The 127,227-nt window shown below is 39.7% G+C and overlaps 1 protein-coding gene across 2 annotated transcripts; it reads right to left on the reverse strand.

The window, feature by feature from the left end:
* Positions 1 to 13,636: 13,636 nt before the first annotated feature.
* Positions 13,637 to 117,403, reverse strand: PAPSS1 (3'-phosphoadenosine 5'-phosphosulfate synthase 1). 2 transcript variants are annotated; one of them, XM_068543275.1, is made up of 12 exons: positions 117,107 to 117,403; positions 104,546 to 104,660; positions 99,344 to 99,579; positions 92,780 to 92,918; positions 88,760 to 88,878; positions 68,531 to 68,644; positions 66,021 to 66,132; positions 63,083 to 63,288; positions 59,841 to 59,976; positions 47,163 to 47,431; positions 30,047 to 30,276; positions 13,637 to 14,304 (listed from the first exon to the last, which is right to left on the reverse strand). In XM_068543275.1, exons 1-12 carry the CDS (start codon positions 117,164 to 117,166, stop codon positions 14,166 to 14,168), a joined length of 1,875 nt encoding a protein of 624 aa, XP_068399376.1. In that variant the 5' UTR covers positions 117,167 to 117,403; the 3' UTR covers positions 13,637 to 14,165. The 2 variants fall into 2 exon arrangements, with proteins under 2 accessions (XP_068399376.1, XP_068399377.1); XM_068543276.1 differs by lacking the exon at positions 117,107 to 117,403 and adding an exon at positions 116,736 to 116,943.
* Positions 117,404 to 127,227: the final 9,824 nt, after the last annotated feature.

Genomic DNA, 127,227 nt, shown 5'->3' on the forward strand with positions numbered 1-127,227 from the left:
CCTTTGCAGAATTCCTGGATTTGACTCTAGTCCCAACTTTGCATTTTACTAGATTTGTGATCTTAATTCCCCTAACCTCTCTGAGCCTCAGTTTACCTAGTTGTAAAATGGGAATTTTACCTAGCTCTTTAGTCTTTTGTAAAAATTAAATGAGATAAGTTGTATAAACATTCAACACAGAACCTGGGTCACAGTAGATGTTCAACTGTTTATTATCCTTGACTCATTATTATATCGTCCTCTTTAAGTACCTACTCCTCCCAAAGGGCTAATTTGCATTTCTGGACAATGCCAAATCCCTCAACGAAAACCCTGTCTCACACCAAGTCAGGCTCTGTGAATCAATCACACTTGTTAGCATGTGACCTTGAGACTTAACGAAAGTCTCAGTTTTTGCATCTGTGAAACAGGGACAAAGGTATTACTTTATACCATAAGGTTGTGAAGATTAGAAGAGTTAATGTATGTAAAGCCCTTTGCCCAATGCCTGGCACATGGTAACCCACAGCAAATATTATCTATTAGGATTATTTCCTCAGGGCTCTTTCTTCTTTTTTTTTATGGCTGCGTCAGCCCTTAGTTGTGGCATGCAGAATCTTTGTTGAGGCATGTGGGATCTTTCGTTGTGGTGTGCGGGCTCTTTGTTGCAGCGTGTGGTCTTCTCTCTAGTTGTGGAGTGCAGGCTCCAGAGCACGTGGGCTCCATAGCTGCGGCACAAGGGCTCTCTAGTTGAGGCACATGGGCTCTGAATTTGTGGCACAGGGGCTCTGTAGTTGTGGCGTGCGGGCTTAGTTTCCCCTCAGCATATGGGATCTTAGTTCCCCAAGCAGGGATCAAACCCATGTCCCCTGCATTGGAAGGCAGATTCTTTACCACTGGACCACCAGAGAAGCCCCAGGGCTCTTTCTCCTACATCCTGAAACTCCAGTTAGGAAAAGACACCTGCATTTTTCCAAGAAACAATCTAGAAACTCAATGGTAAGGTCGCATCATCACAGGTGTTCTTAGTATATACAGGGAGTATCCTGTAACATGACAATATTGCTGGAGCGATTAGAGGGAGGGCCACCAGAGAAGAGGGAGAGGCCACTAGTTTTCCTGAGGCACAGAACCTAAAAGCAGACACATCTGGTATTTGCAGCTGCCACAACAGGAATAAATTTGAATGCATACTGTCAAAAGCTCACCTGTGAGTGAACAAATGATGTTAAAGCATACGTGGCCACCAAAGAACAGGTCAGACAGAGCTGCAAGGCCCAGGAGTTATTTGGGAAGATGTAAAGTCGTCCTCTCTTCTCCACTGTTTCTTCCAACACAGGCCCTCCTAGCCCCTTGTCTGAAAAAGACACAGCCCTTTTAACTGATCCCTCTGCAGTTCCTCCTCTCCACTCAGCACACTGTGGCCAGAGTTATCTACTTGAAACTTGAAACCCTGCTTGCCTCATGTCACACTCCTGGGTAAAAACCTACAGTGGCTGATCCTGTTGGGTTCAACGGAAATACTTCATTCTTACTGCAATCAGCTTCACCGCTCCACACGCATGAAATTCTTCTCATTAAGCACATCAGTAACCCTCCGACTGCCAGAGGTCGGGCAGAGTGATGCTCTCCTGAACATTCAGGGGCCTAGTTACGTGGTTTGGAGTCGTCAAAATTCCCCCAGGCCCTCACACCTTACGCCTCATTTCAGTGCCTCCTAGCCAGGATAAAACAAGACGCTTTAGTTTGTTTGAATTTGCATTCATAAGAAATCTAATCAGTAGTATGAAATGTACAGTGTGGGAATATTGTTAGTAATTATGTAGTACCTTTGTATGGTGGCAGATGGAAACTAGACTTATGGTGGTGATCATTTTGAAATGTATAGAAATATCGAATTACTATGTTGTGTAACAGGGACTAACACAGTGTTGTAGGGCAATTATACTTAAAAAACAAATTCATAGAAAAAGAGATCAGATTTATAGCTCCCAGAGGCAGGGAATAGGGGGAGTGGGAACTGGATGAAGGTGGTCAAAAGGTACAAACTTCCAGTTATAAGATAAAATAAGTACTGGAGATATAATATACAACATGATAAATACAATTAACACTGTTGTATGTTATATATGAAAGTTGTTAAGAGTAAATCCTAAGAGTTCACATCACAAGGAAAAATAATTTTTTTTCTATTTTTTTAATTTTGTATCTATATGAGATGATAATGTTCACTAAATTGTGGTAATCATTTCATGATGTATGTAAGTCAAATCATTATGTTGTACACCTTAAACTTACACAGTGCAGTATGTCAACTATATCTCAATAAAACTAGAAGGAACAACTTTTTAAAAAAGAAAATCCTAGGGACTTCCTTGGCGGTTCAGTGGTTAGGACTCCACACTTCCACTGAAGGGGGCACGTATTCCATCCCTGGTTGGGGAACTAAGATCCCACATGCTGCGAGGCGTGGCCAAAAACAAAACAAAACAAAAAAAACTTCAGGAAGCAATTTAAAAAATCTAGTATAGCTGAAAATTTTCCCATTTTCATATTTTTCCACTGGTTATATTTTATTCTTATTTTTTTTTTGACAAGATTTTCTCTAACACTTTTCAATTGATTTCATTTTTAAGTAAGTTCCTGGAACTGGAAGCCCTGGTTATCATAAAAAGTCACTTGCTTAGACACATTGCAGGAATCTCCTATAATCATGTCGCATAATAAGTCCTTTCATAAGCCTGTCCTGTGGCTTACTTCAGGACTGGAGGGTGGGAATCTTCCACAAGTGACTCTTGGCAGCTGAAGCAGTAGTGAGATGTCTCTCATGGGCAGGGGATGCTCAGACAGAGTGAGGTGTGAGAGAGTTGCCTTGTGTTCCTCAGAGCATTAAGAAAACTTAAAAAAAAAACAACCAAAAACTGTAAACATTAAAGAGCTTGCCTAGAGGACTTCGGTGCTAAGCGTTTTTCTGAGACTGAAGTGTTCTTTCTTCTCATATTAAAAAACCTTTCCAGTGTGGTAGGATTGTCATGAAGAAAGGGAGGTGGAAATGCTGAGAGACTGGGAGACTAGCTTGGCCCTGAAGAGAAAAATGCCTGTATTGAGTTCCCGGAACCTCAACTGAAAGGGCAGTGGGAAGCCTTACACCATGTGGGGCTACATCTGCTTATTTCCCTAGTGTTGGAGGGTTTTCTAAAGCAGGATTGATTTGGAGGAATCTGGAGATGTCTATAGGTACTTCGTATGCCTGTTAACCTTTCCTTCTTAAAAGTTAAAATCCAGGACTTCCTTGGTGGTCCAGTGGTAAAGAATCCTCCTTATAATGCAGGGGACGCAGGTTCCATCCCTGGTCAGGGAACTAAGATCCCACATGCCATGGGGCAACTAAGCGCACACGTCACAACTACTGAGCTCGCACACCTCAACTGGAGCCCACATGCTGCAAACTACAGAGCCTACGCTCCCTGGAGCCTGCACGCCACAACTGGGAAAGAGAGAACCTGCATGTCACAACTAGAGAGAAGTCTGCACCCCACAATGAAGAGCCCATGCACCGCGACGATAGATCCCGCATACCTCAACAAAGATCCAGCGTGCCACAACTAAGACCTGACGCAGCCAAAAATAAATTAAATAAATAAATAAATAATAAATAAATAAATCTTTTTTAAAAACTTAAAATTCCATTTAATTGATTATAAGGTTTTCAAGTAAGGACCCTGGGCTATCTAGAGAGTATTTTTTTTTTTAGAGAGTATTTTGTCATTTCCTGGATGGAGTCTTGTTTTTTTGTGCGTGTGTTTTTTCATTTTTTGTTTTTTTCTCCATTAACTTTTAAAAAAAAACTAATTTTGAAGCAACCTAAATGTCCATCAACAGAGGAATGGATAAAGAAGATGTGGTACATATATACAATGGAATATTAGCCATTAAAAGGAACGAAATTGGGTCATTTGTAGAGACATGGATGGACCTAGAGACTGTCATGCAGAGTGAAGTAAGTCAGAAAGAGAAAAACAAATATCGTATATTAACGCATATATGTGGAATCTAAAAAATATTGGCATAGGCGATCTTATTTACAAAGCAGAAGTAGAGAACAAATGTATGGATACCAAGGGGGAAGGGGAGATGAGATGAATTGGGAGATTGGGATTAACATATATACACTACTATATATAAAACAGATAACTAATGAGAACCTACTGTATAGCACAGGGAACTCTACTCAATGCTCTGTGGTGACCTAAATGGGAAGGAAATCCAAAAAAGAGGGGATATATGTATACTTACAGCTGATTCACTTTGCTGTACAGTATAAACTAACACAATATTGTAAAGCAACTATACTCCAATAAAAATTTTTTTAAAATTATTCTGGGTGTACAGAAAAGTTGTTCAAATAATTTCCAAATACTCAGAGTCTCTACATGTTAACATTTTACTGCATTTGATTTCTCTGATTCCTCCTCCGCCTTTCCTGGATGGAGTCTTGAACCAAGCAAACTGCAATCACCTGAAGAGGTAATCTAGGATCCGAAAAAAAAAATTTTTTTTTAATGTTCTGTGTTAGCGGTGGTCTCGTTATATTCCTTAAAAAGATTATATGGACTCTTAGTATTTCAGGAATCCCTGAGAATTATTTATGGGAGAGCAAGTAGGTTTTAACCTTACAGCAAAGGGAAAAAGACTTATCAAAGCCCTAGTCAGGTGAGGACCATCCTTGATCCACCTCTGTCTCTAGTTGCAAATTCTCAACATATTTCTCAAAATGTTCAAAGGACCAGGGCTTTACTAAGTGGTTCTCAACAATAATGTCTCCATAAACCTCACTTTCTGGAGCTGATAGCCAAGACCAAAGCTTATTAAAGTCTTTAATTGGAATGTATATGCAAATCAAAACATGTTATAACTTTTAAACAAACCCATTCAAGAGAACAATCTACCTCAGCTTTTACACCACCAGATATCATACTTTAGGGTGCATAAGAATGACACAAAGCACATATTTAAATGTATATTCCTGGCTTCACCCAGCGATACCAACCCAGGTATCTTCAATAGATGGGTTAAGACCATAATTTGAAAAACATTTCTTTAGACTATTTTCAAATACAGCAGAAATTGCTAAATACCATGCACCATATCTTGTTACCGAGTTTGCCAAGGAAGCATTCTGAAGTCTGCCTACCAGACAGGAAAGAAGGAAATACCGTGTGGCTAGCTGTGTCCTCTCTCTTTTATAAGAAAAGCAAAGCCCCCACCCTAACAGAATTCCTCTTACGTCTTCTTGGCCCAAATTGGTCCCATGACCAATGATAGTTACGAGAGAGTCTGGAAAACACTTAGTGTCTACTTCAAAAGGGGAGGAAGCAAACATATGTTGAATACCTACTATATGGAAAGGTCTGGATCAAGTACTTTCACATTTTTAAAAAATCCCAGTTAACATAATATGCCAAAGTCCCTTGCTTTCACCACATCACCTCTGCTCTCTTTCAGAGTTATCACGGTAGACAATGTCATCACTCCAGTACCTTTTCTAAAAAGACGGCCTTTTAAAAGTTTCCATTTAATGTATTTTAATCACTCAAAACTGAGTTTCCAAGTTTTTCTCTAAGCTGTATTACATTTTCTTTTCGTGATTGAGGCCCTTTGTTCTCTTTTGTTTACTACTGGCAGTAAAGGAAAAATTTTTATGTAAGCTTTGAGCACGATACTTTTAATCCATTAGAGATATGAATAAAAGGAATCAAATCCCTTCCCAATGTTCCAAACCTAAGAGTCTCGAAGCAGCTGTTATGTGGTATATGGTGATTGTCCTGAGAGATTGGGATATTAAAATTTTTCTTTTGTTCTCGTTTTTTAAAAGGAAACTAAATACAAAGAAAAATGTTAATACAATGCACAGGATACAAATTAAAACATGGAAGTCAGGAAATGCAAAGGTGAATGTTCTCATAGGAACCTCAGCTTCTATGCCCTGAACACATGCATGATGATCTGTCAGCACTACACATTTTGTGTTTCTGCTGATAAACCTGATGTTCCTGTCACCAATCATTGTGAATCTGTAATTGCCTGGACAGTCATTGTAAGTATAAAAATGAAAGAACTACTATTGGAACCACTGCTTATTAAAATTTGCATTTATTTTTATTCTTTGCCTTGTATGTATTTTAAAAATATGCCTATTTGGATTCACAAATTTTTAGTTCCCATCACCAGAAGAAATACTGCTGGAGGACTTCCCTGGAGGTCCAGTGGTTAAGACTCCTCACTTCCACTGCAGGGAGCGAGGGTTCAATCTCTGGTTGGGGAACTAAGACCCTGCATGCTGCGTGGTGCGGCAAAAAAATTTAAAAAAAAAAAAGAAGAAGAAGAAAGAAGAAATGCTTTTGGATCAACGTGATGCTAAAAACTCTGTTCTGGTAATCACAGGATTCCTATAAGAGGGAGGCAGGAGAATCAGAGTCAAAGAGAGAGAGAGATCAGAAGATGCTACACCGCTGGCTTTGAAGAAGAAAGAGGAGGCCACTAGCTGAGGAATGCCGGTGGCCTCCAGAAGGTGGAAAAAGCAAGGAAACATATTCTCCCCTAAAGTCTTCAGAAGAAATGCAACTCTGCTGGATGCCTTGATTTTAGCCCACTGAGACTAATTTTTGACTTCCAACCTCCAAAACTATAAGATAATAAATGTGTGTTGTTTTAAGCAAAAAAACATATATACACTATTGATACTAGGTATAAAATAAATAACTAATGAGAACCTACTGTACAGCCCAGGGAACTCTACTCAATGCTCTGTAGTGACCTAAATGGGAAGGAAATCCAAAAAAAGAGGGGATATACGTATATGTATAGCTGATTCACTTTGCTGTACAGTAGAAACTAACACAACATTGTAAAGCAACTATACTCCAATAAAAATTTAAAAAAAGAAAAAATAAATAAATAAAATAAAATAAATAAACACTGTTTTATTCAGTAAACAGTTCAATCAACATAGCTCCAAACCGAGTCAGACTGCATGTCTGACACTTAATTGAATTATTTGGACATGTTACTATCAGAAGCATCCAATCTCACTCCCATGATAGGAGGCAGTTGAGCCTATGTACCACTCTCATTTCTCTGACTTTGCAGGTTAAACCTGTTGAGGGTCTGGGTCTCTTCCCTGTTGCCATCTCACTCCCACCCAAGCCGAAGAAGGGAATAGAAGGGTGAGCTATACAGACTAAATATTGAGTATATTGCTCCATTCCCCAAGTCTGTCCCCTTCTTTTAGTAGGAACCCTGCTGTAGAAGTAATTGTCAGCCTAGAGCAGGGGTCAGCAAACTCTTCCTGTGAAGGGCCAGATGAAAAGCATTTTTAGCTTTTCAGGCCATAGGGTGTCTGTCTCAACTACTCAGCTCTGCTGCTGGAGCACAAAGCAGCCTCAGACAATACTTAAACGTGTGTAGCTATGTTCCAACACAACTTTATTTACAAAAACGGACAGCAAGCCAGATCACCGTTTGCCAACTCCTGGTCTAGAGAACTCTGCTTCTCTGTTTTCTTCTTATTTTATCCAGGATATATTCTATTTTATAGCTCTGTAACTCAACACTTTTTTTTATATACAGTGTTGCCTAATTCTGTTTTATCTTGCCATTGCTATTTTAATTGATTCTACCATTTATCCTTCTAATCATAAAGCTTCTGGGTGCTATTCCAGTTTCCCTTCCTTTTTTTTTACCTTTACCACAACCCAAATTTCCCCAGCCATCATCAGCTGGTGAGTACAATTGATATATGAGCTGTAATGCCTGTATTAATTAGTTACCGCTGTATAACAAAGCACTCCAAAACTCAGCGGCTTAAAAACAACTACTATTATTTTTCCTGAGTCTTTGGGTCATATAATTATCTTGCCTTTTTGGTACTTGTTATTCCAAATGAATTGATAAAATTATTATAATTCCCCCCCTAAAAAAATTCATTGAGATTTTAGTTGCCTCAAAATCATGAATTTTAGGAAGACTGACATTTTTATGCTATTAAGCCTTTTCACCTGGGACCAAGGTATACTGTTCCACTTTTTTAGACCTTGCTTTTATGTCTTTTCATAAAATTTTATAGTTTTACTCAAGTAGACCGTTTCTTTTCTTCTTAATTTTGTTCCTAAGTATCTTACAGGTTGTGTGACTGTCATTGTTGGTACATTGTTGGTTTACAAACTCAGGAATTTCCCCAGTGAAATCTGAAAACAGCTCCTGAACACAGAGGGCAGGGAGAGAAGAAAGAAGCAGCCACTCCAGATGCCTTGGTGGCAGTTTTAATAAGCAAAGGAACTTAACTTACAAGGCTTGTCTCCAAAGGCTGCAAAATGAGTACATCTCCGCACCCACCCGTCAGAATCTTGAGTTTGTATAGCAGCCTTAACAGGGTTCAGCCCTGCGTACCATCCAGATGGTCTCAACAACACATTATCTCTCAAGGCTGCGTCCTTGAAATGGCTCTGGCTGTGGGAATGGTGAGCGGAATGTACATTCCAAGGATGGAGAGGGATGAGGAATCTCTGATTGCCTGCATCCAGTTCGCAGGGTCAACCGGCAGTCATGTCCTTTTGATGACCTCTGCAACAGACATTTTCACTTGTAGTCAATGACTGTTAATACAGAGATTTTGATTTTGGCAGATTTATGTGACTGGTTTTTGCACTTTTCTCTTATACTCGACCTCTTTATCAAAGTTAACTTTTAATGTTAACTTCTCTTCTAACAAAATTATATTATACTGTTAATTTTTATTGCAATTCTTTGAAAAAAATTTTTCTTCTCCTTTCTTAATAATATTTCTTACTATGCCAGTTATTTTATAAGCATTAAACAAAATAATACATGTAAAGCACTTAGCACAGTGTCTGGCAAATAAAATAGTAAGCACTTAGCAAATGTTAGCTATTATTATGATTTTGATTATGTTTATTCAAGATAAATTTAAATTTTGTATATTCTTTACTCATTATTCTACTCTTAGCTATGAGATCTTTCGACTATATAAACAGGAAAAAAAAAATCCCTGTGTGGAAAACTCTGGGAAACCATATACTATTTTGCATTTCATATTCCTAATACCTTTATTCCTGTTATATCCATAGAAGATATAAATAATTCTCTAGTACATGAAACACCACTTACAGTTCAATTCTAAAAGTTAAATATACTTAAGATTTTATGATTTGATCAGAGGTGTCAACAAGCTGAACTTTTAAATGAAAAGTGTTAACACTTGTAAAATGCAGCTTTAAAATAGGTAATGACCACATTAATTAAAGCAGGCCTTCTTCAGTAAACTTAATGTTGAGAATAAACTACCTTTCTAATCTTGATCTTCCTCTCGATGATGCTTTCCCAAAGTACCATCATTTTTTCATAGGATTAGTCTATGCTTGCTTTAGGCAAATGTGTATATTTTTCTGCTTTTTCTCTTTGCAAAAATGTACTAGTTTTCTTAATCTAGAAAACACAGGAGAAGTTGAACACAGGGAAAAATTGAGGGGAAAGTATGGCTGAAACAGGGACACTGTGTCTGCCTTTAGATTTGTATCTAACATATACCTGTATTTAGGCACTTTGCTCAGTGGGCTACAGAATGGTTTTATGAAGCAAAGATTACAAGGTATAGTCTCATAAATATTGGTATCACTGTTTCTTGGCCAAAAGACTACATCTTTAAATAAAATAATAATAATAAAGGAGCAGTGCTTTACAAGCATTACCTCATATAATTCCTGACTATAACCTTTGGTCCACAGATAAGGAAATCAAGGCCTCATGAAGCTGAAGGTCACATAATCAACAAGGAATTGGTCAAGTTTGCCTTCAGAGCCTGAATTGTTAACCACAAAACTATACTTTCTCTTTTACGCTTGTGCTTCTGTTTAAGCCTAAATGTCTCCTAAATAAACTTTTAACTTATTTTTTACTCAAAACTCTCTAATGGCTGCAAATGCCCACTAGAATTGCCCACAACGTATCAAAAGTCATATTGCTATAACTGCACCTATGTACAACATATAGATCACACAAAATAGCACTAGCTACACACTGAGGTTCAAAGTCATTCAGGGCAGGCTCTGGGCAGCCAGGTGGTGAACCAGTCATGGGTCAGACATAACTCAGTCTCTCCTTCACTTGGCTTTTTTTCTTGAGGACCTGATTGTGCAGCAAGGCCCCAGCTTACTTTTAACAGATACTTTCTTTCTCTTGGGCAACAGAAGTGGTTATGCTCTCGGAGAGAACAGACACTTTTCAAAGAGGACAAGCCAGAGCTGTTGGAAGAAAAGCAGAGAGGGAGTCGGTGTTCTAATTCATTTCAGTGGAGAGGTTTTCCTGTTCTTTTCCTTTTTTAAATTGAAGTATAGTTGATTTACAATTTTCAGGTGTACAGCAAAGTAATTCAGTTTTACATACCTGTGTATGTTTTTTTTCAATTTTTCAGATTCTTTTCCATGATAGATTATTATAAGATACTGAATATAGTTCCCTGTGCTATACAGGTCCTTGTTGTTTACCTATTTTATATATAGGAGAGTGTATCTGTTAATCCCAGATTCCCAATTTATTCCCCCCCCTTCCTCTTTGGTAACCATAATTTCTTTTCCTAACAAAGGCAGATCATTATAGATGCTCAGTTCTGGTGCAGGTCTGGGAAATAAAGGTCCATGATGAGATTTTCCATGTTTCTAATTTCAGTTCTTCAAATCGAGGCCCTAAAATCTAGTGCCATTTTCCTGAGGATCTGTTGAAACAGGAAGTTAGGAAAACGAGGTTCTAATCTCAACACACCCCTGGCTCAATTATAGTCCTCACGTACTTACCTTTAGGGAGGCCAGCTTTTACCTTAGTCCAGAAAAGACTGACCGAGAGTTAGGTGAGCAGAATGTGTTTTGCACAACTTATATATAATTATATTCAGGACAAGACTGTGTGGAGGAGGAAATGGAATCCGCAGAAATACAAAGAGGCTTATAGGCCAAGAAATACAGCCCACACATAAAAGCCCGGTCCGCAAATACTTCCTTACTTTGTGAGCCAACTCACCCCTGCATACCTACGTGCTAATAAAAATATACCATATGTGGGAAGCATGACTTCTGAATTTCCTGATAAGGTATTTAAATGCTAACTCCCAAGACATGGACATAATTGTTCCCCTCTTGGATGGAAATGAAACTCAAATATGTGGTCTTGATTATCAGAGTGGAATATAGAATTGACAGATTTAAAACATTATATTTCTGCCAAAACATTGTATTTCTGCACTTTCTTTTCCTCCTTTTTAAAAAAATAATTATTTTTCCATTCATTTTTCCAGCTGATGGAGAGATAAAAATGGCATTGAGATTTCCAAGACCACTTGGCAGTAGAGGTTTGGTGTAAGGGGTGAAGGTTTTAAAGGTTGGTTTGGGGTCATTTTTATGAGCTGGGAAAGAAAAAATTTCTACATATATCCTATTTGTAGATTAAAGACACACATACCAACCTGTGGACTGGTAGAAATCACTGGGTACTTTTATCTTCTTCTCCATCTCTCTAAAACACGTAAGTGGGTGGCCAATCCCAAGAGCAGAGGGGCTTAGAATCATGTTTTCATCATGTCCCTCTCTGGTGGGTTGAGAACAAGGGGCACTATGGGACTAACTCAGAAAGGACAATTACATGACAGAACACAAAGCTCCTTTTTCGACCACATTTCACCCTGATGCTGTTGATTTCTGTTCTAAACGTTCTCAGCTTGATTTTATGAGTATATTTTTATAATTTTAAAAGGATAAGTTTTCTGAGTGCTAAGTATTAAGAATTTTTCTCTATATTTAAACTTTTAAAATATGCTAACAGGGACTTCCCTGGTGGCACAGTGGTTAAGAATCCGCCTGCCAATGCAGGGGACACGGGTTCGACCCCCGGTCCGGGAAGATCCCACATGCCGCGGAGCAACTAAGCCCGTGCGTCACAACTACTGAGCCTGCGCTCTAGAGCCCGCGAGCCACAACTACTGAGCCCACGTGCCACACCTACTGAAGCCCACGTGCCTAGAGCCTGTGCTCCACAACAAGAGAAGCCACCGCAATGAGAAGCCCGCGCACCACCACGAAGAGCAGCCCCCGCTCGCCACAGCTAGAGAAAGCCCGCACGCAGCAACGAAGACCCAACACAGCCAAAAATAAATAAATAAATTTTAAAATAAATAAAATATGCTAACAGTAAAAATCACCTTGAATTTAGCACTATCAAGATTTTAATGTGAAGTATACATTTTTTCACGTCACCTGTTACCATCAGGGTTCTTGGCACACAACAGAAACTCTAAATAATTTAGGCAGCAAAGGAATACATGGGGAGGCTGTTGGGTCTCTTACAGAATTGATGGAAAATGCAAGAGAATGAGGCTTGGAAAATGGTCAGGAACAAAAGGAGGTTAGTGGCAGAGGACTCAGCCAAGGTCATACCTGGAATATTCAAGATAGGGTACCACTTTTGCATAGGAGACCCCCACTGCCACGAGCACCACCACCACTGCCCCCAGAATCCTGACTCTGTCGCTGCCACCATGAAACCACAACTCATTCTGTCCTTACATCTTTGCATCATTCCTACACATTCAACACTTCAGGCTGGAGTTTCTGAATTAGCTGAGCTGAAGTGCTATGCCACACCTTAGTTGTCTGTGGTTGGAGAGCCCATCTCCAATCCTTCAACCTTTATATATACATAAAAATTGAAGATTTATACAAGATTTATATAAAGGAGATCTCCCTAAAAGAGATGTAGATAATGTGGAGCCAAAAAAGTCATATCAACTATCACCTCTAATTCTTCCTATCAACATATGCATTCATATACTTTTTACATCGTCCACTAATGAATATTTTCATTCAGTATCCACTAGTGAATAAATCCATCCACTAGAAACTATTTACTCATATTCTCCATTTTTTTTCTATTTATCAACTTTCTCACTAATTGATTCCCTCAGTGATCTGTTTTTACTTTGTTTTCGTTTTTCCTTCTATTTCTTTTCCTAGTGGTATTTTATTCCCATTTGCCTTAATGACAATACATTATCTCTGTGTATAATCTGCCATCTCTTTATAATGCTGAATTTTCAAGGCCAGATCACGCAAGATTATTTCATCGTAGGAAATACGACTGCAAATCAAAAATGCTGGCATCTCAACCAAAATTATATATCCAGTCCCTAAGTAAGCATCTCCTCTTGAATATTCTACTTGAGGATATACTACAAAAGCAAACTTGATATGCTGCCCACCCCCCGCCATGAACTAACCTCCCTCTATCATGTCTCTATTACTAGTACCACCATCTTAGGTATTTAAGAATATCGGAGAGATATTTGGGGAAACAGGTTGAGTTTTTGGATGGACTGAGAATGCATTATTATTTTCCCACTTAAAAATTCACTATGAAACAGTGCTTGGAACTAATTATTATCAATAGATTCCAGTAATGAAAGACGCCTGTATTTTCCCTTCCCCATCAGAAACTTCTTCACAAGAAGGATAAAGTATGTGTAAACAAAACAATATTTTTAAAAAGTCACATAAATAAGAAGCCAAAAAGTTTAATTTTATTGAATAAAGTTCATTCAGGGCTTACATAGATATTAATATACTTTAGATCATAACAGTTGAGAGATCAATAGCTGATAGGAAGGAAGAAAGCAGTTTGTACTTTCAATGTAAAAAAAAAAATCTAAATGCTACAGATGTCTTGTAAAATTCCCAAAACAAGGTCTAGCCAAGTTTATTGTTTAGTGGATTTTTTTTCTTTTTTCAAGAGATGAAAAGTGAGATTCAATGTGTATACTATTGGTTACAACTGATATAACAGCTTGAAAAAATCATGAGACAGAAGCATAAATATAATACAAAAAGACTGTATTGTAGGAATATTTAACTATAAGTGGAAAAGATACATTAAAACCATGAGTGTGTTACACTAGTTCAGAACAGAACTCATAAGGCAGACCAAAACTGATGCTAGTTAAGGAAAAGGGTCTGTTTTTAGGAAGCATGTCCATACAGATACCACCACAAAGAAATGCCAACAGTAACTACATGGTCCCCTCTTGTTACTCAGTGAGGTGTCACAGGTGAAATGACTGGGTTAACAGCTTAAGCTTTCTCCAAGGATTTGTAGTATTCCATCAGCACGGTCCAGGCCTTGGGAGCCATGAAACCTTCAGGAGGTTTCTGGCCTTCTCGGGCAAGTTTGCGCATTCGTGTTCCTGATATAAATTCAAAGTCTTCATGGCTGAAAGGGAGAGAAAAAATAAAAATATTTCACATTTAAAAAAACTTAGTTATAGTGAAATTTTAAAAAACATTTGTTCCTTCTGTTCATGGTAGACAAGCTTAATGAAAAAACTATCTGGATGAAATGTACTACTTACAAGTATCAACCTGATTTCAAGTTTGTCATTGAGCAAAAAACACCACACTATCAAAACTTACAAAAGAAAAAAAAAACAAAAAACAATGATCCCTCAGGTGGCCCTTTTATAGACATACCCATTTCCCTCCCTCCTTCCCAACCCCTGGCAACTAATAATTTAGAAATAGAAATTTTTTTTTTAGAAAAACATATAATTTAGATGTTTTAGATACACATATTGAAAACTTTTTAGGCAGTCTGAATCTGGAAAGCTAAATGCATTTTGGAACATTAAGAGAAAAATGGAACTTAAAAAATAACAACAGCACGTAAGTAGCAATAACTAATATTATTCCATTGATAAGCTATTACGCAAAGGTGGTGCTAGTTCTTTTCATCTTCACACCTACAAAAACACACAAAAGCCCTTAGACCATTAAGCACAGAGCACCTATGGCTATGACACATACTGTCTACTGGTAATTTCAACCTCTTCCCTCAAACAAGGGAACCAACTAGATAGCAGACCCAAGAACACAGCAAGAGTTCTGGGTCACTCAAGTCACCGGATCACATTCCCTGTTTACTCCTAGTCAGCGACTGTATGTTCCATCCCCACTTTGCTATTTGTGGAGTTAATCTGAGAATTGAGTGAAATCATAAACTGCAAGTGGCCCTTGTTTCTAGAGGTATGCCAGGTATGTTTTAACTAATAATCACACTTCTAGGAATCTACGTAAAGGAGCTAATCAGAGATGCCAACAAATATCATGCCTAAAGATAGCTGTCTGAAAACTGTTTTACGATAGTTAAAAATGTTGTAAATAATCTAACAGTTGAAGGTCTAAGTAAATTGTGGTACAGCCCTGAGTAGAGTTACACAGTCATTAAAGTATAGTTAAAGATTGGATAAAATGTTCACGATGTAATAATGGTAAGTGAAATAATCAGGACGCAAAACTTTATATACAATACCAATGCAATTTTGTTAAAATAAGGGGGTGGGAGGAGGAGAAGATCATAAAGAAATACACCCAAACGTTAACAGTGGTTATTTCTATGAAGTGGTATCACAGGTGCTTTTAGTTTTGTCATGATAGTTTCTGCAGTTTTCTACAATGATGATTTATATTATCAATACCAAAATAAAATTTAAAATAACATATTATTATCAATAAGAGCTTATTTTTAATATCTCTATCCAAAAGTGAGTTAAATAATTTTAAATAATGTGACCTTTAATTGATCTGAAACCTCAATCATTTGGAACACTGCCCTGATGAGAGCAGATAAACAGGATGCTGATATAGCATTATACTCCCTATTCTGGCCCTACAGGAGTTACACTGGCTATTAATTCACCCCTAAATGACAGACATCAGCAGTAAAGAGTATATCTGAACAGTGCTGGGGACATACAGCATTTTCAGTAAATAATGACCAGTGATCAAGTACTTTATTAGCTTTCTGACTAGGAACTCAATAAATATTTGGTGAAATATGAAAGAATGAAAAGGTATATGTATAGAAAATTTTTATTCAATATAGAACCATTCAGAGTCTTATAGAAGTCACTACTCTCCATCCCCTGGCCAAAAAAGGGTAAGATGGGGTTTCTGATTGCTGTGGTTCATCTGAGCTCCTTGTATATTCCCTTTTCTCTAAATCTGGATTATTCACATGTAGAGGTTTCTACATGCCCTTCATGACCTCTTCAATAGTCATCTTCTGATCTAGCTTCTCCCTTGACCTTGCTCACCTCCATTTTATTTGGGGGAACCTGGTTCACTTAGTCTATCTATGAGCTCTTGGGTTGTCCACTTGGTAGGACTGAGCTCCAGACCAAGGAAGAATTATTGTGATTTCCTCATGATCCAGTGTGCCCCAGTTTCTGGCCTCTCCTGCTTTTCTAATTTGCATTGTCTGTGTGCTCAATGACCCGACTGCTCACTGGGCTTCTGAACCTTGGACTTGGTTATATTATCACCAGCCTCTACATATCTTGCATCTGGCCGGTCCTTAGGCCTGCCCACTACTGTTAGTTCCTAAGATCAACTTGACTCTTGGTCCTGGATCTAGGTTTCCCTCTCATAATCGTTGCTGGTCCTAATTCTGGCCTTTCCAACTCCCCAGAGAGGTACCCAGAGTTTAATGAATGTCTTACCCCACTCTGAAACATCTAAGAGTCTGAGAGTTTTATTCTGGAATGCTACACATACAGGATAAGAATATAAAAAAGTGTAACTCATTTAATCAGCCACAGGAAAATCAACGTTAATGCTTTATAATCCCGTCTCTTGCTATTAAGCAGAAGTCACTACTTCTTTAACTCACGCATGTGACATCTTCCCCTAGTAACCTGTCCGCTCTTCTATTCTCTGCACTACCAGAAAGACAGGAAGATATACATTCAACTCAATATTTCAACAGCTCTCATCTTCTCAGGTAAAACATCTTTTAAATGTCTGCTCACGTTTTCAAAGATGACCGAAGAAAAGGAAAGTTTAACAGATATTGCTCCAAAGCAAGATGGATTCAAGTAGTTTAAATCTAGGGAGTATCTCCCACTTCTATCATGTGTTCAATGTGCAAGAAAAGTCAAATCTACTATAATAAACTGGCCCATGCAGATGTGTTGGTTACAATAGTTCAAATATGAAGTAAGCTATCATCTTTCTCTTACATAAATGACTACAACTTAAGGGGAGAAAAAGAAATTGACTGCATGTGAGATGGGCCTAGGAAAAAAGCAAGACTATGAGAGGAGCTTTCCAAAAAATTCAGGAAAGGTTGGGGTTAGAAACATAATTTTTAAATTTATCAACACTAAAATGAAAACCCAGTTTGAGAAAATGGACAAGCTCTCCAAGAAAGAAGACTTGCCGAAAGGGAAAGCATTTGTCGAAAGAGTAAGAAGAAAACCAAGATGATTATATGGAGGTCATGGAAAAAGAAAAAAATTTAATGTGAAGGCCACAGAGGGGCTAAGGAAGATGACCATGAGGGGGGGAAAAAATCCACTGGATAAACGAATCAGAATTTAAATTTTCTTTAATCAAGGAGTTTCAGTGGATGATGAAGGAAAGAGATGGAGTGGTAAAGTGGCAGAGATACACAGTGGAGAAAAGATTTTTTTTTTTTATAAGAAAAGGGAGGTCTTAGCATGTGTATAGGCAGAAGAAAATAAGTGGCATACAATGAGAAAAGGGAGGAGGATGAAAGCCAGGAGAGGGTAACAGGAAAGAAATGAAAGATGGAGAGGAAAGTCTGGGATGAAGAACACAGAGAAAGGAGCTCTGACAAGGAGGGTGAAAAATGAAGAAAAGAAGAAACAGTGATGACGTGGAGTTAGAAAAAGATGAGGTGGTTAATGCAAGATGGTCTCAAGCTTCTCAGTAAAAATGTAAGGTTGTCTCCTGTGGGTAAACAGAACCTGTGTGGGAATGAACTGATAATAGGATCCATCAACACAGTTTGGTGACTATCTCTAGGCTAGAGAGGTTACCCCTCAGGGCAGGGCTTAGCAAAGCAGCATCTGGAGAGGAAGTCAAGGGCGTGGAGGGGTCCAGATCTCTCCAATTGCATCTAAAAAACCCTCATTCCAACCTGATGTAAAACTGGTTAGTTCAGCTGAGAATCATTTGACAAATATTGCTTGAATGTTTTAGTTCCTTAGGAGGGTCACTTATCAATTCCCTAAATAAGTGTCATTAAGGAAAATTATGACCCTAGATCTTTCTGGCCATGTCAATTTAAAATTTTGAATTCAGAAAGGAAACCCTGTGTCCCATGCATAAAGTACCTGTTCCTGACGGGGCAATGAAAAAGAAATGAGGGACCAGCTTGCAGAATGACTCTGTCCTGACTTTGTGATTAAAGGAAAAAAGCCAGACCAATTAAAGTCCATTCTTTCCTCAGAATGCCAAACAGTCTGAAATCCAGAAGTCTCCTTGCATTCCTTCTGAATTTGAATTTTAAAACCAAAGTCCCTGGGTACCTCTTTTCCTGACGCTATTTCACACTCCATCTGCCCCACATGCCACAAGCATTTCTTCATCACATGAAACGGGACTTTCTGCTGCCACATGCTGGTGGTTCCTTCCACTCCACCCTGGCTATGGAAAACACATTTATTTCCCTCTGCCTCAGACTTGTATTTCTATCCCTCACCTGAGGATTTAGTTTTTTATCAGAAGTCAGGTGCAAGGACTTGACACTAGAGGCACTATCTGTAATCTAATCACAGTTTTCACAATTACATCTTTAAATGGATAGCACTTTACAGAAAAAAATTAAATCAAGGAAAAACTGAGGCATTTGGGGAATGCTCTAAAACTAGCTCTGAACTTTACCTGTGAGTAATCGGGAATCTGGCAGAAGCAGAAAAGGCTACTAAACCTTAGGCTTTCACTACAAAGCAATTCTAGCCAGTCCATCTAATTACACTGGTTAACCCACCTCCATGGCACCTGAAAAAGGAAATGCAAGTCTGTTTTTTTTTTTTTTCTTCCCTTTTCAAAACCACTTGGTCACAGATTCTTACAATCCACAGCTGACAGAACGCCTCCTCTTAAAACACACACACACACACACACACACACACACACCCCCCAAAGAACAAAAAACAAAAAAAGCCAAAACAAAACCAAAAACACCAAAAAGAACAACTGAAGGGGAAGGGGTTAGAATGCAAGGACAGAAAAAGCACACCATCCAGCAGACTATGTGGGACCCTGTGGGTCCAGCATCTTGTCCCATGTGGGACACACAACTACATATGGCCAGCATCTTGACCAACTCCAAAGTACAACAGCTCCTGGCCACTTGTTGAAGATTTTAATTCTTTACAAATATCTGCTGTCTCTCAGTCCACATATGTGGCCATCAGAGCCACCAGCACAAGCTGTCCAGACAAGAAGCTGGGGTCAGCCCAGGGGCCTTCAATTTTATCCTTCAAAAGTTCATATTCAATTAGACCAGCTTTTTAAAAAATACTAATTAGATAATAAGCAATCAGAGACGCAAAGGGGAGCTTCTTCTCTGATGGAACTAAAAATAATGGTAGTAACTTATAAGTGAATCTAATTAACTATTTGGGGGCTAACTACCTTTCATTTAACTCGAAAGAAACTCATATATAATACAGTATACATCAAGACACTAAGAATTCTCTTCAAATACAAATCATCTGTTCAAAACCAGATAATTAGTTATTTATGGCTTTCCAGGAGCCAAAAAGCATGGTAATCATGCATGACAAATTTAACAATTTTTATTTCCAAACCAAAGACCAACTGAAATACATGAAAAATTTAATTATCTCGAACTAATTTATCAAAATCCTTAATTCAACATGTTTTCCTCCCCTCAAAAATCTTATAAATAAAAGCTAGAGAACAGCTCCTATCAGACATTCAGTCAAACAAGAAGTTTCCAGGGAATGCCTACTCATCTTTGTTCCAATCCCCATTGCAAGCTACCTAAACCTAAACTATCATTTCATTAACTCTTGCCTGCACTAATGCACACCTTCACACTGACTTCCCTCCCATCTTTCTCTTTTCTATACTGCTACGTCATTTCTATACTTTTATGTGCCACGTAGTAGTTTCAAACTTGTTTTTGTTTTAATAAACACTGCAAGTATAGTTACTTTGTAATCCATGTCTGGTAATTCTAGTATGTGAAGTCTCTGCAGGTCTGCTTGTGCCAACTGTAGTTTCCCTTTTTTTTTTTCCCTTGCTTTGGTGCTATGTTTCCTTGTATACGTTATCATTTTTTACTTAAGCTGTTCATTAAGCTTGTATAATTATTTGTGGGAATAAATTGAGGTCTAGGACAAAGCAGTAATGCTCTAGCGACAGTCTACATTTGCTTCTGCTGAATACTTAGAGGCATGCCCAGTTAAGAACCACCAAAAACTAATTTCATGGCTTGAGGGCTTTTGGTTGTTTATTTGTTTTGTTTTGATACAACCCGGGTAGTATGAGTTTGGCCCATGTGAACAGTTCTGAGCTTTTTTTTTTAAATTAATTATTTATTTATTTATTTATTTTTGGCTGTGTTGGGTCTTCATTTCTGTGCAAAGGCTTTCTTTAGTTGCGGCGAGCGGAGGCCACTCTTCATCGCGGTGCGCGGGCCTCTCACTGTCGTGGCCTCTCTTGTTGCGGAGCACAAGCTCCAGACGCGCAGGCTCAGTAGCTGTGGCTCACGGGCCTAGTTGCTCCGCGGCATGTGGGATCTTCCCAGACCAGGGCTCGAACCCGTGTCCCCTGCATTGGCAGGCAGATTCTCAACCACTGCGCCACCAGGGAAGCCCAGTTCTGAGCTTTTGAGCCTAAAGCTCAGGGCTGTGCTCAGTCTCCTGGGGTAGGGGAATGGGTGCGGTTCACTTCAGATTCTCTCTTAACTACCTAAGGTGGGAGGGAGCATCAGCTCAATGGGAGTGTCTCCTGTTGGGACTCCCCACCTCGGTCAAGACCAGGGAAATCAACACTCAAATTTGCTAGGTCAACCAGGACAAAAGCAACAACACTCAACTTACCTGAAGTTCTAACCTTCATTTAATAGTTCAGCCTCACAGTTCTTATCATGTTATCAGCACCACAGTACTTTTATGAAAACGTTTTCCTTTATCCAGCATTTTTAGTTAATTTCTCAGGAGAATCAATCTGTATAATCCAACTTACCTAATTACCAAAAACCTGAACTTCCCAATATTTAATGTACACGGTAACAACACACTATCTTTTCAAAATCTATTCTAGTTTGTACCATTCAAAGAACTGCCTTATCTAGTTCCTGTCTCATCATCCTTCTTTCACTCTCTTTTCCAGCCCACCCTGGCCTTCTTCCCAAACCCTCTGGGTCTATCTCACCTCAGCACCTTTGCATGCACTTATCCCTTTGTCCAGAATGCTATTACCTCCTTCTTTACCAAGGGAATGCCTAACTCATCTTTTGGAGCTCAGCTCAAATGTCTCTTGCTCCAGGAACCCATCCCTGATAACCCAGACTTGGTCACACAAGTGCTAGCAGAGCTTCCCACAAGTCTTCTGCAAAGCACATGCCATCCTTAAGTGGTTTACTGTCTGTCTTCTCTAGAATGTAAGTCCTATGAAGGCAACAACAATATCTGCTTGTTTCCAACCACAGTGCCCACATTTAGCAATGACATGTATGTAGTAAAGACTCAACAAATAGTTAATAAATGAATAAAGCATAGCAAAGTTGGAAAGTTCTATACTAATTTCCATGTAACATGTTGACTTTAAAACAAGACACAGCATATATAAAATATATAATTTGACTTTCAAAAATATACATAGTATTATGTCCCTAATTATGATTAAAATGTATAGTAAGAAAAGACAATACAATAGATTTTAAATTAGACCTTATCAGTTAATGGTTACGCAATAACCCCCTGCAATAAAATATGTGCAAAATCTACAAACACAGGACAAGATTCATTGGCAAGTTCATGCAGTTACAGTCAGACTTCTACAAGTTTTTAAAAGAAACATCAAAATTAATAAAAACAAAGCACTTTATAAATGAATGGAAAAGACAGTTCCCCAGTACTCTAACAAATATTTATGTATGGCAAAGACTACATAGCAAGAAAGAAAAAGAAAAGAATTCACTCAAGAAATATTTCAGGGGGGCTTCCCTGGTGGCGCAGTGGTTGAGAATCTGCCTGCCAATGCAGGGGACACGGGTTCGAGCCCTGGTCTGGGAAGATCCCACATGCCACGGAGCAACTGGGCCCGTGAGCCACAACTACTGAGCCTGCGCGTCTGGAGCCTGTGCTCCGCAACAAGAGAGGCCGCGATGGTGAGAGGCCCGCGCACCGCGATGAAGAGTGGTCCCCACTTGCCACAATTAGAGAAAGCCCTCGCAGAGAAACGAAGACCCAACACAGTCATAAATAAATAAATAAATAAATAAATAAATAAATAAATAAATAAAAGAACGTGAATCTCTTTAAAAAAAAAAAAAAGAAATATTTCAGGGGTCAATATGACAAGACCTGGATGTGAAGAGTGAGGCAAAAGGATAAAGGACTTCGATTCTACATAACGGGGAGAACAAGTAACTAAGGAAATTTAGGATTTGGAGATATATGAGGGAAAAGGTAAAGTTGCTTCTGGGCATTTTAAATAATAACAAGAAATCTAAGCAGAAAACACCCATTAGCGTGGTAGATAGAATTCTAAGATGGCCTTCATGACCTTCACCCCATGGTGTTACTACCATGATATGTCCTTATCTGGCAAAAGGAATTTTGCAGATGCCATTAAATTTGCTAATCAATTGACCAAAAATAGTGAAATTATCTGAGTGGGCCTAACCTAATCACTAAAGCTCTCTAAAAGCAAATATTCTCAGATGACAGCAGTAGTCAGAGATTTGAAGTCTGAGAGGGATTTGACCTGAGGGAGGTTCTACTGCTGAGATGAGGGGGCCCACAAGGAAGACTCTCAACGTGGCTTCTAGCTGCAGAGAGCAATCCCCCCCTACTGCGATAGCCAGTAAGAAGATGGCGAGCTCAGTCCTAAAACCGTGAGGAACTGAATTCTGCCAACAAGAGTCATCTTGGAAGCTGATTCTTTTCAGAGCCTTCAGATAAGAGCCCAGCCTGGCCAGAGAGTCCAGCTTGGCCCACCCAGACTTCTGACCTAAGGAACTGTGAGGTAATAAATGAGTAAGGTTTTAAGCCACTAAATTTGTGTCAGTTTGTTACACAGCAATAGAAAGCTAACATAATTAGCAACTTGGAAACACTGAGGAATAGCTTTAAGAGTCACCACACAGAAACCACTAGAACAGATGAGCTTTCCTGTAGAAAGTAAATAAAAGAAGTGAAGAATATATGAGAAAAGCCTTGAAGGATGCCTCTTAAGTAGAATGCTTTTAAAAAATGACACTAATAGTACATGATTTAAGGTGTACTCCAGCATTACAAAATATGAAAGAAGTACTCTACTGATAACATGGAAATAACCAGACAGCAAACATTTATGTCCACCTGTCCCTTCACTGACTCATTTCCACCAGGCACTCTCACTCATGTGCACTCTCTTTTTGGTGAGTTGCTATTTCAATAATCTGAACCAAAATTTTGCATTTATCTATCCAAATACGAAGAAGATTTACTGCATAAAGGAGAAAAAATTAGAAATAGCTGAATTATCTCTAAATGTTTGTAATATGTGAAAGAATGGGCTTTAATCTTGTACTCCTAAAACTAAATTTCCTTGAGTCATTATTACAGCTAATATGAACCTACTTAACTTCCTAAGTATAAACAGATGATTTTTATCATAATTCTTATCAATAATATCTTGCCTGTAATCTTGATGAAGTTTGTTTCTTTCTCCCTAAGCCTTGTCTTACACTGGTATTTAATCAAATCAAAAGCTACAAAATCATTAATTACATAAAATCTGGCATTGAATAACAGCCATTAATCAAACATAAGACAACCTCATATGTGCATAATTAATAACTGTTTTCTCACTACATCAAAGACTATCGCCTTTCCACAAAATTTTAATCACTTTCCAACATATCCCCATCAACTTAATTATATTTGAACATAAATATAAAAAATTAGAAAACTAAGGCAGTTTTAAAGCTTCCCAAGTTACAATTTATAAAGATTTGGTAACTCAAAAAAAATTCCAAGAAAATGAGCCAGTCATGCAACTAATACAGAATTCATCATTGGAAAATCTTATGAGAACTGATGTAATTATTTAGCTTTTGAATGATTAAAAGAGAGACTTAAAGAAATACTACACAGATTTAACAAAACATGAAAGTTATCAAGGGCTTCCCAGCGCATCATTCAGCTACATACAGATGGGTTCTAGGATCCTGTGTGTGATTAAATCAGATGATCATGCAAAGAAACCACAGTAAGTAAACACATCGGCGCAAGAAGTATAAAAGAAAAGCTCAACTCTATTTAGTTTTGCTTCCTTAACTCATCAAAACGGAAACTCACCTAAGTTTTAAGCATTTGGCCACTAGCAGAACAATTCTATTTCTCACCCCTCACTCTATAAGTGACCAATTGTTACTTTCAGAACAAGGTTATGCTCAAACATCTTGTACACAAAGTATACAAATAAATTGCATGCTGGGTGAGAAGTGAAGGGCTGCCCTGCCCAGGATTCCATCTCTGACACTATACAGTCTACAGATTTGTAGGAAGGCAAGGCTACGGAGCTTTCAAAAGAATTGTCAATGGGTAATCCTCTCTCCAGACTAAGGAAATTAAAATCTCTGATGGTGGCCCTACATATTTTGAACCACAGAAGGACAGACCTATATTTGAAACTTGTTTATTTTCCTTAACATTTAATTTGTATTTTCAATCACCTTTTGCAGTAATATAGTTCAAGGTTTACTCTAATTGCTTTTTCTTTTAAGAAATTTTCTTTAAGCTTCTAAGGCATCTCTTCGGTAGAAAAAGTCCATTTACAACTCTCAGCACGTCACTTTTATAGCTGCACTTTTTTTAGACAGTGAAATTGTAGAATGTGTGTATGTATGTATATAAGTATATATATATAGACATACACATACATATACATACATAAACACACACACATTTATTTTTAGGGCAAAACAAAACATGCCACGATTTAGAGCTATTTCTAGGTATTGGCAAACCCTGATTTTGTACAAGGGTAAAAATATTCTGGTTTATTGCAAATTCTTCTCATGGTGTGGTTCTGAAGTATACTATAACCTGGGCCACAACTTGGATCTTCAGAAAGTAACAGTCTCGAGTGGCCACACCAAGGCTACTGGGAACATCACGAGTTCTTTCATATTTCCCCAAACCAGCTATCCACTAAGCCTTTTCTGTTCATTGACTCATAAGGTTTTCCTGTATACTGCTACAGTCTATCACTCAGAAAAGACTGCTATCATCTAAAATTATGCATTTTCTCCAGAATTATTATCATTAAACGAGAAGCCAACAAATCCCTCAAACTCCACTGTTGACAGTAGTATTTCTTTATCCAGATAACTTATCATTTAATTAAATGACACCAAATTTTATGTCCCTTTCAGAAACAAGAGAATGTGTTGATTTTTAAAAAGTTTCTTTTTCCTTCTTGTCTGCACCATTACAAAACAGGCTACAACAAATGAGGACACAGGGTTAGGATCAGCGTTATTCCTGAATGCGCAGTCAACTGCACAGTATCAAGGGAAAAAGGATGAGCGCTCTCAGATTAGAAGTTATTAGACTCAGTCAATTTTTAATTAGCACCTGCCAGTAGAGGTGAACTGATAAAACATAAATTAAAAATAGAGCCAACCCTCTATATCCATGGTTTCCACATCCAAGGATTCGATCAACCTCTGATTGAAAACATCTGGGGGTAAGGGGAGAATTCCAGAAAGTTCCAAAATATAAACCTGTAAAACCAAGAGCGGGTTTTTTGAAAGGGTAAACAAAATCAACAAACCTCTAGCCGGGCTCACCAAGAAGAAAAGAGAGAGGACCCAAATAAACAAAATAAGAAATGAATGAGGAGAAATAACAACTGATGCCACAAAAATACAAAAAGCCAAAAATAAAACTTGAATTTATCATGGGCAGGCAACTATTTACACAGCATTTATATTGTATTAGATATTATAAGTACTCTAGAGGTAATTTAAAGTAGAGAGGAGGATGTGTGTAGGTTACATACAAATAATACACCATTTTATATAAGGGACTTGAGCACCTGCAGATTTTGTTACCTGTGGTGGGGGGTCCTGGAACCGATCCCCCCCAGATACTGAGAGACAACTACTTACTGAACATGAATTGTACTTTACACTAAAAAAGCAGGGGTACTAAATAAGCAGATATAATTTGTACTAAATAAGCATCAATCAACAGAGCATGAAGCACCTACTAATGTAAAAAGAACTAGGAGCTACGATTCCCAGAAATGACTACAGATTTTGAGCTAGAAGGGAATCAACTCATCCACTGCCATCATTGTAGAGATGAAGAAACAAGGCCAGAGATGACACAGGAATCTCAAGTCACGCAGGAAGAACGGGGCTAGCACTCATAACTTCTGATTCTAGAGCCTCACATTGCCACTCTAAATTTACAGAGTGTACCACCTGCAGGCCTATCTCATTTATTGCACTTCATTTTGTAGCGCTTTTCACATATTGAAGGTTTGTGGCAACCCTGCATCAAGCAAGTCTGTTAGCGTCATTTTTCCAACAGCATTTGCTCACTTCGTGTCTCTGTGTCACATTTTGGTAATTCTCACAATATTTTGAACTTTTTCATTATTATTATATTTGGCGACCTATAATCTTGGATGTTACTACTGCAATGGTTTTGGAGCGCCATGAACCACGCCAGTATAAGATGGTGAACTTAATCAATAAACGTGTGTGGGGCTTCTCTGGTGGCGCAGTGGTTGAGAGTCTGCCTGCCAGTGCAGGGGACACGGGTTCGAGCCCTGGTCTGGGAAGATCCCACATGCCGCAGAGCAACTAGGCCCATGAGCCACAACTACTGAGCCTGCACGTCTGGAGCCTGTGCTCTGCAACAAGAGAGGCCACGATAGTGAGAGGCCCGCGCACCGCGATGAAGAGTGGCCCCCGCTTGCCACAACTAGAGAAAGCCCTTGCACAGAAACGAAGACCCAACACAGCCATAAATAAAATAAATAAATAAATAAATAAATAAATAAATTTTAAAAATAAATAGATAAATAAACGTGTGTGTTCTGACTGCCCCACCAACTGGCAGTTCCCCAGTCTCTCGCCCTCTCCTTGGGCCTCCCTATTCCCTGAGACACAACAATATTGAAACTAGGTCAGTGAATAACCCTACAATGGCTTCTAAGTTTTCAAGTCAAAGGAAGAATTGCACGTGTCTCACTTTAAATCAAAAGCTAGAAATGATTAAGCTTATTAATGAGGAAGGCATGCTGAAAAGCAAGACAGGCTGAAAGCTAGGCTTCTTGTGCCAAACAGCCAAGCTGTGAGTGCAAAGGAGAAGTTCTTGAAGGAAATTAAAAGTGCTGCTCCAGTGAACGCATGAATGACAAGAAAGCAAAACAAGCCTTATTGCTGATATGGAGAAAGTTTTAATGGTCTGCACAGATGATCAAACCAGCTACGACATTCCTTTAAGCCAAAGCCTAATCCAGAGAAAGGCCCTAACTCTCTTCAATTCTATGAAGGCTGAGAGAGGTGAGGAAGTTTAAGAAGAAAACTCTGAAGCCAGCAGAGGTTGGTTCATGAGATTTAAGGGAAAGCCATCTCCATAACATACAAGTGCAAGGTGAAGCAGCAAGTGCTGAGGTAGAAGTTGCAGTAACTTATCCAGAAGAACCAGTTCGGATCATTAATGAAGGTGGCTACACTAAACAAGAGATTTTCCATGTAGATGAACAGCCTTCTCTTGGAAGATGATGCCATCTAGGACTTTCACAGCTGAAGAGGAGAAGTCAATGCCTGGCTTCGAAGCTTCAAAGGACAGGCTCTCTTGTCCTCTGGCTCTCTAATGCAGCTGGTGACTTTAAGTTGAAGGCAATGTTCATTTACCATTCCAAAAACCCTACTGTCTTCAAGAATTATGCTAAATCCACTCTGCCTGTGCTCTATAAATGGAACAACAAAGCCTGGATGACAGCACATCTGTTTACAACATGGTTTACTGAATATTTTAAGCCCACTGTTGAGACATACTGCTCAGAAAAAAAGATTCTTTTCAAAATATGACGACTCACTGACAATGCACCTGGTCACCGAAGAGCTCTGATTAAGATGTACAACGAGATTAACGCTATTTTCATGCCTGCTAACACAACATCCATTCTGTAGCCTGTGGATAAAGGACTAATTTCCATTTTCAAGTCTTCTTATTTAAGAAATACATTTCATAAGGCTATAGCTGCCATAGATAGTGATTCCTCTGATGGACATGGGCAAAAGTCAACTGAAAACCTTCTAAAAAGGATTCATCAGTCTAGATGCCATTAAGAACATTTGTGATTCCTGGGAAGAGGTCAAAATACCAGCATTCACAGGAGTTTGGAAGAAGCTGATTCCAACACGCATGGATGACTGGAGGGGTTCAAGGCTTCAGTGGAGGAAAAAACTGCAGATGTGGTGGAAATAGAAAGAGAACTAGAATTAGAAGTGGAGCCTGAAGATGTGACTGAATTGCTGCAATCTCACAATAAAACTTAAACAGATGAAGAGTTGCTTCTAACGGATAAGCAAAGAAAGTGGTCTCTTGAGATGGAATCTACTCCCAGTAAGATGCTGTACAGATTTTTAAATGACAACAAAGAATTTAGAATATTACATAAACTTTAGTTGATAAAAAGCAGCGGCAGGGTTTGAGAGGACAGACTCCAATTTTCAAAGAAGCTCTCTTGTAATCAAATGCTAGTAAGCAGCATTGTGCGCTATCGAGAGACCATTTGTGGAAGGAAGGGCCAGTCAATGCAGCAACCTTCACTGTTGTTCTGCTTTAAGAAATCACCACAGCCCCCCACACTTCGGCAGCCACCATCCGATCAGTCAGCAGCCTTCAACACCTAAGCAAGACCTTCCACCAGCAAAAACATTACAACTCACTGAAGGCTCAGATAAGACTTTATTTTTAGCAATAAAGTATTTTTTAATTGAGGTATGTAAATTGTTTTTTTAGAAATACTATTATTGCGTACTTAATATACTACAGTATAGTGTAAACACAACTTGTATATGTACTAGGAAATAAATATATTTGTCTGACTTGCTTGATTGAAATACTTGCTTTAATTACAGTGGTCTGAAACCGAACCCACAGTATCTCTGAGGTATGTCCGTACTGATATCATCTATAGATAGCAATAAAAGTTTGTCAGTCAAAGGAAGATAGAGGCATGCTCAATACTACCAATAATTTGTATTAAAAGGTGGTTATTTTTTTGCTCCTTCTAAGATCTTTGAAGAAAAAAGTTGCACTCTTAATGGTCAAGAGCGTAGGCTCTGGAGCCATACTGCTTGAGCTCAAGTGCTGAGCTGCCATTTACTGGCTCTGTGACCTTATACAAGTTATTTGAACTCTGTAGGCCTCAGCTTACTACCAACCTACAAAATGGGGATAATAATTGCACCTACTTCACAGGATTATTATCGGGTATTAATTACAGGTATTAATACCTGTAAAGCAATTATGACAGTGCCTATCACACAACGATTGCACAAATATTAGTTAAACTCACTCTCATTACATAGATCCCCTGGGCTTACCCGCAAAATCATCACTAGGCCTTGGTACTAAGTCCTAAGCACTTCTACATGCTCAGTAATATGGCAGACAGAAATGTCATTACTGCCCTTAAACACTTCACAACAAAATTCCTGAGATCATGAACCATGAAACCAGATTCAGTTTTTATTTCTACTTCTAACTTCTGAAATATTGAGAAATTCGTTTCCCTGGTTTGCCTTTCTCTGAAATGGGTACAACAAAGCTTGTCACTGATAAGTTATAGTGAAGATGAGACAGTATGTTGAAGCCCTCGGAGCAGCTCAGAGCACAAAGTGCTTCACAGATCCGCGCAGAGAACGCAAAGCTTACTGCTCAGAGTCATAGTAATCCATCCGCTTCTTCTTCTTGTTATAAGCCGCAACTCGAAAGGGAACTATTTCCAAGGTGATTAGGCCAGGGGCCATGGTCAGCACTTTGGCGCCATGAGTTGGCTCATACAGACCCTTCCCTGTTTCTGGATGAGGCACGCCAGCAGGGTCTCGTCCAACGATATAAAAATTGGCTCCTGCAACCATCCGTGCTCTGCAATGCCACTGGACCTAGAACAAAAATTTTCCTATTAGATAACCATGATTTTATGACCAGCACTTAGAAGTATTAAGTGGATAATAAATGCATATACTTCTTATACAGTCAGTATCAGGAGGAAATCTCAACAGATTAAAATGTTCACTTTGGGAGGCCAGCAACAAAACTGGCAACCCCTCGCCTTCCAAAAAATCTAAAAGTATATACGGTATGGATGTTTATGTATATGTATCTATATATTTGTTTTACTGGTAAGAGATATGTGAATGTACATCTGTGTCTATGTGTAGGATTTTATACAACTATAAGATGTCATTTATATATAGTTCAAAATCTAATATGTTGGTTAGAAATCAGGCTAGTGGTTGATCCTCTGAGAGAGGCAACTGAAAGGGGTTTCTGGGGTAATGATAATGTTCTTTTTTTCCCGCAGCTTTATTGAGTATAATTGACAAATAAACCTGTTTATATTTAAAGCCTACAATGCAATGATTTGATATACATATACATTGTGAAATACCACAATCAAGTTACTGAACACATTCATTACGGCACAGTTACCTTTTTGTGCCTATGGTGAGAGCACTTAAGATCTACTCTCCTAGCAAATCTCAAGTATGCAATACAGTATTATTAACCACAAACACCATGCTGTACAATAGATCCTCAGGACTTACTCATCTTATAACTGAAAGTTTGAATACTTTGACCAACCTTGGAAATAAAAGCTTGTACCTAATCCACTTGGATGTTAGTTCTAGGAGTCCCTGGTAATGTTGTTTCTTGACCCAGGATCCAATCCGGGTGCTGGTAATCAGAGTATGCTCACTGTAAGAGTTCACTGAGCTGTGTGTACACTGTGATGTATGTACTTTTCTCTATGTTATACTTTAATAGGTTAAAAAAAATTGGATGAAAATTATTTAAATTATATGAATATTTACATAAACCAATACTGAGAAAATCCTGTCACCTAAATGATTACTACCTAAAATACTAGATAAGAATAAAACAAGGTGTTGGTTGTGACTAAATAGCCATGCTGCATCCAAAGCTAGCTCTGTAGCCTATACTTTCACATTAATACTGTTTAAAATCAAAAATTAGTTAGTCTAACACCTAGAACTATAGAACTTTAGAAGTTAAAGTAACTAAGAGACCATCATTCTCATTAAAACTCAAAGGAAGTAAACCCTCAAAGGTTAAGTGACTCGGCCAATAGAGTGTAGGACAAACCTGGGTCTGCAAACTTGGTCTTAGCTCCCTTTCAGTGTATGGCTCCATTATTTAGTGATTTACAAAACCATCTCGGTTCTGTGTGAAAAGAGGTATAAATGATGATCACTACACATCACTTTCATTTTATCTCTCTTGATAGTTTCTCTTATACCAAGTATTTTATTTTTATCAACATAGTTCAGAAAGTGCAAGAGCACACCATACCCTACACTTGAATTGGTCACCCTGAGGAGTTTCAACTTTTTTAGTTGTTTCTACTGATATTTACCTGTTTTTCTTTTATTTATTTAGTTATTTAGTTATTTAGGTGCACTGGGTCTTAGATGCAGCATGCGGGATCTTCAGTTGGGGCATGCAGGCTCTAGTTCCCTGACCAGGGATTGAAAGGGATTGAACCCAGGCCCCCTGCATTGAGAGCGCAGAGTCTTAACCACTGGACCACCAGGGAAGTCCTTACCTCTATATTTCTAAGCAGCATGTGTACACTGCTGCATCTTGACTGTTTAATTTTAGATATTATATACTGTCATCCCCGATATCTGTGGATGCTCAAGTCTCACAGTCAGCCCTCTGCACCCAAGGTTCTGCATCCATGGATTCAATCAAGCACAAACTATGTAGTACCGTAGGTATTTACTTTAAAAACCCTGCGTATCAGTGGGCTGCAGAGTTCAAATTTGTGTTGTTCAAGGATCAACTGTAACACAGCCATTATTTCCACATTACTTATTTCCCACTATAAAAGAAGATATGGGACTTCCCTGGTGGCGCAGTGGTTAAGAATCCGCCTGCCAATGCAGGGGACATGGGTTCGAGCCCTGGTCTGGGAAGATCCCACATGCCGCGGAGCAATTAAGCCCGTGAGTCACAACTACTGAGGCCTGTGCTCTAGAGCCCACAAGCCACAACTACTGAGCCCGCGTGCCACAACTACTGAGGCCAGCGTACCTAGAGCCCATGCTCCGCAACAAGAGAAGCCACTGCAATAAGAAGCCCACGCACTGCAATGAAGAGTAGCCCGCGCTTGCCGCAACTAGAGAAGGCCCGCGGGCAGCAATGAAGACCGAACATACCCAAAAATAAATAAATGAATAAATAAATTTTTTTAAAAAAGAGAAGAAGAAGATATTTGGCTCTTACTCCACTATCCTCATTCCCTATCCAATTTACCCAAGAAATACAGTGATATCAATACTTTGGTGAAATAAACATTCATCTGTAAAATGGGAATTACAATAGTATTTATCACATTCAATTTTTAAGAAAATTAACACATGAAACATGTGAGGACTTAGAATAGTACCTGGTATCGAGTAAGTACACAATAAATGTTAGCTGTTATCACCTTTATTTTATTCCTCTCCTTGTACAGCTGTTTGTTTTCCCTAGAGTTAATAATTGTCTTGATTTTTTTCCACTTGCTTAGTTTTCCATATACCTGTGTTTCTATGTACCTTGTACCATCCTTCTTCCTGAACACACAGTTTAATACAATTCTCAGTCTCCCTTGCAGTGTGGCCATATGGCTGAGTTCTGGCGAAAGGAATGAGAGCCAAAGTGACGTGTGCCACTTCCAAACATAGACCATTAAAAAGCCTCCAGAGCACTATCCTAGCTTGCTTTCCCCATAAGCCAACTAAACAGAAAGGACCCTAAGGCCCTATAATAAACTACCTCTTTTCCTACTACAGTATTACTTCTGCTTGCATTGAGCTGCAATAGTTCTGTATGAACAAGTTGGCAAAGCACGATGCTTTGTTCCCCACATACGCCCACCCATCCCAGATTCAGCTCATTCCCCTCTGCCCCTTCATAGTAGACCCACAGAAGACCTTTGCTAGTTCACACTCAGAATTTTTATCAAGGGGTCAGTCAGAATCAAATCATCAATTAATGACTCTGCAACTCCACTTAAATGGAAAATCTTTTCTGCCTCATGAAAAATAGCTACTGCTTACAGAGTTAAATTAAAAGGGCAGTCTAAGTTTTCTGAATTTAGGTGAACTTACTTTTCTCATTAAATATTTATGTCTGGATGCTTAAATTATTCAAGTGCCAAATGGTCAATAAACTAGGAATATTTTTCAAAAGCATATTGGTGACAGGGGCCAGTGCTAATTCTGTCTTGTAAAATTGCCAGAAATTTAAACTGCTTCTCTGACTTCTTTTAGAAGTTATATGAGTAAATTAAATGTAAACACAACAAACATGGAGTCAGCATTCTCCGGCAGGTAACCTGAATGATTTCAATATATATTTTAGTGAATGGTTCCCTTATGAGAATACTTTTTAAATTTTAACAGCCATGAATAGGCAAATCACACGTAACTCTTCCAAGAATGCCTAGTGTGAGTCAACTTACAACCTACTGAACAGGTAATATGTTTTAATCCAGAGAATGCAAGTCAGCCCACAGCCATCAGTATATGGTTAAGAATATAGGCTTCATTTAGAGTCAGGTTGTCCTAGATTTGAATACTAGCTTTGCCCCTTAGTGATGGAATGCCCTTAGGAAATTTCCTTATATAAGCCTCAGTTTCCCAGTTTATAAAAATGAGAATGATAATACTTAATGAGTAAGATTTCTGGGAGTTTTGAAAATATTCAGGACACCACCTGGCCCTCAATAAAGGACAGTCACAAATATTGCTGCTGTTAGTATTATTCTGTAAAGTATTTCCTGACAATCAGTTGAATTAATTGCTTCCTAACCTCTAAAGAAAATTCATTCACTCTCTAAAGATGACATACTGCCCAGAAGATAGCTGCTAAAAATCAGTAAGAGTTATCTATCTACCCAGCAAACTGAGGTCAAGATGTATTATTTATCTTTTCACGCCCAGTGGCTAGCATCATTGTCGGGAAACTGAATGCATAGTGAAGAAGGAACATAAGATGATACCTAAAAGTTTTCTATAAACCCCTCTAAGAATCTGTAAATGGCCAACTGAACAACAAATGACTTATTTTTGGCTTTACTTGCATCTATGTAGCAAATAACAAATAGCTTTGTCATTTTTTTTTTTTGATTATAAAAGTAATTTAATTCACAGGTGGCAAACACTGCTAGTTGCCTCCACAACAACTGAGTTCTCTTTGCCCTGATCTCCCTATTCCTTGATGACAGAAACGGCACCTTAAATGATGAAAATGTCGGGTCCTTGCTTTCTCAGCCTTCCTTGACATACAGCCCTGCAGCATGGGCATCTAAGCAAACAACAGAATCTCCTGGGAAGTCTGCTGGAGGGTTCTGAAAAACTTTTCCTCCCTAATAAAATTCTCAACTTTCATTTATCTGAAATGTCTTTACTTCACCTTTATTTTTGCTTGAATACAGAATTCTAGATTACAGACTTGTTTTTTACTTTTCTTCTCGCTTAAAAATGTTACTCCATTGCTTCTAGTTGATAATGCTCTTGAGAAGTCAGCCATCATTCCTATTATTTCCCTATTGTCCCCTCTTCCTCTCACCCTCCCCATCCCTCTACTTTTAAGGTTCCTCTCTTTATCATAAATTTTCAGCAGATTGACTACTACGTGCCTAATTGTGGTTTTCTTTGGATTTATCCTTTCTTATATTTACTGGGCTTCTTGAATTTGTAGGCTGATGGTTTTCACCAATTTTGGAAAACGTTCAACCACTATTTTTTTAAAAAACTTTTTCTGCCACATTCTCTTTTTTCAGAACTCCAATTATACATGTTAGATGGCTTGACGTTGTCCACAAGTTGCTGAGGCTCTGCTCATTTTCTCCCATTTATTTTTTTTTCAAATAATTTCTATTGAGTTTTCAAAAACCCACTGACCTTTTTCTTCTGCCAACTCTAGTCTGCTTTTAAGTTCATCCAATAAATGTTTCCATTTCAGATACTATACTTTTATAGTTCTTGTATTTCCATTTAATTTTTTTATAGTTTCCACTTTTCTGAGATTCCCCATCCATAAGACTACATTTTTCTTTAAGAAGCTTTAATGTTCTTATTTGCTAATTCCACCATCAGCATCACCTCAAGGTATGTCTCTAGTGACAGTTCTTATTCTGGATTATAAATCACACTTTCTTGCTTATTTCCAATAATTTGTTGCTGTATGCTGGACTCGTGAATGACTTGTTTTAAGGAGTCTGAATGGTGCTTTTTTCCTTCAGAATGTTAAGAGCCTGATTCTAGCAGGCAGGTAATTTACTGGCACCTCTCCTTATCTTTTTGAGGCTCAGTTTTAAACCTTGTTGGGCAGGTCCAGTTTAGCTTTTTGGGCCAATTATCAACCCACTGCCTTTCAACTCCAAATTCACCCTCAGTATTTGCTCTGAGATAACGGATTGAAAACTAAGCATTTCCCCTTCACAGTGAGCAAAATGTTAAGTTTTATCAGTAGAGGGACATTGTAGAAGGAAGGGTGTGTAGTGGTACCTGAGTATGGGGATAGTTGGTGGCAGTCTGGTCCAGCAGCAAACTCAAAGTGCACCATCCTTCAACAACCTCAAAGCCCTAGCCTGAGGCCAGTGACTGCCTTGCTGCAGCCCTCCTAATGCAAACGCCAGTGCACTCCAAGCCTCCCACCAGCAGCTCCCTAACTCCCTCTGCTCACTCACTCACCACCCTGTGCTCATCTGTGCCTCAGAGGGTTGTTTCCTGCATTAATTCCGACATGGGTATCACACTGTGCACGAATCTGGCAGCAAGCCAGCTCCCAACGCCCTGACCCCCACTGAGCCCCAGTCTATTAGCCCCAGCTAGCTTGTGAACCAGAGGGTTGTTCCCTGCTATGTGGCATCTGTGAACCAGTGCGGTCCAGGCAATCCACTGAACTTCACCATCCAGTGGGATGAAACCATACCTTTTCCAATGAGATCTGAAGCCCAGCTTTGGGGAGAGGATCCCTTTTCCAAGTGTATCTATCTTTCCTTTGGTAATTTCCCTCAGCCCCAGGATACCCTTTAGAGTTCACTCTGCATTTTTATAGTTACTTCTCTATTAAAGCTTAACAATTCTTTAAACTTCCCCTGTCCAACTCTGTGTGATTTCCCACCTCCTAACTGTACCCAAATTGATACACTGTTTCTCTAGGGTGTGGTCTTTGTTCCTAAAGCATGTGTTTCTGATGTCTTAGTTGAATGCCAGGGGTGTTAGCAAGGTTTCTCCACTCTAGCTGAGCTGGAATGTCATCTTCCAACAATGAATAACCTCTGGTATCTTCAATCCACTCTCAAACTTATTGCAGCCACTCTCTACCAGGCCTCAGAGTCTTGCCCTGCACGAATGCAGTCCAAGGAACCATGGGGAACACCCTCACAGTCTTCTGCTGCCTTAGCTCTGTACTGCAAGTCTCAGCTGCTCCAGCAGCCCTAAAATCCAATCTCTGCCTTCTCAGCTCAAGAGGTGTACTTATACAATGGAATATTACTCAGTGACAAAAAAACGAAATATTGCCATTTGTAGCAACATGGATGGACTTAGAGATTATCATACTAAGTGAAGTCAGAGAAAGACAAATATTATATTATCACTTATATGTGGAATCTAAAAAAATGATACAAATAAACTTATTTACAAAACAGAAACAGACTCACAGACACAGAAAATAAACTTATGGTTACCAAAGGGAAAAAGGGAGGGGGAGGGATAAATTAGGAGTACTGTATGGGATTAACAGATACACATGACGACGTATAAAATAAACAACAAGGATTTACAGCATAGCACAGGGAACTACATTCAATATCTTGTAATAACATATAATGGAAAAGAATCTGAAGCTGAACACTTGAAATTAACACAATATTATAAATCAACTATAGTAAAATAAAATAAAATGGATGCCAGAATAATGACTACTCAGAATAAGTCATTGAAATAAATTGATATTTGTTTCAGAATTTCCTCCCCAAATACATTTTTGCAGCTAATGTTTACTTGACTCTTTACTTAACTTCCACAATGTAATACAAGTAAGAATTAAGTTCTGCTACCCAGTAGTGCTAATAGGGGAGTAGTTCATGATTCAAATTATAATCAACTCTCAAAAAAATGAGATTGATCTATGCAAATCCTATAATGGCTTCTCCCTGCCAGCCATCATAGATGAAGATATTGTGCAACTAACAAACCAAAAGTCATTGATATACAGAAACCTAAATTACCCATCTCCATACACATAATATTTATAATATAAATTCTTTAGAATTAGAATTGTTCCTGAATCATCCCAATATGGCATATTACCTCGGAGAGTGTCTCTTCCCCAGTTTTAATTCACGCCCCTTTTTATAAACATGAAAGTCTCATTTGCTCCCTGACTCCATTAGAAAATAGTACCTATCATTTACCTCTCTACTACCAAACCTAGCCAAGATTTTGGTAAATTTTATTTTCAGTAGTTTCTGAGAGAAAAATAAACAAATTACTTTTCAAATTTAAAATATTACATTATAAAATTATAAAACTGGACTATACCACTTACATATAACACCACTAGTAGTACACCATCTTCTTCCTACCCCACAATGGAGAAATTCCACTGTCCTAGAAGTCTGGCAGGTTAAGTATATAATGTTTTCAATTTTGTTTAATTAAAAATACTGAAGATAATAAATAGAACAGTTATTTAAGTCCCCACTTAAATAACCTATTTCTTTATACATTTCACATCAAAATTTTCTTCATGTGTAATGAATTTTATTAAAGTCAACATTCCATAAAGCCAAACTCATACACTCAACTGGTTTATGAAAGAACTTCAGGCACAGGGACTTTTTTTTTTTTGTAAATGTGCAAATTTGTTTTTTCTAAATTGTCAAAAATGTACTTGTTTTAATGTACGAAAATTCTTTAGAAAGTCAAATCAATTATCTATTTTTGTTGGGTAAAAAAATCTATATCTTCATTCATCTCATGAATTTCACATTAAAATACCTGGTTGTACATTATCACATCACTTTAGTATTAACCTATTTTCTTGAAATTCCCAAATCTTAATGGTCTGCCTCTTGATTTCTCAATGGTAGGAACCATTTTAAACTCTTCAAGTTGACTGGGAAAATCGAGACAGGCAAATGAAAGACAAGGTTCATCCTTCCCATCATGTAGATTCTGGGTACTTATGACTTTCAATCTTTGTACAACTAAGTATTCTAAATGCTTCTAGAATTTCCATCACTCTGTACAGGAACTGAACAGTATTCAGTCGTCATGAGAGTCACATTTCTGATTTGCAATGCAAAAATTATGAAATCTACTTAGACATTCCATTCTCCAGCTTGTAGGAGAGAATTAGACACACCTTATAATTACTCCCATCAGACAATTTTAAGAGTAGAAAGGGAATTTAGATTGTGGAATCCAAATCCTTCAGTCTGCACATCAGGAATCTGAGGCCTGATTCCTCACAAAATACAGACTTTCCCAAAGATTTCCTTTATCTTCAAGGATAAACCTCAGCTGTCTCAGGATTCAAAATAACACAATTCAAATGTAAGAGAAGTATTTGTTCAGAACCATCAGCAACCAAACTAATTTTATTCTTGTAAATTACCTTGCCCTGGCTGAGCCCAGGCCCCCAGCAGGTGTGAAGGGGGTCATGGGACAGAGAGCAAATCCAGTATCCTCCTCCCTCTTCCTGCCTCCCAAGCCCAGGGACCACAAAATTTGCTTTTGATAAAAGCCAAGGGGCTTCCCTGGTGGTGCAATGATTGAGAGTCCGCCTGCCAATGCAGGGGACACGTGTTCGAGCCCTGGTCAGGGAAGATCCCATACGCCCCAGAGCAACTAAGCCCGTGCGCCACAACTACTGAGCCTGCGCTCTAGAGCCATCGAGCCACAACTACTGAAGCCCATGTGCCTAGAGCCCGTGCTCTGCAACAAGAGAAGCCACCACAATGAGAAGCCAGTGCACTGCAACGAAGAGTAGCCCTCGCTCGCCGTAACTAGAGAAAGCCTGTGTGAAGCAACGAAGACCCAATGCAGCCAAAAAATAAACAAAATAAATTAAAAAAAAAAAAAAAGCCAAAAGTCCTTGATAATCTTCTGTCTCTCCACCCCCTCACTGATTATTAAGGAAGCAAAGGAAGGCAACCATGGTGTTATGTCATTGGAAAACATTTCATGATATCCTTTACAGGGGTGAGAGAAGAAAAAAATAGGTACCAGTTATTGAATTCTTCCTAATATGAAAACAAAGTGTTTTATAAATACCTCATTTAATGTTTAGAGCAAATCAGTAAGATAATATTTCTGTTTCACAAATAAGAAAACTTTCAATAACACATTCAAAGCTGCAAAACGAACAGCTAAGAGACGGAATATTTGAACTGGGTCTTTCCGACCCCAAAGTCCATGCATACCTACTCTTATTGAGCTACTTACACTGTGTCACGCCCTACAACACAGGACATCAGAGCAGGAGAGGAAACACAAATTAGTACTCATTTAAGGAAGAAACAGCATAGATTACAATTGCAGAAAAAAAGTGAAAAGCCAAACTAAAACACAATATCTGAACTTGATGCTGCTTGAGTAAGAAACAGGCACAAAGAGATTCTGAGTTGGAAATCTGCAGAAAAGTCAGGAGAAAAACAGGGTTTCCCACTCTCCCAGGAAAAGCATCCTAAAACACCTGTAAAATCTAATGTTTCTGAATTAAATTAGTAATTTCAGTTCTTAAGACACATATAAGCTAAAAGTATATAAAACAGACTATAGGAATCCCCGAATTATTTTTTAAATAAATCAACAGACTCTAAATGTTTTTGTGATAAAGATCCGCAACTGCTTACCAGAAAACCTGAAGTTCAATTTTTTTTCCAGCTTTGTTGAGAAATAATTGACATACAACATTATGTAAGTGTAAAGTATACAACATGATGATTTGATATAGGTACATACTACCAAGTGGTTACCATAAGAAGACTACTTAACACATCCATCTGAAATCCAAAAACCCAGTTTTTTAACTAACTTAGCAGAACCTGATCAAAACTGACATGAAGTTATCTATGGCCTTTGCTGATCCCAATTAATGTGGAAAGTCATTCACTCTGCTACAGAAATATTAATGTGTTTTATGTCTCAGAACCATCAGGAGAATTAAGTAGTAATACATGACCCCAAGTATTTTGGATAAGAGACTGTGAATCTGTGTTATGCTATTCCAGATACATCAATAAAATAAATGAGCAAAAGACAAAATTATCAAAGACCTCAAAGAGAGTCAAAGGTTACAATTAAAACTTGGGAGTTTATGGCTCCTATAATCAGGCTCAGACCCTAAGAGTGTCCCTTTAGGTTGTTAAAGCTCTTGGAAGTGTTTAAGGGGAAGAACAGGGTTTATACCCTAACAGACATCCTATTTACTACTCCAAATACTGGTGTAAAGCAGGAACTAATTAAATATACTGGCATCATGTGGCAATACATTCCTACTGTAGCTGTTTAAGGGCATCTGCTCACTTAAACACAATCAGTTGCTATTAAGGAGTCATTTACCAAGTGCACAGATAACTTTCATGACAAAGAAAAATCCCAGCTTCTAACAATGCATTTTCTCCAAAATTCAGCTGGTAATTTTCACTCAAATGCCTTAAGCCCAAGACAGAATTTATTATTTGTACACATCCACATTCCAAGATACATCTTACTTTCAGCACTTTCACGTAACATGTCTTAAAAAGTATTATTTGGGGACTTCCCTGGTGGCGCAGTGGTTAAGAATCTGCCTGCCAATGCAGGGGACATGGGTTCGAGCCCTGCTCCAGGAAGATCCCACATGCCATGGAGCAACTAAGCCTGTGTACTGAAAGTACTGAGCCCACACGCCACGAGTCCGTGCTCCACAACAAAAGAAGCCACCACAACGAGAGGCCACGACAACGAGAGGCCCGCACACCGCGACAGAGTAGCCCCTGCTCACTGCAACTAGAGAAAGCCCACAAGCAGCAACGAAAACCCAACGCAGCCAAAAAAAAAAAAAAAAAAAGTATTATTTGCCCTTTACAGAAATGGATTTAGGATTTAGTGAGATGGGACAATTTTCTACATAGTGGATTAATGCCTCAAAAAAAAAGTACATATATGACACATTTTTAGCATTAGAAAAGTAGCTCTCCCACCACATGCTGCCCTGCACCCCACCTACCCAATTCCTAAAACGGAATTTAGGAATCAAGCCATTAAATCTTTACAGACTGAAAAATCAGGGACATCCTGTTGATAACCAAACAGACTAACAGCTGCTCATTGTCTGAGAAGCATTTGTGCTGCGGAAGCAAATCTAGTACCAATGCCTTCTAAATGACCTACAGAAAATGATTAAAGGAAGAGTCACTGTTTTTTATTTTATTATTATTAGTTGGCAGATGAGCATTACTGGCAGACTTTTTCCTGATGTCACTGGAAAAGCTACAAAATGAGTGTTGTGTTTTGGTTTTTTTTTTTTTGAACTATAAAAAAATTCTTCACTTGAGGCTGTGAATAAGCCAAATAAGTCAAACACACAAGTGAGGCACTTGAGAAAAAGAAATGGATAGTTTTCAAAAGCCACTCAATCTAACAGTTTAAATCCTGCCAGTTCATAAACATTAATATATTTAATGGTTTAAAATATGAGGACGTTTATCAGAATTTCTAAAGTTTGTTCTATAAAAGTTCAGAAGTTAAAAATGGCCTTTGCTCAGGCACCAGATGCGGTGGTTCCTGAGAAGAGCTACACCTCTTAGCATGTAACTGACACTCCAAACAGAGATCTACAGACAGAAACTACTCTAACACACCTTTATACCCTTCTAGGAGACCTGGAAGCTCTGTGTAGGCTCAGGGGATCCTTAACTTCTTTGCCCTCCCACCGACTGCTAAGGTCCCTTTGAGGCTTCCAGGCAGCAAGGAGCTTTGTGCAAAGAACACACAGGCCTTGGAGTCAGAAAGGCTTGAGTTTCAGTTCCAGCTCTGTGTCTTGCAGGATGTAAGATCTGACCAAGACTCTCCCCTTGACGTAACTCTGGTCAGGTTCCTCCAAGCCCTCTGCGACTCGACCTTCAGTGTCCATCCTTGTAGGGCCTGTACCACCCAGTTGCAGCAAAAATCTAAGTCAGTCTTGAAACCCTCCATCCTCGATACCTGATCAAATTCTTCATCCCCACCACCCCCCAAGTGATATCTGATCAGGCTGTCCTGCCTTCCGCAAGGATCCTGCTAGGTCTGTTTAACTAGGATCATCCCATGCCCATTGTTTCTGATGTTTCCTCTTAGTAATTTTCCATCCACTGACCCCCACTCTGTTCCTTGGCTATAAATCCCCACTTGACCACCATGTATTCAACTGAGCCCGGGTCTCTGCTGAGGTCTCTTTTCCCCTGCTGCAATAGTTCCTGAATGAAAATCTGTCTTTACTGCTTTAACTACTATACAACTCTGGTTTTCTTGGACAGACCATAGCTATATTACTTGGTCTCTCTGAGCTTCAGTAACCTCAGCTATAAAATTGAAATAAAACCTATCTCACTGAGCTGTTGTGGGGATGAATACAGACTAAACAAAGATCACAACCCACAACTCTAGACTATGATAAACAAAAAATACGTTTGAAAGGCCCTGTACTAGAGATTCCACCTCTAATGAATGTCAGCCAAGGCCATCCTAATTCACTGTTCTGGAACTCCTACAGGATATTTTAAGATTTCCAGTCTGTTTTCCAAAAATCTGCGGCCACATATTTTAATATTATATGATAAGATAAAAATTATTCTGTGGCAGTTATAGTACCTGGCTCTGGAGCCAGACTATCTTGACACTACTGTGTGATCTTGAACAGGTTATTTAACCCCTCTACCTCTGTTTCCTCATCTCTGAAGTGAGGATAATAATAATAGTACCTATTCTCTTGGTGTCGTTCTAAGGATGAAGTTAGCTAATACATGTAAAGCACCTGGAACATTGCCTGGCAAATACAGTAAGAGCTCAATAAAAATAGGCTATTCTTATATTCTCAATCATGGTATATAATTTACTTCTCCATTTCCTCTTCAGTGAAACTGTTTCAATGAAAAAAATTTTGAGGTTCATTAAGAAATAGTAAAAGTATTACAGAACGTTTGGTTACATAGGGCTAGAGGACCCAAATGGCTAAAATGTAAACAGTCATCAAGTCTAGATGAAGAAATACACTGCTGACGAGAATATAAAATGGTACAACCACATTGGAAAATTGACTGGCAACACCTACTAGAGGTGAACACTGGCATACCCCTAAATTGCCTAGAATTCCTAGGTATATAACCAACATAAATGCCCACAAAAAGTCATGCACTAAAATCTTCATACCAGCACTATTCTTAATAGCAAACAACTGAAAACTGCACAAACGCCCATCAACAGTACTGGGTGCAGTCACACAATGGGGCACTCCACAGTACTGAGAGTGACCAATTACAACTAACTACACACAACAGTGAGGATGAGTTTCACCAACATAATGTAAAGCGAAAGAAGCCAGACGCCAAAGAGTATACACTGTATAATCTCGGTTATGAAAAGCCCTAGGAGAGGCTGGCCTAGATGCTGTGATGCAACGCCCGGGTCCCCCCAGGAAGGAAGGATTACTCCGCCAGCTTTAGGAGTTGCCAACACAACACCCAGCAGCTGTCAGCCTTCCTTAGAAACTGCCTCTGTGGAAAAGAGCAGCAGCGCCCAAAGGCATGCCCTTCTTGTGCAACTCAGAACATCTTTGAAGGGCCTTTCCAGAATTCCACATGGGGTCAACTGAGGCTTCCACTAAGACTGAACTGCAGCTCAACTTCTCCCCCTGCCCAATCCTGCTCCCTTCCTATCTCTTCTCTTCCACTAGTGTTGATCCCAAGAGCCATCCCTGATACGTTTCCTGAACGCTGATCTCTCACTCTTAGAGTCTGCCTCCCAAAGTATCCGACAAGCAAATGAGATCTGTGATGTGAGAGGTGAGGGCAGTGATGACTACTGTGGGGACAGCAGGTAATGACAGGAGACGGCAGGAAGGAGATCCTCCAGGGTGCTGGTAACAGGCTTTTTACCTATCTGGGTGCTGGTCCTAGGACTGCTCAAATGGGAAAAATTCACTTAATTGTAAACCTATGAGATATGCACTTCTTCCTACGTATATTATACGAAGTTAAAAGAAAATAAGGCAAATAAGAAAATGATGAGAATGGGACAGAACCTTAAAGAATATTTAGTCTCACCTCCTTGTGCATCCCTTAAATAACCCTTTTCTGTGCACTTAAACATAGCTCCGCGAAGTCTAACCTGCGATTACAGACCAGCTGGTGACAAACCAGGCCAAGAACAGGCCCAGGCTTCGACAACAGCCTGTGTTGTTTTGACCAGACCATACTCTTGTGGGTAGCAACAGGAGTCAAATCCGAGGCTGGGCAAGGGCCTGCTGCAGCCGGCTCACCTCGCTGTCCGCTTTGCCTTGCAAGGAGGGAGACTCTGAGGTTAGCCGAAATGCAAGCACCCCAAAGGCACCTTTAGGTACCTTCACCTTTGAATCTTGAGAAACACACCTGGCTCTGAAATCAGAAGACTTAAAAATGTTTCTAGTGTAGACAAAACAGCATGCTTGACCCTTTGTGGTGCTCTCTCAAGAAAGGCCTTTCTCTCTTACCATAGCTGTCTGTTTTGTTTTGCTTTTTTATTAATTAATTTATTAATTTTTGGCTGCGTTGGGTCTTTGTTGCTGCGCTCAGGCTTTCTCCAGTTGCGGCAAGCGGGGGCTAGTCTTCGTTGTGGTGCACGGGCTTCTCACTGCGGTGGCTTCTCTTGTTGCGGAGCACAGGCTCTAGGCGTGCGGGCTTCAGTAGTTGCGGCACGGGGGCTCAGTAGCTGTGGCTCACGGGCTCTAGAGCACAGGCTCAGTAGTTATGGCGCATGGGCTTAGTTGCTCCGCGGCATGTGGGATTTTCCCAGACCAGGGCTCGAACCTGTGTCCCCTGCATTGGCAGGCGGATTCCTAACCACTGAGCCATCAGGGAAGTCCCATCTGGCTGCTTTTATTATTTATCTATCCCTTCATGGCCTCCTTCTCAAGAGCAGTTTTTAGTTTATTTAGGTAATAAAATGTCACATCTTCCCCTTTTACATAGGGAATAAAAAACACAAATAGGACAAAATATGTCCTCAATAGGGAGGATAAATTCCTTCATTTTCTTCACTGGCTCTTAATGAGATTATTGATAAACTCATTCCTGACCCTAAATTCACTTGCATCATTCCCACAGTAAAAACCACTCACCCTACAATTCTGGAAAACTTCAGTCCAAATGATTCCCTTAAAATGATGATGATGAAGACAGCCCCAAAAAAGTTGAGAAACTATTGGAACAAAGTTGTTACTTTATTTCCAAAATAATTTAGTTCATCTTTGAGATGTAAGAACTAAAGACCATGGTGGTCTCTGGGAAACTAAAAGGGCTTTTGGTGCCCAATTCTTATGAACATTTTATACCAACAAAGAGGGAAGAATATGAGGAGGTTTACCTCATATGGAAGTTCTAATGCATTATTTAGGCTGGATCCAAGAGAAGAGTCAAATACATTGTAATCTCTTAAACTTGTTGTTATTGTAGTTTTCTGTCAGTATTTCTTAAAGAGTTGCACAGCCCCACAACTAAGCTCCAATAAAAATTTTTAGGCTTGCATAGCACAGGGAGATCAGCTCGGTGCTTTGTGACCACCTAGAAGGGTGGGATAGGGAGGGTGGGAGGGAGACGCAACAGGGAGGGGATATGGGGATATATGTATACATATAGCTGATTCACTTTGTTATACAGTAGAAACTAACACAACAATGTAAAGCAATTATACTTCAATAAAGATGTTAAAAAAAAAACAACCAAATTTTAGGCTTGATCCCAAAGAATAGCCAAACACACTTGTATTTCCTTTTAAACTTTTTTTTTGAAGGAAAATATCACAGAGTATATACAACTAAATTATTTAATTCTTTCTAAAAGGGTTTGCCTCTCAGATAAATCTAAGTAAATTCATCTCCCTTCAAGGCAGGGATGAAAAAGAATGCAATAATAACGTGCATTCCATTCTTTATCTTAAACACTCAACAAGAAGCTGGCTAGGAATTTCCCACACACTGTTTTTTAGGTCATTTATTGATTTATTCATTTATTCAAACAAATATTTTTTGAAAGCCAACTCTATCTTGAAGCAAAAACCTAATTAACTCCTCTTCCTTACATATGGTTATAAAAAGATCTCAAAACCTCCCTTTTGACCACTAAGTAGAACTCTAAAACTCTCTTCCACCCCATAACAAGAAGCAATTTTACTTCCTAACCCTATCAGTCCTTCAATAAAGAACAGATGAAGAATGTCTTCCGAATGTTTTTTTGAAAAGATACCATGCTTTCCTTCCCACTGAAATACCAGAAGCAAAAGTCAGATCAAATCTGTCCCCTGGGAAGAGTAACTCTGGACTTTGCTAAAGGGATAAGATGAGTGTTATCAGATCTGTATAACATGGTCAGACAAGAGCCTGTGTCACACCTTCCCAAGCTCGCCCATGCGAGCATGCCTTGTGTTTAGAATAGACCTACAGACGAGAGAAAAATCAAAAGTCAGGTCTGTTGTTGACACTTGCTGTGTTAGTAACAGTGGTTCAGCACTGCTGCCGTGAATACCTCAGTTGGTCCAGCATACATCATGGGAGATGGGAAGATGGCCACCACTGTGGTTTCAGGATTCAGGACTCCTTCCTCCAGCACTGCAGCATGCTGCTTCATACGCCACATCAGAGGAACATCATCGTCCTTTGTCCAGCCACCAAGAGGGTGAAGGAGAAGGACAGGGCGCCGGTAGCCCCTCTCTAGAAGCTGCTTATGGGTATCCTGCATTAACAGAGCATGGCCATTGTGCACTGGGTTGCGTAATTGAAATGCAAAGACAGCATCTGAAAGAGAATATTCAGAGTTAATAATAGTCCTTTTCTAACGGATTACCTTCCAAAGGATAAGCAATTCTTCTTGAAGCCTGATGCTTAGGATTAAGCAAACACTCATGCTCAGAATCAGAAACTGGCGAAAAACATGTACTGCGCTGACCATTTACTCCAAGGCAACACGATATAGTAATTATTACTTTACAAATCTTACAAGCCTGAGCATGTGTCACATAGTAGTGATGGATTTATAACAATTACTTTCTGCATTCATGGGCAACCTGAGAATGATAATCAGACTTTCTGGCCCTAACATCTTGGTTCAACTGCTTGCAATGGATATAAATTCTTGGTGTATGCCTTAATTACCCATCAAGTCAATCCTGCCGTTGGATCTAAGATACTCCTTTATTGAAGGAAGACAGAAAGACAGAGATATGTAGAGTTTAAAAAATTTACTTACTCTCCAAATAAGCTCATTTATACTGATTGCTCTGCTTGACTGGAACCCAATGTTGTTTTGTGATGCCAGGTCTCGATTTTGGATTATAGTTTAGCAACAACAATATCCCTTACAAGGACCATTACTATTATTCAAATGTTGAAAACTGCTGGATTAATTAAGCTGGTTAGCTATGTATCATCTGATTACAACCCTGGCTTCACTCCTACATGGGGCTCTTGCTATCAGAAGACCTTTCTTAGAAGGCATGGCTCCTTGGAGTCATAGAGTAATTTCACAGAACAGAGTAACAACGCAGTTAGAGGAGCTCTGTATTTGATGCCCTCACAATATCTGATACATCATCACGCCATGTTGATCCAATCTTGACTCCGAGAGGAACAACTTCCTCTTCCCGAATAATTTTAAGCCGAATAGTACAACATCCCCAATCTATTCTCAGTTCTGACCCTCTTCTATCACCGTGACAAAAGGCACAGAAAGAAAACTATGGCACCCTACTTGACCAGGAGATTTTTGGGGACACATCCTGTGATATTCCAAGATTTAGAGCATTTTCACTATGCTTTGAAGTTCTCAAGTTACCTTTTCTTGAGAAACAAGACTGGTTTTCACCAAAGAAATAGCTGCTAGCTTTTATCTGCTAGTTTTAGCATGCTGCAAATACTGCCAAATGGTGATTTTTCTAATTCCATCATTCCATCTACATGTATTAGTTGAATTTCTACTGTAAGTTAGAGTTTCCACTTCTCCTCCTTATATGACATAAGATACAAAAAAGAAGTCTTGATACAAATATGTGAGTATTTAAAATTATGCTGCTTTAAGAAAATGGGAGGAGGGGTACAGACCTGAAAGTTTTCCTATCCTTCTGAAATCACTTCAAATTTTGGATATAGTATATGGATATCAAAAGATTTCAAAACATCCCTTTTGGCCATTAAGTAGAACTCCAGAACTCCCCTTCCCCAAGACCAAGAAGGAATTTTACTTCCTGACTCTATTATACTCCAGTCCTTCCAAAAAAGAACAGACAAAGAATGTCTCCTGAATATGAGCACTAACATTGCTCCATTTAGGGGATTACTGCCTGAACTGAACCCGCATTCTGATTCTGGCCTAAATCTCATCAGCAAGGTTAGTTCTCTCCCCTCTCTTCCCTTCCCTTTGTACTGCCCATTCTTTGTAAACAGCCTTGAAGCACAACAGAGACACTTAACTAAGCATTAATAAATCCTACCACTGGGCTAATGTGAGTTACTGCACTGATGGAGAGGTTGGGGGCGAGTGGCTCCAGGCTTGCACCACGGGGAGGAAAGAGAGTAAGAGGACTCTGGCCCAGCACAAGCCTGCAGCACCAGGGCCGAGGAGATGCCTGCGTGGCAGGGGCAAATAGCGCCAGGGCTGAGAAGACAGCTCATTTGCCTGGGAGCGTAAACAGAGCAAATAAGAAAATAGATTGAGTAGAATGGCAGCCAGGATTCTCACTGTAGGAGAGGAGAAGCAAAAATACCAAAAAGAAGAAAGGCTAGAAAACACCACGTGGTATTGGATTAGGGTTGACAACAGCAGCATGACCTCATGGTTTTCAGCTATATAGACAGATATATACAGGAACAGATATAAATGTGTGTGAGTGTATGTGCTTATGCACATTTCTTGGTTCTGCCCGCTGAAAGGTCCTACAAGCAATGACTACCCAGTGGCAATGAGCAAAACTAAAGCCCAAATTTTACATTCTAAATACTACTCCTCACTTAAACCAGGGTTCCTTGGCAAAATGGCCAATTCTAGGGCTAGGGAACGGAAAGTACAACATGAGCCGGAACGTCTTTTGTGTCATAAGGAAAGGAAGTGCTCAGAGAATAATGAGGACTTGTCAAAAGGATACAGCACGGTCCCAAAGGCCAACCTAGGACAAGCTAAATATCAAGTAAATAATACTATTAATGGATTGTAAACCACTGAGTAAAATAGGAATCTGTAAATCCAGAAAGAATAAAATAAATGAAAAAACCACTGGAGGAGAAGTGGAAACTCTAACTTACAGTAGAAAGTCAACTAATAAATGTAGATGGAATGATGGAATTAGAAAAATCACCATTTGGCAGCATTTGCAGCATGGTAAAACTAGCAGATAAAAGTTTGATGACAAGGGGATATTTATGGAGTCTCAAAATCTCTCCCCCAAAATACCTGTTAGTACATACAAAATAATTTGTTAACTTTACAGCACAAAAACCTGGTAAACATGATCTTAAATGATAAAAGTTAACTTTAAAAAAGTTAACCTCATCTGTAATAGGACAAATCAAAATTGTGAGCCACCAAATATGATGTACCAAGAATTCAGCATTGCTTCCTGCAGGATTCCTGACAAAAATGTGTAACTGGAACCTAATCATGAGGAAACAGCAGATAAACCCAAACTGAGAGACAGTCAAGAAAGTAAACGACATGACTATTCAAAAATGCCAAAGTTGTAAAAGACACAACAAAGACTAAGCGACTGTTCCGAATGAAGTGGACTAAAGAGACATGACTGACATCCTGAACCAGGAAGCAAAGGTGGCAAAGAGAAGATTCTAGCTGTCATTGTTGGTTTTGTGATAAAAGACATTATTGGGACAATGGCATGATGTGAGTGAAGTGCACAGATTAGACAGTATTATTATATCAATGGTATTTTCCTGAGTTTGATGAGCATACTGAGGGTAGGTAGGAGACTGTCCTTATCTTCAGGAAATACATATGGAAATAACTAAGGAGTAATGAGGCATCATGTCTGCAACTTTCAAAGAAAGTGAGAATGAGAAAGCAAAGAAACATAATGTTAATTATGGAAACTGGGTGAAGAATATATAGGAGTTCTTGGTACTATTCTTGTAATTTTTCTGTAAATTTAAAATTATTTCAAAATAAAAAGTTAAAAAACAAAGTAAAAAATTATGACAGGAGACATATGAACTGGTTATAACATGTAGATTTTATTTAGATCCTGATTCAAACAAACTTTAAAAAAAAGAAATGTGACTACTATGAAATTATCAGAAATATAAACACTGACTAGATATTTGATAGTATTAAGAAACTATTGATATTATTATTATTTAGGTGCAATAGTGATATCATGGTTGTATTTTTTAAAGTCCTTACCTTTAAGAAATACTTTCTGAAATATTTAGATGGTAATGACATGGGGTTTGAGATTTGCTTCAGAATAATATGCAGGGGTGCAGTGGGGTAGATAGGGGTACAGGTGAAACAAGAGTAGCCAAGAGTTGGTACCACTGAATTTGGGTTAGAGGTATATAGGGATTCATTCACACTATTATATCTACTTACAAATGTAAGTAGCATATGTTTAAAATTTTCCCTAATAATTTTTAAAAGAGAAGATACATGTAGAAGCAGCACTGTTTTGGAACATGATATTTATGGGTTCAAATTACAGGTCTAACAATTTTTAACCATGGACTGTGGTCTTTAAGGACTTAATTTCACTTTTGACATCTTCGTAGCGGGGATGATACTAAGGTTACTGTTATGAAGATAAAATAATATAAAGTACCCAGCACGGTGAGATGTACATTGCAGTCACTTAAAAATTTAAGTTCCTTAAGACAATTCATTCTTTAAAAAAACCCAAAAAAACACCATATCTAAAAGTTCCTGGCAGGAAATTGAACCCACTGTTCTACTGGTGACTCAAGGTCTACTCTAGTACGAACTAACACTCCAGTGAGTGTTTCCAAGATGAGGGTGCATTCGCTCTGTGCTGCAATATGCAGCCTTCGCCTTCCTTAATCAGGAACAGGTGCCTAACTGTGAATAGGACCCCTGGGTAATACATCTCAGGTGTATGATGACTACATTCCTAGACTCCAATCAGGTCAAACCTGATTTTGTAAAACTGCCATTTAGCAAGATTATTTATATGACAGCATGTGCAAAAGGAAACATAAATAAATTCTGTCTCAAATATACGTGTTTCACAGATTCTAATAATTCATCTACCTAGGTTTCCTTTCCAAAAAGAATTAATCTAACTCCACACTGGACATTTAACAGATAAAGTTAAGATGAATGACTTGTTAAAAGTTTACATTAGCAGCATATAAAGGATTTTGCTGCCAAAATTTCTTCCAGGTAGAATTATTTCCTTATTATCAGTTCCATTCAGAAATCCAATGATCATTTGCTCTGTCTGCCCATTTTTTCTTGCCAATATTACCAGGTTTTTCCTAAACTTCCAGCCTTTTCAATCCCTTGTAACTATTTATCAATGAATTACACAAATGGCTTTAACTGCCTGTAGCTCCAGACTGCATTTTCATCCCTACCATCTGGTTTCCCCACTAGAGAACTTATGTGGATGAACAATGTAATGGAAGCACCTGATCCACTGGAAGCTTACATTCCCAAGGTACTGTCCCAACTAACATAACCCAGTATGCATCACCATTATATTTTCCTCCAACAATTTTCCATCAAGGATGGAAAAAGAATAATGGGCCACTATGGACCTGGGGCCACTGATACTTAGAGCAACTTTCAGTAATTCTTCACATTCTCATCCCCATTTTCTAAAGGACAGTGAATTCCCTGTTGTCACACCATAACTGGTAGAAAATACTTGCCTTTTCACTTATAACTCTTTATGGATTAGTTTAAGACTGCTTTACCTAAGATCAGGGTTTCAACCGTGTTTGAAAATGGGACATTATCTTCAAAATGACTGGAATCTAATATTAACATTTATGATTTCCATTTCTTTCTAGCCTTCTGCCCCCATTCGTGGGAAAGGACCAGGAATTCCATAATTGTGATTTATAGAAAGTACATTGTGAAGCTGCTGATACCGTGCACAAAAGCAAACTTTTTCCTTCAAGAGCTAGAGTGAATATTTTAAGCTTTGCAGGCTATGGGGCTTCTGCTGCAACTACTCAACCCTGCCGAGCAGTTGCAAAAACAGCCACAGACGATGCATAAGTGACTGTGGATATTTCCCAGTAAAACTTTATTTACAAGAACTGGCAGCGGGCCAGATTTGGCGTGCAGGCTGTGGTTTACCAACCTCTGAAAGACAAATGAAATTCGGGTGATGGAAGTAAGAGCACTGCAACCAAGACGCCTGGTGTGAGCAAAAGTGTGGAGGCAGGAAAGCAGATGTGTCTGAGGACACAGAATCATCCATCTTGTCAAAGATGGATACAAAGCCTAGCACTTGATATTACGCAGAATTTTGAATGATAGGTTAGGAAGGATACTGTGTTCCAAACAGAGGTTGTGAGTTAATCAGTAATGTTGCCCAGAAAATTAGGCTAGTAGACTGTGCAGGACTGAGGTGGGGGAGGGTCAGTGGGTTGAGTGGGGAGACAGCAAAATCAGAAGACTGTGGCACAGAAACGTGCTCCCATATTTTCCATATAAAATAAACCATCCACCAACTCTTCAATTCTCCCCACTCACTCGATCTATTCCTCCCCCAGGATACAGACAGGCTCGTCTGACCAATCACAACCTACACACTGGGAATGGGGTCACAACGGCAAAGACTGGCACTGCCTGCTCCCTCAAACCCCTCCCCAGTGCTGAGGTCACTGAGCAGTGCTCTATGTGTTACTGACTCACAGATCTATGTCATCTGACCGAAACTCTCCTAAGCTCCAGACCGTCTCTCCACCTGCCTCTTAGCACTCCACGGGCACCTCAGATCACCTCCTGCCAGCCTCCTTGCGTGCCTCTGGTCCTCCTCCACGCCCTCTGAGAGCAGGCACCACTACCCACTGCAGAGTCTTAGACTCTGGAGGACCACTGCCATCCTCCACACGCAGCGCATTGCTCTGCTCCCTAAACCTCACTAAACCCTGCTTTCTTCACTCCCCAGGCCCACACCAGCCCTTCATCCCTGCTTCACAAGACAACTGGTCTCCCCCCACAACCCCATCTAGCCTCCATCCAGCAGCCAAAGCAGGCAGGGGGGCAGGGAAGAAAGGAGTTGGGACAGGATGAAAATTCTGTTTTAGATACACTGTCCTGGGGGAACAGTGAAACTGGTCCTGCCCCCAGGAGCTTACAATCTAGTCAGAGGAGGAGAAGCAAACATTCACTAATCAGACAATAAATCCATGTTAGAAGGAATATACTTCCTTCAACTCCAAGAGGACGTGATTAGGGCTTCCCTGGTGGCGCAGTGGTTGAGAATCTGCCTGCCAATGCAGGGGACACGGGTTCGAGCCCTGGTCTGGGAAGATCCCACATGCTGCGGAGCGACTAAGCCCGTGAGCCACAATTGCTGAGCCTGTGCGTCTGGAGCCTGTGCTCCGCAACGGGAGAGGCCATGATAGTGAGAGGCCCGCGCACCGCAATGAAGAGTGGCCCCCGCTTGCCGCAACTAGAGAAAGCCCTCACACAGAAACGAAGACCCAACACAGCCATAAATAAATAAATAAATAAAATTAAAAAAAAAAAAGAGGACATGATTAGATCTTTGTTTTCAGAAGGTAAGTCTGGTGACAATGTGAATGATAAAGTGATGGAAGAAAAGAACGGGAATGGAGTCACTCCTTCAACTAATCCCTTCCTGCTCTGCCACATAGTGAGTATGAAACCCCTGCCAAATCCAAAAGGTACTTTCCTGTTTTAAAGTCCTGACCTCTCTGCTGCCTTTGACATAAAAAAAAAGAAAAAAAAAAAAAAGCTATGTCACTGTCTTCATAGCCTCAAGGCCTGCTAACCATGGCACCAACCTTTCCTATTTCATCTGCCTCTACGCTTTTTCTTTAGTAAAAACCATGAAACACTGAAGAAAATTTGGAGGGGAAAAACCACCCCAAATGCACTATCTTAATATAACTGTTTTTGGGTTTTTGCATAGTCTCCCAGTTTTTCTCCTTATGCATACATTTTTACACAGATGTGATCAAATGTGTATGACATTTTATATTCTGCTTGGCCCATTTTGGTCTAGTCACCTGTTTCTGACATCCTGTAGTCCTCTCAGAGCCACAGAGTTCATTGCTGGGTCCTATGAAATTCTTTCTTTACGTACTCATTCAGGAAACTCACCCCTGCGCCTGGATTCAATTACCATGTGCATACAGATGGCTTCTGTTAGCTGCATCCCTAAGTCCTGACCTTCCAACTCATCAGTTACAGAGACTTATTACTAAAAACGTTTCAATAGATGCTGCTCATTACCACCCCACCCCTCAATTCCTTCACCTTCACTTACTACCCTCACATCTCAAGCCAAAAGCAGGTCCAGCTTCTAAAACCTGCACCTTCTCCTATGCCTCATGTCTAAGTAAAGGAAGAGCCCCATACTACAGTTCCTCTCCCTCCCCTCCGGATTCGACACCATCCAGTTCAGGAGCCAACACACCATGTTAACAAGTACGGTCTGATCCCTTTCCCTCCAGCAGACGGAAGGGGAAGAAGACAGTGAAGAAGGTTCTTCTCAGGATGTGCTGATTTCTGACAGGGGAAAAAATGGCAACCATGAGTGTTTTCTGGTGGTGGGAGGAGGGTGGGCCCTGACCCCCAGAATACGTGCAGGACACGGGCTGCCTAATCTAGCGCCACGGCCACGGAACCCTGATGTGGCACAGTACAAACACCTGGGCTGGACCCCTGTGCTGCACTTTCTCTTGCACCCCGAGGGGTCCGGGGACAAGTGCAGCTCCCCAGCAGGGCAGCTGTGAGCAACGAATGAGCTGGTCAGCAGGGGAGCGCTGCTAACTCCTTCCCCCAGATTTCTCAGACCTGCGCTTCACTTCGCTGCCCAGCCCACAGGCAGAGCCCTGGCCTGCATCCCAACCACTAGACCCAGAATTACAACATCCGCCTGCTGTCCTCCTTTCAACTTCTCTGAAAACTGGTCTGCATACAGCAGTAATTAATAAGTCTTCTCTTGCAGTCCTATGCAAGCTCTATTATCTGCCACTTTACCCCAAAGCTCTAAGTACAGGCATTTCTGATTTTCCCCAAATCAATATAGTAGCTGGACAAGAGGGTCCTGACGATCGCTCTAGCGTTGCTGGGAGGCAGGCTGGGGTGCACGCACGCTATGTTTTTGTGGGAGTTTTTTGAAGAGAGTCGGAAATGAGAAAGAGTTTGATCCCCCTCCTCCCTCGGGACTGTCATTTCTTTTACTTAAACTGCTCATGGTGGGGGGGAATCAACAAGACAGGGCTAGGCTACTTGAGTAAATATGAATAGACTAGAATTTTTCACCAACAGGCACTCTCATACCCCAAAGTACGGCAGCAAGTTGTTTTTCTTTCTCAGGACTAGAAATGCTTTCAAATTAAAGTGAAAAATAATGTTGGATATAAAGCTTTTTTGCCAGCTGGACTCTGTACTGCCTGTTCTCCATTCCCCTTCCTGTCCAGCCCTGTCTCGTGCCTCTGTGCGCGTGTGCAAACGTGCATGTGCGTGCGTGTTTGGGCGTGGGAGTGCTGTACTCCTGCCTCCATATGGGAGACATCAGTAGGCAACCAGAGGATGGAGGACAAAAGTCTTGCCCCAGTAGCATCCTGCTTCAGCGCTGTTGATTACAGCGGGGTCTACACCCCAGACAACTAGCTCCTGCTCGGCAGACCCTTGCCACAGCTCCAGCTCCTCTTACCCCACTTCAGAAACACTGCTGCCTTCCGATGCCCTGTCAGGAATGGTAATACAACCCCAGATTGCCAGTCCCCGGATGCCTCATCATTCCTTGGCGGTTCCCTTAGCCCTGACCGCCCATCTTTAAATACTCACGTTGTTAGATAATGTTCACAGCCTCATCTGAGTGTGCCTTGACCTGACTGACAAGAGGCTCCATCACCCAATCTCAGATTACAGCATCTCCAGCCCACTGCCGCGTATGGGCAAGAAAGCCCAGTGCCTTCAGAGGCAAACTATCTGCTTCCACCTCGGCTTTCTCAGGCATCTGTTGTTCCCAACTTTGCCTAATATATCCATCTACTGTCTCTATCCATTCATTTAAAATACAGTCTGTGGTTCAACAACTTGACAAAGCTTTCTCAGATTTATTCAACACTGTGCTACCACATACTAGCTTGAAAGAAATTATGTCAGCGTTTCCCTTTGTAACCCAGCAGGACACCAGTACTCTGTGTGTAATAAACACTAACTGGCTCTTACTTGGCTTAAGTGAAATTCAGTCTTTCTTTCCAGGATAGTGGTCAATCATCGGTGGTTCAAAGAACTTGCCATCTGGAACCGTGTCACCTGGCAATCACTGACGTGGGTATTAAAGACCTCTCAATCCTTCCAGCTACAGAATGGTCTAGAAACAGCAAAACTGATCATATCAATGTGCACAGGACAACAACCCACACAGGGTAATCAAAGATTACCTAATATTCCCTAAGATGAGGGAAGGAGAAGGAGGGAGAGGTAAGAAAAGAAACCCTAAGTAAAAGAAAAAAAATATTCCGTTTTCTCTCCCTTGAACTATGATTTGTACACAAGAGTAGATGACTTGTTATTGGCTTCCAGAAAGAGTGAATAAGAACTATAAAGGGACCTCCTCAGTCTGTTGCTTATTTGCCTTAGTCTAAAATGGAAAAGTAAACAAAATAACACTCCATCATCTTTTTTGCTGGATTTAAGGCTAATAACCAGCTCTCGGCTACTTTAAACAAAGTTGCAATCACTCATTATGCAACAAATCCTCTAAATGATTTAAAACGTTTGGTACACAAGGAAGAGTGTAAAACAGAGGTAATATAAAGTCTTGGATTATGAATGATAATTTCTTGATATGACCCCTCAACAGTGCTAAAAATTTATTTAGTAACACGAATCCCAGATATAAATTATTTTGAAAACAAATTAACGTAAGCAAGGTCTCAGCAAGTCCTCAGCGAAACATGTTCCTCTTCACCAGAAAAAAAGAGAGAAGTCTACACATATTAAACTATCAGATGCTTCTGGATGCAAATAAACGAGGACCCAACTAGAAGTGTCTCATACAACTCAAACATGCATTAGGTCTTTGAATAACAAATCTGGATACAGAGGACCCAAGGGCTGGATCAGAAACTCAAACAGTATAAGATTCTTATGGATTCTCATGGTACAAAACGGCTACCAGAGCTCCAAACATTGCACCCTTACATAACAGCATCCAAAGCAGGAGGAAGAGGAAGGATGGGAAAGGATAACTTTTTGTCCTAAACCAGATTCTTTTCAGGAAGGAAAACCTTTCCCAGAAGCCCCACTTGCTTACATCTCAAAGGTCAAAACTGACTTACACACGGACCTTTAAGTCACACACTGACGAAAGAGAATGTGGCACCATCACTGACTTACAGCAGTCATGATACAGTTCATGATACAGTCCTCTATGACTGGGCCCAAAACGTGTTAGCAAGAAAGAAGAAAACAAACTGCTGTATAAGCAAGCACCAAGTGTAATATTCGGAGAAATTCCTGCACAAGTAGTTTAAGCCAAATATGTGCTTCAAATTCAGAGGAGAGGAATAAAATTCAGAAGGAGGAATGGGGTACTACACTATCAAATACCGTAAGGGGGCCAAGCAAAAAATGTGCGTGAACGAGGCAGGCTGGTGGGGACTGTGGAGCTCTGAAGAGTGTGTGTCCATCTCAGGCCTCCAGTTCTTGATCCCTTTCACATCACTTCAAATATCAGCTAATTACGATACAGCTTAAGAAAAAACAGATACTCTTTCTCTTCCCTTTACTTGTATACCCTTTACTTACTGGTAAAACTAGCTTCCAACTCACATAACAGAAATAATGACACCTTAACCTCTTACTGTGTGCCAGGTACTGTTACGGTGCCTAACCATCTTAGCTCATTTCACTTTTTAAAAATAAAATCCTATGTGTCAGGTACCATCACTGTCCTCATTTGTACAACTAGGGAACTGAGCCTTAGAGAGGAAACCCCTTTCCCCACAACCACATAACTTCTAAGTGGTAAAGTAGCGGGCAGTGTGCACACAGGACTCTAAATGACTACCAAGGATCTGAGAGGTCACAGAACCTAAACACAACTGATGAAATGGGAGCTCTTGCCCAGATTCTGGAGTCACTTGGGAGGGCGGGCTTCTGGTTAATAAATACGGCTGGGTAGCCAGGTAGTTCCTTAAAAGGCATCCATATCCACGTGACTTTTCTCAGCCATATCTCCTCAATTTGTACACAGAAGCTATTTTAAAAAGCAGCACCAATGCTTAGTGTTTAACCATTTCTGTAGTGGGTGAGAATTCACTAGCAGCATGATTGTAGGAGGCTTCAAATTCTTCAGACCTTAAAAAACAGCCTCCCAAAATCTACAGCGAATACTGTGGCAGGCACCCGGAATTTGCAAGTGTGGGTGCACCAGTGTAAACACATCATTTACCTACTTTTGTGTAAAAGGTCTGCTAATCACAGATGTCTAATATAAAAATCCCTGTCCTGGGGCACTTTCTAAGACAGTATTATAAAGAACAGTTTCTACAAACTCTCTATATTTACTGCTCCATTTCATCCTAATCCAGAAATCTGAAATCATTATTAACCTACTCTTCAACAACTTTTTCTGTTATTTGTTGACTGTCTCTCTCTTCTACACCATAAACTCCTGTCTTATTTATTTATGAATCCTCAGCACTTGGTACTCTGGCATATAAAGATGCAAAACAAACACTTGCTGAATGAATAGCAAATGTGATATTGTTGTTCTATTATTTTCTGCAGTGGTACATTCCACTCCAATAAGACATTCTGGGATATAAAGCACATTGATATGAGTGAACTACACAGGTTGATTCAGATTGACTACCTTTCCTTACATATTCCGTTGCTAACTAAATTTATCTTTACTCCTCATTCTGTCTTACATTTTAGCAAGCATTGGAAAAAATCTTCAAGAACCTCCCCATCAAGGAGAAACTCCAAGTAGTCCCATGTTAGATAATTAGGTCCATGTCTTACCTGCATTCATATCTTTAAACTTCTGCTTTAGCTCAGTAGGAGTAAAACGATACTGATCAAGACCATCATTCCAATAAATTCGGTCCAAGACTTGAAGATCTCCTCCAATCAGCCAATCTCCTTGTTCCATAACCATCTAATGGCAAGAGAAAGAAAAAAAATTTTTTTTAAACAGGAACCAATATCAAAATAAGTAAGAACATTTCTCTCATACAAGCTAAATATACCTGTAAACTACTCTCATCTTAAGGTCAATGGTAAATCTGTTTGGTTTATCAACTGAACTGGCATTAGAGATGCTGTAGAATTAGAATATATTTTATAACTTTGCAAAGGATTTGTGACGCAGCTATTATATTTGCATATGAAACGCAAACAAAATCAAAATGAATAATTACGACTTTTTTAAGTAACCACAACATTCTTTTCGTTGCTGTTGTATGTTGATTAACAGAAAAGTGTGTAAGCCTGGGTCATCCTGCCCTCTTGTGTTCTCCAATCCTAAACTTTTGAGCAATTAAAGTAATGATGATGGAGCTGAACACAAATTCATGCCTTCCAATCTCCACACCACCTCAAATTTCTTTCGGCTTCACTCGGGTCCTCTCTCTGCATCTGAGAGGAGAAGATATACCCTCTAGGACCCGTCCATTTTTGCAATGCAGCTCAAGCTCTTCCCCCACTGCTTCAACTTACCTGCTAACAATGCACCTCAACTGCGTAGTCACTTCCTGCCTGGTTTCCCTCACTGGTAGGTCTCTGCCCATCCACCAAACCACTCATTCAACAAATATTCACTGAGGACTGGTATGTGTCAGGGCCTGTGCTAGGCACTGGGAAATACAGCAGAAAACGAGAGAGAAAGATCTTACTCCAATGGAGCTTATATTTTAGTGGGCGAGACAGAGGAGAAACCAGAGAAGTATCAGCTAGTGATAAACGTTGCAGAGAAAACAAATAGGGCACTGAAACACGGTGTCCAGGGAGTAGAGTGAATGGCATTTAAGAGAAAGGAGTTAGTAAATGCCTCTCTGAGAAAGGTGACATTTAACCTGAGATGATGAAAAGGAACTCATCACGGAGGTAAAGTAGTTCATGCAGATGGACACCAAGTGCAAAGTCCTGGCGCAGAAACACGTCTCTGTCTTTGAGGAACAGAAAGAAAGCTAATGTGGCTAGAAGGTCAGAAAGGCCAAAGCAAGGAGAGGGGCAGCGGTAGTGGAAGAGATCATGGAAGAAGGCCAGGGCCGGATCCCACAGGGCCTCACAGGTTTTATTCTGATTACAATGAGCAGCCACTGGAGAGTTTTAAAGGGGGCAGTGATATGTTCAGATCTATATTTTTAAAAGACTCACTCTGGCTGCACTAAGGAGAATGGATTTCAATGGGTATGACAGGAAGCAGGACTCCAGCCAGGAGACCGGGAGGGCATGGCCGGTACCAGGGGGGCATGGGGCTGGAAGAGGGACACCCTGCTCTAGACCACCCGGCTGGCTTCTTAAATCACCACGTCGTTTGTGACCCTGTCAAATCTGCCTGCCACCTCTCTGTTCCTAGGAAGGCAGAGCAGCACAGGGGAAAGAGCACAGAAGACCTAAGACAGACTCTAATCCTGACACCTCACAGGTACCTCTGCAGCTCTGGGCAAGTTGAACCCACTCTAAGACTCCTCAGAATAAAGGAAATAACCTTGTCTACTTCTAAGGGTCACTGTAAGGGCTGAAAAGCAGAAACGTGGTTGAAAAGCATAAATACATGTAAATTGTTATTATGACTGAACAAAATTTTAACACCTTGGAGTAGAAATTGAAGCCCAAGGTCCTCTCTCCCCCTCGACCACCAACTATCTCTCAAACGCACCGAGTCTTTGCTCCTCCGGCTCCAGAAACCTGGAAAGCTGTTTCTTACAGTTCCCTCCTATCCAAATCCTACTGGTCCCTCAAGGCTGCACACCAAGTACTAACTAACCTAAGAAGTCTTACAGACTGCTCGAAATAAAAGTGGCACACAATATAAACAGCATTCACATATGTTCAGTGATTAAAAAATGTCTCCTCCAATGAGTTCATGTAAAAAGTACTCTCTAGTGGTAGGGATTACATAGTACGTGAAGCTCTACATAAACCAGTAATGACTTTCTGCTAAGGATTATGGAAGATGGCTTTAAAGCCCAAGGTCTTGGATTCAAATCAGACCCTCATCCCAACCATAAGCTGCGTAACTTTGGCCAAGAACATATATTCCCCCATAAAGTCTCAATTTCTCCATGTGTAAGATGGAAATGCCACCCATCCTATAGGTCTGCTATGTGGTTCAAAAAATTTACATAAGCATGGTTTGTAAACTATGTTATTTGTTATTAGTAACTGTAAATTTTAATGCTGAAGGAATGTCTGACACCACCATTATTTTATAAAATAATATATCTGCCTGTTTTTTAAGTTTATCACTTTTTTGTCCTACATAAGACAATGAAATGAAATTCAGCACACTTCCACGATCTAAACAGATGCTATATACAGTTTCTAGGTAAAGCTACTAAAATTTCACTTAGTTTCTTTTCTTTTTTTTTTTTTGGCTGCACCATGCAGCTTGCAGCAGGATCTTAGTTCCCCGACCAGGGGTCCAATCAGGGCTCTGGCAGTGAAAGCTCTGAGTCTAACTACTGGACCGCCAGGGAACTCCTTCGCTTAGTTTCTTTTAAAGTTCAAAGTCTACTTTAAAACAAATGACAGAAATGTGACTTCAATGATAACATTTCACATACAATACATAAAATACATGAGGCCCTTCGGGGAGACTAATTAAAAATTTCACTGCTTTCATACCAGAAACACAATGTTCAATTAAAAGCCCAGATTAGATAAAATCACCCAGCATGGGTTCCCATAGCACCCTGCCATCACATCCTACCTGTAAGTACAAGATCAATGTCTGTGCCCACCACCAGACAGCATGCCCCAAGCATATAAAGATTGCCCTGCCGTGCACATCAGCCCTATATACCCAGCACTAGCACCTAGCTCAGTGCCTGGTGTACAGTAGATGTTTAAAAAATATTTGCTGAATATTTATGTGGACCAAACGACAAGACCATATGCTTATCACACGAAGTTCCAGCCTTGATTCTGCAAAATATTAACAGTTCCAGTGGCATAGTTGATATACAGGTAATGCCTCACAATTCAGCACAAACATTATTGGCAAATCAAGATAAAATGCGGCAAGGTTGACTCAGGACCTTGATGTAGGGGTGGTTCTTGCATGTTGTTCCCCACTGCCTGGCACAGCGCTCCTCCTTCCTGTGCTCAAAAAACTCTGGATTGCGAAGAATAGCCACGCGGCGGCCCTCGTACATCAGAGCAAAAGCCGTGCAGCCGTCCAGCCTCTCTTTATCTTCCTGAGTAGCTGTCAGAACTATTGGTACTGACAAGTTAATGACACCCCCTGCAGGGCACAAAAGAACATAAAGCACACAGCTTGCATTACTCAGCGGGGGCCTCGCATCTACCTTTCACACTTCAGTAGACACTCTTCAAATAATAAAAGATTTATTGCTCCAGTGACAGTGTTCCACTGGTACCTGGCACAGAAAAGCAGGGAGAGAACAAGCAACAAACCCAGAGTTGAAAAAAAAAACAAAACAGCAAAAATTAAGAACATCAACATTGTGTGTAGCAATACTCCTCACAACCACTCATGAAACTGTCTTTAGGGGGAAGAATCACAGAAGTTTAAGAAACTGTTGAGTAAGGAAGAATCAGCTGGTAAAGCCTAACATCACCAAAAATATATGAGTAAGATAAAGAATTATGCTTCAGGGCCTTTACAGGAAAAATATTATAACTGATACTGCTGACAACTACATTTTGAGTGGCAAGTTGGTTAAGTAACTTGAGTATACTTGGTATACCTGGATATCCTTGAGAGAGGAAGACGAAAACACTCAAAAAGTTTTTTGTTTTTGCTTTTTAATCAGAATGGAACTAAGGCCAGCTATCACTGGTCAAGAAACAAAGGTAGTAAATAATCAGTGGCTCCATTTAAACCAAAATATGTTGCCAGTGAGACCAAAGGCACATTCTCAGTTCCCAACCTTTCAAGCTCTGAAAGTGTTTTTTTTCTTTCCTATTCGTCATGTGCAAGTTAGAAAAATAAAATACACTCTCAAATTCATATGTGGATATTATTTATGTATCAAAGAGAAACCACACTTTTTGGGAAATCACGGTATGCCTTCTTTGGGCAAAAGACATCAACAAAATCAATGATAACAGTTTGGCTGTTTTAAAATTACCACCATAGGGGCTTCCCTGGTGGCGCAGCGGTTGAGAGTCTGCCTGCCAATGCAGGGGACACGGGTTCGAGCCCTGGTCTGGGAGGATCCCACATGCCGCGGAGCGGCTGGGCCCGTGAGCCGCAATTGCTGAGCCTGCGCGTCTGGAGCCTGTGCTCCACAACAAGAGAGGCCGCGACAGTGAGAGGCCCGTGCACCGCGATGAAGAGTGGCCCCCGCTTGCCGCAACTAGAGAAAGCCCTCGCACAGAAACGAAGACCCAACACAGCCAAAAATAAATATTAAAAAAAAAAAAAAAAAATTTGTAAAATTACCACCATAAGGTGGAATTCAAAATGGAAAATTAATAGGTAGATTTACACCACACCCAAGACTAAGTCATTACTAAGGAGGCAGTCCACAAAGACTTTACCATTATTTCCAAGGAAGAAAATCAAAAAGTAAAATTTAATTCTTGTGTTAAAGGTTCTTGAGAACAGTGAGTAGGAATTACATTTTCTAGTATCTATTTTACTCCCCAGTCAAAAGAAGTTATAACACAGAAGAACGTGGTCACAACTTTGCAGGGTTCTATGACTTTTTTTTTTAATTGAAGTATTATAGTTGACGTACAATATTATGTTCGTTTCAGACGTACAGCATAGTGATTCAACATTTAAACATATTAAGAAATGATCACCATGATAAGTCTAGTAACCATCTGTCACCATACAAAATTATTACATTATTCCTTATGCTGTATATTATATACCTGTGACTTATTTATTTTATAACTGGAAGTTTATACACCTCTTAATCCCCTTCCCCTATTTAGCCTACCCCCACCCCTTCTGGCAACCACCAGTTTGTTCCCTGTATCTACAAGTCTGTTTTTGTTTTGTTTGTTCTTTTGTTTTGTTTTTTAAATTCCATATGTAAGTGAAATCATATGGTATCTGTCTTTCTCTGTTTGACTTATTTCACTTAGCATAATACCCTTCAGGTCCATCCATGTTGCAGCAAATGGCAAAAGTTCATTGTGTTTTACGGCTGCATAGTATTCCATTGTGTATATATATGTATATATGTGTGTGTATATATATATATATATATATATATATATATATGTATACATATGTATGTATGTACCACATCTTCTTTATCCATTCACCTATTGATGGGCACTTAGGTTGCTTCCATATCTTGGCAATTGTAAATAATGCTGCAATGAACATATGGGAACATATATCTTTTCTAGTTAGTGTTTTTGTTTTCGTCACGTAAATACCCAGAAGTGGAATTGCTGGATCATACGGCATAGTTCTTTAACATTTAGCAATATTTTCTTTATTGTAGTAAATTAATCTTACCAACAGTATACAAAGTTTAAGGTAGCTGGAATGTAATTACAATACCTTAAATATCAACTTCTTTGGCAATTTTTTTTTTTTTAGTGTTTTAAAAGAGTAGGAAGAACCATCCTTTTTAACCACCTATTTCAGGACTCCTTAACTTGGGACTCCCTGATTCCGTGTTAGAACACCTGGCTTAAGCAAGCATGGGCTTCAGCACAGCACAATTAGTAAGTATGTACACTTCCTGGGGAGAGGCTTTTTACCGTGATCGGGTGGATATGGCATAGCGAAACTGTATTTGTTTTTTAAATCCATTTTTAGCCCTAATCCCCAGGTTGTCCTTCTCCCCCTGCAATAAATCACAATCAAGAAAACTAAAAATGGAAAGATCCCATGATACATTTAAAATATTCAGTACTGATATAATTTAGTCTTTAAGTGCTGTCTCCATTAAGATGTTACCAGTACTCTCTATAAATAGTGACGAATCCCTGCAACTGTGTGCTTTCTTTTCCATACTCAATGTACTTGAATATAAAATGTCTTACCATCCAGAAGACAATCGAAATGAAGACACTGCAAGTACTCCCTCTCTCTCATAAAGCCATTCAGCGGGGTTGCCCAACCTTCTGCCAAAACCTGCACCCACTGCATATCCACCTAGTAAATGAGACAGTAAAGAAAAATGCTCTATTTCATGTACTTATGAACAAAAGCATTAATGGCTTTTTGGGGTTTAATTTTGAAAGCAATGGAAATGAACTTCTCAAGAATGTTTATAGATTATACAAATCTAATAAACAATAAGGGCACTAGGAAAGTATGTATTTTTCTTAATAAATTTGAATAACATTAGGCTTCCCAACATTTCTAATAAGAATAGCATCTCTTAAACCAGTGGTCCTCAAACTTCAATATGTATTAAGAAACCTCTGGAAGGCTTGTTAAATGAAGACTGCTCCACCCCCCAGTTTCTGATTTAGCTGGTTTGCTGTGGCACAAGGATTTGTATTTTTAACAGGTGCCCAGAAAATGCTAACAATGATGGTCTGGAAACTATACTCTGACAACCACTGTCCTGAACTAAAACAAACTTTAGATAAAAATATTTACCAAAAAAAAATCCCTCACCAATGACAGAGTACCCTTCATTTTACAAACACTATATTATTTCTTGAACTTTAAGATTTCTAGTCGATACCATCAGAATATTAAAGAATTGATGAATTAATGCAAGCTGGACATGCTCATTTTTTAACTGTGTGTGTGTGTGTGTGTGTGTGTGTGTGTGTGTGTGTGTGTGTATATATATGGAGCAGTGATTCTCATATGAGAAAAGATAAAGCACCTGGCCAAGAGGTGTGCATTATGATGTGACTTACCATGTATTTCCAAAGTATTAGGTTGGCATGTTCCACTGAAAAATCAAATAATGGTAAAGCATTCCCCTCCTTCAATTCACAGGAAAAAATTATATTCATGCACCAAATTGTTTCAATTTCTAGTTCTCCTCTTACTAATTTTTCCTAAACCTTTGACAATGGCCACTATTCTTCTCTATTGGAATCTAATTCTAGATGGTATCTATTATAGACTGAATGTTTATGTCCCCCTGAAAATATGTTGAAGCCCTAACCCCCAATGTGAATGTATTTGAAGATCGAGCCCTGAAGAGGTGATAAATAAACGAGGTCATAAGGGTGGGTCCCAACCCAATAGGTCTGGTGCCCTCATAAGAGAAAGAGACACCAGAGGTCCCACGGACACCCTGTGAGGATAAGGTGAGAAGGCATCTGACAGCAAGTCAGCAAGGGGGCCTCGCCAGGAACCAAATCAGCCAGCACCTGGATCTCGGACTTTCTAACTTACTGAACTATGGGAAAATAAACTTCTGCTGTTTAAGCCATCCAGGGTATGGTATTTGTTATGGCAGCCTAGCATACATTATATGATGTAACCTAATTTTTTTAATTAATTACTTTGCATACTGCTGTGCAAAGAACAAACCACCGTATTGAAAAAAAGATCACATTTAGAAAAAGCTGCTGTCTTTCTGGGTTATAGAGTCTAACTGACTTGGATTCATATGCATTCATTCTCAGTTTCGTTCTCTCTCTCTCTCTCTCTCTCCCCTTCCCTCCTCCCTGCCCTGGGTGGGTGTGTGTGTGTGTGTGTGTGTGTGTGTGTGTGCATTCATTCCTTTGCAAAGTCAGCTTTGAGTGGTTCTGCTCTCCAACTCTCCCTCTCTCTGCTCCCCTGCAGCATGTCTTAGCTTCTGGTCAGAAACCCAATCACACGAATCACCGAGATAATGTACTCCTATCAGGAATTTGAGTAAGTCTTTGAAGAGTCTTCCTCTGACCTCGGAAGGGTTGAGGGTTTATTTTTCTTTCTCCTTACTTGCACGTTTGGCACCTCCCTGGGTGTCCGGGGTTTTTACTATATTAAAAGAAAGGCTGGGAAATTCTAGTCCTGGTCCACGTTCTTATTCCTAAATCTCTCCATTTTTAAAGTATATCTGAATGACACAATTTAAAATTCTCTAAGATTCGAAAGTGATAAATTATAGTCGCCACTGTCATATCTAGTTTAACTAAGCAGTTTTTTGTTGGGAAAAACACCTAATGCTATTATTAGAGCTAAGATACACAACAGAATTATTCTTCACAATATAAGAAAGGGAAAGTCAGGGTTTTGACAAGGGATTAGGAAACATGTTTAAAGGAAAAAAATGTTCATTTTAATTATTTAATTATTAAAGGTTTTTAACCTTTTAGAACCCATTCCTTCTGATAAGCCTAAAAATCTTACATAATCTTTGTTCTTTGATATTTCATAATAAATAAATATTATGACTAAAATGAAATCAAAGCCATGGTAATTTGGAAATATGGTTTTACAAATTAAACATATTTCCCATCCCTGGGAATTGTGATATACACAACTACACCACTACCCACCCACACCATCAAACACAAAAATAAAATCACAAATTCTACAGACTAACAACTATACATAAGGTCAAATCACTCAGTAGGAAAAGGAACAAAGCACTCACTTTATTAATTTTCAATGCTGGTAATGTTTCTGCATCTGTTTTTGCCAAATGAAGTTTATTTTCTGGCACATACAGTTCTTTCACTTCATAAGAGGCATCCACAGGTACAATATCCTATACATCCACAAAAGTACAGTTAAATGTTTGATTCAACAATTTAGCTTTCTCCAAAGGGTATCTTAATGAAGAAAATTAACATTTCAAAATGAGACTTAAAAAACGAAGTGTAAGAGAGGGATTTAATGCTGTACCTCCCAATCAATTTTCCTAATGACTGTTGGTCTACTTGCAAGCAGGTAACATCCCACATGCAAGACTTCATTAATCATAATCTCCCACTATCTAGTGAGACAGAAATTCCTGTAATGTGCCATATATGTCAAGATCAGGCAACTGCAAAGAAGAGGTGACCTCAGGTAAGGGGTAACGATAAAAATAATTTGGAAACAAAGAAATAAACAAAAAAAGCACTCTAAACATAATCATTATTTTCTGTAACATATTATAAAACCATTTCATTCCAGCTTCCACATGCATCTTTGTCACCAGTGTCACTAAAGCCACCTTCTTAGTCATGTAACACAGTATTCCAGAGCACGTCAGCTCTACTCCCACCACTGCAGTCTGAGAAACAGCACTCTCTGATGTCTTACAAAATGCAGTCCGGAAATTTTAACCAAACTCCTAGTATTCATTTATATCACATTGGGACAGTGCTTTTTCTCATTTATCCCACAAGTATCTATTTGTAATTACCACAAACTTATATACTGCTCTTATACACTGCTCATCCAGTGATCTTTACAAGGCCTATTCACACTTGTCATACACCCAGGAATAATTAGTAAATGTGTTTTTTGGGGTTTTCCTTTTTTTTCTTTTTTCTTTTTTGGCCGCACCGCACAGCATGCAGGATCTTAGTTCCCTGACCAGGAATCAAACCGGCGCCCCCTGCAGTGGAAGAGCAGAGTCTTTTTTTTTTTTTTTTTTAACATCTTTATTGGAGTATAATTGCTTTACAATGGTGTGTTAGTTTCTGCTTCATAACAAAGTGAATCAGCTATACATATGAAGGGCAGAGTCTTAACCACTGGACCACCAGGGAAATCCTACTAAATGTGTTTAATTACTTTAAAATTTTCCAGTCAAATCAATCAAGTAATCTCTATAAGCATACAAAACTGGCACTGATTAAGGGTTTTTCATATGTATCCAAGCAATAATTTCTTATGCAAAATAAATTAATTCTCAAGAGAATGAGAAGACAAGCCACAGACTGAGACAAAATATCTGAAGAAGGACTGTTACCCAAAATATACAAAGAACTCTTAAAACTCAACAGTAAGAAAAGAACCCTATTAGAAAATGGGCCAGAGACCTGAACAGACAACTCACAAAAAAGATATACAGATGACAAATAAGTATATGAAACGATACTCTACATCATATATCATCAAGGAAATGCAATTTAAAACAACAATGAGATACCACTATTAGAATATACTTATTAGAATGACCAAAATCCAAAACACTGACCACATCAAATGCTGACAAGGATGCGGAGCAACAGGAACTCTCATTCACTGGTGGTGTGAATGCAAAATGGTACAGCTGCTTTAGAAGACAATCTGGTGATTTCTTACAAAGCTAAACATACTCTCACCAAATAATCCAGCCACCATGCTCCTTGGTATTTACCCAAATGAGGTGAAAACTTACATCCACCTGCACACAGATGTTTATAGCAGCCTTACTCATAATTGCCAAAACTTGAAAAGAACCAAGAAGTCCTTTAGTAGATGAATGGATAAACTGTGGTGCATCCAGACAATGGAATATTAATTATTCAGCACTAAGAAGAAATGAGCTATCAAGCCATGAAAAGACATGGAGAAAACTTAAATGCAGACTACTAAGTAAAAGAAGCCCATTTGAAAAGGCTACATATTGTATGATTTCAACTATGTGACATTCTGAAAAGGCAAAACTATGGAGACAGTAAAAACATCAGTGGTTGCCCAGGGTTACAGGGGAGGGGAGAAGGGATGAATAGGAAGAACACAGGGGATTTTCTAGGGCAGTGCAACTATTCTCTATGATACTACAATGGTGTATAAATGTCATTACACATTTGTCAAAACCCACAGAAGGTTCAACGCTAATGTAAACTATGAACTACGGATGATAACAATGTGTCAATGTAGGTTCATCAATGATAACAAAGGTACCACTCTGGTGAGGGATGCTGATAGCAGGATAAGCCGTGTGTGGCAGGGAGGGGACATGGGAGTTCATTCTGTATACTTTCCACTCAAGTTTTGCTGTGAACCTGAAACTGCTCTAAAAAATAAAGCCCATTTTAAAAAATGAATAACAACAGAAAAAGTAATTCAAAATGAATATTAATGGAAGAACCAGGTGTTTAAGGACAATACCTACTACTTTTACCGAGGAAAAAGTTTGGGAAGAAACTTCAACTGACATTTGGACTTTCATTAATATCTGCAGTAGTGGAAAAAAGCAGAGTCAGATATGGGTCTCAAAGCTAGACCATCTCATGAAAGCCTGAGTGCTACCACTCAAGCAGTCCGTATGGGTTCTGAGAATCTAGAAAGAATTATTCTACTACATTTTTCTGATACTCTGTTCCCTCAAAGATGGAACAGCACTGGCTAAATCATGTACCAAAATCAAGCTCCTCCTACCAGTAAATTCAAGGCCTCTGATCTTTCTCATGAAAAACCCAAGAATGAATAAGAAGAGTAAACATGAAGGAAAAAAGAAAGAAATAATAAAATTAAAAGACATAAATAAAGAAGCACTGCTTACTACCATACCACGTTCAGCTAGCTCTCTGGAGGCCCTTTGTCCTTTGAGCATCCCACTACTCATGGGAAAGTAGAAAGTGTGTGTTAAGCACAAACTCTGCACAGCACAGGGCACTTCATAAACCTTCCAGACCTCCTGCAATTAAGCCTGCAGTAGGTACCCACAGCAGAGGACTACTTATTGTATTTACTAACGGTAAACACTACATGAGGGCATCAAAGAATAATGATGAAGGAAGAGACACAGCTTCCACCGGCTGTCTCAATTTTCTCTTTGTAGATGTAAATACTATACAACCTTGTAAGGACTCTTTTTTAAATCTAGCAAGAGAAATAGCTTAAGGTAGTCCATTCTGTACCTTCTAACTCCAGGAATTATTTTTAATACATTTATTTTAAATTATAAAACAGCCATAAAGAGAATGTGGAAAGGAGAAAAACCCATCACCCTATATATGGCTATTATTGTCATTTCTGTATATTCTCCTCCAAGCGTTTTTCACCCATGGGCATTACACGGCAACTGGTAGTTTCAGCATTTTTTACAAAGGCTATTACTCCATCAACCAGAAAACAAAAATTCAGAATCAACTTTTCCCAGAACAGTATGATGTGCATTAAGTGAACTGCACACACTTCTTGTATGTTCAATTAGCTTCTTGGACATGTAAAGCTCTGAAAGTTACCTTGAGGAACACACATTTTTGTAAAATAAAGAATTTAAGTCCTCCACACTAGGAACAAATGCTAAATTAAATTACACAAAAAGTCAGGCATTCATTAGGGCTTTTGTGAAAAAGAGTATGGTAAAGTTTCACAAAACACACTTGAAATTAAATATCTGCATTAATCACAAAACATTAGAGATACAACATTTTCAAAACCAAAAAGAGCTACAAGAAAGCAACACAGGTCTATAGGTCAGTTATTTCTGATTTTTGTACTTAAGACCGGAGTTCAGATTCTAACAGTGCAACCTTGAGCAGGTTATCTAACATTTCTCACCTTGTCTCCGTCTCAGCTGTTTAACAACACTGCCACCAAAAAGTGTGTGTGTGTGTGTGTGTGTGTGTGTGTGTGTGTGTGTGTGTGTGTGTGTGTGTTGTTACAGGGCTGCTGTGACAAACAACTTTATGTAAACTGCGGGGCTCCCGTTTACTGGATGCTATCAACAATACCAGCAATGTTCTAAGGGCTTCACGTGAATTAATTCATTTAATTTTCATGCAATCCTACCTATGAAAGTAGAAGAAACTATTGCTATCCTCCTTTTTACAGATGAGGAAATTAAGGCTCAGGAGAGGTTAATAACTTGCCCCAAATCCCTGTTGTACTGTGTTCCAACGTGCTTACCACACAAATAAATACTCAATAAATAATAGTTATAGTGTGCTTGCTACATGCCAGGAACTGTTCTAAGCACTCTACATTTATTAACAGAATCCTCAGTACAATTCTGAGACAGGTACTATTTTTATTTCCCATTTCACAGATGAGAGAATTGAAGGCAGAGAAATCAGGTTATTTTTTCCAAGGTCGTACAGTTAATTGATAAGTGTTGGAACTGGGATTCCAACTCAGGTCCCAACACTATTCTCCTCCAAATAAAAAAACAAGTTTTTAAAAATAAAAATTAAAAGAAAAACCTTTACTGTTTTTCCCATAAAACTAAGTTATGAAACATTTTGCCACATAAATTGTTCTTAGTTTACTTTCATGATTTTGTTAAACATTTACAATTCCCAGGGTTTCTGGTCAGCGTGTGATCTTTCTGTGTTAATAAAGTCCTAGACAAAAAGTAAAGATACTCAACATTTCAGTTACATCTAAACATTTATATTAATAACAAGTGAACGATTTTCAACCAACTTTCTCAAACTCCATCACTGTGAATAAATTGAAAACCTCCACTTCCACCACTTGAGACCCCTTAGAACTTTGAAAACCAGAATCACAGTCTGGGAATAAATGACACAGGAACTCCAGGGAAGAGAAGAATTTCACTGATACAAGCAACTCTATGTAAAGCTTTCTTTGCCATCTCTGAAGCCTATATTATTTTGTAAGGATGAGATGCCTTTTTTCTGATGGGTGTTGACTACTCTCCCCCACCCCCCCATTTACCACTAATAGCTGTCAACAATCTTGGAGGGTCAGAGGAGCGCATCCAACAGACTAAATCTTCTGATCTCTGTTGGACGCAACAGGGCATTTTTAGCTGGTTTCCTAAGCCATCATCACTAGAGTCAGCTCACAAACGCTAATGAATAGCAGCAGTGCACAATGCCCACTGTAATGCTCCCAGCACAAGGCTGGGTGTGTCTCCACCTTGCCTCCACCCTGGAATCCCCCCTTCTGTAGAACGCCAGGACACTGGAGTGTACACTCAGGTATGTGGATCTGCTCCCTCTGAAGAGACTCTGTTCAAAGTAAGAACTGAGAACCAACAAATGTTTCTATACATCGTGTCTATTTCCTTCCAACCACACCCTAAGTTAAAAAACAAACGTACCAACAGTTTGTGAGCAAATCCAAGAGAAATAGTTCGAACATGAAAGAGTGGTATCTATATTATAAATCCAACCAAATTATTTTTTTAATGTTCTGTACACTAATAATGCCATAGCTTTAGGATGAACGCATTGTTAGTAATGTGCTGCTTTGTATGCATGAACATAGAGGCTATAATCACTTTTTTTTTTTTTTTAATTTTTATTGGCCATGCCACATGGCTTGCAGGATCTTTGTTCCCCAACCAGGGTTCAAACCCGTGCCCCCTGCAGTGGAAATGTGGAGTCCAAACAACTGGACCGCCAGGGAATTCCCCTGTAATCACTTTCTTTTCAAAAAGGAGGGAAGTCGTTTGAGAAAATAATTTTAAATTACATAAAATTTTATTGTTTAATATTTATAATTAAAATTTATTAAAATTATTTAAGTATAAAATCGTTTTCATTACAAGCATGTCACAAAATTCTTCCCTTTTCAAAATTCATACCCTGCAATTATTTTAAAGTGAATTTTAACCTCACAACTTAGATATAAAATTCTTCTAATATCTAACCAATGGCAAAATAAAGGTTCAAGAGGTTGTTACTGTTTTTCTCTTCTAAGAAGGTACATAAAGTGAGCACTTTTGGAATTAACACAAACATAGCAGGAGCCAACAGGAACATGGAACATGTACTCAGAGGAAGCGAGTTCTCTGTGGATTGGACATGTAGAGAGAAGAGAACTATCAGGAAGACAAAAAGTTTTTAAAATGCAGACAAAGCCAGTTCCTAGCACATTCTACTGACAAATATTTTTCGTTTCCAAAACCACTACTGAACATCTAAAAGAGTCAAAACCACCTCAAAGTGAGACAAGAGATCTGGACAACAGAACATGAAGTCCCTGCCACATGAGCTATCCATTTTAGTTGGGATTCATTCGGATTCCCAGGGACACAGTCAGCTGTTAGAAAATAATGTGTTCTTTTGAAACCTGTACAAATAAAACCCTTTATTTCAGGAAATTTCCTTTAAAACAAAAATAGATCACAAGCCAGGTCAGGAACAAGTGTTCATGTACCTAACCCCTTACTTCCAGTTTTAAGAGCTCCATAGTCACCAAGCATTTAAGGGTAGAGAGGCAACAGGGGTGCTCCTAGGAGTTCTCCTGAGTAGGGGGTCAGTAAACAAGTCACATGCTACCATTAATGAGGTAGGTCTAGAAACATTTTAAAATTTAATTTTAAAATGTAACATGGATACTCAAAACTTTTTCTTTTTTTTTTTTTGCTTGACTGACTAAATACAGTCTAACACCTAACATATGTTGTATCCATATCTTTGTTCAAAGAGAAAATTGTTTGTTTTTTCCTGGAAACTGGCCAGCAAAACAAACAACATTCACTACCTGAAAATAGTAGTTCTTGCTTTCTCTTTTTAATCTTCCTAAAGAACTGTGAACAAGTTAATAAACACAGTGACTTCACATTTTAAATTTTTCCTTAAGTATTTTCTGAACTTTTTCTTGAGCCAAATCTCAACAGATTTGAACACTAGAGCTCAATCGTATTTTTATGAAACTATTAAATTTCTATTATCTAAGCTACATGCACCCAAAGCATGAACACCAACGACATACTGGCATCACTTTAAAACTGAGCTGCAAAGTCTGGTTTTACATACAGTATAAAACCCATTTAGAGCACTAAACCACCATTTCATAAGAAGACAAACCTTTAAATAATTTATAGCACTACTAAATCTAGAGTTCCTAGTAGATTTAAAAACAGTATTTAAAATATCACTTCAGATTAAAACCATCAGCAAGAAGCCTACTTCTTTATGTCATAACCCGCCAAGTTAAAATGCAATACCAGCAGGCCATCTAGTGACCATTCAAGGGTTAGGAAAAAACTTAAATAAAAAACCCTCAGTATTTTCCAGTGTCTTCTATCTTCTTGAATAAAAATGTGCCAACTGAAGCATACTGAGAAAATAAAGATGCTCTGACAAAATACTGAGAAATTAAGTATTTATTTAAATGACCACACTGCCTATACCAATTATACTACATAAGCCAGATCAAAAGAGAAATAAGACAATCCAGAGATGATAGAACCAAAATACCCATCATCCTAAAATACCCACTGTAAACCACACTAAAAATATTTTTTCTTGGACAGTGAAAATCAATTCCATATCTTAATAATGATAAAATTTCATATTCTAAGGCAAATCAAGGAAAATTTAAACATGAAAAATTTTCACTGCCCTTTGACCTCTCTCCCCTCTACTGTGCATTGTGTATCTGCATTATGTATTGGCCTAACCCTCCCCACTAGCAGAAATTCATGTTCAATCATAAAAAGCAATGTTCTCCTAGCACCAACAAGACAACTCCTTAAAAGATAACATTCCTTCTTGGGGACTTCCCTGGTTGGAGCAGTGGTTAAGAATCCGCCTGCCAATGCAGGGGACACGGGTTCGAGCCCTGGTCTGGGAAGATCCCACATGCCACAGAGCAACTAAGCCCGTGTGCCACAACTAATGAGCCTGCGCTCTAGAGCCCGCGAGCCACAACTACTGAGCCCGCGAGCCACAACTACTGAAGCCCACGCGCCTACAGCCTGTGCTCCGCAACAGTAGAAGCCACCACGAGAAGCCTGCGCGCCACAACGAAGAGTAGCCCCCACTCACCGCAACTAGAGAAAGCCCACGCGCAGCAATGAAGACCCAACGCAGCCAAAAATAAATATATTAATTAATTAATTTTAAAATAAAGATAACATTCCTTCATGATCTTGTAAGGGGCCACAATGACCTTCACTTTGTACTCACAGATCTGGATTGTGCAAACTATCTATGTCATTTAATGTACAGCCCTCTGTCTCAAAAACCTATATAATTGTGCTTTGACCTTTAAGGGCAGAACAGTCCTCAGAGCTTGCTGAGGTTAAAATCCTGGGTTAAAATCCTCTATTTGACTCGAATAAAGTTTTCCATTTCTTTCTTAGATGGATTAATTTTTTGTCGACAGTAAAGAACGTTAAAGAAACAATACCTGGTAGAATTCATTTCAGAAGAGTCTCTCCAAAGTAATACGGAGCATCAGACAGAAAAAATTCCACTTATTACCAGAGGAGGCAGCGCTTGTCAAACACCTGAACTATCCTGGGACAAACAACTTCACCTCCCTGAATCTGTTTCCTCATCAGTAAAATGAAAATTGTAACTACTTCTCAGAGTTTTAACAAAAATTAAATGCAATGATACTACTGAAGGGACTACCAAAGGCTTCGCACATGCTAAGAGTTCTGCTCTTCCATCTCTACCTGCGCCATTCCCTGCCAGCACTCACAATTATATTCTTAGACATAATGCTAGTTAACGCAGAACCTCTAATCTTCACATCCCCACTCAGAGCACACACTACAAAGCTATGGAGATTTGGTCACTATTCCCTGAAAACACCATTTCACTCGACATCTTCATCCCCTCCACCTGCAATCTGTATTTGTGATATTAGCTCTACCATGTGAGCTCACATAACCCACCCTTGGAAAACCTAACAAATATCTTTGTGGAACTCCCCTGGTGGTGCAGTGGTTAGGACTCCAGGCTCCCAATGCAGGGGGCCCGGGCTCGATCCCTGCTCAGGGAACTAGATGCCCCACGCATGCCACAACCAAGAGTTTGCATGCTGCAACTAAGGAGCCCACGAGCCGCAACTAAAGGAGCCTGCCTGCCACAACTAAGACCCGGCACAACCAAAATAAATAAACAAATAAATAAATAAAAAAAATTTTTTAAATGTCTTTGTGATGACAATGAAGTTGAATTGCACTGGCTACCCATGGACCACCAGGGAGAAGGAGCTTATTAGGAAAAGCACATTACACTAAGTCACCTTGCGATAAGGGTGCAGCAGGCAAAGAAACTCCTTGTATCACCAACTAACCACAAAACTCTGAGCTGAACATCAGGTATGCACTGGTTTCCCCATGTCCTAATGTTCAGCTGAGATTCAACTTTGTGAGAAAATCAAAGAAGAATAAACGCTAGAACAGAAGTAGTTGGGTATGTGTGCATATTTCTTCCTTCAATTGTACTTTTAAATTCTATATCATGTTATAAAAGAAAAAAAAGAATTTATATAGTCATTCTAGTTTATAAATAATGGTAGTAAGGACCAAAAATTAAGGTCCATGAGGCAGGAATCTGTACTGTCTAATTCACTGCCACATCCACAGTGGTTTACAACAGTGCCTAGCATGTATGGCACTAGGTATTTGTTAAATTAACTCACAGGATCAGCAAGTACAAACAGAAATACATACTTTCAATGGGAAGTGAAGTCATTTACTTAGGAAAGCATATAACTGAAATCTTTTCCCCAAAAGAGGGTGGTTCCCAAAAAAGCAACTGCATTAAGGAGGCATTTACATTTATTCTTTTGTCACCACCCAGCTTTAGAATAAAATTGAGTAATTTTCAAAAGAAAATTTCCCTGTCTTAAATTAATATAACCAGAATACCTTTCTGGCCGTAAATTTAATTATATTGTACTTGAGTTGTAATAAGAACACTCTTGGAAGTAAAAGCCAGAGGCATATGAAAATGAATTCTAGGAATTCATGTACCTGGAATCCTAGGTATGGAGTCCAATAAGTTCATGAACAAGTTAGTTAATATCTCTGAAATACTTCATAGGTTTACTGTGAATAAAATTAGACAACATACACAAAGCACTCAGTGCAAAGACCAAGTAGGAAACCACCAAAGTAATTCAAGTGAGAGGTGGTTAGAAGCTAAAGTAGGACAAAAGACCACTTCCCCTGAGATTCTAACAATCAAAGCAAATATTTTAAAAGACGCAAAGCCCCACATACATGGCCCTTACAATAAGGATTCACTGGGGGCTTCCCTGGTGGCGCAGTGGTTGAGAATCTGCCTGCCAATGCAGGGGACACGGGTTCGAGCCCTGGTCTGGGAGGATCCCTCATGCCGCGGAGCGGCTGGGCCCGTGAGCCACAATTACTGAGCCTGCGCATCTGGAGCCTGTGCTCCGCAACAAAGAGAGGCCGCGATGGTGGGAGGCCCGCGCACCGTGATGAAGAGTGGCCCCCGCTTGCCACAACTGGAGAAAGCCCTCGCATAGAAACGAAGACCCAACACAGCCATAAAATAAAAAATAAATTAATTAAAAAAAAAAAAACAATAAGGATTCACTAGATGTTAGTTTATCTATCCCTCGTTTTCAAAACCTTGAATGAAACTGTCCAATTATCAGATTGTCTAGCAAGAATAATATAGACTAATATCTGTATAAAAGTAAGAATAATAGGTATAATCATTAATTAGGAACAAACAAATTGGGAGCAAGGCATTAAGGCCACAGAGACTAAGGCAAGCAATGGCATCAAAAAAAGAAAAAAAGTAAACACTGTGGTGAAAGGCATAAGGACAATAATTTTTAAAAAAGCAGCTTGGAACCAAACTATGGAGAAGCTTGAACACAAATTACCTTAATTCTATAAACAATGGGGAAAAAAATCAATATATATTTTAGAGTAAAAAACGGAAAGGATTAGACTACACTTTAGAAAGATGATTCTGCCAACAATATAAAATGGAATAAAAGGCAGACAGGACTGGAAGTGGGGTGACCAATTGTACAGTGGCAGTCAACATCCAATTTTTTACCGTTACAGGGGGAAAAAAAAAGGCAAAGTCCTATGCATAACAGACACTACATGAGCCTGCATTTTCATTTTACAGAATCATGGTTAAAAATAATTTAAGTCTAAATACAGTGAGGGATCTTGGATTGGATCCAAGAATAGGAAAGGATAATAGTGGAAAAGCTTGTGAAATCCAAATAAGTTTGTGCTTTAGTACAAAGTACCAAGCTTAATTTCTCAGTTTTGAGAAATGGTCTATGATCATGTAAGTTATTAACCTAAGAGGAAGCTGGGTAAAGGATATACAAGAATGCTCTGTAATATTTTTAGATTTACAGAAGAATTGCCAAATTTTCTCAAGATAAACTTTTCTTGAAAAACAACAAATCATCTGCCCACTACAAAAAAAAAAGAAAGAAAGAAAAAAGCCTCTATGTAGGTAAAGTGTCAAACTCAAAGGACGCAACTCTGAGTAGGGTCCCAAAGAAGTGTTTAGGAATTGAAGGAAAGAAAGAAGGGAAGGAGGGTAGCCATCACACTCTAAGTTTAATAATCCCTTAAGCGTCTGAACTATCTGGAATTATCTATAGCCCATAAAATGGCTTCTGAGATTCATGAGCCCCCTAAAATTTTATGAGAATATCTATGTGTATTTTTCTGAAGTTTTGTAGAACACTTAAGAATCAGTAATTAGATATAAAAAACAGACAATCCAAACTAACAGAAAATAGAACTATCGGGAATTCCCTGGCGGTCCAGTGGTTGAGACTCCGCACTTTCACTGCCATGGGCCAGGGTTCGATCCCTGGTCAGGGAACTAAGATCCTGCAAGCCGCATGGTGTGGCCAAAAATAGAAAAAGAAAAAAGAAAATAGAACTAAGTATAACTTTCTAACATTGATACGACAAATCTTAAGTTAAAAAAAAAGATAGGTTCAACATATAAAAAATGCAAACAAAACTACAATCTAAATATAAAGGAAGAATACTGAAAACATAGTTTCAATGAAAATGGCATAGAATTAATATTTATTGATTTCATACAAATTTATAAGAAAACTATAAACAACCCCAACAGAGTAAAAGTAGAATAAGGATAGACAATTCGCTGAAAATAAAACAGAAATTACACAATAGACCACCACCTAACAAGCAGAAAGGCCAGCTAATCTATAAAATCAAACTTTCCTGAGCCCATCACAGAGCTGAGGTCCTAAAGCAATAACATGAGCTGCTTCCAAAGAGTGACAAGTGCCACCAAGAAAAGCCAAGACACATGAATTATCTCCCTTTAGTAAAGCCTGGGAGGAAGAGATGGCTGCAAGAAAAGCAGGAAGAAGAAAACAGCTGTAAAGTTTTGCAAATTCTTCAAGGCTGAGTGTGGACTAGTGTGAAAGATTAGCATCACTGGGAAGCCAGACACGAGGAGCTCTGCGCTCACTCCCAAGCAGGCCTACAAGAGGTGTGCAGAAGGGACATGAGGGGCAGGTCTGGGGACCAGAGAGAGCGCTCCCTCGGTCGTGCACAAGCACAAAGCTCCGCCCACTCCCTGCAACACTGTCTCATCCAAAACAAAAGCCTCAGGCTGATGGGGGAGGGCAGGAAACCGCTCCCCACCCCACCCCTAGCCTCCCAGGGTCTGCTGTTTTGGGGGAGGGGTAGAAGCAAGTATGGTCTACCAAAAGGAGGTGGAAGAAACTCTCTTGGCCCGGGATCCTGAACCGATACAAACCAGGGATCTGCACGTGAGGAGCAGAAAACTCACCCTCCAAGACCTCCCAGGTTCAAAGAGAGGCTGGCTACCATGCAGGGAGGGGAAGCAACACTGAGAAAGACCCACTCCGAGATCCAGAAGCATAGGTCCTGCTTAAGACTGAAGCTGGACCAGCAGAACTGAAAACCACCACTGCTCCCCCATCATGAGCTTGGCACTAAGTAATAAGCAACAGTAGTTTACTGCTGGGAGAGAGGAGCAAGAGCCTGGAAGGGGACCCCCTTCTGTGGTACAGGCATATAGGGAATGCTAAAAGCTGAGGATGGAGTAGAAACACTGCGGAAAACCCTCCAGCAGGCCAGATCCCACACTAAGCACAAGGAAACGAGCTCACCACTGGAGAAATGTGAAGCGGGTGGTACATTAAGAGTAACTATAGAATAAGGAAACCCTAACCCAGCCGAACTACTTATTAAACTAACTCAACTCACTACACTAACAGTGTGACAGAAGAAGCATAAATGCCCAAAGCATAAATATCACTTACCTCAATCTCTACTGTTCTTCCAGACACAACACCCAGCATTCAATAAAAAATTAGGACACATCAAAAAGAGCAAGGAAAAACACCCACTGTTAAGAAATACATCAAGATCCAGAAATGACCCAGAGGTTAGAACCATCAGACAGGCCTTTAAGATAATTAAAATTACTATGTTAAAACATCTAGTGCAAAAGTGGACAGCATGCCTAAAAAGATAAAAGGATATCAACAGAGAGATGTACACTTATATTAAAAACAAAAAAGCCAAATGATGATAGAATTTTTTAATTATCAGAGTTTAAAAATTCTTCCTATGGGCAAATCAATATACTGGATACAGCTAAGGCATCAGTAACCTTGAAAATAAGTGAATAGAAATTAATAAAGCTGAAAAGTTAAGACAAAAAAGGGTGAAAGAACAGAGCATCTTTAGGCTGAGGGAAAATATTATATTGTCTAACATATGTGTAACTGGAGTCCCAGAAGGAGGAGGGAGAATAGGACAAGAGAAATATTTGAAGACATAATGGCCAAGAGTTTTCAAAAACCAATAAAAGAATAAACTACCAATCCAAGAAAGTAAAAGAACTCTAAACTGAAAGAAATCAACCTAAATATACTGAGAGACCTATAAACTTCATACTAAAACTGCTGAAAACCAAAAAGATTAAGAGAAAATGTTGAATTTAGGCAGAAAAAAAAAGAAACATTATAAAGAGAGGGGAAAAAAGAAAAGAATCACATCAGACTTTTATCAGAAACAATGCAAACGGGCTTCCTTGGTGGCGCAGTGGTTGAGAATCTGCCTGCTAACGCAGGGGACACGGGTTAGAGCCCTGGTCTGGGAAGATCCCACATGCCGCGGAGCAATTAGGCCCGTGAGCCACAATTACCGAGCCTGCGCGTCTGGAGCCTGTGCTCCGCAAGAAGAGAGGCCGTGATGAACAGAGGCCCGTGCACCGTGATGAAGAGTGGCCCCCACTTGCCGCAACTAGAGAAAGCCCTCGCACAGAAACGAAGACCCAACACAGCCATAAATAAAAATAAATAAAAATAAACTACATTCCTTAAAAAAAAAAAAAAAAAAATGGAAGCAAAGAACATTGTAACTCCTTCTAGGAAGGAAAATTAAAAAAAAAAAAAAAAAAGAAACAATGCAAACAAGAGGACCATGGAACAACATCTTTAAAGTACTAAAAGAAAAACACCTGTCAACCCAGAACTCTATGCCCAACAAACACATGAAAAGATGCTCATCATCACTAATTATTAGAAAAATACATATCAAAACTACAATGAGGTACCATCTCACACCAGTTGGAATGCCCTTTATTCAAAAGTCTACAAATAATAAACGCTGGAGAGGGTGTGGAGGAAAGGAACCCTCTTATGCTATTGGTGGGAATGTAAACTGGTGCAACCACTATGGAAAATAGTATAGAGGTTCCTCCAAAAACTAAAAATAGAGTTGCCATATGATCGAGCAATCCCACTCCTGGGCATACACCCAGACAAAACTATAATTCAAAAAGATATATGCAGCCCAGTGTTCACAGCCCCACTATCTGCAATAGCCAAGACATGGAAACAACCTAAATGTCCATCGACAGATGAATGGATAAACAAGATATGGTATATACATACAATGGAATATTACTCAGCCATAAAAAGGAATGAAATAATGCCATTTGCAGCAACATGGATGGACCTAGAGATTATCATACTAAGCAAAGTTAAGTCCGAAAGAGAAAGACAAATACCACATTACATCACTTATATGTGGAATCTAAAATACGACACAAATGAACATATCTACGAAACAAAAACAGATTTACGGATATAGAGAACAGACCTGTGGTTGCCAAGGGGGAGGGGGTGGGGGAGGGAAGGACTGGGAGTTTGGGATTAGCAAATGCAAACTATTATATATAGGATGGATAAATAACAAGGTCCTATTGTATAGCACAGGGAACTATATTCAATATCCTGTGATAAACCATAATGGAAAAGAATATGAAAAAGAACATATATATGTATAACTGAGTCACTTTGCTGTACAGCAGAAATTAAACACAACATTGTAAATCAACTATACTTCAATAAAATTTTTTAAAATGTATCCTATGCCCTCTCCCAAAAAATCCTTTAAAAATGAGCAAACAGATGAGAAAGATCTGATATAAAGCCTTTCCAAACTCAGTCCTCTGTGTCTCCCAGTATGCTATGTATACACTGAAACTATGGTTTCTAGGACACTTTCTAGGAGTTATATACTCTAATTTGTTTCTATCACCTACAATGTAAATTCCTCAAGGACAGAAACACAGCTGGTTAAGCTCTGTAGTGCCAGTGCCCTAGAATGTGACTAACTACAGTAGCGGGCTTTTAACAGATATCGGATTGATGATGGATAATGAAAGAATGAATAATGAAGAGATGAGAGGGAAGCCAGAAGCAGGGCAATAGGGCTAGCTCAAGAGCTCAGAAGTTGGTTAATAGGAAACCTATTAACCAACGGAAAAATGAAGAAGAGCAGAAAAATGAAGTATGAAACCTTCTGGGATTAGGTCTCATTGACCTGCAGAGAGTACATCAATATATATGAAGAAAAACATCAGAGCAGGGCAGTTAGCAATTCATTTTATTTCTATCTATTCAGCTAAAATGCTTATGTAAGGGAAATAAATTAGGAAAGCAAGTCCTAGACTAATCATCTGGTAAATATTTTATAATACGGAAAAATTCAAAGGCTAAACATTCATAGTATATTCAGATATAGGTAATTTTTATTTATAAGTTGTATGCCTAGTATATCCAGTAAGAAATACTACATGAAAGAGTTTTATGGTAATAGGATTTTAAAAATCAAGAGTGGGTTCAGAAATCACAAGCCACAGTTAAGACAGAATGAGGAGCAATGATGCAACGCCGAATGTGTACCACCATATCAGGAGTTCCTGTGCAGCACTGAACAGCAAAGGTAGGGACCCCATGACTGGGGAGAAAGGAACTACTGACACCCACGTGAAGGCCAGATCCTCTTCAGCTAAATGAACTGTGACCCTCCACTGGAAAAGGGGAAGTATGGAGAAACGAGCAGAGAAGGGAAGAAAAATAACTTCTAAAAACTGAGATTAAACTAAACTCTGAGAGAATCATGCACCTAGTGGGCCTGAGTTCTGGATAGCATCAAACCTCTTTACGTTTCCATATGCTCAGGAACGAGACAAAGGTCCTTATGTCCTGGAACCTTCACCTCCCTAAAATTCAACCATAAGATGTCATCAAGTTATCACAGGGGAAATCTGGACACTCTGTAAATGTTTAGGAAAAGTTAAATACATTATGTAACTCAACTTAAAAATATACTGATGCCAAGTTGTAGAGCTGAATAACCAAGGATGACTTTCCTCTATAAGGTATTTGTGTGTTAAAATTACAGGTAAAATAAAAGACTGTTTGTCTCTCAAGCCTCCTGTGGTTTAGACTGACTGGAATATTTCACATGTGGTACATATATGGTGCCCCCCACAGCACCTAACACAGTGACGCACATGCACAGAAAACCGTCAGTGCTATAAAGAAATTAAAATGCACGTATTCAGCAATTAATGTATTCAACAACACATTAAAAGGATCATACACCTTGATCAAGTGGGATTAATCCCAGGGATGCAAGGATGGTTCGATATCCACAAATCAGTCGATGTGATACGCCACATTACCAAGATGAAGAATAAAAATTATATGATCATCTGGATAGAGGCAGAAAAAGCTTCTGACGAAGTTCAACATCCATTTATGATAAAAACTCTCAACAAAGTGGGTATAGAGAGAACACACCTCAATATGATAAAGGCCATATATGATAAGCCCACAGCTAACAGCATACTCAATGGTTAAAGCATTTCCTCTAAGATCAGGAACAAGACAAAGTTGTCTACTCTCACCATCTTTATTCAACATAGTATTGGAAGTCTTAGTCACAGCAATCAGACAAGAAAAATAAATAAAAGGCATCCAAACTGGAAAGGAAGAAGTAACACTGTCACTGCATATAACATGATACTCTACACAGAAAATCCTCAAGACACTACCAAAAACTACTATAGCTGATCAACGAATCTGGTAAAGTTGCAGGACACAAAATTAATATATAGAAATCTGTTGCATTTCTATACACTAACAATGAGCTATCAGAAAGAGAAATTAAGAAGATAATTCCATTTACGATCACATCAAAGAGAATAAAATAGGAATAAATCTAACTAAGGAAGTAAAAGAACTCTTCTCAGAAAACTATAAGACACTGATGAAAGAAACTGAAGATGACACCAACATGCAAAGATAAACCCTGGTCATGGACTGGAAGAATTAATATTGCTAAAATGACCACACTACCCAAGGCAATCTACAAATTCACTTCAATTCCTAACAAAATACTAATGGCATTTTTTACAGAACTGGAACAAATAATTGTAAAATTTGTATGGAAACACAAAAGACCCCAAACAGCCAAAACAATCTTGAGAAAGAAGAACAAAGCTGGAGGTATCATGCTCCCTGATTTCAAACTACATTATAAAGCTACTATCATCAGAACAGTATGGTACTGGTACAAAAACAGACACATAGATCAAAGGAACAGAACAGAGAGACCAGAAATGAACCCACATTTATATGGGCAATTAATCTATGACAAAGGAGCCAAGAATATACAATGGGAAAAAAGACAGCCTCTTCAATAAATGATGTTGGGAAAACTGGACAGCTACATGCAAAAGAATCAAACTGGGACTACTTTCTCACACCATATACAAAAATAAATTCAAAATGGGTTAAAGACTTAAATGTAAGACCTGAAACCATAAAACTTCTACAAGAAAACATAGGCAGTATGCTCTTTGGTCTTAATCGTATTTTTTTTGGCTATGTCTCCTCAGGCAAGGGAAACAAATGCAAAAGTAAACAAATGGGACTACATCAAACTAAAAAGCTTTTGCACAGCAAAGGAAACTATCAACAAAACAAAAAGGCCACCTACTGAATGGGAGAAGATATTCACAAATGATATAGCTGATAAGGGGTTTATATCCAAAATATACAAAAAACTCACACAACTAACATCAAAAAAACCAAACAATCCGATTAAAAACTGGGCAGAGGATCTGAGGACCTCTTTTTCTAAAGAAGACATGCAATTGGTGAACAAGCACATGAAAAGATGCTCAACATCACTAATGATCAGGGAAATACAAATCAAAACCACTATAGAGATAACGCCTCACACCTGTCAAGAATGGCTATTAACAAAAACACAACAAATAACAAGTATCGTCGAGGATGTGTGGAAAAGGGAACCCTCATACACTATTGGTGGGAATATAAATTGGTGCAGCCACTATGGAAAACTGTATGGCGATTCCTCAAAAAATTAAAAATAGAACTATCATATGATACAGCAATACCTCTCCTAGGTATTTATCCAAAGAAAATAAAAACACTAATTAGAAAAGCTATACACATCCCTATGCAGCATTATTTACAACAGCCAAGAAATGGATGCAACCCAAGTACCCATCAATAGATGAATGGATAAAGTTGTGGTATATGTATATAATGAAATATTACTCGGCCGTAAAAGAGAATGAAATCTTGCCATTTATGACAATATGGATGGACCCATAGGATACTATACTAAGTGAAATAAGTCAGACAGAGAAAGACAAATACTGTATGATTTCACTTTTATGTGGAATCTAAAGAACAAAACAAATGAACAAACTTAACAAAACAGAAACAGAGTTATTGATACAGAGAGCAAAAAGATTACCAGAAGAGAGGGGACTGGGGGATGAAGAAAGAAATAGGTGAGGGTGATTAAGAGGTACAAACTGGGCTTCCCTGGTGGCGCAGTGGTTGAGAATCTGCCTGCCAATGCAGGGGACACGGGTTCGAGCCCTGGTCTGGGAAGATCCCACATACCGCGGAGTGACTAGGCCCGTGAGCCACAACTACTGAGCCTGCGCGTCTGGAGCCTGTGCTCCGCAACAAGAGAGGCCGCGATAGTGAGAGGCCCGCGCACCGCGATGAAGAGTGGCCCCCGCTTGCCGCAACTAGAGAAAGCCCTCGCACAGAAATGAAGACCCAACATAGCAATCAATCAATCAATCAATAAATACATCTTTAAAAAAAAAAGAAACAAAAAACTGAATGGGGCTTTTTTTAAAAAAAAAAAAAAAAAGAGGTACAAACTTATAGTTGCAAAATAAATGAGTCATGAGTATGAAATATACAGTGTGGGAAATATAGTTAATAACTAAGTAATATCTTTGTGGCAACGTAACTAGACTTATTATGGTAATCATTTTGAAGTGTATATAAAACATCAGTATGTTGTGTAACAGAAACTAACACAGTGTTATAAATTATACTTCAAAAACAAATGAACATACAAACAAACTCACAGAAAAAGAGATCAGATTTGTAGTTACCAGAGGCAGAGGGTTGGGGGAGAGGGAACTGGATGAAGGCAGTCAAAAGGTACAATCTTCCAGTTATAAGGTAAATAAGTACACTAGGGATGTAATGTACAACATTATAAATATAATTAACACTGTTGTGTGTCATATATGAAAGTTCCTAAGAAAGTAAATCCTAAGAGTTCTTATCACACACACAAAAAAATGGTTTCTATTTCTTAAATTCTGTATCTATGTGAGATGACGGATGTTCACTAAACTTAACTGTTATCATCATTTCGTGATGTACACAAGTCAGATCATTATGCTGTACACTGTCAACTTATACCATGCTGTATGTCAATTATATCTCAATAAAATTGGAAGAAAAAAAAAGAATATAAAATACAAATGTTACTCCGTATTACCACAACCCTTTTTTTGGAGGGGGAATGTTATGAGACGGATATAATTATTCTCTGGGGATTCCCTCTTGGACCTCCTCTTACCCGTTCCTGTAGAAGTTCCACAACCTGCTGGACACAGTCATTTACATCACAGGAGTCTGTTTTCAGCACCAATTCCGGGGCCTCTGGCTTTTCATATTCAGAATCAATCCCAGTGAAACCTATAAAAGGTAAAAGATAATAGAGGGAGTGGAAATTAAAATAGGTTTGTTTCCTCAGTGCAAGTCTCTGCTATGCTGAAGTTCATATTTATGCTGCCCCTTCTAAGTTACGGGGTTATAATATTGAAACTTCTTTCCTGGGAGAAGATTTCTAATTAAACTTTTGTTTCTTCTTTGAACACAAACAGTCGATCCTTCTTATTCGCAGTAGTTCTCTTCAATAAGTTGCCACACACACAAAATTAGTGAATACTGAACCACTGCTTCTAGGAGAAACGTGGGTTTAGCTTCCTGTGAGCCTCTAGTCACCAAATTTTTGTCAACCAATTAATATATTGTTTTATGAGTGTTTCTGTTTAAAGACACCTTATTTCGTATATAGTGCTGATTCATTAACACTGAACTCATGGCCAACAGCACCAGAACTCATGTCTGAACAAAGCTTACCTAACACATGTATTTTCTCCACAAGGCAGGTCAGTCTTCCTGCACTTGGGAACACTGGACAGTACTTCAGCACTGTGCCGGGGGGCCATTTTAAACAGCAAAATCACCAACAAAAAGAAAAAAAAATAAAAGCAAAACACACGGCACCAAACAGGCCATCAAAAGGACACTTCTTTACAGTATGAGAGCTGAAACACAAAAGCCTTGTTCAACTTCAGCTGGGAATGTATATTCTGGGTGACTAAAATTTTGCTGCTCTGTGTGTGTCTACAAGTGACAGCCAAAGCACTGTGGGTACATGGATGTGGGGTAACAAATAAATTTTAGTGAGTAGGCACATTTGCAAATCTGGAATCTTCAAATAATGAAGATTGATGACATTTCTATCACCTTTCCTTTTTTCTGTTAAGTAAACGCCTACAGTGCCTGTGAAGAAACAGGAATGAGTACCAAGTAATCCAGAGCATCGAATTTCTCCACAGGAACACAGGATATACTGCCTAAACCCTGGGCATAAAACCAAACTCGACAAGATTTTTTTCCCTCTCAGTGCAAAAACCAATGCCAAGTCAATTTGTCCATTATATTCACCAGGATTATCTACAGCCGAATTGAAGCTCTGCAGGGTTCTTCTGCCATCACATTAAGTGTTCAGGCAAGACAGAGTAACTACTATTAGCTTAAGCAGAACATAAGTAAGGAATCCTGTTATATCACCAAAAATGTTCCACAATCAAATGTAACCAATTTAGATATTAACCACTATTTAGATTTTCCCTATCTGTATATGTGCTACCGTGTAACTGCCTAGAAGAGAAAGAACACATGATGTTAACCACAGAATGGGCTGGTTGAGCTGAAGATATGCTATTCCTATCTTTCACATTATTCCATTCCGAAGTCATTCGAGATCTGTCTGCCTTGGAATGCCAAGTCATTCTTGGGTTAGAATGGTCAACATGAATTTAAAATCATTACTAAAAAGCTTTAAAATAAACACTACAAGTCTACAGCCCATCTATTTCATTTTTTTTCTATTTCATATTTTTAAGTATCACATCAAGTCCTGAACCCAAGAAGAAATTTTTGCATTACCAATATTCCTAACAGTATTAGTGGTGAGTCACCGTAAAATAGGTGGGGAAAAAACAAACCTGGTTAAAACACTAGTTCTTAAGCTCTGATTCTCAAATGTAGCTACACGCTGGAATCACTGGGTCCCACCCTTAAGAGATTCTGATTTCAATGGTCTGGGGTACAGCCTTGGCACTAGATTTTTTAAGTCCCACCAGAAAATGCTTATGTGCAGCAAAGCTTGAGGATCACTGTGTTAGAAGACTTGGTTTAACATTTTAAAAGCCCAGGAAGTCTCTTCCTAGTTAATTTAGCCCGTAAGTGATTACAGTAAATGTATACTGTGAGAAAAACATTTATATTTAAGTAAATAACAACTAGTTGAGCATTACTCATGAAAATAATCTAGGTATTAGAGTAGCTGACACAGGCATATATTTACAGTTTAGCAAATGCCATATAAAGGCCTATAAAAGCCTGAAGTCTGCTGAATGTATGCAATCTCACCTGTCCCTGAAATGTTTACCATCTAGGCTCTGAAATAGCATTGGTAGGAAACTTTTTAAGCACCATTCTTACAATGAGTAAATGATTTTGAAAACTGTCCAGTCAGGAACTCTAGAACCATGGCAAACCTAAAATAAATAAACGTGTGTACACACATGCACACAGGTATACATTAACCTAAGAACACTTTATCAATGTCTATTCAGAGGAATTAAGAAACACCTGGTAAACAAGTAAAACATAGAAAACTGAACTAATACAAGCACATTCCCAGATACAGAATGCAAACTGTAAGTGACTCAAGGTATTTTGGATTCAGTCTTATTATTCATCTTTGCATCCCCAGCACCAAATATAAACCTTGCAAATAGAAAGCACTGATCAAAGTGTTGAACATCCAATTTCCACTCCACCTTCTAATCCATTCGACAAGCATTTACTGTGTGTGTGTACCAAGTATTACGCTTTGGGCCATGCTCTGAGCTAAATTCTAAAAATACAAAAATGGTAAAGATGTCGTCCTGGCTCACAGGGTGCTTACTCCAGCTGAGCAAACAAATCTACCTCCCTCATCAATCCATCCTTGCAAAAACAACAAAACCAACTACAGTTAAAATAAGTAGGAGATTCAGACTTCAGGATCCTGGACACACTGTTCTGCTTCTCTTTGCAAATCTCTATTACAAAAAACAGAAGTGCACACTGGCCGTCAACAGAGAGAGGGTGACCTAGAAATTAAATGGATAAACTGTTTTCCCTCCTGTTGCCATATATTATTCAGGTCAGGCAGCCTATTCTCGCTGAGTCAAGAAAGCACAGGCTTAATGGGTGAAACTTGAGTCTCCATGATGGCAAGACCGGATACGAGCCCTGCCCAAGGAACCAGATTCACCACGGCCAGTGGAACTTGCCCCAACTGCTGAGGGGCTCCCAGGTCCAAAGAGAAGAGCCCAGAATAACAAGCATTTTCCTTCCTGTTCCACCTTTTCCTTTCTAGGGCCAGAAGCTGGTGCCAAAATCTACACATCATAGAGCTCCTGGGAGCTCCTGATAGTCTGAGGCTATCACACTCCCTGCTGGGAAGGCAAACAAAAGTTAGGGGCATGAATTGATCCCAAACAATGCTGAACCTATCTTTGATTTTTCTTATGCTGGCATGCCCTCTGTTACTGTTAATAATAATACCGGTAATAGACCAGGGCTAATGTCAAAGGATGTCTAAAAGATAAACAGAATGACTGGTATCAAGGGCGACAGCAGAACGGGTTCTAAATGTCTCTTTCTATGTCCAAATTTTCATCATAGTTGAAACTCTGGGAGCAGACCACAAAATCGGAAGTACAAGCTGAATGTACTTTGATAAAATCACAGATATGTTAATTTAATCTAATGCAACAATCATACATAGAATGAATTTCAGACCATTCCAGGCACTACGATATAAATAAGAATGAGACATTTTCCTTGCTCTCAAGATGCTTATAATTCAGGCATTTTTCCCAGTAGCTATGGAATGTCCTACATTTTCACTGGGACAAAGAGAACAGAAGTGGCAGCAACTAGCAACTAATATCCAATCTAATGCTAGGTACCTAATTATACCAAATAGGTTTCCACCAGCCCCCAAAGTCCCGATCCTCTAAAACTGCCTTGTGAGTAGGATTTCAACCTGATCGATGATACTGAGTGTACACAGTGCCAGGTACTACTGGTAGGCCTGAGAGAGACAACAGTGTAACAAGACCTGCTTTCTCTTCTCAAGGAGCTCCAAGTTGTTTGAAAACTTCCATCTCTTAGAAAAGATTATCAGTCTCAGATATGGTAAGATGAAATACCTAAGGAAAGACAAACTGGGAAAAAAAATATTACTTACCTTTAATTTCTCCAGCCCGTGCTTTTTTGTAGAGTCCTTTGACATCCCTCTGTTCACAAACATGCAGGGGAGCATCAACAAACACTTCAAAAAAAGGTAAACTTGCACCCTCATGAATTTGCCTTGCATTGTTGCGATCCTTAGAAAAAAGGCACATACAGAAACGTAACAAAGAGTGCTCATATGAATCAAGGGGACTGTATTAATGTCAAGGACAAGTAAAAGTGCTTTTCAGCTGTGTTAGTGGAAAATAGACAAAGTTTAATTTATATTTTGAAAATATAAACTGAAAAAAAAAAATAAACCCAAGAAATCATTAAGATTAACACACCCATTCTTCATTAAGGATTTTAAAAGGCCTGCTATTCTAAAAGTCTGAGATACTGGCAAGTTCCAAGAGGGAGAACAATGGATGCCCCATAAAAACTTTCACCTAAATTTTACGAGGAAGCTGAGCCAAAGCCCAGCTTAAATGCAGATGTCATCAGGCCTCTCTCTTAACAACACGCTCAACCTCAGCCTGAGCTAGCATGAAAGTAACTTCACAAGGGATCCATCCATTCAGAACCCTGAGGCTAGTTTATTCACTTGCCAAATACAAACCCCTGAAGCCACTACACATCTCTAGCATTCCCAAAACTTTACTTTTCTGCATGGCTCCTAACCCCCAACTCTGCTAATACCTTCACTGCTCGGCCTAAACTCTCTCTGGAACACTGCTTCCTTTGTAAGTGAAACTCTTCTTCTTTCTGGTCTGAACTAAAACCAAGTTCTCCCTTGAGGATTCACTCATCTTCCTGTTCTCAAACGCAGGCTCCACATTCATACTCCATAGACAAGGCAGTGCCACCATTTTCAAAGCTAGCCCTTGCACCTTCCTCCATCCTATCCCCACATGGCTCATGCTATCATTTACCACCTTTCTTACGGCCCCTCAACCCATGCCTACTTCCACTCTTATCAGATGGCCACACTTCTAATTTCAAAAAGAAAATCCCCAGGGACTTCCCTGACCGTCCAGTGGTTAGGACTCCACGCTTCCAATGCAGGGGGCGTGGGTTCAATCCCTGGTTGGGGAACTAAGATCCCACATGCCGTGCAGCATGGCCAAAGAAAAGAAAGAAAGAAAAGAAAAGGAAATCCCCAGGCACGAACGCTCTCAATCTCCCCTCTGCCATATAATTTACCTATATCCCCCACTTTTATCTCCTTCCCTCCTGCCACTCCTCCCTTCACAGATTCAAAAATCCCCTACCCTGCAATGGAATACTATTCAGCCATAAAAAAGAATGAGATTTTGCCATTTGTAGTAACATGGATGGGCTTGGAGGGCATTATGCTAAGTGAAATAAGTTTGACAGAGAAAGACAAATACTGTATGATATCACTTGTATGTGGAATCTAAACAAATACAATAGGACTTCCCTGGTGGTGCAGTGGTTAAGAATCCACCTGCCAACGCAGGGTACACGGGTTCAAGCCCTGGTCCGGTAAGATCCCACATGCCGTGGAGCAACTAAGCCCGTGCGCCACTACTACTGAGCCTGCGTTCCAGAGCCTGCGAGCCACAACTACTGAAGCCTGTGTGCCTAGAGCTCATGCTCTGCAACAAGAGAAGCCACTGCAATGAGAAGCTCGCACACAGCAACGAAGAGTAGTCCCCGCTCGCCGCAACTAGAGAAAGCCCGCGTGCAGCAACAAAGACCCAACGCAGCCAAAAATAATAAATAAATAAAATTAACTAATTAAAAAAAAATACAACAAACTAGTGAATATAACAAAAAAGAAGCAGACTCACAGATATGGAGAACAAACTAGTGTTTACCAGTAGGAGAGGGGGGAAGGGGCAACATAGGGGTGGGGAGTCGGAGGTACAAACTATTAGGTATAAGATAAGCTAAAGGATGTATTGTACAACATGGAATATAGCCAATATTTTGTAATAACTGTAAATGGAAAGTAACTTTTAAAAATTGTACATAAGAAAAAAAAAAATCCCCTTCCTGCTAATGAACCTTGCTCAACCCATTATCGCTGCTGCATCTGGAATTTTCAACTTCCTCCTTCTCCACTGGCAACAAACAAGGAAAAGTCACTCTCTTCCATTAAAAAGAGATGAACTAACAAATCATACAAAAATTCCCTTAATCATGGCACTTTCCCGGCCATTCTGCCACATTTCACACTACTAACCCTGTGTACTGCAATAATGCTACTCCCCGGCCGTTCCTATGCCGGCTCCCCTGGGCTCCTCTGACTTCACCCATCCCCGAGGCACTGGTGTTGCCCACATTCTACCAGGAAGCCCGCTACTCACGCTGCACAGTCCCTGAGCACTTTTCTCAACTGCTTTCACAGTGTAAACTGCAGCATACAAACCACTCAAGCCTGAACTCTGTCCTCTCCTGAAATTAAACACACCTTTCCAACTTCCTCCAAATTACACCCACCTGGAGATCTCCCGGGTACCTCAAACTTAACACGTCCAAAACTGAGCCCACTCTCTTTTCTCCCAAGCTTGCATTCCCACCTATACTGCCCAAATCAAGGGATGACAACACGACTCACCCAGAATCCCCAGACTTGTTCTGGTTTCTTCCCTTTGCCGTCCCACCCCCTGCATTTTGTCACAAAGTCCTTCAGATTTTACCTCTAGACATTACACTAACCCAGTCTGCACTTCTTCCCTAGCTCCTGGTTCAACCTCATTTTTCTTGTCTGGACAACACCCTTTTAATCAGTCTGCTGGCTTCCAGCTTTGACCTGCTCAAAGCCACACTCTACATTGTCCCCAGGATGACAGAGGATGCAAATTCAACCACGTCACTAAACTCTTCAGAGACTGCCCAGCACCATCAGGGTAAACCCCAAGCTTCTCAGCGTGACGCGTCAGGCCTTCTCCACCTGGCCCCACCATTCTCAGTCTTGCACCTGCCTGGTCTACCAGGCTGTTTGGGCCTAATGCCTTTGCAATCCCCCCCCCTGCCAAAAACACTCCACCTCTCTCCTCTGGCTACAGCAACGTGTCCCCTCACAGCACAGCTCCATGCTAAGTCCTCCAGGAAGCCTACCCCCATGTCCAGGCTGACTGAGGCCTCACTCCCGCTGCGTTCTCAGAGTACCCACCATATACCTCTGTCACACATCTCATCCCAATATACTGAAATAACTTCAGTAGCTTTATACCCTTAGTATCCGGCAGAGTGATTAAGTCGTGATCCTACTATTCCAACTGTCCTTTTAAATGAAGGTGTTCCCCAAGTTTCCATCTGTGACTCACTTCTCATTCTATATACTCTTTTGTATACTCAACTTCATCAAGGTTTCAACAATAAAGTTAATGATTCCCCAATTTTTTTTTTTTAATTTATTTTTGGCTGCATTGGGTCTTTGTTGCTGTGTGTGGGCTTTCTCTAGCTGTGGCGAGCGGGGGCTACTCTTCGTTGCGGTGCGTGGGCTTGTCATTGTGGTGGCTTCTCTTGTTGCAGAGCACGGGCTCTAGGTGCACAGGCTTCAGCAGTTGTGGCATGTGGGCTCAGTAGTTGTGGCTTGCAGGCTCTAGAGCACAGGCTCAGTAGTTGTGGCGCATGGGCTTAGTTGCTCCGTGGCATGTGGGATCTTCCCTGACCAGGGCTCGAACCCGTGTCCTCTGCACTGGCAGGCGGATTCTTTAACCACTGCACCACCAGGGAAGCCCCTGATTCCCAAATCTTTATCTCAATTCTACACAACGTTCCTGAGCTCCAGAACCAACTTCCCAATGACCCAGTGGTCATCCTCACCTAGATACGCCACCAGCATTCCAAACCTAACCCAGCTAAAATGAAACAGTCATCTTCTCCCTTCCTACCCTACATTTTCTAACTCAGTCATACCATCTTCTCTTCTGAAAGCACCATCCTTCATGTTCACCCCCAAACTCAGCAATCAACCCAGGCACCACGTTCCACTGATGCTACAGGCTCAAGAGCCCTCAAATATGCCCCATCTTTTCTATTCCCATGGCCGCTACCTGAATTCACTCCAAAAGCCTCCTGCCTAGTCTCCTACCTCCAGACCCTTCCCATTCCAGGCCTTAAGGGTGACCTCACTAAAATACAAAGACACCAGAGGCACTCTTCCCCAGTACAATCTCCAACTCTCGAGCACCTGTGGGGCAAAGTCCCGAGCAGTCTGGAGTTCACTGTCAGACCTCTGCAAATCGCTCGAGCTTCATCTCCCCTCACGTTCATCCAGCAGAGCAGCCAAAACAAACTACCTACAGTTCCCCCAAAGACCTAAGTCCCTCACATTTCCATGCTTTTGCAAATCCTGTAGCATCTCCTCTGTGAGGTAGTTTTCTCCTGCGAGAAAACTGACTCATCTTTCATGACGCATTTCAAGCAGCACTTCCTCTGTGAATCTTCCACAGCACCTTTATACACATGTGCCTCACCACCTGCCTCACGATACTGCAACTGTTCGCATCTCTATGCTCCCACCAGACTACCTACTGACTCCTCAAGGATAAGAACTATCAGGTTTATTTTTACAACCAAGATGCCCAAGGTTAGTGGTGACGGAGAAGAATACACGTATCCTGTATTATATGATTTGGCCCACATATGATCATGAATTTTGACATGACCTAAGCACAGTCCGAACCTCATTTTCATTCTTGGTGCTTCTGGGGATGAGATCAACAAAGGTGTTGCTGCATGCTATGGAAACAAGGGAGCCAAAAACACAGATCAGCGTATACTTTTAGATACCCAGGTCTCAGCCGCTCGCTCTCCAAATTAGGTGTGACTTTCTCTTTTTCCAAGAGTTGCAAAGCTTCCCAGAAAGAGCAAGAATATCACTGTTACTGTATTACTATGAAAACTGTTTCTATGCAAGAATTCAGGAACTCTTAACAAGTCTCATTCTCTCATACACTTCATTATTCAGGATACCTTAAACTGACATATTGACACCGATCCCAGTGTTTCAGGAAAATGAGAAGTAGCTAGTCCTCAAAGAACCTTTTAGGACTCCAGCCATGAGTGAACCTGTATGATTAACACTCAGTCTCACACTTATCTATAACCCTTACAGCTCAAATTTTGTTTTTGTCTTTAAAAAAAGTCTAAGTAACCATCCAGATTTATGATACAGTACTAGAGTTGCACCATTATTTACTACACTTACTGAATATTTATTACACATCAGGCACTGTGCTGAAAGCTGTGAATGCGTGATTTACCTAATCCTCAGAGCAACCCTACGAGGTACGTATTATCTGAGCTTGGAAGGTTAAGTAAATCGGCCAAGGTCCTAACAGTAACTGGCAGAGCGGAGACTTCAGTCTCTTGTTTCTGGCTTCAAAGCCGCTATGTTTCATTGGGTTATTTGTATGGAAATATGTTAATATAAACGTTTCAGACATTACATAAAAAAAAAAAAAAAAAAAGCCGCTATGTTTAACTACTACACTAACTCACCTGTTCTTTCATATCTGGGCTTCCTAAGGGGCTACGCTATCATTTAACAAACACTAAATATCTACTGTGTTCCAGGATCTGGGCTTGGCATCAAGATTATAAAGATAAATCAGATGTAGTCCCAGTCTTCAAAGAGCCAGTGGGGTTTCGAGACAGCAAAGCACAGTGGGCAAGAGCACAGGTTCCACTGACACTGTCTGGGTGCAAATCCTTGCTCTGCCATGTAGAGTGTGTGAGGTGGTGGGGTGATTGACACCTCTGTTTCCTCACCTCCACCCTCCTCATTGGGTGATGAGAACTAAGTGAGCTAATTCACATAAAAGCACTTTAAAACTGTTACCAGTACACAGTAAGTGCTCAATAAACGTTAGCTGCTATTATTATCATTATTATTATTATTACTGCTGCTATTAGCACCCCCAACCAAAGAACTGGTATTTGTAATAAAACAATGTGCTATGGTACAGTAACAAGGGCACCAAAGACAGGTACCCAACAAAGCCTGAGAGACTTAGGAGGAAGAAATACCCAACCTGAGTCTCAAAGCATGAACAGGTGTCAACTGATGCTGAGGCGAGGCTAAGGGGAAGGAGAAGAGGGCCTTCGAGGCAGAGGGAAACAGAGTTCTCGTGGTGAGAAACAGCATGATTTTTTTCAGAGACATACAAAAAAGTGAATTAGTGCTCTATGGCCTCTAAAATAAGAAAGAGTGTGATGAAAGATGAAACTCAAGAATTGTGAGCAAAGAAGCCACGATAGGACACATGTTAAGAAACCTAAGATTTTCCCTGGTGTTTGATACATGTTGAGTATTTATTATAGGATTTGTGAACTGAAAAGTCAAACTTGAAATAATTTGGCCATTGACTTGTTCAACAACTTTGGTTATACTTTTGAGGGGGGCGGTGGGTGTGTGGGTTATATAGCAAGCTTTTCAAAAATGAATTTACTCAGGAAGCTGCGGCACAAAAATGTTGTAGGTTAATTGTTTTAATTTGGATTTAGCCTCAAAGTACATGTCAGTGTTTAAATTATTTGCTTTGCCTGACACCATATTCTCAATACATGTAATTAGAACAGCAATGGCGCAAAAGCCACATACCTGAGTATAAGGCGATATAAAACTTGTGATGCACACTAAGCCAGCATCTGCAAACAGCTTAGCAACTTCTGCGATGCGTCGAACATTCTCTTCTCTGTCTTCAGGACTAAAGCCAAGATTTTTATTGAGACCTTGACGAATGTTGTCGCCATCCAAAGTGTAGCATGGAATACCATGGCAAACCAAGTACTCCTCCAAAGCCATGCTTACTGTGGTCTTTCCTGCTCCCGATAAGCCTAAAAGTGAACAGTCCAAACAGATTCCATACATAAAGTTAGGAGGATAAGTAATAAAGGATTTTAACCACAGGCTTAATTATATTCATTATTCAGAGTAGTCTCTTAGCAACATTCTTGTCTAATATTGCTCTGTAAAATTTTACTACGTCTTAGCTAGAAAAACATCTGTAGTTTAAATATAATAAGGATTTATGTTTTTAGTAACTTCTGTCTAACCCCGACGGCATCCTAGAAATCACTGAGCTACAAAGGCTTAACCAATTTTAATATTACACATGGTTGGGTAGATATTCACTTTGTCCTCTTGTTACCACTATTCTAAAGCTGCATGCCAATTTTAAAAGAAAGTTATATGACCAAATTATTTCTGGTGAGGGAAGAAAAAGAAAGGACAAAAGTAAGTGAAATAAATATTAGAAAGTTACCTCTATATCCCAGGATCAACACCTCCCAAAGGTTACCATGATAAAAGCACCTGGGAATCCAATTTATAATATAATTAACCTTGAAAGAATATCCTCATTTCACCTTCCTCTACCAATGTTTAGTCACTAAACGATGAGGAGTAAAGGAAAAGGAAAGAGTACATTTATGCACTAATACTTGCCACCTTGGTGAGCATATCAAAATTCACAACTAAGATAGGTACTTCCCTCGTAGTCCAGTGGCTAAGACTCCGCGCTGCCAATGCAGGGGGCCCAGGTTCAATCCCTGGTCAGGGAACTAGATCCCACATGCCACAACTAAGAGTTCACATGCCACAACTAAAGATCCCACATGCCACAACGAAGATCCCACATGCCGCAGCTAAGACCCTGACGCAGCCAAATATATAAATACACAGATAGATATTTCAAAAAAAAAAAAATTAAGATAGTTATGAGACAAGAGATAAAACACTGAAACCTAATGTACTGATACTTTGACATGCTAGTATAGAAGGCTAACTGAAAAATCAATTTTAAAAAGGATGATATGTTAAGAGGATCAATATAGTGTTATATGGTTTCTACATTAAAAATGTATATTAACGTGAGTACAGCAGGTAGTATTTTCCAAAGATTGACTGAAAGCTTTTTTACAATGTGACACTGCCACTGTCACACCCAGAGGTAGAGTATTTCTCAGCCCTTGAATCTGGGCTGGACTTAGGCGTCGCCTGTAGCCAAAACAATAGAGTGAAAATGATGAGCATGACTTCCAAGACTCGTCAGAAAAAGCTATTCAGCTTCTCTTTGGATATTTAATTCGGGAGAAGCCAGCTGTTAAATACTCTGAGACCACCGTGCTAGAGAAATCAGAAGTAGGTGTTCCTGTCGATAGCCTTAGCCAGCTAAGCTCCCAGCGGACCAGCAGCATCCACTGGGGAGTCATCGCGGACACCCAGCCAGTTGTGGCTTTAGATGACTGGAGCCCAAGCCAGCATGACTGCAACCAAGCGAGACCCAGGGGGGAACTGCCCAGCAGAGCACTCCTGGATTCCTTACCCACAAAACAGTGAACAAATTAAAATGGCTGTTTCACACCACCAGGTTTTGGGTAATTTGTTGCATAGCAACAATGACTGAACAAAGTGATGGAGGTTGGGGAGACTAGGTTTTTCTGTTCTTTGTTATTGCAGTTTTTAACTACCAGTTGAACACTAAGTATCAGGGGAAAAAAAAACTGAAAACATCAACTTCTTATACAACAAAGACAACCTAATCAACTATACTCCAATATAAAATAAAAATTAAAAAAAACACAAAGATAACGTAAACTACAATTGAAGTGTCTGTTTATACATACATGTGTACATGTACATATTTTATGTATATATTTAATTTGAAACAAAGAACAGACACTGCTGAAAACTGAACTAATGACACAGAAAATTTCACTGAACGTAGACAAAAAGGCTAGGAAATCAAAGTGGTTAGAGAAAATTAATAGATAATGCAAGACAGATAATCCAAAACTAAGATAAAGCAAACTGGTATACCAAAGAGAAACCAAATGTACTAGATTGAATAGTGTCCTCCCCAAAGTTCACATACACCTGGAACCTCAGAATGTGACCTTATTTGGAAACAGGGTCTCTGTGCATGTAATTAGTTAAATTAAAATGAGGTCACACAGGACTACGGTGGGCACTAAATCCAGTGACTGAAATCTTTATAACAAGGCCATCTGAAGGCGAAAGCAGAGACTGGAGTGGTACCTCTACAAGCCAAGCAGCGCTAAGGATTGCCAGCAGAACCAGACGCCAGGAGAGAGGCATGGAACAGATTCTTCCCCAGAGCTGACAGAAGGAACCATCCTTGATTTCAGGCTCCCAAACTGTGAGAGAATAAACTTCTGTTGTTTGAAGCCACGCGGTTTGTAGTAATTTGTTACAGTGGCCCTGGGAAACTCATATACCAATCAATGTAAAAATACAAAACAAGAAAGTTTTTCCGAAATAAGATGTAAGAAAAAACAGTGTTCCAAGAAAATGACATACAAACCACTCCATACCGGGACAGATCTGGTTAAGCTACTGAATTGCAAGAAGAAGAAAGAAATCATGACTTCTGTTTCCAACAATATCAAAAAAAAAAAAAAAAAAAAGTGAAGGCTATGAATTTGACAACTAACAACCTTGATCTGATGAACATATATAGAATATTGCCCACATTAGGGGAACACATTTTCTTTACAAATAACACATTTATGAAACTGATTACATCCTACACTGTAAAGCAAGTACCAAAAAAATCTGATAAAAGTATTTATAAGCATCATTAGTGGTAAAATAAATGGAATATACCATGTTTAAGAAAAGGAGTACCCAATATTCTAAAGATCAATTTCCTCCCAAATTGACCTTTAGATACAATGTAATCCCAAATCAAATCCCAACTGGATTTTGGTGGAATTAGTTAAACCTATTACAAAATTTATACAATACAAAGAGCCAAAACAAAACAAAAAAAAGTCAAGACATTCCTAATGAAGAAGGTAAAAGGATTTACTCCACTAGATTTCAAGACTCTACAAATATATAGTAATTAAGACAGTGTGGCAATAATAGAGCAATAGACAAGTATACCAGTGGAATAGATCAGAGCTCCCAGAAACAAATCCACACATAAGTGGAAACCTGACCTAGGACAGCTGGCACAGCAGATCAGAGAAAAAGGATACCCTCATCTTGGGACAATTGATTATCCATATGGAAAAAAAAGAAAATGGATCCGTCCCTCACACTACACACAAAAATCAATTGCAGAAGGAAAAGGGCCTAAACGAGAAAAGCAAAACTTCCGAAAGAAAATATACGAAAAGAAATAATTCTTCAGGCATGCAGGTGAAAAAAGGAAAGCTCCTTAGAAGAAGAAAAAAAAATTGGATTAGTCACATTTAATAGAAGAAACGTCTGCCTGTCTTTTACGACAACTTGGCTGAGTAAAATATATATTTGGTTCATACTTTCTTTGTTCTGGAACTCTTAAAACATTACTCCAACATAAAAACTCAGGGAATTCAGAATCCAACGGGAAGCCATCTTATAAAAACCACTGAACAAAAAATACAGACCATAAAAACTCGACTCAAAGAAAGAGCTCATGAGTGGGCATGCCGTAATAAAAGAACTGATGGGAAGGTGGTAAGGTTGAATCAATTTACTTACAGAACTCAAATACAAACAACTATGGAAATTTAAGATTTGGAACAGAATGTGTCACAAGCCTAGACAATATAAATGTAACAATTTAACATCAATCTAGACTTAAGAATGAGGAGATGAGAAGAACTCAAAAATGCTCTCCTTTCATACAGAAACACAGAGACCTATCTACAATTGAAATTTTCAATTTATAAAAACAGAAAATGGGAATGCTGTTTTTTGGCAATCAGCAAAAATTTTAAGGATGGGTAATATCCATGTTGACACAGACATTGGAAAATGGACCCTCATCCACATTAGGAAAATAAATAGGTATAAATTTTAGTGGGTTGTGTGGCTGTCGGCATAACTGATGCCAACTTGGCGCTTCTCTGTCATCAAGGCTTTGTAGTTAATAGATTGTTTAATGTTCGTTAGGTCCAGGTGGCCTCTATGCTCTGTTAGTCCCCAAACAGTGATGAAGACCTTCGATAATATATTCCTGGTGCCCGGAAGACTAGTTACCCATTCATAAATCCTGACTTAGGAATACACTTCCTATTTCCAAGCACATACCCCCGTACCCTAGGTTAACTATGAAATTGTCCCAGTGGCCCCTCAGCAGTGCAAAGTGCAGCTGTGAATGTTTCCAGATCACTGTTTGCCAGATCCCACCCTGTGAATAAGTTACCCTATAATAAACTGATCCACTGATTATATGGAGCTGCCTGCCTTGCTTTTCAGTCTCAAGATTCCTTCTCAATTCAGTGGGCACTTTTCATTCCCTCTGTCCTCCAACATGGGTAAATTGGCAAGATGCAACAAAATTTTATTTAAAACTCCCAGAAGTGAAAAAAGATCCATCATTTTTAAAACCACCTCCAAAACCTGGATCAATTTACCCTCTCAAAGAGAGATTCTGGGAAAGTCAACACAAGAATCAATCAGAAGCCAAAGCAAAAGAAGAATCATTAGAAACTGATTGTGTGAAATTCTTTACCACTCGTTCTTTCTCTTCATATGGTCTACATTATTAGCATCTTGAAGGCAGAATCCAGGTCCTATTTGCATGCAGAATTTTATAGAATGTAAGGTAGTTATCAACTAGAAAGTAGTTTTAGGATGCATTCTGATTTTTCCCCTTTAACAGCAATTTTGTAAAGAACGAAAGGAATTACCAAAAGAAAATGTTATTATTAAGCAACTTTGTCAGTTACATATTATGGTGCTCCAGATACAAGAATAGAGCTCAAAATGTAAGTATCCTTACTCCTAGCTCAAGGCTGTCTGTACCACTGCTTTTGAAATAAAGTGGCTTATCTCTCCAGACCATACCTGTTAGCCAAACCGTGCAACCGCGAAAGCCACCTCTGGTCCCCACCACCTGACCTCTCTTGTTCCTGCTGACGTGGTGAGCTTGATAGGTGACATTAGTTGCCCTCTGCATCCCCTGGAAAAAAGAAAAAAAAGAAAGAATTCTGGTTTACCTGAGCCCCTTAAAAGGTAAATATATATTCCTTGCAACCATACAGTAACTGCCCTATGTAACATGCCAAAAGCAAGGAAAAAGATGAAAACTAATGGCTTTTTCTTTCTTTAGAGTACCTGGCACGGTGTTCAGTTCTTTACATACACCAATTAATTAGTCTGCAAAGCCCCTCAAGGATGCAGAAACTCCTACTACTGTGGTTTTCCAGATGAAGGTGGGAAACCTGAGAAAAGTTAAATAACTTGCCCCAGTTCCCCTAACTAGTAAGTGGCAGACTCCAGAGCCCAGTCTTCTCACTCATTCATTCATTCAACCATTGTTTCCTGAGGCCCTACTCGTACACCAAGTGAACAAAACAGGGTCCCTACTCTCATTGAGCTCATTCCACTGGCAGGAGACAGACCAATAACACTTAATTATTAAATCAGAGAGTGACAAGTGCACTCTGAAAATAAAACAGGGTAAGAATGGAAAGAGAGATAGGGGATGAGTGCCTCTTTAGACAGGATGATCAGGAAAAACCTCTGAGAGGGTGGCATCTGAGCAGATTCCTGAATGAAGTGTGGAAGAGATGTCTGCAGGTATCATGAAATGCATGATGAAAAAAATGGAACGTAATTGTTGTTCTCTCAAATTTTCTTCTCCTTAAGCAAAAAGGGCATAAAATTACATAGGTCTCAAAAGATCTTAATAGACGTTTCTCCAAAGAAAAAAATAAAAATGGTGAATAAGCACATTAAAAGATGCTCGACATCATTAGCCATCCAAGAAATGCAAATCAAAACCACGAGATACCACTGCACACCCACTCGATGGCTATAATCAAAAAGACAGGAAATAACAAGTGCTAGTGAGGATATGGAGAAATTAGAATCCTCATACATTTGCTGATGGGAATGTACAGTCACTTTGGAAAACAGAAGTTCTACAAAATATTAAATATAATTATCATATGTCCAAATGATTCCCACTCCTAGATTTATGCTCACAAGAAATGAAAACATGTCCACACAAAACTTGTACACATATGTTCTAGCAGCATGATTCATAAAAGCCAAAAGGTGAAAACAACCCATCTGTCCATCAATTAATAATTAGATAAACAAAACTGTTTAATTGTATGGTATATACATACAGTGGAATATTATTTGGTAATAAAAAGGAATGAAGTACTAATACAACCTACAATACGGACAAACCTCAAAAACATTATGCTAAGTGAAAGATGCCAGTCGCAAAGGCCACATATTGCATAATTCCATTTATATGAACCATCCAGAATAGGGAAATCTAAAGAGATAGAAAGCAGATTAGTGGTTACCTCAGGCTGGGATGTTGGGAGAGGAATGTGGAGTGACTTCTAATGGATATGGGGTTCTTTTCTGGGGTAATTAAAATGCTCTAAAATTGACTGTGGTGATGGTTGCACAACTGTGTAAATATAATAAAAACTACCAAATTGTACATTTTAAGCGGGTAAATTGAATGGTAGGCAAATTATCTCAATAAAGTTGTTTTCTAAAATTAAAAAAATGAATCACATAGCCTCTATTTTCTCCTCCTATGGAGCAAAAACATAATTTAGATTCTTTTCAACAAGTTATGCCTTTATAAAATAGGTAAGTGACAGCATTCTTTTAATAGGGTGTTTGTATTTGATACTGCGTATAGCTCTTATTTTTTTTAAGACAGTTTTATTCATCATTCACTCAAAGATATCTACTGAATGCACACTACATGCTTGACATTCTTCTAGGTGCTGATGAAACAGAAGTTCACAATACCAATAAAATCACTGTCCTCCTGGGGCTTCTCTCGTCTTCCCTCCCAGGGCAGCGGCTCTCAAAGCGTGGTCCCTAACCAGCAGCTTTGGCATCTCCTGGGAACTGCTAGAAATGCAAATTATCAGGACCTGCCCCAAGCAGACTAAGTCAGAAACTCTGGGGTGGGGCCTGACAATCTGCATTTTAAAGCCTCCAAGTGACTCGGATGCCAGTTCAAGTTTGAGAACCACTGGACTAAGAGGAAAAAGAGAGGCGAGAAAAGAAAACACCAAGATAAATAAGGAAATTATGTAAGTTAGAAGTATGTATCAAAGAGGGGGAAAAAGTAAATAAAGCGAAAAAAGTGAAGAAATATCATAGGAAGTGTGATATTTAGACAGGGTGGCCAGGGAAGGCTTCAGCAGAAAGAGGCTATTTAAGATCTCTGATGACCTCTGAGGGAAGCACCTTCCAGACAGGGAACAGCAAGTGTGAAGAAAAGTGAAAAAGTAACTGGGGAAATCCAGAATGATTGCTGGGCAGTCCAAACAAGCTGTCTGGAGGCAACGGTCACACATCTAAAGCAAGAGCAGTGGCCATGACCATGTTTTCTGCAGCCACGTGAGTGGCTCAGGTTGAGGCATGGAAGAGTCAGATGATTCACCCTTGACCCAGAGGTCTTCAAAATGGGGAACAAACACCCTCATAGGTACATGAACATGGACTTCGTCAAGGGACCATTTCCATCCAGATCTTCAACTTCCAGATGTGTTCTTTTCTAAAACTGGTTGGCCTGAGAAGGTGCCTGAGGTTCAGGATCTCTTTCCCCCTCTCCCTGCACAATCCCCCTAGTGTACAGGAGAAAGCATCTCTGCCCATCTGGATCTTACTCTCACTCACTGCCCTGGGGGTGTCCTCAGGAGCCAAAGGGACAATTTGACCATTCTTTTAATAGGCCCACCACAAAAGCTGCACCCCTCCCCCACTAATCATCTCATTAGCAGATGTATCAATAGTTCCAATAATCACGAAGAATTCTACTATGGGTCTCCCAAACCATTTCATTTCAATTAAACTGATGAAGCAAACATAACTTTCCAGCTCTGCATTTCCAGAATTTTAAACAAAACCTGGGGTGTCTGACCCAGACATCTGCGTCTCCCGGGAAGCAGCGGCCCCTCTTTCCTGCGGTATCCAGTTTTAGCTCCCAGGCAGGCAGCCTGGGAGGAGAGGAGACAGGAGCTGGGTCTGCTGGAAGGGGACAGGACTGGGATAGGGGCACAAGGAGGGTGCTATACACATTAGCTGCCTACACTTGCAGAACCTGTTTGACTTCGTCGTTTTGTTTCGGGATTTTTTTCCAAGTTACTTTGCTTTGGGGCAAGAAGAAACATGTATTTAATGAGTTTTAATTCATTTTGGCACCATAAAATATCTTCTGCTTTTCTTTTTAAATTGAGTAGAATGTATAAAAACTGAGAAGCTACAAAATGCTGAGGCTGTGGTTGAGAGAAAATATAGGATAAGAGATTGTTTTAATCACTAGAAAAGTATGCTCCCTCCGGGCTTCTTGCCTCCTACATTTAAAAAAATTCTGGCAGTAAATATGGCAGTCTGGGTACAAGGAGGCTTACTGTTAATGTATGTTTGATATTTTCCATATTAAAACACAAACTTAAAATAAGATTTGCCACAATCTCCTACCTCCCGGTTTCTCAGAATAAATCAAAGAGCACTTTTTAAAACTATTAGAATTGCAAGGTGGTGGGTGTATGCCTGAATTTTACTAAAAATCTAAAGGTCACTTCCATATGTAATCTTCTAGTTCCCTTTCCCCTCTCTTTTCCTTTTCCACCCGCTCTAGCCAAAGCCTTCCTATAATCCCGCCAGGAAAACATGACATTAGTGGGTGCATCAGTGAGTTATTTCCTTCCAACTCTCCATTCCTGTTCTCAGAGTCTTCAATGCCCTAGTTTCTATTCACAGAACAATGAAATCAGGCTTATTCTTTTCTAAGAGTCTGGGTGGTTTATAGTAATATTTGGCTTGTTGTACATACACCCAAGGCAGTCCCTGTAACATTTACTGCCCATAGGATTCGTCTGTTATTTATGGACCGTTTTATACGATGTCTTTTTGTATATAATTTTTACTTCCTTGGGAGAATAGGCCAAGCACTATGAGTTATAGTTCTTTGTGTTTTTCACAACACCCAGCCTCTTTTCTTGTGTCTAGTCAGTGTTCAGTAAAAGTTAGATATAAGACATTTATTTTAAAGCGTGATTTGTGTTCTCTGTATAACTTGCAAATGAAATGATGATTGACATTCAGAAGTCTTAAGAATAGCAGAACTGGGACAATTCAAAAGAATTCCTTCTCTTTCTACGATTGGGACTAAATGACTACCAGTCCTGTTACTAGGCTAACGTCAGGTGGCCTCTCATATGTGTGGTGTACATTTCCTACACATTCTACAAACTGCTGTCCTCAACACCCACACGAGTGGCCCTGTGACCCTTTTTGACCCACCTTAATTTCCACATGGGCTGTTTTGTTATTTTATCCACTTCCCTATGGGACAAATTAACTTCTCCTATGATGCTATTTAGGAGAATTTCATGGTTTGTGAGTTTATGATGATTTTATGAAGAACTCTGCATTTTTAAGTGAAATTTGTAAAGGCACAGAAAATATATCAAGCATAATTCTGGACTTCAACATCTATCACTCACCCCACCACCCATCTTAAACTGACTGCCAAACAGTATATTCTTCCAAAGAGAATACCTGAAATGGTAACACAGATGTGTCTTTTATATCCCAAGACATACTGTGAGTAAACTGGAGAGATGGTAGAGTACCATGTGGATAAAACTGAAAAGAATACAATGAGAAGAAAGCTTTAGTTCACCGAGTTATTGATAACTGAAATTAATCTTTCGAACGTTCACGTTAACAAGCCAAAGACAAACAGCAAGAGTGAGACACATACGTTCCTGGAGGTTAAGAAAACAACTTGAAAAGGCTACACTTAACACCTTGCTGCTACGAAGCATGGGGCACAGCAGCACCGGCAATGACCTGGCTGCTTCTCAGAAAGTGAATCTCAGGCCCTACCCCCAGATCTCCTGAATCAGAGCTAAGATACTGGCATGCCTATTCGATCACCGACTGTCATGCATACACTCCGCATATACATTATGGCTCTCCAACTATTCTGTTTTAAAGATTAAAGAACACTTAAATATTTACTTAATGGATATTTTAAACTGTCAATACTTTTAATGGAAGGGGCCCTGGATGACCTCCAGTTGGGAAGTCCAGCCATAAGAGATTCCTAGAAGTCAGAAATGAGCCTGAGACTACCTGTTCATTCATCATTTGTTGATGGAGCCCTCCTAGACACGGGGAGTAAAACGGATCAAAAACATTTCAGGGAAGGAGACAAACAATAAAGAGAGAAAGACACCTTTACACTGTGACAGGCCCCTGCCTCCCACTACGGTGACAGCGGGGCTTTCCCTACATACATGATGGGGATGCGTCCTCTACAAGTGGTTGTGCTTTTGTGTACTTTACTGTACAATACTGTATAGAGTACAGTAGTACAGTATCTTTATTTCAAGCCCAGGATGTCCAGAAGCAAGCATAAAAGCAGCAGTGATGTAGCCAGTACTGTACTGTACTTTTCAAGGTACTGTACTGTAAGATTAAAAATGTTTTACTTTTTGTGTTTGTTTGTTTTTTATGTATTATTTTTGTGAAAAGTATTATAAACCTATTACAGTACAGTACCATATAGCCAACTGTGTTAGTTGAGTACCTAGGCTAACTCTGTTGGACTTACGAACAAATTGGACTTATAAATGCGCTCTTGGAACGGAACTCGTTCATATGTAGGAGACTTACTGTACATGAATGTTCACAGCAGCATTATTCATAGCAACTGAAGAGGAGAAACAACTCAAATGTTCATCAACTAATGAAAGGGTAAGCAAAACGTGATACATCCATAAAACATAATATTATTCAACCATATAAAGGAATGAAGTATTGATACATGCTACAACATGGATGAACCTTGAAAACATTATTCTACGTTAAAGAAGTTAGACACTAAAGGCCATATATTATATCATTAACATTTATAGGAAAGTCTAGAATAGGGAAATCCAGAGACAAAAATTAGATTATTGGTTGGCAGGTGCTAGAGAGGGGGAAAGGGGAAGGATAGGGAATGACTGCTAATGGGTACAGGGTTTCTTTTTGGGGTGATGAAAATGTTAAAAGTAGATATTGGTGATGGTTATAAAACTGTAAATATACTAAAAAAACAATGAACTGAACACTCAAACATATGAGAGATAAAGACAGAGGGAAAGGATGCAACCATCAAAGAAACTACAGAGAAGAATAAGAACAATGGCTGCAGTCATCTAACTGGATTTCTATATGTACTGTCCAATATTTCCACTGTTTACTCAGTTAAAACTTACTTGGTAGAGAACTGTGTCCTTAGGAAAGGATATTTCACAGAAATAATTACCACTTAGGTAAATACCAAAAAAAAAACAACAAGCAAAAAAAAAAAAAACAAAAACCAGTCTCTTCATTTGAACTAATTACTTAGTAATTTGCTTTCAAAACAATTCAGGGTTGGATTTGACTGTTTTGTTGTTGGTATGCTACGGGTAATTGATCCACCTCAGAGCAAAAGATGGTAACATCCTAGCTGGTGGAGGAGAAAATGCTAGTATCGGATTTTATTTTAAATTACTAGTTTTGCATTTCAGAGTTACCTAATTTATTTCCCCTTTTTCTTACTCAAAGCAAAGAATAGAACAGGGTTTCTCAACCTCAGCATGAATGTCTTTTGGGCCTCGGCATTAACGATAGTGCTTTGCTGTGGGGACTGTCCTGTGCACTGCAGGATTTGTAGCAGCACCCCTGGCCTCTACCCAGCAGATGTCAGAAGCAACCCCCCCTACACACACACACAAATGTAACAACCAAAAAAGTCTCCAGATATTTTCCAAACACCCCCCTGGGGGCAGTAAATTTTTAGCTGGTTGAAAATCACTGGAGAAGAAAACTACTCCCCAAAGGTCAATGTAACAGAGCCAAGTTGGGGAAGCTTATTTCATATTTCAACTTTAGAGAAGCCACTATGCTAAGGGGAGGCTAACTGACAGCTGGGTACCCTGCCGGAGCCAGGACTACAGAATTGCCCAAAACCGTGATTCCAAAGTTGCCACCATCTCTCAAAATTTCCTTCCCCGGGGAAGAAAGTAAGAACGAATACACGAGTACAAAATACACACATAAGTAGGAAAAAATGTCGGCAGCCATCCCAAAGTTACTACCTAGACCTGTCCAGTATAACTTTCTGAGGTGATGAAAATGTTCTATACTGCACAGCCCAATACAGCGGCCACGAGTTTCCTATGGAAATGTAGCACCTGAAACACGGAACGTTTCATCTTATTTTAACTAAATTTAAGTTGCCACAGGTGGCTACTGGCTACCAGATTGGACAATGCGGATCTAGACCCTGCTGTCATTCTTCCCGTTCTTGTTGTCAGTCAACACGGAGTACATTCTTGGTAGAAGTCCAGTTGTCCTTCTCCTTTAGGCAACTTTTCCAGCAGTATCTCCCTAGCTTCCAGGGAAGGAAACTCAGTACCTGCCCCTGCACACAGCCAGGCCAATGCTCTGAAGGAGGAATATATGGCTTTCCAAATGCTGTGTGTTCCATTTCTGCATGCTTGCTTCATTTTTTTACCACCTCAGTCTTCCCCCAAATCCAGAACGGGCTGCTGGCCTTCTACGAAAGGCATCGAACAGTATGAGGGACAAATTGTTCAGAAAAAGTAGAACTGATAAAAGGGAAAAATATCTCATTCGTGTATTTGCTTTTCAATTAACCCTCTCCCAGGTAGAATGTCATATCCATGAGAGCAGGACCCTTTGCTGTCTTTTTACCACTGCATCCCCAGCACCTGGAACACAGGCACACACACAAAGCAGGTGTTAAATATTTGATGAATTAATAAATAAGAACACCTTAAATAGTGCTCATGTGCCAGCACCAGAGTGCTTTAAATGTATTAAATAACTGAAACCTCATTATAACCCTATGAGATATGCCCTATTAGCTCCACTACAAGCTATGTTTCATTATCCACATTATTACATTTGAAGACAGTGAGGCACAGAGGAGTTAGGCAACATGCCCAAGATCACACAGGTAGTAAGTGACAAAACTATAATTTTAATTCTACCACATATGGAGCTTATTCTCTTACTTAAGCTGTGCTAAGGTACTAGTAAGTTATCTAAGACTTTTAATAACATAAGTACCCAAGCTTACTCAGCACCCTAACCCTTATCCCCATCCTGTTATATGAGGAGAAGCTCCATGTAGACGCAAAACCTCTATAACGAAATATGATTACATGATACACGATAATAGCAGAGCGCAACAATAACACAGAGGTGCACAAAGAATTCAGCCTATGTGCAACAGCGTGTGGACACAGGAGGCCACAGTTTCGGTACAGGAGCCCGAGGCTCTGAAGACTTCCACGAGTGATAAAGGTCAACAGGCATCAGAGCAGAAGGAAAGGCTTGTGTAAAACCCTGAGGATGTAAGGTATAGAAGGAGAGTTGGTGCTGGAGATATGGAGCTATGGGAATTTGGGGCGTGGAGGAGAGAGGGGAATGGAACGGCAAACCAGAATGAGATCGTCGTATGCGCTTCCGAACGGCAATGCTAGATCTCAGACTACTCTGTGGGTAGTCGGGTCCAGATCCACTGTAAAGTGGGTCCAAGCAAGGGATTTGGCCCAACCTGAGTCTACAAAATAGGTGAGTGACACCTGGGTCTGAACTGAGGGCCAGCTAACACACAGTTTGAAATGTTTTACGGAAGACAAATGAAAACCCGTCCCAATAGAGAAAGGTTCAATCAGATGCTAAATGATACTCATTACACCTGATGCTTCGTCAGACTGAGATAAGAGGAGGATAAAGGGGCATGATCATTCTTGATTTTCTTTACTATTCTTTTAGGTACATGGAGACACCTCCCTTCTCTCTAGTATATTCTCTAACTCAAATTTAACCATCAAATCTTTATTTTCAACCTTAACCTAACTCAATCCCTAGAGATGTGAACACAGGTCCCGACTGAGTTTTTAAAATGTGGTTAGTAAATGTAAAATAGATAGCTAGTGGGAAGCAGCAGCATAGCACAAGGAGATCAGCTCAGTGCTTTGTGACCACCTAGAGGGGTGGGATAGGGAGGGTGGGAGGGAGACGCAAGAGGGAGGGGACATGGGGATATATGTATACATACAGCTGATTCACTCTGTTATACAGCAGAAACACAACATTGTAAAGCAATTATACTCCAATAAAGATGTTAATTAAAAATAAATAAATAAATAAAACGTGGTTAGTCTAAAGTGAGATGTGTGCTAAGTGTAAAATATATACTTATGTATATTTTTTAATAATTTTATATTGATTATGATAGTATTGAACTCATTTTTATATTGAGATGACAGTACTTTAGCTATACAGGGTTAAATAAATATTAAAATTTATTTCAACCTGCTCCTTTTCACTTTTTTTTTTTTACTATGACCTCTAGAAAAATTTAAATTACATTATGTGGCTCACGTTATATTTCTGTTGGATAGCCTTGTTCTACAGACTATCTCTACTAAGGCCATCTGTCCCTTACATGCAGCATGCTTAATACTGGGTCCACCTTTTACAAGCTCTGACATCTCTGTGCCTCAGCTTCTTCATCAATAAAATGGAGATACTAATTGGAATAAAGAGGATAACTAACCATAACAGCTAACACACATAATACTCAGACTGTAAGAGCTAACACACACACAACACTTACAATATGCCAGACACTGTTCTAAGCATTTTTCATATATTAACTCCTTTAATCTTCACAATATCCCTGTGAGGCCATCACTCCCATTTTATAGATGAGCAAACTGAGGCACAGAGAAATTAAGTGACTAGCCAAAGGTTACACGGTTAGTAAACAGTGAAGGCCAGGTTTGAGTCCAAGCAGTCAGTTCCAGGGTCCTTGCTTTAAACCACTGTCTCTCATGATACCCACCTCAAAAATGGTACAGAAATTCAATAAGTTAATTTAGGTAAAAAATTTCAAACTGTCTCCAGCACATAGTAAACACTCCTTCAGTGTTTAACTATTATCACCATCACTCCAGCCCTCAACCTACTTCTCAAATTCCCTGCATGCCGCGACTTTTCTCCTCATTTCCCAGGATTAAAACCTCAGGATCCTCTTTTAATACGTCTCCCTCTTTCATTCCCTAACTCGTCAGGTCCTTCTTACTCTTCCTTGAATGCTCTTAACGCATCTATTCTGCTTTTCCACTACCACCTTAGCCCAGTACTCTGCACCCTCACAACTGTATGAATTAATAGCAGTAACAAGACAAAGACCTTAACCGGTGCTCATGTACCAGGCATTCTTCAAGTTTATTAATTCATTTAAACCTTACTATAACCCTGTTTGTTCTCCAGGACTTCTACATCTGGGCTCTAACAGTGTCTAATTTCTTTAGCAGACCAGTCTTCCTGGAATACCAATTTCATCATGTGACGGGAACTTTAAATGTGTCTGGATTCACGTGTCCCGATACGTGTCCCTATCAGCTGATGTATGTGAGAGGAAAAGATGATGGGTGTTCCCTACTGGGGCAAAGAAGGATTTACAAGGCCCTGAAAATTAAAAATTCTAGCCTCGTCCAAAATCTCTCACGGAATCTAGTCTCAACTCAGCAGCCAAACATTAACAACTATACAACCTTGCCCCATGCTGCTCATTCAATCTTACCTCCAGTCAACAAAAACCCTCCAGAGTGGTTAAACAGGTCTCTTCATTGTTCCTGGAGTAAATAATGGTCATTATTATTATTATTTATATTATGTATAATAATATTATATATTATTATACATAATATAAATTATTATCATTATTAGACCTTATTCATACAGTTCCCCTCTGCCTCAAAAATCTGAGCACACTTCTCCTCCATCACGCCCAGACTAAACTAATCTCCCCTCTAAACTGTGATAAAACAGCTGTCTTACCCCACTCACTGGGGTCTATAATGATACATTCATCACCCGGCAAATGCCAATCACAACCCCAACCAGGCCCTGAGCAACTGGAAGGCAAGCACAGAGTCCCTCATTTCTCACCTTCCCCATGAGTAGCACATGCCTCTACAAAGAACACGCACTTATTTGGCAAATGGAACACTAAATGAGTTACAGACAGTGTAGCCGAAATGACATGTAAATACCCTAATTCAGCCAACCGTATTTCCCTAACCAGGAAATACCTCAAGGTAACAGGAGCAGTGGCAATAGTTTCATAGCAGTGTTATCACTGCACTCTCCAAGTCATTATCTTCTTTACTCCACAAAACTCTCCAGTGAAGTACCACTACAATACCTTTAAGTCAGCTGAGGTTTAAAGAAGTCGAGGGTTTTTACTCAGGATCACACAACTACTACACAGCAAAGGTGGAACCAGAGACCAGGCCGCTAGTCCAGCGCTCTTTCCAATGGTCTAATTCACCTTTTATCTCTTCTCCGTCCTTATCACCTAAGGAAGAGTTAAATAACTAAGAGGGGAAAGGAATCGGGTGAGAATACTTGGTAACAACAGATGTGGTAAATTAATGACTTGAACATTTGTCTGAAATGGCTTTTTTTTCTTTGACTCACCAAGGGTAATGACGATTTACAAGGCTGCATTTAAACCTCATAATCTTGCTGTACTGTGAAATAAAAATTTCCACCCAAACTTAAAACGGATATCTTTCCGGCCTCCAGAGCTGGACACCACCTCCTCCACCCCACCCCCTCTGCACTTACAAAATCTTAGCTTAAGGCTGTTTCTTACCAAGAATAATTAAGGAAGTAAGCAACCTTCTGAGGTTGCTTAACCATCAAAGCAAACTGGCAGTCCTTGCTAAACGTTATAAACCATTAGTTTCACCACATTTTACTGTTTCCATGTTATTTGCTAGATATTCCGATTTAACAGCGAATCACAAAGAACCTCAGTTCCGGGCAGTCTCAGCTCATGAATGGCCACATTGTTGGGTACTCTCCCTTCACGCTGAAAGTCAGAAATGGAAAGACGTGGAGATGGACCCAAACCTGGGCTCACTGCACTGGCAGAGCCAAGAAAAACCAGGAAACGTACCAAAGACGCCTGCCTCTGCCTCCTCCGCAGACCTTCAGGCCACTGGAGGGGATGCGGGCAGCTCCCCCTCGGGGGATGCAGCTTTCAGCAGCCGCCAGCTCACTGCCGAAAGAGCGTCCTCGAGGTCTCCTCTGAGGCGAGGAGCTGAAGAAGGGGGCGTTCTTCCCACGGACCCTGGATCGGATCCCCGCCCCCGCCGCGCCACTCCACCCGGCACAACCCACTGCCCCAGGTGGAAGGCGCCGCGGCCTCGGGTACCACCCCCAATTCTCCAGGGAGGATACAGACGAGGCGGAAGGGAGGCAGCGGCTCCGAAACAAGCTGCAGCCGGAGCCTCCCAGAGCCTCCTCCGCACCTCTGCTCCGACTCACCCAGTTCTGCGCGTTATTGCTCAGCTTGACTTTCTTGCACAGGCTACCGGGAACCTCCATGGCTGCACAGCGCGCCGGTGCCCTCGTTCTCAGCGCCCGGAGAGTAGTCGGAGGATGGGAGGCCGGCGGGGGCGGGACGGGAAGGCGGGGTCTCCTCGCGACCGGGCTGGCACGCGCTGTCGTAGGCACGCGCTCGTGCTCGTGGCTCCGACTGAGCCGCGCCTCGGCCCCGCCTCCGAAATGGGTCCGGGGCAGAGGTGTGTGGGGTGGGGCGAAGCAAAGGACGAGAACCGGACGCAGGGGGTGGGAGCGGGGCTTCAGGGCGCGCACTGACGTGAGCACGCACGACGCTCCTCCCTCTTGATTCTGAGGAAGGGGCGGGGCCTGAGAAGGTAGTCGTGGAACTTCCAGAGTCCTCCCCCGCTCGCCGCCTTGCGTTGCGCATGCGCAGAGGTAGGAAACGCGTCTCAGGCCTCGACCTGGAAGGACAAGGAAAGATACCAGGCCCCCAGCTCTTTGCGGGTTTCGCTGCCTGCTGCTGTTTAGTAGATGGCAGAAGGCATTGACGTGGTCTTCCAGCCCTCTGGTTTTTCCTCCATAAACCCGGCCACCAGTTTCCTATCCTCCATATCTGTGCCCTCCTCGCCCTGGCCACATTTAAAAAGGAATTTTCCAGCTTCGCAGAGGGAAGATTTGCTAAACAGCTCATTCTCCACACGTTCCACTTAGCTTTAAAATTCTGCTCAACGCACAGTTTCAAAAAAAAAAGTCAATACCCCATCCCTGGACATCAGTAGTTAATATCTCTCTGGTTTTAGTGGTTATCTGCAAGGTGCCTCCTTCCCCACTTGCAGATGTCTTTTCAGGAGATTTCTGTCGCATTCTTCTCACCCGCTAAGCCAAAAAGGGGCTTCTATTAGCTTCTCAGGAAATCCTTAGAGGAATGAAATCCAGGCTGAGGGAGGGCCCTTGGTTACCACAGAGTAGAATGTCCATGTGTGGAGGACATTTTCAAATTCACCTAAGTATTCCATGGCTACTTCACAGGAGGATGGGCTGGGGATGGAGGGGAGCCGGCTCTAGGAGTTGTCTCCCCTTCCACCCCCAGTACCCTATGGGCCTTTCCATAGCTTGCCCCTGGCACCAAGATAGTTGTTTGAAGTACTTCTCCATAACGCAATGCCCTACCCTACAAATACACACCAATCCCTACGGCCTGACATTACTGCCTCTTTGCTGGAGGACAAGAGGGAATGAAAAATGCCCACCAAACTAAGATGGTATCTTGAGACTGAGGAAGTGAGGCAGGTGGCTCCATGTAATCAATGGATCAGTTTATTATACAGTAACTTACAGGGTGAGATCATGGAGGACTATAATCCAGAAGCGTTTACAGCTGCATCCACACTGCTGGGGGAACATTGGGACAGTTTTATAGCTAACCTAGGGTATTGGAGTAGTGCTTAGAAACAGGAAGTGCATTCCTAAGTCAAGGACTATGAGTGGGTAACTAGTCTCCTGGGCACTGGGAATATGTCAGCAAAGGTCCTCATCATTGTCTGGGGACTAAGATAGCATAGAGGCCACTGGGTCCTAATGATTATTAAACAGTATCTATTAACTTCAAAGCCCTTGACGACAGAGAAGTGATTTACTGCAGAGTACAGTCCTGGGTAGGGTCAGTGGAAGGACAGGAGGAACTTCTACAGGCCCAAGTTGCCATCAGTTATGCTGACAGCCATACATTTTTTTTTTTTTAATTTTTATTTTTGACTGCACTGGGTCTTCGTTGTTGTGCATGGGCTTTCTCTATTTGTGGCAATCGGGGGCTACTCTTCGTTGAGGTGCGCGGGCTTCTCATTGCAGTGGCTTCTCTTGTTGCGGAGCAGGGGCTCTAGGCGCGCAGGCTTCAGTAGTTGTGGTGCACGGGCTTAGTTGCTCTGCGGCATGTGGGATCTTCCCGGACCAGGGCTCGAATCCGTGTCCCCTGCATTGGCAGGCAGGTTCTTAACCACTGCGCCGCTAAGGAAGTCCCGACAGTCATACATTCTTAATAGCTAGCAGATCAGTCCCCTGTTTATTTCCCCCACTGCTACTGTGTTAATATTAGGCCTTTCCCATATCCAGGATGAATCACAACTAATCCCTGTTTCTGGGCATCCTATGCATCTGCTGCCCACACACTCCATTCTTAACATTGCTGTCAGCGTGTTATTTCTAAAACTTCAATCTTGTTACTTGACCTCAAACTGTCAATGGTTTCCTTAGCTTTTTCTTTGGGGATTCTTCATTTGCAGTCTGTATATAGAACTTAATTTCAGTATATTTCTGAACTCTGCCAATAACGGAATGAGCTTAGAAGAGGATCCAAATCTTCAAATGAAAACACAGCACCACATTTGGAATCAGCCATTTCTCTAAGGAGTCCCAGGATTCCTGGTTTTCAGAAGGGAATGGTATTTAGATATCACAATCTGGGCTTCTAAGACTGTTTAGTGCTTCTGAGTCAGTCCATATTTCTGGACTTTTTTAGTGAAAGACTTTTTTCAGGTAAAATATATCATAAGTTTACCTTGATACTATCAATTCAAATATATTATTTCAGACATCATTCATGCAAATGAGCCTGAAACATCCTGTCAAATCCAAAACAAGGAATTATCAAAAACCACTAAGATTATGTCAAAAGGACTCAGAAGCCAAACTGAAGAAGCTTTCCCCTGTCAAAATCACTCAATTAGAGCACTAAAGGGATAATATCTATAAGGTATGGAAACAAATCCAATATGTTTAAATCTAAATGTTCATAATGATGACAATTTAAAAAGAACTAATTGTCACACTTTGAGGATGCTAATAAACCAACTCATTGTTTTGAAAACTTATAAATAAAAGGAAAGAATTAAGCATTTACCCTGGCTTCCATCACTAACCGTAAGTCAGGTAATGAAAAAGCTGATGAGAGGAAGTTTTTCTTTGTAGACATACAGCTAATAAATTAGGAAGGAAAGGTAGATTTTATAATGTCACCATTTTACAACTTTAAATGAAATAAATGGATAAAGACAATGGTCCTCAATGGCTGCTAAATCATGAAAATAAAGAACATTAGAACTTTCCTGCTTCCTGATGAAGTACTAATGTCCCCCAAAAAGTTAAAACTGATCTTAATTAAGTCTTCAGGTTTCATTATCAATTTATAGCTAATGCAGAGGACAGAGGAAGATGTAAAATCACCACAGATGCAATCAGTCAAGTCCAAACTGTGGAAAACTACATCATAAATGACCTGATTCTTCAATAATTCAATTATAGGAAAAAATAAAGAAGAACTAATGATTCTTCAATAATTCAATTATAGGAAAAAATAAAGAAGAACTAAAGATTAAAGGATAACTTATGAGAACTATCAAGCAACTGAAATACATGAACTTATCTGAACACTGCTTCAAACAAAGAAATCTTTTTAAATACAGGAAATTTAGAGAGTCCCTAGACTCTTGATATTAAAGGCATTCTTTTGGCATGATAATAGCGTTGTTATTATATCTTTAAAGGAGTAATTTTAGAGATACATATTGAAAGATTTACCAATGAAATGGCAATGCCATAGGTATTCAGGAAACAAAATTGGTCTCCTGGAAATTAAAAACAAGATAGCAGGAGTGGAAGAAAAGGTGAAGAAGATATCTTTCAGAATGCAGAGCAAAAACCCCAAAAGATGAGAAATAGAGGAGAATTTTTAAAAAGAAAGAACAGTCTAGGAAATTTAAGATCCAAATATTAAGAGTTCCAAAAAGAGAAAACCCACCAGAGGAAATAACCAAGGAAATTATTCAACAAAATTTCCTATAACTGAAGGACTTTAGACATTCGTTGAATGTCCAGCTCAACAGATAAAAATCAAACACACAAAGCACAGCACTATGAAATTCCAAACAGTGTTCCCCAGTGTTCTGAAATTGTTTGGAAATCCTACAAGCTTCCAAGGAGAAGATGGAGAGTTCACAAAGAATCAGGAGTATAAATGAATTGAAGCTATCAAGAAACACACCAAGAGCTAGAAGACAAATGGAACAATAGCTTCAGAGCTTTAAAAGAAAAGTATTTCCGCAAAAGAAAAAGAAAAATATTTCCAATTTAGAATCTAGAATTATCATACACCCTCTCTTAAAGAAATATTAGAGGATATGCTTCACCTAAATAGAAAGAGAAAAACATGGCATCCAGAGAATAGGAGTTCCCACACAGGAAACAACTGGAGGGAATTCTAGTGAAGGGAGATCCCAGGATGACGGCAGTGTACCAGGTCTAGAAGATAATCATTCAGAAGCCTCTCCAAGAAGTCAGGAAGCCCTTGGAGAGCCCAGTTTAGGAAGATGAAATTGATAGAGCATTTGACAGGAATGACCATACTGAAAATAATTTAGGTAGGTGACAGAGTTTGGGATTAAATTAGTGATAACTATTTAGAAAACTAAGTCATCAAAAAGGATACATTGGGACTTCCCTAGTGGCACAGCAGATAAACTCCACACTTCCAATGCAGGGGGCCTGGGTTCGATCCCTGGTCAGGGAACTAGATCCCACACGCATGCCGCAACTAAGAGTTCGCATGCCACAACAAAGGAGCCTGCAAACTGCAACTAAGGAGCCCGACTACCGCAACTAAGGAGCCCACGTGCTGCAACAAAGGAGCCCACCTGCCGCAACTAAGACCCCATGCAACCAAGACCCCATGCAACCAAATAAATAAACAATTTTTTTTTTTTAAAAAAAAGGGTACATTTATCGCACCCTTTCGGTACAAACTGTATTTCAGGGTAATCAAATAGTTGATAAGGGAAAGTTCAGACTGATAGAATTTTAGCTAATAAATGCAGAAGGAATGTTGGCATTTAAAAATAACCATTTTAAACAACTGACGAGGGAATTCCCTGGCGATGCAGTGGTTAGGACTTGGAGTTTCCACTGCAGAGGGCACGGCTTCGATCCCTGGTTTGGGAAATGAGATCCCGCGCTGTATGGCACGGCCAAAAATACACCTGAGGGGGTAATTGATATAGGCAATAACCATTAACGACTGATAAAAGTATTAGGTGAAAGGTAGTGTGATGGCTAATTTTGTGTCAACTTGACTGGGTCATGGAGTGCCCAGATATTTGGTTAAACATTATTCTGGGTGTGTCTGTGTTTCTGGATGAGATTAACATTTGAATCAGTAGACTGAGTAAAGTAGCTTGCCCCCCTAATGTGGTGGTCTTCATCCAATCAGCTGAAGGTCTGAGTAGAGCAAAAAGATGACTCTTCCACAAGTAAGAGGGAACTCCTCCTGCCTTACTTCCTGGAGCTGAGGCATTGGTCTTTTCCTGCCTTCAGAACTGAACTGAAATGTTGGCTCTTGGGTCTCGAACTTGCTGTCTTTCATACTGGAATATACACCATCAGCTCTCCTGGGTCTCCAGCTTGCTGACTGCAGATCTTAGGACTTCTCAGCATCCACGATCACGTGAGCCAATTCCTATCTATCTATTTATCTATCCTATTGGTTCTGTTTCTCTAGAGAACCCTGACTAATACAGGTAGGAAAGGGAATTTTATAATGGACGCATCAGGCTGACACCACCTGCGTCCACTTGTTAATCTAAGCATCTCTAAAACTGGGACAGCAGATATCATGTACCTTAAAATGTGATGTAACAGGAAATACTCAGCACTATTGTTTTAGTTTGGGTTGTTGAAGAAGCAGGCATGGAAAGAAGGATTCGAGTACAAGTCATTTATTTGGGAGGTGATCCCAGGAAACACCATTAGTGGAGTGATACAGGAGCAAGAAGGAAGTCAATAAAGAGTGTGCTATCAAGCAGCCATGGTGGGTAACTGGAGCTAAATCCCACCAGGGAACTCTGAGAAACAGTGTAGAGCATGTCCTTCAGAGTATCTCACCTGAGGGAGAGAACTAGGGCATTGATACAACTCCCTTCAGTCATTATTCAAGGACTACTCCCAGGGAGTGTTCATTCTCTGGTACTTTTGGATTGCAATGCACATCTATAGAGAGGGCACTAGTCCCAAAGAAAGCCCTCATGCAAAGAGATGGCAGTAAGGGCAAAGTGGATGTGGATGGGCACCAGAAGTGTTTACCAGAGCCACTTATGAAGTATTCTTTTTTAAAAAAAAGCATATTTCTATACTATTTCTTTTTTATGTAAGAGCACTTTTTTTTTAAGATGAGAAAAGACAAACAATTTTTCAAAGAAAACCACACAAACCCACTTTAAAACAAACAAAAAAAGAAACGAAAAAAAGAAAAAGAAAAGAAACTGTCTCCAGAGGAAAAATATCATGCTGGAAAGGAAGGCTAATAATAGTTTTACTACATGGCTCTGCTCTAAATCACACATATTTAGTCATAATAATGTAAACTATGAATATAAACCTTAACAAGATTGCGGTATGACTAGCTGGAGAGTTTGAGGGGATACAATGAGTATGTGTGTGTTGGTGGGTGGGTGTGTGTGTGATGATAATAGGAGAGGAAAGAGATAAAGCCTCATTTTCCATAGTGAGAGAACAAGAGATATTGTCTAAAACATAAAGACCAAGAATAGCAATACACCCATTGTTTCAAGATATGGAGATGTATACCAAGAGAATTTGCTAAAAGACTTGAGAGTGGTTGCCTCCAGGGAAGGAAAATTGCTCTCTGTTTTAAAATTCCTTATTGAATTATTTGACTCTAAACTATTTGGATATTATCATTTTGACACACATAAAAAAAAAAACTTTTTTTGGAAAGAGTGAATTAGAAGTCAAATGAAATTAGCATGTGAGAACAACCCTGAAGATGTTTCGCTTGAAAAAAGGAGCAGAGATATGGGACATAGTTGAAGGATAATACAGAATCAAGATAGGCTAGTTTAAAAAGAAAGGAGAAAAACTAGAGTAAATTGTATGCTGATGAGAAAGATCCAACAGAGAGAGAGGGTAACTGATGGATGGAGGTCCTTGTGGCTGAGAATCCAGAGCATAAGTAAAGATGGGCCTTTAAAGGGCAGTAAGTAATTCCTGCAAAATAAAGTAAAAGGAGAGGATGTGCACAGATGCCAGTCCATTTGTATAGGTAGTGGAAAGATGAGGGAATTTCCATTGAAGGTTTTTATTTTCTCATTTAGTATGAAGCAAGGCCATTAGTGAGAGAAGACCATACTTTGAGAACTATTGCTCTAAATAATGGATGGGCATTCCTAAATATCGATAACTAAGTAATTAACCTTAGGCATTAAGATCTCTCTCACAATTTAACTGTATATTTCAAACATCATAAAAACTGAGAAGAAAAAATTAAATATTTTAAGCTAAACTGAGGAGCTATAAAAATTAGGAAACCCAGAGCAACATATATTTTAACCCTTTGGGTACACAGGTATTCTCAGTAACAGAATAATAGTTAGGTAAGTAAGCTTGATAATATTGTAAGTCATTTACCTTGGTAATATTGGAGCATCAGTCTCAGAAGTTCACCTGGAAGAATTAAAAAGATGCCACACAAGCCAGAGATAAATGGTCATTAGGATCTCATTCACCTCCACACTCCCTCATTAAATCCCCACCAGCTGAGAAACTGGTGTGATAGTTTGGAAGCAGTCACGGATATTTGGTTTCCACCTGGAAGGAATCACCATAGATTCAGGAAATTTCCCTTCAAGTCTCTGGGACTTGCCAGAAGATTTCTAAGTCAGTCTGTAGAGAAAATGACCCCTCTAGTCAAGGTGGTTCCATTTTCTCCACATTTTATGTGTGAAGATATATGAAGATACGTAAAGGCATATCTTCTCCACTAGGGGGATTTGATTGAATAAAGAAACAGGACTGAAAGAATCCTTGAAGCATCACTTAATTTCGTCTGAAGCATTTCCTTCTGGTTAACATTGTCTTTTTTTTTCCTTAGAAAAAAGCCCCCAAATAGTGAATTGCATAAGACCAGTTACTAAAAAAATATTATATTTTAAAATTATGGCTCATTCAAAATTCAAAGGAGATCTTCAGAGTGACTGGAAATAACTTGCTAGAAATCTACGTTTTCTACTTTGCCCATATGACCTTGGGGAAATCACAGGACTTCTGGGGATGGGGGTTGGGCAGTTGGATACATTTATCTCAAAGGATTCTTCCTCTAAAATTATTCTAGGTTCTTAATTTGTGTGTCATCTATACCTGTAAATAATAATTTAATCAAAACCACAACCTGTCTTTAAGTACCTTACTATATGTAAAACATTGTGTTAATAATTTCTGTGTGTTAAAGTAGCTAAGTAGTAAGTAATAGGATACATCACCAAACACAGCACATATTCTTCTCTCTACATTCTCTCACCGTAATTATTGAGATTCATCCATGTTACTGTGTGTATCAATAGTTCATTCCATTTTATTGATGGTTAATATTTCATTGTATGTTGTTATGACTTGATCAAGTCACATTTGTGAAGTGGAGTATAGGGTGCTGGATGGTGAGCTGTGGCTCCACTACCGACAAGAGAAATTGAAAGAGAGAAGTTTATCACTCACAGATCCTGAACAAAGTACACAGCACACCTTGAGGGGCCACATTGGGAGATCAAAGCAGGGTGCAGGCAGAGAGAGAGGCAGGACCTGGGGCACATGCCTTTATTAGGGTCTGTGGGTGAGTGCTTTGGGGCTAACGCTGTATTGTATTGGTTAATTCAAAACAAAATTAATGCGGCTTTGGTAAGCCCTATGAGGGGGTCTTATTTAAGAGGCACACAAGCAAAGGTCTTGGGAGGCAGGGAAGACTTGATCACAGGGGCTGTTGGGGGAGTCATCTCAGGAACCTTCACTTGCTTGTGACTCTGCAGGCTATTTTCTAGGGCATATACTTGCATGATGGAGCTAGTGTCAGTTTAAGTCCCCTCTCCCCCCAAAGCCTCTTAGCCACACAAAATAATGCTGAAACAGCAATACCAATTGAGTAACTTAGCTAAACTCTCAACACATGGATACACCATGATTTGTTTATTCGTCTGTTGATGAATGTTTGGGTAATTCCAGTTTTGGGCTTTTGCAAATAAAGCTGCCATGAACATTCATATACAAGTCTTTGTGTGGACATATGCTTTCTTTCCCCCTGGGTAAATACTTAGGAGAGGAATGGCTGAGCCATATGGTAGGTATATGTTTAATTTTTTGAAAAACTGCCAAAACCATTTTCCAAAGTGAATGTACAATTTCACATTCCTGCCAGCAGTGTATGAGAATTGTAGTTGTTCCACATCTTTGCCAACACTTGGTATGGCTGGTCTTTTCAATTTTAGTCATGATTGTAGTACGCAATGGTGTCTCATTGTGGTTTTAATTCTACTTCCCTAATGTCTAATGATGTTGAATGTCTTTTCATGTGCTTATTTGCTATTTGTACATCTTCCTTGATTAAGGGTTTGATCAGATCTTTTGCCCATTTTCTAACTGAATTGTTTGTTCTCTTGTTACTGAGAATAATATATATATATATATATATATATATATATATATATATATATATATATATATATTCCATCTCAAACATTTTACTTTTCATCTCTAGAAATTCAACACGGGTCTTTGTAAAAAAAATATGTCTTCCATGCCTCCATTTAACATGAGAAGTCTTTCCTCTACCTGTTTGAATGTATGTAATGTAACTTTAATATCCTTGTATACTAATTCTATTATTTGTGTTTACACCTTTTTGTATTGACTCATTTTTTTCTCATGATGTGTCATAGCTTCCTCCTTTCCCCCACTTCTTCCCTCCTCCTTATTAGACCCCTGATAGTGTGAATTTTACCTTGTTGAATGCTGCATATTTTTGTATTCCTATAAATATTCTTGAGTTTTATCCTGGGTCACAGTTAAGTTACTTGGAAACAGTTCGATACTTTCAAGTCTTGCTTTTAGCATCATTAGGTGGTACCCAAGCAGCCTTTAGTCTATGACTAAGTGTGCCCTACCACTCAGAACATGATTTTGGATACTTTGCCCAAAGCCAAGTTTTTCTACTCTAGTCAGTGGGAACGCTATCTATTTCTGCTGGTGTGAGCTCCCGGCATTTTCCCCTGTGC

This window comes from Eschrichtius robustus, chromosome 4 (genome assembly GCF_028021215.1).
Source record: "Eschrichtius robustus isolate mEscRob2 chromosome 4, mEscRob2.pri, whole genome shotgun sequence".
Lineage (NCBI taxonomy): Eukaryota > Metazoa > Chordata > Mammalia > Artiodactyla > Eschrichtiidae > Eschrichtius > Eschrichtius robustus.

Coding starts and splice junctions, on each gene's coding strand:
- PAPSS1 (XM_068543275.1), bottom strand. CDS start 117,166: ATGGAGGTTCCCGGTAGCCTGTGCAAGAAAGTCAAGCTGAGCAATAAC. Junction 88,879..92,779: donor ACGGGCTGGAGAAATTAAAG/GTAAGTAATATT, acceptor TACCTTTTATAG/GTTTCACTGGGATTGATTCT. Junction 14,305..30,046: donor GATTACTATGACTCTGAGCA/GTAAGCTTTGCG, acceptor TCTCCCTTTCAG/CCATGAAGACTTTGAATTTA.